The 144179-nt window shown below is 49.1% G+C and overlaps 1 protein-coding gene, 1 long non-coding RNA gene and 1 other non-coding gene across 13 annotated transcripts in view; all 3 read left to right on the forward strand.

The window, feature by feature from the left end:
• The first annotated feature begins 35254 nt into the window (after positions 1 to 35254).
• Positions 35255 to 108418, forward strand: LOC144144950 (uncharacterized). 2 transcript variants are annotated; one of them, XR_013317384.1, is made up of 7 exons: positions 35255 to 35442; positions 73390 to 73788; positions 74942 to 75073; positions 92555 to 92821; positions 98203 to 98276; positions 104282 to 104425; positions 108120 to 108418. It is a non-coding gene; the product is annotated as an uncharacterized LOC144144950 (long non-coding RNA). The 2 variants fall into 2 exon arrangements; XR_013317382.1 differs by having other exon boundaries at positions 35257 to 35442; positions 92558 to 92821.
• Positions 46770 to 46842, forward strand: Trnar-ccu (transfer RNA arginine (anticodon CCU)). Its single transcript has one exon. It is a non-coding gene; the product is annotated as a tRNA-Arg (tRNA).
• Positions 108419 to 138579: 30161 nt separating the features above from the next.
• The window catches only part of LOC144144961 (protein lev-9-like), a 300769-nt gene continuing 295169 nt past the window's right edge, over positions 138580 to 144179 (forward strand). For 9 of the 10 annotated variants that reach the window (XM_077676464.1, XM_077676468.1, XM_077676483.1 and 6 more), the window contains exon 1: positions 138586 to 138745. In XM_077676464.1, the coding sequence (XP_077532590.1) occupies positions 138679 to 138745 (67 nt within the window). In that variant the 5' untranslated portion in view covers positions 138586 to 138678. Of the gene's footprint in view, positions 138746 to 144179 lie in introns of all 10 variants that reach the window. The other variant, XM_077676523.1, reaches the window with a different exon arrangement.

Genomic DNA, 144179 nt, shown 5'->3' on the forward strand with positions numbered 1-144179 from the left:
CGGGGGACGGGCCAGTGAAGAAACCTGGATTCGTGCATTTTGCTGCAGCAGGGCATTGCAGTTCGTGCTTTTCAGCATAACAGATGCACGATCATGACTGGAACACCGAAGCGAAAATTTGCATACTTTTGCCACGTGTGCGAAACGCTGATATTTTTGCACTGCCGAGCTGTTTTCACGTAGTCATACACATTGTAGCGCGTGTAACCGATGACGACGTGTTCAGGTGTGATTTCTGCAGAGAATACGATCTGGACATTCTGAAGCTTTTCCCAGTCTTCGAGCGGAATTAACTGCCACTCTGAGGTGCAACGCGTTGAGAATTTCAGGATCCGTGTGGTCCTTGGCGACTCCCCTGATCACACCCACGCCGCAGTTGCTGTGCCGTGGCTCGTACGCCTTCACGGAAATGCCAGCAATAGAAGAGGTTGGCAACAGACGCTCGGTGGCGTCGGCGTTGCGTGGGCCAATCGCGAGATGGTTGAGGCAATAGTTTGGACGCACTTGCATCACGCCATTTGGGGTCCAGGATTCCAATCCGTCCTTGACAGCAAGGGGATTGTACGGCGTAATGATTTTGGAGGCATCAACTGGCTTTATGACTACGACGACGCCATGTCTCAACAACGGAGTAAAGGTCGTTTCCCCGAGGTGTGGTGTCGATCAGGAACCCAATCGCCCGGACTCCGGTTGATTTGGCAGGAGGCTGGCTGGGCGATGGTGTTAAAGTTCTTGGAGATGGCGGTCGAATTGACGAACTCGAGGCGTTGGGGTTGATTAAGTGAAACGGAAGTTTATATACAGCTATTTACAGTAGGAAAACTGGGTACATGAGGAATGAAAAGAAAAACTTCGAACTTCAGCTAGACGCTAGCTCCGAGTGCGCACAAATCACTCGAGCTCCTCAACTTCGTCTAACTCTCCTATACTCGGAGCGTACACAAACCGCTCGAAAAACCACGGCCGAGACTCTGTATCGCCGCAAGATCCGTCTAGTTGCCCGGTACGGCGCTGCACCCTAAACCTCCGACGCGATCTTAACCTCGGCTAGGGGGCTCACAAATCCCAACCTAGCTTTAACGGTCGAGACTCCTTGTCCCGCCGGGAACTGCCAGCTCAGCGCTGAGACAAGAACGATTTCCAACGGCCAAGTTCAGCCTCATAAAACCTTGAGATCACCCTCTCTCGGGAACGCCCCTGTAGCGTTCGTACACGCGCAAGGGAGTGCCCAAATTCACATAGACAGCTGTCACTCAGCACGCCACGGAATATTCAATGAGGCGCCGCTATCTTCGGGTCAACGGCACGCTCGCAGACGAGCAGGGGCGGGCGACCCCGCGGGGTGAAAGCGAAATACGGCGACAGTGCCCTGCGCCGGCGGGGGCGCTTTAACAATGGTTTCTTGCAGGGCGCGCGCTTCGACGCCGGCAATCCCACCACCTCCGCGTGTCACGCCGACGGTGGTTCCTGGAATCCGGCGGCGCCGTCTACTTTCTCAATGGGGGATTAACCCTGTGGTATGCGGTGGACCAGACGATCCGTCTCCCGTGCGCGCCGTGACGAATTAGCGACGGCTGCAGCGCAGTGTTGGCAGTGCTACGTCGCTAGACAGAGCGGCGGGTTCTCACGCGCAGCCCGGGCACCTGGCCGCTAATCTCATAAGTGGACCTTACAATTCCCCCCTTTAAGAGGGTTACTGGACCTCTTGGTTCAGACAATCCGAAAAGAATTCAAAAGGGCCACTCGTTTCATCTCTCCTTCCGCAATAACTTCGGAACAAACAAACAAGCAAAACAAAACACGTGGAAGGAACTATGTATAACCACAAATGAGCCCCTTCTATTCCTGCAGCTGATCCGAACTCTCTCTCACCTAAGCTACAAACACAACCTATTCACTAGCCGTTCAAACGGGACGGAATACTCTAGCAAGCCGAAACACTAAAAAAAAGGGCCCATCTCCCCGCGAGGGGACTCGAGTAAATGCGTCGCATAGGGGGTGGGTGTATTGCGTTAACATTTAGTGTTTGGGGAGTTGGTGGTAGTGAATGCGTTGTATCAGCAGCTTCTTGACGTAGTTTTAATGAGTGAAGGATATAAGGCGCGTTCGTAGCCTTTCATTCTGTGTCGGTTTTGTGGCGCAGTGCGAAGAGCACCATGTACTTCGCGTTCCGCCCACAGGTAGTGAATGCGTTGTATCAGCAGCTTCTTGACGTAGTTTGAATGAGTCAAGGATATAAGGCGCGTTCGTAGCCTTCCATTCTGTGTCGGCTTTGTGGCGGAGTGGGTAGAGCACCATGTACCTTGCGTTCCGCCCGCAGGGTCGTGAGATCGAAACCAGGCGCCGGTAAGTATTATTTTTTTTTATATAGTGTAGGGGGAGGGGTGCGGACCTGTTGTTGAGAGCGAGGAGGGTAGCGTGATGCGGGAGAGGAGGAGTGGGGGAGAGGGCGCACCTGGAACGGCTGTTGCGGACGCCGAGGCACGCCGACAACGCCGGGTGACATCGTGAGTTAAAGAAGTGCTCTGCATTTAAAAAAAATGCTAACAACACTAAGTGCGAGTAAAAAGAAATTGGGTCGTGTCTCCGGAGCGCGTAAACGCTACGAACAACGAGACAACTCAACCTATAACACTGATGCGCGCTATAACTGCAAACACGCACAATCGTTCGGGCACTCGACAACAAGAACAAAAGGAATAAGGACTGGCAAAGAACACGGGCAATTTTGCAGTCAACAAAAATAAAACGTTAAGACAGTTTGCATTGCCACTATGCGCACGCGCGCAAATGTCCTCATTGACGGCGTAGCCTGATAACGTTCCTTCAAGAATGTTCGGCTGTGCTTTCGCTCACTTGCGGTGCACAGAAAGTTCAGTTCGGTGCGCGGATCAATCAATTCGGTGCACGGATCGAGCACTCAAGGCATCTCGTCGCGCACAACCGCGGCACCCACACACACACACACCACCAACGAAAGAGGACGGGTGAACGGGAACGTTCACGTCCGTCGTGGCGGTGTAAGGCTCGGAGGCAATTCAATACTAGCCTCCCCAAGCAACCTTCTGAAAGCAGGGGAGGGCCTTCGCGTACTTCCAGCCCCCTCTGCAGATGATCCAGACCGCGTAGCGCTGCAATGTCAACGCAAGTCTCGACAATTTAGCCCCACGAGGCGAACACAACTTCGGGGAAGACGGAGTGGTATCGCAAAATGCGACTTCGCTTCCTGTCCCATAGGCCAAGTGGTCATGCCTCTCTAATGCCCCAACGTAAGGCAATGCGGCGCGCTGGCAGCGTGAGCGCAGGGTTGATGCTGGAGCGGAATGTCGGCCCGCGAACGCGACGACCTTCTCGGGATCATTCTTTCCCTTACGCACAGACTGCCCCACAACAACAACCTCACAAGCACCTGTCATTACCAAAAACCGCTCGTGCACGCTAGGTGCGTTCTGAGCAGCGGCCTGACAAAGACAGTTTTTCGGCTGTCCCAGCACGCACTCATCCTGGCACAACTCAGAACTAGGGCCTGTGACACCCTGCCAGGTCGCAGAACTTAGTGCGTCAACCCATCCAGCGCGGCTCCCGACTAAATCTCGGTAATGGCCGCAACAAACACTAAAGCTACGAAGCTCTATCTCGGACACCGGTTTCGCGAGATCACCGATTGCGTCTCGTTCCTCTGTTTCAACTGTAGCTGCCTCCTCACACGGCTTTTCCCTCTCCTTCGCAACCTCCTCGGGAGCTATCATTCTTGGTTTCGCAGTCTCCACGCATGCGTTTTCGTGTTCTCCATCGGCCTCCTCGGTTACACTCTCGCCATCAAGACTACCAAACCCACGCGACATCTCCGTATCGTTCCTACCCTCTTCAAACGTTCTGAGCTCCTCATCCTCCGTCTTGTCGCGTTCTCTCTCACTTCCTCTTCCATTTTCTACCTGTTCAACCCAGTCTACCTTCTCAGCTCCCTTATCCGCCTTTAACTCCTGCTTTTCCTCAGCCTCATCGTCAGCTCCGTCTCTCTTTCGCTCCGTCTCGTTACATGCTTTCTCGTCTTCTATCTCCTTTCTCTTCTGGGCGAGCTCCTGAACGCCCGACAAGGAGTTCGCTTTCTCGTGCAACTTTCGAGTGTAATTGGGAGCGCAGCGGGCCCCAAGACTTTCCTGCGCGACTCCAGTCTCCTCCGGTCCACCGATTAGAATTTGGGTACTGCCCGTGCCAGCACGTTCAGCATGCATTAGCGCAGTGTCCGGTGCAAACATAACCTGCGGCCACACACTCGCAACAACAGGGCTACCCTTTGACTCCGCGCTCGCTGGAACACTCCTCACGCTCGCTTCCCTTTCCATGCAGCTGTTCCCGGCTGAGCCGCTAGTCACCTGTGCGCAGCCACGGCCGCTTATCTCGATCTCGCGCAGCTTCAAGTTGAAAAACGGGCTGCCCCCATTCAACTTTGCTGTCACTGCGTAACTGGGCCTGCTCGACGGGTTCTGCCCTATGCGCTGCAGCGCCATCCCCAAGCTTTGTCTGCGAGGCTGCTCGTCATGTTCGAGCATCACTTCATTACACCGCTCTACGGTATCACCGGCCGCGCCTACCTCGTCGCTCCTCCTCCCAATGTCCATCTCCGCGCGTTCGACATCGGCGGAAATGCTAGCCTCGTGTAGGGAGTCACGGCTGCTTGCTTTGTCATCGCAATGTACAACCTCCAAACACTGGCCGGAACCATTCAACTTCGCTGTCGCTATACAACTAGCTGGGTCTGTGCCCCATTGTTTCTGCTCGCGGGTGTCCGAGCGCAAGGGCGTCTGCCTTCTCCGCTCCAGTTCCAACTTATACCTTCGTAACCGCTCTTCAGATTCGAGCTTCAGCTTTTGCATGCGCTCTTTAAATTCTCGCGCTGCTTTTCTCTCTCGCTCGTCCGCTTCGCGCGCCGCCTCTCGCTCTCTTTCCTCCGCTTCGCGCGCTGCCTTTCTCTCCCGTTCTTCGAATTCGCGCGCTGCTTTTCTCGCCCGTTCCTGAAACTCCAACTCCATTCGCCTAATAATCATGGTTTCGGACTCCGCTTGGACCACCCCTCCTGCCGCTGTTCCTCCTTGAGGTGGAGCCTCATGCGTCTGAGCATTTCCGTCTCCTTCCGCCATGTTCGCCAGCATGCTCCGCATGACTACCATGCAACCCCAGACTCAGCCTACACCGCCACAACGAAGCGCAAGAAATCCCACTCACCCGCACTTTCGGTGGTCGGCTGCCGCGTCGTTGGCACCGTGCGCTGGCTTGGCGCTGCCGCTCCACTCCGCGCGGAGCTCGGCTGCTGCCGATGAAGGCGGGCTTGCGTCCGCTTGCTGCCCCTGGTTGTGACCTGGTGATTTCTTCTGCCAAATCCTGTCGGCTGCGCCAGTAAAGATCGTTTCCCCGAGGTCCGGTGTCGATCAGGAACCCAATCGCCCGGACTCCGGTTGATTTGGCAGGAGGCTGGCTGGGCGATGGTGTTGAAGTTCTTGGAGATGGCGGTCGAATTGACGAACTCGAGGCGTTGGGGTTGATTAAGTGAAACGGAAGTTTATATACAGCTATTTACAGTAGGAAAACTGGGTACATGAGGAATGAAAAGAAAAACTTCGAACTTCAGCTAGACGCTAGCTCCGAGTGCGCACAAATCACTCGAGCTCCTCAACTTCGTCTTACTCTCCTATACTCGGAGCGTACACAAACCGCTCGAAAAACCACGGCCGAGACTCTGTATCGCCGCAAGATCCGTCTAGTTGCCCGGTACGGCGCTGCACCCTAAACCTCCGACGCGATCTTAACCTCGACTAGGGGGCTCACAAATCCCAACCTAGCTTTAACGGTCGAGACTCCTTGTCCCGCCAGGAACTGCGAGCTCAGCGCTCAGACAAGAACGATTTCCAACGGCCAAGTTCGGCCTTATAAAACCTTGAGATCACCCTCTCTCGGGAACGCCCCTGTAGCGTTCGTACACGCGCAAGGGAGTGCCCAAATTCACGTAGACAGCTGTCACTCAGCACGCCACGGAATATTCAATGAGGCGCCGCTATCTTCGGGTCAACGGTACGCTCGCAGACGAGCAGGGGCGGGCGACCCCGCGGGGTGAAAGCGAAAGACGGCGACAGTGCCCTGCGCCGGCGGGGGCGCTTTAACAATGGTTTCTTGCAGGGCGCGCGCTTCGACGCCGGCAATCCCACCACCTCCGCGTGTCACGCCAACGGTGGTTCATGGAATCCGGCGGTGCCGTCTACTTTCTCAATGGGGGATTAACACTGTGGTATGCGGTGGGCCAGGCGATCCGTCTCCCGTGCGCGCCGTGACGAATTAGCGATGGCTGCAGCGCAGTATTGGCAGTGCTACGTCGATAGACAGAGGGGCGGGTTCTCACGCGCAGTCCGGGCGCCTGGCCGCTAATCTCATAAGTGGACCTTACAAAGGGGCTCGTGATTGCGCTGAGATCAAGTGGCCTGTAGGAACGTTTAGAGGCACGGCGGCGCTTCAAGGGTTGTACAGGCTCAAATGGCTCAGTTTTCTCAGCTAATGTAATGGATTCATTAACGTAGACGACAGTTTCGGAGGCAGAGTCGGTAAGTTCTGACATGTCATCCATGTCATCCGGCAGAGGTTGATAAGCGGGATTCATGACAGGACTCACTTGTCTCGGGGGAAGCGACGACCCGGAGGACCCAAGATGGGTGCTGCAGGGGCTTGTTGTAGCCGCAGGTGGTTCTGAAGAGGGAGGGAGGCCGCTAGAGGGCCATGACGAGCAGTCGCATCTCACGCCGGCTCCGCGTCTAATTAACTTCCGGTGGCATTTATCTACCTGGATCGAGCCACGGACCGCACTAACGTTTTCCTCAAGTGTCCTGCTATCCGCAGAGGTGATTTTTATTACGCTGAGCAGCTTAGGTAAGTTTAGCGTACTGAGCAGTGCGATCGCTGGCAAGGCGGCGGCGCTCGCCGCTGAGGCTACGTGACCTCACTCGGCTACATCGTCAGAAGCTGCCGCCGTCATCCCAACGGTCAAGATCGAGGATTAGTCTATGTCACCTGAAGATTATAATAATGCTGCGGATTGGGTCAAAAGCTACCGCCGCCGGGGCCGCCGCGAGCTGTCCCAACTAACCCTAACGTCGCCGAACAAAGACCAACATAGCGCCGGCTACCACGTCGATGCCGATGTCGAAGCCGCCCTCGCTCCCCGTCTCGCGGCCTCCGAAAAGAGCGTCGAGCGCCGGAACTTCCAACGACCGACATGAAAATCATTCCCCGCCCGAGGAATAACCTCGACCTACGACGATGCAGCCACGCCGCGCTCCACGACAGCATCCGCCACGCAGCCGGTGTAACTCTGGAAGACGCGCTAGCTGACACCTACGTATTAAAGGGACACTGAAGTGATTTGTAAACATTGCGGTATTACTAGCGCAAATTGTAGTCCGGAATTCATAGGCCATGTTTCTACGACTCTGAGTGCGTTTGCGTGAATTTATTTAGTAGAAAAATCAATTTGAAAATGCTGTCCTCCTTTCTGCATCCTCGTCCATTTTCTGTGGCGTTTTCGTGTGACGTCAGGAGGAGGTGACTTGGCCTTACTGCGCTACTGCACGGCTCGCCCACCTTCCGACAGTCAGTCGGCCCAGCGTTTAGTCCGCCGGCCGCTGACGGGTCGTCGTAATTCGTTCCCTCAGTTGAAACTAAGCCACGACAAGTTTGTGAATGGAAGAATGTGCGTTTATTTAGTTTGTTAACAGTCAAACCTCGATATATCGAACACGGGTATATCGAATTACTACCTATATCGAACACTTTCTATATCACGGGGGAAATCACATGCATTTTTAATTTTCTATTTCGAACTGGGACGGACATGAAATGGGTATATCGAACTCCGCCACCCCAGACTGCCCAGGCCGCTCGCGCTCTGTTGACAGGCGGCGTGCTATGCCGCAGTACCCTCGAGGATAGCGGTGGCGCGATGGGCGTTCCCGACTGCTGCGCATCGGTTGCACCGAAGCTGAATTACGGTGCAAAAGAAGAATGCGAGCTTGAAGAAACCTGGGCCAGCTGGAGCGCTTTGTTAGGGCTGAGCCACAAAGCATGTGCCTTGATGACTTAGTTGGCGGTGACGACACCACCGGTACGACGGCAGAGTTTACGGGTGTGAAAATCCTAGCGGAGGTTACTACTGAGCGCACAAACGAAGGCGCTGCTGAGGTTGTACCCGCAAGCGCTGATAGTGCCCCGCTCCCGACTTCGACCGAGGCTTCAGCGGTTGTGGCCCTACCGCACCGCTACTGCAGCGCTATAAAAGGCACCGGCATGTCGCTTGTGGAACGTTTGGACTACGTTGAGGAAGTCGTGTATAACACACCAGGCTACCCTGCCGCAGTACTTTAAGCCAAAAGAATAAATACTTTGAAGCACCAAGTGAGTATTTACTGCACAATTCGTTCATTTATTGATTTGTACCAGTTTATGACGCGTTTTCTACGTGATTATATATATCGAATTCTGGTTATATCGAACTATTTCGCGGGCACCGCGCTGTTCGATATATCGAGGTTTCACTGTATTTTGTACACTGTATCAAGCTCCAATCCCAGGTCGCTCCACACAAGCGCTGCACAAGCGCACATGCGACGCTTCGCTGACTGGTACGCCAGTAGGAAAATCTAAGGCCACTTGAAGGCGGGAGAAGTCAGCGAAGTCGATATAGGTACGAAGGAAATAAAATTAACTGAAACTTTTACCGTACAGCGTAAAACTAAGGAGCAGGAAGCACTTTTTTGCGCTGGGTGAACAAGCACAGCGGTCAGCAGCACTGCGAACGCTTTTCCGTCTAAGAAATGCAATTGCTAGACGTGAGATTTTGTGGAAATTTAGGGGACGCTTACTGAACGAGTGCCATACAAAAAATAGTCACCTAAGCTGCTTGGAATCTAAAACTATAGTGCAAGTGTAAACTGGTTACACATTATATACCTCATACTTCCTGCGCCGACACTGCTGGCCCGTGGCCGAGCGGTCTGGAGCGCTATAGGTATTTTGTTTTGCAAGTCGCAAGTGTGAATCCCCGAGGTCACGTTCTTTTTTTTGTAAGTTGATTTTGTCGTTTTCGGCCGATGTTTTCTATACTGAGTTCATTTTTGGGCCGTAACGTTCACTGCTCCGCGAACAAGTTCGCAGAACGCGCGCAGACTGACACTGACGTGCTAGCGAGTTATCGTTGGCGTGCTGTTACCATAAGCACCGACTACTTGCGGGCAGTGGGCACAGGCCAGAATCAGAAGACCCTTGGCTTGGTGCGAACACGCTTTTTACGGTAGAGGCATGAGTGAGGCAAGCTCCAAATACGAGGGAAAAGCGCATGTCATTTGAGCGTTTGCGGTGACGCGGAGGGCATTCATCCAATGCGTAGGCCTCGGCTAGTGATTGCTACGATTGCAAGCCATCCTGGGAGGCTTATCTTCGGCATTTTACAGCCGACAGCATGGCAGAAGCGCGGTATGACGATTATTGAGATATCGAGAATGCCCATCCAACGATAACGTCGTAAGTCAAGCATGTTGTTTTACAAACCGAAACCGAAACTTGTTTGAATGGTAATCTTGGATATCTTCCTATCACGGTGCACCTCCTCCCGACGTCACATCGTTTAGTTGGTGCGGCCGCATACCGCGCATGGTAGTTTTTCTTCTTTCGGGCTTTATAAAATAATTACCGATTTATCAAACGGATAAACGATGACAAGTGCGTTAATCTGAGCCAGTCTACGCAGTTCAAGCAAAAACGGGAGCTTAACAAATTCACTTCAGTGTCCCTTTCACAACCTCCGCAACGCTATCGTAGTCAGAACACCTAGCTTGACCAGAGCAACTCTATATGGACGCATTAACTCACTTCGTCTCGGGGACCGTACTCATGCAGTGAGCGCCTACACCGCCTCACCCGAAGGTACTGCGAAGGGCGTCATACACAATATTCCGGATACTGACGACGTCGACACCATTACCCGCTGTCTCTACAACAGCCACAACCCCACCATCCTGCAAGCCCGACGCCTCGGCACCTCTCGCTCAGTGATTATTGCTTTCGAAGGTGGCACCGTCTCCTACTACGTGTAATATCATGGGACCGAATAGAAATGCCGGGCGGCGTATGGACAACGGGTCGATGTCTGCCCCAAACCCGACAACTATACTCTAGAAATCTCCTCGGTCTGTTGTCTTCGCAGTCCCGACTTCTGTCCACCCTTGAACCCAAGCTGCGCCATCTGTGGGCTGGACCACAAGACAGGCGACTAAATACTCAAGCAGCGGTATCGTACCCCATACCTACTGCAGCGACGGCGCTGGGATCGTGAACGACACCGACAACACAACCCCGGGCGATCCTTTCACGGCAAGTATGGGGATGCCCCCGGCATTCTCCGCAACCAACGGGACCATTTCGCCTCCTTCCCGCGTCTCAGGGCCCCACTGCACCCCAAGGAACTCAGAACCGCTCCCGCTCCAAACGACGATCAACAAACAAGGGGTGCCTCGGATTGCTCGGACGCTCTCCGACGCCTAAATCTACTGGACGCCACACGCCAACGCAGCCCCACTCCAGAACGGCGGCAAAGCCGGTCTACCACTCGCCATTGCAGCACCTCTCCCGCTCGCCAGCGGAACCGCTACGGTCTCCAGCATCAGGCACTACAAGCTCCGGTGCGCCCTCCAAGGTGAGCTGGGTAGCAGCGGCCTCCCATTCCGCACAGCACATACATAAGGCAGACCCGGTATAGCAAGAATTAGCGAAGCTCAGGCAAATGATAGAACTCCTAGCGGAAGAGAACGCTAAGTTACGTACACAGCTAGCCGGACAGGCGGCAGGACAGCTCCAGTCCCAGGAGAACATGGACACTACCACTACACTCCCTTTCGGGTCGGGCCTGCACACCCCTTCTGAAATGGCACGCAGTCAGCTCCCCAGAGACCTACCCCTACCCGCCGATTCGGAGACCGAAACCGTCTCTATACAGCCTTCCAAATGCTGTAAGAGAGTTGATGCTAAACCCAAGGATACTCAGTCTGCAATTGAGCAAGTCATGAACTCCAAACTAGAACAACTCGAAGAGAAAACCGAACGCGCAATGAACGACCACCTGGAGGAGCTCAAGGGCATTATCACGAATCTCACCGATACCATCGCGAAAGGATTCTCACCTATGAAATCCAGAATATCGGTTCTCGAAAACACGCAGAGCCAGCCGGTCTTCGGGGGTGGTGGCCCAATTAAGCACAAGCCGTACACGCGTCCCACCACTGAGCCCAACACAAGCGCATTCCTAGAGCACACTGAATTATCTAAGAATACTCGTGGGGACTAACTTGGGACTAGATAACCGGCGACCCTACAGCGACATCATTATCTGGCAATGGAACTGTGGAAGCTACCGAAAGAAGCGCAGCGTCCTTCAACAGCACATACATGCGGTGGGGAACGACGCCGTACCAGGTATTATCGCACTACAGGGTGTCATATGTATACGGGACATCCAAGCTCGCAGGCTATCGTGCCTTTGCCCCGACGGATACTTTCCCTGCTAGCACCCCCCCCCCCACTCGTCACCACACTGGTCCGTCGCAATATCCTGCTCATACAACATGCCATGGGAGTCGAGGGGGCCATTACGTGCTGGTGCAACTGTTTTTCACCACGAGCCAGTGCAAGACTAGCGTCTTGATACTTAATACGTACAGCAGCCCCCAGTAGGCCCACCGTTTTTCCAAAATTTTCCGACGTGCGTCTAACTTGGCGGGCCATAATTCCCCGATCCTCATCCTGGGTGACTTCAACGCCTGATACGTAGGATGGGGCTACGGACGGAACACAGCGAAAGGCACCGGCTTATGGCTTGATGCACAACAAGATCACCTTACACTCGTGACCGCTCCGGTGCAACCCACAAAACGGGGTACGAGTACCACACAGGACACTACCCCCGACCTCACCTTCATTCGAAATCATCACCGTTCCGTTTCTTCGACTAACACTAGGGTCGACCTCGGTAGTGATCACTACATCCTAAGCATTAAATTAGAAACACCTCTCTACCGACCTCGTGCTGGCGTTCCTCAGCCACTCGTTCACTGGCCGGAGTTCCACAAGGCACGACTGCAGGGCACCGAATCCGATCAGCCCATAGAAAATCTCTCGGAATGGGTGGGCCAGCTGTGGCAGGACGTTCAACACCACACCCGCACAATACCACAGGAAGCTCAAATTTACCAGGTGGACACCCGCATACGGTTATGGGAAGCCAAATCTAGCCTCCAACGACGGTACCGTGCCCGACCGGGTAGCAGGGCGCTCGGCCGTAGAATCGTACAACTTCAATGCGAGAGAGAACCACGCCGCCCACGTAACGGCACAACAATGGTACTCATTCTGCAAACACTTGGGATCTAATATGAGTGCCTCATGCACTTGGCGCATACTCCGTCATGTCATTGATGACACCAAGACCAGAACGTCTCAACATCAGGAACTCCTCAAACTCCTGCACCAATACCCCAGCAATTCCTCGCAGAGCTCCGAGCCCGCTACATTACTGAAGCTCCCCCCGTCGGTTGCACGCACATATCAAGGCACTGTCAATCCGACGCTTGATGCGCCGTACACGGAGTCCGACACCCGCAGGGCCATGACCCAACTCCGTACGCAATCGGCTACTGGATCCGATGGGATCACCAATAGGACGCTTCGGAACTTCGACGACGCCTCTGTCACGGCACTCACAGCCTACTTCAACAAATGCTGGACCGACGGGGTGGTCCCGGATGACTGGAAAACTGCCATCACCGTATTCATACCAAAACCAGGAAAGCCCCTGAAAATCGAGAACCTTCGTCCCATCTCACTAACCTCATGCTTAAAGAAGTTGTTCAAGCACATGGTTCTCCACCGGCTTGCTGCATATGTGGAAACACACCAGTTACTCCCCGAAACCATGTACGGATTCCGCCACGGACGCTCCACGCAGGACGTGTTGATACAGCTGTACCATACTGGGAACCGGAGTCTCGCCACGGGACACCCGGGCCGTCCTTTGTTTAGATCTCAAGAGCGCCTTCGATAACGTAGCCCACGATGCCATCCTAAGCGGCCTCACGGACATGAACGTCGGTCCAAGAGCCTCTCAAAACCGATCCCATCCTTCTGGGCGATGTGGGGACACCACATGGCTCAGTGCTCTCGCCCTTCCTATTTAACGCGGCGATGCGGGGTCTCCCGCCAGTACTAGCCCAGATACTTAATCTCTAACACAGTTTATACGGAGACGACGTCCCTCTATGGATAGCCGGGGGGTAGCGACGGCGACATCCAGGACACCCTTCAAGCCGGAATTAGAACAGTGGAACGCTGTGGCAACAGCAAGGGGCTGCAGTGCTCCAAGCAGAATTCCGAGCTGTTAGTTATCTACCCAGGCCGTCACACTCCTCCACCCCGTCAGGGCATTGAGTTATACTCCAACACAGGAACGCCCATACCTCAGGTTACCGTTATTCGGGTATTGGGGATGCACATTCAAGCGAATGGTCTCAACTCCGAAACCATTCGCCTCCTCGATGTCCATACCACAGGTCGGTCGCATGCCCACCCGGGTAGCTAATCAGCGATATGGAATATCCGAAAAGTCTCCACTTCGCCTCGTACAAGCCTTCATACTCTCCAAGATAACCTATTCCACCCCCTATATGCAACTGACTCGCCTTGAAAAGGAAAAATTCAATATAATTCTCCGCCGTAACTACAAGCTGGTGCTATAGGCATACCCGGAACGGCAACTACCCAGCGCCTCCTGGAGCTGGGCATCCGTAATACTGCTGATGAACTCATTGAAGCTCAGCGCACTTCTCACATTCACCGCCTCGCACGCACGCCTTCGGGCAGAAAAATCCTATAGAGGCTAGGACGTATGGTTCTATCTGAACACCCTTCTGTGCAACCCGTGCCTGCCTTTTTACAAACCGTGATACAAGCGCCCCCTCTCCCCAAGAACATGCAAGCGGGCTCCCAAGACGGTCGGCACCAGGCACGAACAAGGTACCTCACACGCCTCCTCAAGACCCATCCGCGTGTCTGGTATACGGACGCCTCCCCATATATAGGACGCCCCGCCTTCTGCGCTGCCATTTATAACTTCCCCAATGAGCAGGAAATCGCATGCACCTTGCCCCATGGCGACATCACGGACGTAGAAGAGGCAGCCATCGCCATTGGGGTTGTACAGATCGCTCGCGGTGCCTCACCTGGAATCATCGTCACTGACTCTCAGACCGCCCTGCGGAACATTACCAACGGCAAGTGCAGCCCTCAAGCTGCTCGCATTCTACGCACCATCCCCGAGACTCCGCACTTACCTCCCCCACGCCTCCTTTGGACGCCCACCCAGTCGGGCCTGGAGGGGAATGAGGTGGGTCATGAGCTGGCCCGTGAGCTCAACAACCAGGCATCAGATCATCCTTCTAGTCCTCCTCTCTCAGCACCCTTCCTTAGTTCCCAAGCTATCCTGACTCACTACAAGGACACTAGACACATTTATCCACACCCGCATGCCTCACTCGCTTGACACCAAGCGACCGTGTTACGGCAAATCCAAACAAACACCCTCCCTTCCTCAGCGCTGAACAGCAGAATATACCCTACCTATAGAGCCCGCTCTGGCCTTTTTGCGGAGACTGGGCTAACATGCGACACATGCTATGGTAGTGCCCCATTATGCAGACCAACAATTTTATTCGTGATGAATCAGGCTGGGAGGCCGCGCTTCTCAGCCCCACCAAGGACATCCAGAGGGCTCTCATGGCTCTGGCCATCCGTGCCGGTACTCTGGTGCTTCAGCGAGGCCCGCCACCGCATTCACCTCATTCATGAACGGCCCGGACATAGACGCCGCCGTCGGGTCCATGCTGGACTCGGCTGCCGACCGTCTGAGAAATTATCGGGACACTAAATAAACCCTTCTTTCTCTCTCTCTCTCTCTCTGAAGAGGCTGCGAACAGCGAAGAGAATCCCGGCTCCATGCGTGAGCCTGGTGGTCCATCAGGCGGTTGTCCCGTGAGCGACGTTGACGGCGGCAAACAGAGCCGCGCCCGCCACAGGGAGCATATCCGACACCTGAAATACTACGTAACTTGATGACAGGCTCAACAAATGTTTTGATTTGATTGTTTGGTTTAACGAGCCGACGCAACGCAGGCGATGAGGCGCGCCGTAGTGGAGGGCTCCGGATTAATTTTGACCACCTGGGGATGTTTAACGTGCACCCAAATGTATGTATGTATGTATTTATTGTACTTAGGAAAAGGAAAAGCCACCAACAGGCGTAATTTGTCTCGCCTAGGGGGCGGACACCGGAACGCCTGCTGGTGTAGGGGGGGAGGGGGAGGATAGGGAGAAAAGAATACATAGGAATAGGAGGATAGGGGAGAAGGTTGACATTACAATGCATGTAACTCGCGCAAAGGTAAATATAAAACACAAAAGAGAAAAAAAAAGGAAAAAGGGGAATAAGGGTAAATATAAAACACAGAAGAGAAAAAAAAAGGGTTGCACACTGGGAAAATTAACATTACAGAGAAACACTACAGATATAGACAACACATGAATCTACAAAGGACACAGCACACTTGTAAAAGGGGTCACACACGCACACACACAAGTACAGAAGCTGCTTCAGCAGCAGCACTCCTCCACAATCTGGGCAGCTAGGCAGAGTTGTAGTGGAGTGCGCTGTGCAGCCCCGAGGCCCGCAGGTATGTACCCAGGGCCTCGAGCACTTTGTCTCGCTCCCTAGCACTGCCCGGGGGCCAAAGCAGATCCTCAAGTGGCCGCGCTCCGTGACATGACATGACATGACAAAGACTTTATTAAATCGCCTGCAGTAGGCACCCCGTTGCCGGGATACCTAGACGCGGCCTAACGTCGGTCCTGTCTGGACCCTCTACTCGTCAGCGTCCTCGCTACTCGCCCCCAGGCTAGTCGCCGTTACCCCGAGGGGTGGCTGACGCCTCGCAGCTTTCACTCGGTCGCTGTCTTTGGAGGGCCTCCAGGATCTGCTGGACGGCCAGGAGTTGGTCTTCCTGGCCGTCTTGGTCTTTGGTTGGTTGGTCTTGGTCTTTGTTTAGTTGGTCTTCAAGACGCGACGCTCCGCGCCGCGTCTTGAAGCCACGGCGGGATCACAGTCTCTGTTTCCGCTTCTGCTGGTCTTGCTGCACAATCCCACAGGATGTGGATCATAGTGGCCCGAGCCCTGCGGCACACCTTACACGTGTCGTCCGGATACTGTTCTGGGTATATGTGCTTCATTATGACCGGAGTCAGTAACGAGCCTGTTTGCAGCTGTCTAAATAACGCCGCCTGCTCCCTGGTAAGATCAGGGTGCGGCGGTGCCATTACTCGTCTGTTCATGCGATAATACTTTGTAATTTCGTGGAACGTGCCCATCCTATCTTTAGTTTCCGCCCACAGTTCTGCAGACAGGCTCGTTTCTGCTGCGCGGCCAGATAATTCTCGCGCAACAGAGTTCGCCGTCTCGTTGTGGTTGTCCGCAAGTTTAGACACATCTGTCCCCACGTGGGCGGGGAACCACTTCACTGTTACTTTTCTGCCCTTAAAATCCAACGCGGTGAGCACCCGCACTGCTCCACGACACAGCCTGCCCTTGGCAAAGTTCCTCACGGCTCCCTTTGAGTCACAGAGGACTGTCTTGGTGTTTGGGTCCGCGATGGCCAAGGCTATGGCCACCTCTTCGGCGCTCTGCGCCTCACATGTTTTAACGCTCGTTGCAGAGACTGTCTCTCCGGTTACGGCGTCGATCACCACTGCAGTGAAGGCTTCCCGGTTACGGTACTCCGCTGCGTCGACGTATCGGGTGCCAGGTGCGTTGGCGTGTTGCTCGATCATGGCTTTGGCTCTCGCCTTTCTTCTCTCCCCGTTGTGGATAGGGTCCATGTTCCTGGGGAGGGGTTGTACCCGCGTCCCGCTCCTGATGTTAGCCGGTATGTCCTCTTGTCTGTTGAGTGGTCTACCGCTCGTTCCGGGCTCGAGTCCTAGCTTGGCTAAGATGGCTCGACCGGTCTTCGATCCCTTGAGCCTCTCCATCTGGGCGGCTCGCTGGGCTTCGCTGATTTCCTCGAGCGTGTTGTGCACGCCGAGGTCCATGAGCTTCTCGGTGCTTGCGCTGTCGGGAAGACCGAGTGCTGCTCTGTATGCTTTGCGTATAGCTGCATTTAAACGATTGCTTTCCGCCGCTTTCCAGTTGTGGTAGGAAGCGACATACGTTATATGGCTAACGGAAAACGATTGGATCAGCCGTATCAGACTGTCCTCCCGCATGCCGGCTTTCTTGTTGGCCACCCGCTTTATGAGGCGAGTGGCCGCTGTGACTTTATTTAGGAGTCGGTGGACCGTCTCCCCGTTGGTGCGATTCTTTTCGATTTGAAAGCCCAGCACTCGGATCTTCCTGACCTCAGGAATCTCTTGTCCGTTGCCGGTCCGTACCACGATTCGGTTGTTGACCGTGTTGTCCTCGCTCGTCTTTAATTTCCATCTGGGTGGAACCACCAGGAGCTCCGATTTGCTTGGCGAGCAGATAAGCCCCGTTCCTTTCAGCTGGTCTTCGATGGTGTCGACTGCTTGCTGTAGTGTTGACTCGATATGTCCGTCGCTGCCGCCTGGAACCCATAGCGTTATATCATCGGCGTATATGGTGTGCCGTACGCCCGCTAGCGACTCAAGGCGGCGAGCAACCCCAATCATGACGAGGTTGAAGAGCAACGGCGAGATAACCGAGCCCTGTGGGGTCCCGACGCTGCCGAGCTTCTTCTCCTCGAGGGTTTCGTCACCTGCTTGGATCTTTGTCGTGCGCCCCGTTAGGAAGTCCCTAACGTAGTCGTACGTCCGGGCTCCCATGTTCAGGGCGCAGACTTGTGCTAGAATTGCCGAGTGCTTCAATTTATCGAAGGCACTTTGCAAGTCCAGCCCCAGTATTGCCTTGTTGTCCTTGGTCCTGGTCTCGTCGTCCAGGATCTCCGCCTTAAGTTGGAGCATCGCGTCCTGCGTGCTCAGCTTGTTCCTGAATCCGATCATGGAGTCGGGATACAGGTCATTGTCCTCGAGGTATTCCTGCCATCTGTTCGTCAGAACATGCTCCAGCACTTTGCCGACAAACGAGGTCAGAGATATGGGACGGAGGTTTTCGATACCCGGCGGCTTTCCTGGCTTTGGTATTAGGATAGTCTTGGCTGTCTTCCAGGTCTGAGGTAGCTTGCCCTCCCTCCAACACTTGTTGAAGAGAGCCGTCAAGCTTGCGATCGCAGCCTCGTTGAGATGCTTGAGTGCCTTGTTCGTAACATTGTCTGGACCGGCTGCGGATCGGCAGTTCAGCTCGTGTACCGCCGTCCGTACCTCCCATATCTCGATGTATCTGTCCAGGTTCTCGTTCACCATGCCCCAGTAGTCTGGATGCGTTTCCTCTGGGTGTTCCGGTAGATACTTGTCGTTGATTCGTTTGTGCATCTCCTCCTTTCCCAGTTCCCGTAACGCCTTGTTTAGGGTCTTGTTCAGACTGTCTCTCTGGTAAGACTTCGTCTTTGTTTCGTCCAGTAGGTGACGGAGCATGGCCCACGTCTTTCCTACGTGTAATTGGCCGTCGGCTGCGCTGCACATCTCGTTCCACTGCTGTCGGCAGAGCGATCGGCAGTGTTTCTCGATGGCGTGATTTAGCTCGGCCACCTTCTTTCGTAGTCTCCGGTTGGTGCGTTGTTTCTGCCATCTCTTGTGGATGGAGGTCTTTGCCTCCAGCATGTGCGCTAGGTGGCTATCCATCTTTACGATTTCCACATCCGTTTCAATTTCCTTGGTTGCTGCTGTGACGTTTTCCATGATCTTGTTAGACCACTCGTTCACGTCCTGTATCTCTTCCTCTTCGCTCGGTAATAGGGTTCTGTAGAGGTCCCAGTCTGTGAGCTTGTGGATGCGCTTCTCGTCCGATTTTCCTTTAAGCGGTAGCGTCACCTCGATTATTAAGTGGTCGCTGCCTAGGTTGTGACCGGTGTTGATCCAAGATGGGGTTCGACCGTGTTGTGGTATTCTAACGAAGGTAAGGTCTGGCGTGGTGTCTCGGCACGTTGAATTGCCGATCCGCGTGGGGTACGTTGGGTCTGTTATGAGTGTAAGTCCCTCTTCCGTAGCATCCGTTAGAAGACTGTTTCCCTTGGCGTTGTTTGTGATGTAGCCCCATGCTTGGTTGTGTGCGTTGAAATCCCCACATATGATTAGGTTGTCGTCCCTGCCGGCAGTTCTGCAAGCCTTATGGAGGAGTGCCTTGAATTTCTGCCTGCGGTGGCTCGGGCTGCTGTAGATGTTCATGATGAAGGTGCTCTGTTTCCGCTTCTGTCCGGTGATAACTCCTATCATCGTGTGTTCAATCAGTGATTTCTTTAGTCCTTCCCTTTCCTCGTACTTCAGTCCCTTCCTCACCAGGGTGCACACGCCGCGTCCCTTGCCGTTGGCAACTCGGCTGGGCGGGCTGGCGTAGGTCTTGTACCCTGGGAGGTGGGTCTCCTCTACGAGGGTCTCCTGAATCAGAATGATGTCGGGCTTCCTGGTTGAGTGTCGAATGTGCTGTTGTAGGACTGCCTTCTTACTTGCGAAACCGTGGCAGTTCCATTGCCAGACCACGAGACTGTTAGCGTTTACTGTGCTGGTTGTGATGCGGTCCATGTTGGGTTGCTCATGTTTAACTCTTCTCTGAGTTGTTGTGATGCTGCCGCCATGCTCGGTTGCACGGCCACTGCTACACACTGTTGTACTGCTGCCGCCACGCTCTGCTGCACTGCTGCCGCCACGCTCTGCTGTACAGCTGCTGCGGTGTTCTCTTGCATCGATTCCGTTTGGCTTTGAAGCGCTTGTTCCAGTCTTGCGAACCGTGCTGCTTGTTGAGCCTCGTTCTGTGTCATGCGTGTTGTTATCTTCTCTATACTGTCTTCCGTTCTGTCCATTCTGTCGGCGAGCTTGCGTTCCTTGAGGAGCTCGAGAGCTCTCCTCTTTGGCGCCGGCTCTGAGGTTGGTGATGGTTTCCCCGCTGCCTCGCTGTTGTCTGCGGTCGCTGGAGCCGCTTGCAGTATCTGTGGCACTTGCTGTTGTTGGCTAATGCTCTTCTTCATTAATTCTATGGTCTCTGTTAGCTTCCGTTCCAAATTTTCAATGGTTTTGCGCTGTTGCGCGTTCTCCCTGGTTAGCCTCTCCACTGTTTCCTGTAATGCCCTGTATGCTCCGATTTCCACGCCTTGTCCGATCTTCCCGCTGGCCGGGGTGTTCGGTCCTCTCGACGTGCTTGGCTGTGGCTCTGCTTTCCTCTTCCCGTTGTCTTGGGCTATTTGGCTCCAGCTGACTCTGTCTTTTGACTTGGATCGTCCACTGCTCACGTCCCGGCTAATGCTGCCGCTTGCTAACCTTTCCGATTTACGGCTTAGCGAGCGGGGCGCTCGTTCCTGGCTTTTAGCTCTTCCGTTGTTCCCCAGTGCTGGGAAGCTACTTGGCGCGAGATTTTCCTGTTCTTGCCTACGTCTTTCCTCCTCAGCCTCCTTTCTTGCCCATCTCCTTTTGGTGACCACGTACGGCGTCTTGTACTTGTTCTTGCATGACTTGCTTCCGGTCGGGTGCATGCCGTTGCATAGCTTACACCTCGGTTTGCAAACATCCGCGTGTCCTTCTTTCGGATTCTTCATTCCGCAGTCGAAACACACTCGTACATTTGGAGTTGGGCAGACGTCTCTTCTGTGGCCTACTTCTCCGCAGATTGTGCAGAAATCAAAGTGTTTGCGATACAGACTGCATTTCATTACACCCGATCCGTAGAACACCACGTTCGGTACCTTGTCGCCTTCGAAGGTGACGATGACCGTGGTTGTAGTTCCAATTCGTCTAGCGCCCGTTACTGTTGGATTCTTTTCCGTTATGATCCTTTCCATTATGTCTTCTTGCGTGTGTTGTATTGGTACTCCTCGGATTACTCCTTTCGTCATGCTATCGGGGGCCGTTGCGTATGCCCCTACCTCGTGTTTCTGTCCTCCGATCATGATCTCTTTAATTGTAGAGTACTTGCATTCTCTAGAAGAGTCCGGGGTACTCACAATTACGATGTTTTGCTCGTTGTTGGGCAGAAAGGTGTCTTTCGCCAGTTCTTCTTTGGTGATGCCGGCCGCTGCTGCGATCGCCTCTTCGATGATCGCGATGGGCGTCTTCGCAATGCACAGTCCGCCTCGCGGGCGCACGACCACTTTGTTGTCCTCCTTCGGCAACACGTTGGGCATCCTTGCTGCCATCGTTGCCGCTGCTGCTGCTTTCCTTGCGAATGTCTTCGTGTCCGACCGCGTCTGGGGCGGGGTTCCCTGCGCTCGTTCCTCCTTGGGCTTTTTATTGCGGCTGACTACCTTCCAGCCCACCTTTTCCAAGTAATCCTCTGTCGTCACTTCCTCTCCGGTAACCTCCATGCACATCTGGCCCGATTCGTCTACGATCGGGATCGATGACTCCTCGGGCGACGAGGCCGTTTCCATCGCATCAACCATGCTTGCGTTCCTCGGTGGCAGTTGGACGCTGGGGAGCCAGCACGTGCACGTGGCGTTCGGCCACGGCGGGCTCCGGTGCACGCGCAAGTGGCTGCTATGCTCGCTCGTGAGTTCTATTGACAGTTCTATATGTTCATGGCAGGCCTCGCTTCAGAAATTCAAATCGTCGTAAATATTCTTGCAGTCCACTCACCGACTTGAGAATAGGTTTGTTCGACGCCGCTCGCAGCGAGGAATCGGGAGGGGCCCAGTAATCCACTGGATGGCAGATTTGGCTGAAGATTGGGCGAAATTTAACGGGAGCCCACGCACCGCATGTCAACACGACTCGGCCACCTGGTGGCGTCCCCGCGCTCCGTGAAGCACGACCAGCAGCTCTGCCCGCCCTGCCGCAAACTTGGGGCACTCGTATAGCACGTGCGGCAGGGACTGCACGGGCGCTCGGCAGTGGGTGCAGGAGGGGCTGGTCGCCCGCCCCAGACGGTGCTTCCGCTCCGCCGTCCACACGTCCCCCACTCGGAGGCGCAGGATGGCCGAGCGCAGTCGTCGAGGCAGGCGTGAGGCCCGCACGGGCGTTTTTTGCTTTTCGCCTCCATCAGAAAAGCGGCCGCCGCGGCCGGGAATAGAACCCGCGACCTCGTGCTCAGCAGCACAGTGCCTTAGCCACTGAGCCACCGCGGCGGGTTCCCAACAAATGTCCAGTAAGACGAAAATAACAGAGAGAGATGATCGAAGTAAGCTCAGCGGTGACTCTTCGTCTTCGTCCTTCCTGCGTGAGCAATATAGAGGAACTCTATAGGCACCCTGGGGTGCTTGGCATCCCCTCCCACCTTTTCTCGCGCGTGTCTACGGTCCTGCCGCACGAAAAGCACAATTGGTGGCTCTTTCAGGTACGGTTGTCGGCGACGGAGTATGAACATCACGGTCCTGTTTTAAATCGAAGGCTTTCTTAGTGGGACTGATGGTGCCGTGTCAAAAAGCTAATGCATTTTCCCATAGACCGGTTGGTCGACCGAAAAGATCTGATAAGATCTCTGGACACATGGCGTGCGCGTGAAACCGGGCTTCCATTGTGTCGAAACGATTACTTTAAAATCTCTAAAAAGGAGCGGTTCTAGATGAGACAATGCACGCATCGATCACGAAGGAGAAGGAGTATATGCTTTTATCTCATAAACCCCGTATCGGTGTACATTTACAGCGTTCGTAGACGGGTTTACTTAAGGCGCGGTCACACTAGGCCGAGTTGCCAGACCGCGTTGTCATACTACGCCGATGGCGACGCAAACATGTCGGCCGATGGAAAGTCTGCATACTGTGACTGGCTCACCGACCGAAGACGCCAACAAAACCGGTCGCCCGACCTGTCGCCCGACGCGTCGTCGGGTATCGACCGAGAAGCGAACACTGCGCCCCGGAAACATTCGTGCCGTAATGAACGTGGTTCTATTTTGTTAGCTTCTGGAGTGTAATAAACTCAGTAAGGTCCATGAAGCCCATACAACTCAACACTAGCTCTAATGCGATCCGTATTTTGGCTTTCGACGCTTCGGCCGTGCTCTTGGGCGACGCCGCTACCCCGGAGCTGTAAACTGCATGCTCGTGTGCGATCGGCACGCCTGCAGAAAATATAAGGTCAGTTTTGTGCAGAAGAAGAGTTACGTAAGGTAATTTGGATAATAAGGGATCAATATCTGCCAAGGTTTTTTAATGTAAAACGTAAAACCAAAATACGGCAAGCACACGCAGTGCGAAATCGCAGTCGCAACCGGGCACACATATTTTTGCGAGCGCTTTCGCGAAGCAGCGAAGTTGATGGCGATAAGCTATTGTGGGGCCTTCGGGGAACCTTACTGCGGAAGCGCTATTTTACGAAATTTCCATTTACCAGCCAGGACTTCTGTAAACCAGCTAGTAAACACCGACGGGAAGGATGGTCCTTCATCTAGTACACAGGATATTTGGCGGCGGCGTAGCCTTTGTGCGGTGACGCAGTGGTCTCGAGCATCGCGCCCGCTCGGTCAACGTTGCGGTCAACGTACGTTTAGCATACGTAATTTTTACTCGGTCAACGTACGTTTAGCACACATTTGTTACGAAAAACGGAATCGCACTGTTAGCTCATTGGCCCATCCGCATCTATCGGAATGGTCGTCCCGAGATCGCTGTGCACCGAGTGCGAAGGCGCAAAAAGTCTCGCGTGGTAGTTCTTCGTTACCCCAGATTGAAAAGTGGAAGCAGAGTGGTGGCTACCCTCTGTGGCCAAACAGGGGCATCGTCACTCATTGCATGCCTACCCCCGTCAATACAATAATAGCGGCGGTTACATATACGCAGTGCCGTCTGACGGCGCTCGAGCTCAGCGCTGCGGCACGGCGAGAGCACTGTCCTACGACACTCGAATATTTAAGTCCTGGTTGGGACAGGGCATAGCGTCTGCCGTTATGGTGTAGAGGTTTCGTCGTAGTTTCCTGGCGCCAAGTGTGGTGATTCGAATTTTTTAACAGCGAAGCTGTTTAGGAAATCCTAATTTTTTGTGTCCGCAGTTAGAAATACCAAGAAATTGCCGAGCGCGTGCCTCGCAACGACACTCTAGCGTTACCTGCTCACGTTTATCAAGCCAAGTACCCACTTCGGGAGTTTGGCCAAGATTGGCAAAAAAAAAAAAAAAAAAGCTCCAGCGTTCGCCGTAACCGTGGCAACACTTGCTCGGAACGAGAAAGACCCGTCATTGCGCACGCCTCTCCAAGGTGGTGTCCAATGATTATCACTTAAAAAAAATGAAGGAAGTACACACTTATAGCAACAATGATGGGGTAAATGTCATTTCGGCAGCGAATAAGCAGCAAAGCGTCTGCAGTAGTAGGCTTAAACCTTCGTAATGGACGGGAAGTGTGCGTACAGCTTCGATATACCTTCAAATCTTACGCGTTAGTGCGAACTTCCTTCCTTTTATTCTTTAGTTTAAATTATACTTTTCATGGCTTAAAATAGTTTTCGGTGCTTTAAATGATTGCTTTCTGTTGGTTAAATTATGGTTGGTTAAATTAGGTTACGTTACGTCAGGTGGAGCGGAGTACTGTCACGCGCGGCATTCTTTTACGAAACGTCAGCGGACGTCACTTTAGTGAAGTGCTTATAGTACCATAAAACTGCAGTCTTGATGTAGTCTTGCGTATATAATAATCCCCCCCCCCCCCAAGGATGGGTTCCACCAAAAGCTTTTATAAAGCAAGAAGCCACGCGGTCGCTTCAACGTCAGCCTAAAAGTAATGTGTGACACAAAAGGTTGTGACGTGACTTTGAAACACTGCATATTTGTCGCCTGTGCTCGGACATGAAGCGTGATGACACAACAGCACGTGATCACGACAGATATGCGGCAAAACACACTCGTCGTTGAGAACTCTGAATATTCATAACTTGAAAGGAACACCAAATCATTCGTACATCAGCAGTGTCTTAGAACTTCTTTACAAGAAGCAGCAAAACAGCCTGGCGGGTCATAACTAGGACAAGAAAGAATGAGGCTTCGGTATCATTAGAGTTTTGTTGAAACTGCACAGTAAGGGGCAGTTGTCATTGGCATTTATAAGTTGGCCGCTTGACGTTCTCTTGTGGCCTCAGATAAACATGCGGAAGCAAAGTTCGTATATAGACCGGTTGCGGGGCTTGGTCAGTCCGATGAAAGTCGACGTCGAGCACAGTACGCAGGGCCTGTACGCTGATGAGAAATCAGCGTTTCCATTTGCGGGAACCAGTTTTTCGGATGTTCCGCGATTCATCATGCACATGGCAACGCGCAGAAGCTATAGACTCAGACGGAAGGCGTTGTTTCCAAGCGCTGAAAGTTCACTTACCTCAGCGTTCATTGGTGCGAATGACCCGGTAAATCTATCTTATTGTTTGGCATACGTTTTCATCTGTCTTTCTTGCGCGCATAAGGAACCAAAGCTCGTACAGTGCGCGTCAGGCTTGTATAGGGCAAGCGAGCGCTCGGCTCCGGAGCGTGCTGGCGACATCTGCTGATGGCTCCTGGTTTAGAGATTTGCCATTGCGCGTGCACGGATCTCGGACAGGGTCGGGTCGGTGGTCATTTCGCATGGGCCACTCTAATTTGCAGACGCCACCACCCACGAGGGGCGCTGGTCTTCCCCAGTGCCAGCCGTGAGCGGTGACAGGCAAGATAGACGCGTCGTTTGACGCGGTGTAATGTCACCGCAGGCAGTTACGTAATCGTGTAAAACGACGAGCGCCAATCTTCTGAAATTCACGCGTACCAGACGTAAAGCAGGCAGCAAGACTTCACTGCAGAGCTTTCGGCTCAACCTGTTGTGCGATTACGCTGGGGTGATAATTCACCGCTCCAAATAACGCGCTTATCTCCGGTGTCACCGCTTACGGCAGTCACGCACAAAAGAAGCGCCCGCGGCGGGTGGTGGCGTCTGCAAATTGAGAGGCCCGAGATGAACGACGACTGGCCAGAGCTTGCCCGAGATCCACGCACGTGCAATGGCAAGCTATCTGTAACCCAGCAGCTATCAGATGTCGCCAACAAGCTCCGAAGCCGCGCGCTCGCTTGCCCTAGACAAGCCTGACGCGCACTGTACGTTTTACAAAAGCATTCAACAAAGGATGTGCATCACTATAACCATGCCATCATTAGAAGGTTATCCCACATGGGCCAAGACGCATGGAGTTTGCCTCGATGGCGACTGGTTAATCCGCTTATGTGGCAGAGACTACGACGCAGCTCCTACCTTCTAATAATATTAGCGTACGCGGCCTACTTCACCTATTTTGTGGTATGTCTGTTCCTGTCTAGCCTCTTACGCAGAGTTATGTTTGTGAGGCGTCGGTGAAAGTGGACGGCAGGATAGAGTGGCGAGGGTCCAAGGAGTGGAGTAGGAGACGACACAGTGGCGAGGGGGTGAGTTGAATTCAGCTGAATTAACAGAAATGTATTACAAGAATCGCGACGCACGCGCAGACCCCACCGCATCTATCGCACCGAGATCAACCATTCATCCAAGTTTGTTTGCCGTGTGCGCACGCGCAGTAACTCATGTGGTAGCACTTTTTCGTTACACCGGGTTGAAAACGAAGTGTGGTGACTACCACCTGTGGTGAAGTATGGGCAACGTCGCCCACTACATACCTACGACCGCCAAACCAATGTTAATCGATATTGCCCCAAAGGGCGTGCTGTTGATGCAAGTTTTACAACGCAAACAGCTACACGGACGTTCGGAAAGGGGCTCAATGAAGTAGGTGGCCTAAAATCGTTTGAGGTCACTGTAAAAACTATGTTTATTGCCTGTGCTTGATCGGACAGGAGTGATAACAAGACAGCGCATGATTACAACAGACACGCGGGAAAACACTCGTCAGAGAGAACAGTGAATACTTTTTGATAAGCGTTTTAAAGGAACACTAAAACCTCGGTACAATTGATCCTGTGGGCGAAGCAGTAAAGGAGCGTGCCGTGTCAAAAGTAAAAAATAGAAAAAAAAGTATAAGGCTTTGATGTCATTCGGCTTTTGTCAAAGTGCACAGAAATCGATTGTTGTCTGACATTTAAACAGCCGGCCGCTTGACGTTCTCTTGTGGCCTGAAAATAACACACGGCCTCTCAAAGTTCGTATGTAGATTGGTTGCGGGGCTTGGTCAGTCCGATGAAAGTCGACGTCGAGCACAGTACGCAGGGCCTGTCTCGCAGCACGACGCCGGTGTCGCGAGCCGGCTGGCAGTGGCTCGGTAGTCGTATCCATGTGACGCGACGTGTCGTGCGCTCGCTGTCGGAGTAGTGCAGGTGGACAGTTGTCAGCTGTGCTAAGCAGCGCTGCAGACGACCCAAGAAGGCGTCGACGACTGTTTCCCGCGTCCTACGATGCGTGATGAGGCACAAGTAGCGGACGTTCTTCAGCCTTGCCAACTCTCTCTGGAACACGGCTGAGCCGAGGTTGAGGTACTTATCTTCGTACACAAGAAATGCGAGGTGCTCGTTTTCCGCCAGCATGCCACCCGCACCTCTAACAGAGAGTGGTCGAGGAAGCGATACCCTCAACTCCGAAACTTCGAGGTTACGCAAGAACCTGTCTGGTACGGGGCAGTCCACGTTCCAAAGCGTAAAGCGACGCAGGTTGATCCCCCGCATTACCTCGCTTAAATCACTATAGATAACCATTGGTGCAGCGCACCCGCCACATTCCGCCGTAGTACAACCGTGCTTGACGCGCACGTCTACTTCTTTGAGCGAGCGGCACCACAATGCCAGGTGGTTAAACGACTCGGCACGGTTCACGGCGCAACGGGGAACCGCAAGAGCCTTTAGCTGCTGTAACGTACCCGACACTATGTAGCACCAGTCGATTTCATCGCTGAAGTGGGCGGCGTTTAGATTGAGCTCAACAACGGACAGCATGTTTAAGAATTTCCCGTGGGCGGGAGATAAGAGAGGGGGCGAAAAGATGCCATCTGCAGCAGTCGTGTCTTTATCCGACAGAAAGAAACCCACGGCGAGTCCTCGTACACGGCTCCAAGCTTCTCGATCCTTGACCACACAATCATGATAAAAATCATCGCCCCACCTTTCCCTCAGTGCTATGAGAAAAGTTACGCGAGCATCGTACTGAAGCACCGTTTCGTTCAGGTGCGGCAACGCAGTTGCACTTTACTTCCGGCGCGTTGATATAAACGACGCTCTCACAGATCGAAGCGGTGGCCACGAAGTGAGGTGATGCGAGCAGCGACCGCTCGTCTGTATTTACAGCCGAGTATTTATAAAGCTGCAGCGGTGCCTCTGGTATAGTCTGCTGTGCTTGGAAAGTCCTTCGTTTGTGTACGTAAATGACTTTACCTTCGTGCAGTAATAAGTGGCAAGAGGGCCACAGGCGTCCACGTGATCCACGGTGGCGTTACATGCAGCGTGGACGTACAGTGCTCAGCGATTGAAACGCGATACACGGAGCGCGTGGCTGCCGGTGCTTGTTGCGCCACAGGTGAGCGCTTGTGAAAGCGAGGTGACGCATTGTGGTATACGGTGAGGTTGAGAGCGTTCGTGACGCATGCTGACTGCATCCGGGGGACAGCCCTTCAGTGTGTGGTTCTTGGCGGCGCAAGAGGGGTGCGACATGCCATGGCTTCAAAACGCTGCGCCTGCGTGCTGCGCCTGCATGCCGCGCCGCTCCGCGCGAAGCTGGGCGAGCTGGCACCTCGCGCGTTATGAAGAATTTGAATGCGCATTTATCGCGATGTGTTATCGTGCCGCGCACAGCACGCAGGCGCAGCGTCTTGAAGCCATGACATGTAGCACCCCTATGGCGCGGGCAAGAACCACACACTGAAGGGCTGTCTCCCGGATGCACTAAGCATGCGTCATGAAAGCTCTCACCCTCAACGTATACCACAATGTGTCAGCTCGCTTTCACAAGCACTCACCTGTGGCGCAACAACCACCGGCAGCCACGCGCTCCGAGTATCGCGTTTCAATCGCTGAGCACTGTACTAGTGCTGCAGCGTTGTACACCTGTCCAGGATTGCGCACAGAACGTCATAGCGTCTTTGTGGACCTCGACCGACTACTTACATGTACATGTCACGAAGATTCGGCACTTTTTTTGTGGATCAGGCGTATAATGCTCAGAGCTACGCGGTAGTTGACGTCGTAGAAATGCTCCTCAAGCAGAGACCACTCAAGGTGCTCCAGGGACGGTAACCTTCTCGTGAGTATTTCGTGCATATCGGTGGGGTTCACAACGCAATTGACAACGTGCAGTTCTCTCAGGTTCACGCACGCTGACATGCGATGGTACATTTCCTGCGTACCTGCGTCGATGCAGTTCGTCATGCGGAGCGACTTCGTGTTGAGCGCCTGATGACCCTTGAAGAACTGGTGAGGCGACGTGACTTCCATGGTCGCTGTTGCAGACTGAGATTCAGAGGGTGGGCGTGGAGTTTACATTCGCGTAATGCGCCGTAGAACCAAACGAGGAGAGAATCTCGGGCTTAGATAGCGTGCCGGTACCGGGGAACCATGGGTAGGGTCGGTTCTGAATGGGCAGCCGGTGGTTTGCGGAAGATGCGAGAGATTGGACATGGTTTGCGTTAGAGGGGAAGTCGGTGGTCTAGCACGAGCTTTTTCCATGATGCCAAGTTGAAGATGGGATGATCAGTGATGAGTGTATGTGGCGGCGTGTTGGAAACACTACAATCCTGCTGTTATGGTTGTTTCGAACCAGTTTGCTTATTTTCAATATTACGAGGATTTAAGGGACATTTTTGCCCGGAGAGTAATTAAATACAGACGAAAGGTTTTGTAGCACTTTTGGTGCTAAAAATAATTGCAGACGGGCCACACAGTGATGCTTAGAATGGAATCAGTCAGTGGTTTCTGAGTTACGTTATTGGTTAATTGAAATTGATTCATTGGGAAACGATTCAAATCTGTGTGTAATTAAGTTATAAAAAATTCGTATATGATCGGTCATTTTATGAAGCTTTGACCAATCGGTTTTTCAGGTATGCGATATTATTTCCGTATGCTTGAGGAGCGACCACAAGGAAAGCTGCGATTTCCAGTGTCACGTGAAATGGTTATTATTGCATGGACAAGAAATAGGCTTCGTCTGAAAATAGTTGCGTTGTCAATTCGCTGACAGAGAGCGACTGAAGCACAGATAACGAGAGATGGCGTGCGGAGATGGTTGATATAAAGCCCAGGATCGATTGGGCGGCGACATTAGCGGCGACTGCGCTGTGTTCGCACGGCTGCCGATGTAATTACTAGAGGGACGTTGAAAGTGGCAGCGCTGGTGGCTTGCCCCCCTTCCCTTTGCATCACCCCTATCGACACCACCTGCTACAGTATGTGGGCGTGCCCTCGAGACCCTTACCCCTTATCTCCTCTGTTGATCAATGGGAGACGGCGTTGGACGGCTCTGACCCCGGGTTCCAGAAAGCCTTGATGGAACGTGCTGCCGAGGTCACCTCGGCGGCGCCCTGTGGTCACCATCCGTCCCTAAATCGAATACTCCCATCAAGTGTATTCCTGCTCCTCCCTCTCCCGACCCGTTCGTCGGAGGTCGTCTTGACGCTTCCCGTGGGTGTGCCGCGAGTGCAGGGTCGAATTTGAGGCAAACCAGGATGGAATGGGAATGACGGCAACGAAATGCTGATACTGGTGGACAACAAAAGTAGTGACGGGCAGCCATTGGCGCTGCTAAAGCACGCAAACGTGACCACTGAGACGGTTAAACACAAAGCACGGTTGGCGCGAAGTGTGAGGAGCATGCAAGAAACGGCGTGTTGCGGGCTTCTAACACCGGAGGAAGGCATACGCATTGAGCCGAGCATCATGTTCGCGAGTGAGAGGGCTGAGATGCTCACGATTCCCTAAAGCTCCACCAAAGAACCTTCCGCTCACTTTCACATACAGATTATAATTGATTAAAAACGATTAATTAAAATTGATTATAATCGATTATAATTGTTGAAATTGTTGAGTTCAATGGTGTATTCATTGTAACTGACCCAGCAATACCTGCGTGGCTTTGCTGAAAATCAAGCCTTGGCCAATCTCCTTCTGTTGGTATGCTTTACTCTATGTACCAAGTCGTACTGCGTGGCATGCCCACGTGGACGGATTATGACGCTCCGTGAAACACCATACATTATACATCGCGAATGTGATTTGAAGTCTTTCGTTAGGTAAAACGTTATGCACACGTGAAATCTGGTGCGGGCAAGCATCAAACGTCAACCGAGGGGAAGGGAACAGCAGGGAGAGGAGCCCGCGTGAAGCAGACGACAAATGTGAGTAACGTGGATGCGTTTGGCAGCGCCGGCCGTGTTGCAGGTGCATTAATTTCTTCGATACTTATTTTAGATGCAGAGCATCTGATTCACTCGCCTTGTCCCTCCGGCGTCGTCGTCGTCGGCGTTGTCCGCCCCTCCCCCATTCTCCTCGCCGCGCCAGCTGCGCTCTCCGCCGCTCACCCCCTCTCCTCTCCGATAGTGAACACTCTCTCGCGAGGGGCATTGGACTGGATTCGATTGGATTGGCTTGGCTTGGATTGGATTGGATTGGCTTGGCTTGGCTTGGATTTGGATTGGATTGGATTAAAGTGGATTGTGTTGGATTGTGTTGCGTCATAGCCGCGGCAGACGCGCTGGGGCCGGCGCATGTGCAGTACTCTCTCTTTCGCGGTTTCCTCTCCTTCGGGCGCGCTGCGCATATAACCGGTGTGCCGTTCTCCGGCGAAGCAACATCCACGCTTGGCTCAAACACCTAGAGTCCACGCCGCTTTACAAGTCAGCCAACGTCGTCATCGACCGGGACCGGCTTGCGCAGTCCCCTCAATGTTATGCGCGCTATAAAAAGCGGTCCCTTCGCCTCTCCGCCTATGCGTCGCATCTACACAGGGGTTCCCGCGAGGGGAGGTGGGAGTTTTTTTAAAAATAAAATCTGCGACTCAGGTCACATCGTGGAAATCGCGGCAAAAAACAAACACAAGAAAGACTACATTTTTTTTCTCGCGCATTTTACCTGTTATTCGTAAACAATATTTTTTATATATATTGATAATAATATTGACCTTACATTGTTATTCTTCATTGTACGCCACAGACGTCAGCTTCAATATGGCCGCTTCCCATAGCTATTGCTTCCACACCGTACATCGTGATTCTCGGTCCGTTTCCAACCAGAACGTCTTGATAACGACGGCAATACAGGGTGAATAGTAGCAGAATTGGGCTCATCGGTCTTTTGCGCTGCGCCGGATCGCCAATGCGGTTGCGAACCAGTTGCGAACGGGACTCAAATGAAGATTGCTGTTCACTGAGATATAGCGCTGTAACTTCGCCCAGCTTAGTCTCCTTTCGGGCAAGGAATTCAATATTTTTTTAGGTGAAAAAAATTTACAACCTACGTTTTTTGGATGAGCGTATGAATTCTTCGTTAGAAAGAGCAATAACCGTGCATTGTTCGACGTTGTGTATTGTAAATAAAGAAGTTGTCTGTCTCAGATTTACGTGCGCAGAGATTCGCCAACTTTCACTGTGACATCATGCTCGTAGGTGTTTTTGGCGCCTGAATTGCTTCTGTTAATATTAGTTACATTTAACATGATGCTCCGTGTACATACAATAGGTCCGGTGTTAGGAAACCTAGCCATCTACTACTATGTGTCTTCTCGTTCTTGACCCTTAGTTTTTCTGTTACTGAAAAACTAAAATAGGGCTAAAAAATCAACTCGCCATTCCGTGCGGAAGTGGATAACCAGAGTAGCTTTTTAGCTTCTAGACCTAGAAGTGACCTAGAAGTGACACAGAATTTAGGTGCAATAAAAGAGGAATTTTTTTTCTCGCGAGCGTTGACGACGGTTACCCCTAAGGAAGATACATACGCGTATGAACACACTTTTATTTTGACTTTACTGGTCTCGAAAATGGGGCCTGTTAATGGTAACTAATCAACCATAAATGCATATAAGAAGTAGGAGGGTTACGGTAGTGAGGGGAGATACATACGCGTATGAACACACTTTTATTTTGACTGTACTGGTTCCGAAAATGGGGCCTATTAATGACAACTAATGAGACCTCACTGGCCTAAATGCATATTGTTACGTCCGGGAGGGATTTATTCTCGGCAAGAGCGCAGGCTCCGAAGGCAGGGGAAAGTCGAGCGCCGTTGAGCACGACGCGAGCAGAGATCCGGCGTCTTCTTCCTCTCTCCAGAGAGCCCAGCTCCCGCATCCTCTTCCTTTTCTTCAGCTGAGCCAAACCACTTGGCCAAGCAAATGTTACAGAATTGGTTTACCGTTACAATATAAGAAGGAGGAGGGTTAGGGTAATGAGGGGACTCTTAGGCGGCGGGCCAGTAGAAAATGATGTGCTCAACATTTGCGTACGTATACGACAGGATAGGTCTGAGCGATAACCGCAAAGGGAGGGACGTGCCGGAGTGAGGGGAGTGTTCAGCTGGATTGTGCAGTGGATATGGAAGTGTGGGGTGGCGGAAGGGTCTGTAGCGAGAGCCGGAGATGTTGCTAGTGTTGTTTGAGGGTCTTCTTGTAGAAATGTGCCTCCTTCGCCATGTGCGGGGAAGGCCAATGAATAACCGGTGCCCGGCTAGTAACCTCGCGGGCCAGCTGGTGAGCCAGCTGATCGCCGATGATCGCAGAGTGGTCCGGCGACCGCCCCACAGTGACTGAGGCAAGAGAGTTTTAGGGCGGTAGTCATGGGAATCTTCGGGAAGCCGGTTGTCGCGAAGAGCTCGAATCGCCACCATGGAGTCGGAGCAAATGCGGTAGCGGGCAAAAAAGGGTAGAAAAGTTATTTCACTTGCATATTGCAGTCTATTTGAAGTTGTAACGAATGCATTACTTAATTACCAAAAAAAAGCAACGAGTTACTGATAACGCCATTAGTTGTAACGCGTTACTGTCATGTTGTTTTTCCCCGCTTTCCAGCGACCACCCCTTGTTTCTGGAAAACCCGCAACCTGAAGTATATCGTCGCGCATCGCGAAAGCAGACAAGCTACGCTGTTCGCAAACAACACTTAAAGAAAGAGGGAAACGTGGCGCAAACTAGACGTGGACGAACGAGAGAAGAACGACAGATACAGGCGCCAACTCTCTCGTTCGTCCACGTCTAGTTTGCGCCACGTTTCCCTCTTTCTTTAAGTATGTACCAACTAGCTCAGCAACAAGTTTTGTTAGTTCGTAAACGTTCATCTTCAGTGCTAGTCATTAAGAGTGCCACATCTTCCCCACTCCACCTTAAAACAGGACCCCGGGCGACGAGAATAAAAAAGCCGAAAGCCATGTTGCACCCAACGAATTCACCTGTTCTGTTTTAAAAGGCGCCATACTCCCGGTTTGTTCCTCCAGGCCTGCCGCCGCTACAGATTTTATTTCGAGGGGAAGAAATGCGGAGCGGTTCCGGAATCATCCCGACGACGCAGTGGCAACCCCGCCATCCACATATTATTGCTGTTACATCTTAGGGGGCCCGCCAACTGAAAAAGTCGCTTGCTGTTGTGAATTGAGACTTTGTCTTTCTTTGTTACTTTTCCCTGGGCTTCTTTTCTGATATATTCATAACAAGACGGTTCACCGCCTGTGTCGTCATTATCAGGACGAGGCCCCGCCTCTTGTGCAGACTATGTGTATGCGCAGAAGACTGCGCACCTATTTCTTTGTACCTGTCTACTCCGTCATATCGTTCTTTTCTTGCGTGTATGATACTGCGCACGTGAGAAACAAACATGCTGTTATGCTTCTTCTTTAGTTTTGCATTTCTGCACTGTTTTTGCTTGCAATCGCCTGGTCATTCTGCAGCTTGTGCCTAACTTGGATTACTTAATATGTTTTGTCTGTATAGATTTTTCCTTTTTGTACGTGTTACAATGTACACCCACTCCTGCCGAGGGCCTTTTGTAAGGCTGGCAGTATTCCTGAAATAAATAAATAAATAAACAGCCCCATAAGTCATCGCAGGTTAGCCAGCCGTTCGCAAGACGGAACTAATGTCGAGTTCTGAAACCAGAGCCGACGAGATGTTGCCACTCCGTGCTGCCATATCCTCGGGGAGCGGGTTTCAGTTTCCGACCTCGGCTATCACCTCTTTTGGCTGCTAGAGGCAGATCGTTAAGAGCGCAGTCTTGAACTCGGCTCGCACCCAGGAGCGAGAATTGGAAGCGCTCGCAAGCATTTCTAGCCCCCACGCTAGCATGGTGGTACTCCCATTGTTTCTGGCCGTAGCATGCGGGTACTGCATAGGACCTGCGCTCACTCAAGAAAGTAAGTGCATTTCTTGTTTTGTTTGTTTTTCTGTGGGCAGAGAAAAATCATTGAGCAACGCAATGTCCACTACCAGGTGTCTAAAATAGCCCGCACGCATTCGTTAACGTACTGGAGAAGAGGGAGAAAGAGGGAGGAGAAATGAACGTTGTTTATTGCAGACTGAAAGCATATATCTCGGTATAAGGAATTTTTTTTTTCAAGAGAAAGGATGAATTCCCGCATGTTGGTTTCATGTATGAATCTCACCAGTGCCGTCATTACGGCTTTGTGAGTTTGTGTCGTTCCCATTGGAAGTGCCCATTCCAATTACTTGGTAGGATCCTGGAGTGGCTTTACAGCTTTGGTGGGTAATTTCTCTTCGGAGGTGGGTGTGAATGGTGGTTCGCGCCACTGTCCACATCTGCATCTCCTGAAATAAAACCCTCCTTCACCGCTATTGGCCAGGAGATCGTCCTACAGGCGGCGGCACCTAATCTAGGGGGCGCCACGGTAAAATTTCTATAGAGAGGAAACAACCGACAAAATACATGGGTTTGTATAGGGCAATAGTCGGCCAAACAAGTTTCATTTAGTTTACGGGAAAATTATGCACGGTAGGGCAATGTAAATGTACGGTATGCACATCAGGCGTTAGCTTGCATCGCTTTCCGCAGCCCGAAACCCAACGCAAGGCCTGGATATCAAAGCTAAAATTTTGAAAGAACGTTGGACTCGGTCTGCAGTAGACACGCCACCAGGCACATTTCAGATGGAAACAGTAATAACAGCACAGAAGTCGCCACAGACGCGGAAATACGGCCCAAAAGGCTTTACAATCATTCGCGGCAGTGAAAAGACCGCGACTTAACAGAACAGCTGTTCCATCGGACAACCTACCCTGGGTGAACACAAGAAGCTGCCGAAAGGTACAAGTTTTTCGAAAATTCGCATTCAACGTTCCACCTTAACCGGGGACAAAATAACTTTGGCTCTAGGTAACTTTTAATGTATACGCTGTGTGTATACGTAGCCTTTAAGTTCCATACCTATGAAGTGAGTCGCGAGTCAGTGCGGCAATTTACACAGCACTATTTGCAAAGACGATAGATACCCCACAGTGCACGCTACGCCGAAATGAAACTTTAATATGCCTAGCAAAGCTGCTCTCCTTTCTTTCCCCTGAAAAATTTCAAAATTTTGCCAAGATAAACTTCTTCAGGCCTGTCCAATTGGACATCCCAGGAACGAATCACTTAACTGGGCACTTACTGGTGAAGGGAATGATTTCCTGATCAAAGCAGATGTTTGGTGAGCACGGCAGAGTGCGGCAAGCGTTTTTAATTATCTCAAGAAGAGGACGGACGTTCCATAGCCGATCGGCTTCTTTATCTTCATCGGAAACAGCGAGGCACACAGACACACACACAGGCACACACAACACACACATAACGCATACGACACAACACACACACAACACAACGCAACACACACAACACACACGAAACACGCACATACACAAAACACACAACACAACGCACACGAAACACGCTCATACACAAAACACACACACACAACTCAACACACACACCAGACACACATACTCAAAACACACAACACAACACACACACACACACAACACACACACAGAGCAGAGGCACAACACACGCAGACACACTGTCTATGACATTATGTTTTATGGTTTTTTGACAACTTAGTCCCAGTGTGCAATATATTGCACATCTGATAACTTTTCAACAAGACGTCATAGCAAATAAAGAATGACATCAGTATTACCTCTGTACTCTAATAAATTCAATTATTTACAAAAATTAACTGGTTTTTACTACGTCATGTCTCGGGTCTCAGGAGGATATAGCATCCAGAAGCCTGTGCCTGTCCCAACAGCAAAACAAATTCGCGATTACAACAGTGCAAATTACGATCAGATAACTCTCAGCTAGTTCAATTTTTACGCCTAGTGTTACTACCTTCGTTTAATTTTTGATCCGTAAACGACAACTGGGTACCCTGCACGGAAAAATTATCGGCCCAAGTAGACAGGTACGTTCCGCCAGTGTCCATAACTAACGATAAGTCCAGCCCATGGTTTACACAGTCTCTTCGCCGACTAAGAAGCAAAAATAAGCGTTCGTACAAACGGGCTAAACGCGTGCGCCCTGCTGAGGCATGGCACGCATACAAAGATTGTTTGAAAAGCTACTGCTCAGCAATATCTTTAGCAAAAAATAAACACTACTCGCAAGAGCTACCATCTCTGCTAAATTCGAATCCCCCCAAAATTTGGCAAATTATATCTCAGGCCAGAGAAGCTAACACTATAACTTTACACGGAACCGACAACAAACCTACTGCCAGCGCCGATTGCCCCACAGTATTCAACACCTTTTTTTCGTCTGTTTTCACTCAGAAGGACTATTCCAATATTCCAACCTTTTGCGAACTTGATGCCACATGTATGGAACCCGTTACTATCACTGTTGAAGGCATTGAATCACATATTACGCGCCCTTGCGCCAAAAAACCCCACCAAAGAAGAATCACATATTACGCACCTCAAAATATCTACGTGAGCCGCTATGGATAACATTAATTCGAAGAAATCGAATAACACCCTCGCTGTATCAAGCAAGATCTTACGCCATAAATTAAAACAATACCTAACCTCTGGAAAGTTACCTGCGGAATAATTAGTAGGAAAAATAATACCAATTCACAATAGTGGAGACATTCACTGGCCTGATAACTGCCGACACACGTCTTTAACCTGCATATGATGCAAAATGCCGGAGCACATAATCAGTTCTAACGTGTACAATCACCTCGAGACACAACATTTCTTTTTTAATAATCAGCATGGCTTCCGGAAGGAATTTACCTGTGACACACAATTGTTTCAACTAACGACTGACTTGCACTTTAACATGGAACGCAACCTTCAAACTGACTGTATCTTTCTTGACTTTTCCAAAGCTTTTGACCGCGTGCCCCACTGCCGCCTAATCTCTAAATTATCTGCTCTACGACATGACTCTTTAACATTTTCCTGGATTCGAAACATCATTTCTTTTCTGCAACAGTTCACAGTTGTTTATAATTTCTCCCCCATTTCTGTTATTTCCAGTGTGCTGCAAGGCAGCGTCCTTGGGCCCTTACTTTTCCTAATCTACATTAGTGACTTACCGACCCAGATAACTTCCTGCGTGCCGCTTTTTTGCTGATGACTGTATTATCTACCGTACTATTACACCATTGATGATGTAATGGGACGGTAGATAATACAGTCATTACACCACTGACTTAGCACTTCACGCAGATCTTAACCTCATTTGTAATTGGTGTAACGAACGGCTCATGAGATTAACTTCACAAATTTCGAAGTAACGTGCTTCAGCCGTAAACATCTATATTCGGAATTTTCTGATTACTTAAATAACACTATGCTTTCCAATACTCCTTCGTACAAGTACCTTGGTGTTCTTCTTAGAGCTAACCTTTCATGGGTCCTACATATCACGTCTTTATGCGCCAAAGCATCACGTTCGCTGGGTTATCTACGTCGCAACTTGCGAAATCCCCCTACAAACATTCGTAAACTCTCCTTTCAAACATTCATCCTGCCACAATTCGAATTCACCTCGTCGATTTCGTCTCCTCACCGGAATTACATAATAGATATGATAGAAATTATACATAATAGAGCAGCCAGGTTCATATCACGTAACTACACTAGCGACTCCAGCATAACACAAATAAAACTATACCTGCAATTTCCGCCAGTAGACAGCCGCTGTAATATTTCTGTTCAGTGCCTTTTCCACAATTTTATTTTCACCTATCAACGAACCCGGCTACAACTTCAAATATGTCATTCTTTTTCACGCAGATTGCATAATAGGTCTAGTTATGCGTATATAAGGTAAAACAAATGCATTTAATTTATCTGCACTGCCTTGTATTATACGCCTCTGGAATGATCTGCCTGATAGTAACATAGTCTCTATATCCAACCCCGAAACGTTTCGCCGTCAGCTACTCATGCTTTACACTATTTATTGCTGTTAAAGAATATTTAGTGTAACGCATATTATCGCGATTTGTGTCTAAGTTGTGTTTTTCCTTGTTTTACTCTCATATATTGTATGCTTTTTCGCTGGGCAAAGGCCACAAGTGTTTATCTACTGTCAAATATTGATCACTTTGTACTTCGCAATATGTGCAAGGCGTTTAAATTTCGTTGTTGCAATGTTCTCTTCTTAAATTTACGCTTTTTCTTTTATAACGTTTTAAAACGCCCCCCATACTTTATGCCCGCCAAATGGCTTGTAAGGTTTCCTAAAAATATATATATATATATATATATATATATATATATATATATATATATATGTTTTAGGTGCCGCACTATCCCCACCCACTTCCCAAAGGGCTTCCGCGCGGTGCGGAAGTGCTAATATACAAGGCTAGGACAGGTGCTGCCCTTACAGAAGATGTTCTGGCAAAGTGGCGAGCACACGCTGCGTCCAAAAGAGCTCGTGGCGGTGAACCACAAGCGGACATCACCGATCAGAACGAGGAGGGCGACCAGGCAGCCACTGCAACGTGCTGCACGTGCAATACCGGTGCCTCTCCAACGTTAAGGCACCTACTGTGGGACTGCCCCGGCCTTTCACCGCTTGGAACAGGCACAAGGGCGCCGGCGTTACATCATTGGGAGAATGGACAACCCCGCCCCCTCACTTGGACGCCGCGAGCACGATCATTTCCTTGTGGGAGTTCTTGCGAGCGGCAGACCTGACCGGACGACTCTGACGGCCGCCCCACTCCCTTTCCCTTCTCCCCTCTTCCCCAACTAGGCTACCAAGCCCCCCGTATCATTAATAAAGTTTCATTCATTCATACATATATATATATATATATATATATATATATATATATATATATATATATATATATATATATATATACAGAAACATAGGTCGGCAGTCTACAACGCCAAAGGAGGCATAGGGGTGTGGTTAGGCTCTATTTTTTACTATGATAATGAAGTTAAGATTTTTTTTTAAATATAAGGAAGAAAGTTTTTTATAAGGAAGTTTTATAAGGAAGAAAGTTTTAAATATAAGGAAGTTTTTTCTTTCTTTCTTTCTTCCTTATATTTAAAAAAAATCTTAACTTCATTATCATAGTAAAAAATAGAGCCTAACCACACCCCTATGCCTCCTTTGGCGTTGTAGACTGCCGACCTATGTTTCTGTATTTCCTCAACGAGCCCCTCATTTACTTACTTTATATATATATATATATATATATATATATATATATATATATATATATATATATATATATATATATATATATATATATATATATATATATATATATATATATATATATATATATATATCTTGAAATGGGGTTTATTGGCAAGGGTTGCTGTGAAGGCGAAAGACAAGGAGGGCACAGGCCGAGCACAGTCCGAGCACAGTCGACGCTTGGAGGAAGCAGAGCGAGAGAGAACCCCGTCGCTCCAGGCGATGGCGGTGCGGCTTCCATATTCGGCTTCTGCTACCGACGACGATAAAGTGGCGCACATCTCCCGCAGGGGATTGGTGACGGTCTTGATTCTTCCGGTGAACGTTGCCAATATTCTGCATTGCAATCACCCCCGGGCGAAAAGGGTAGCCATCCTGGCGACTCAAGGCGCTGGCGAAACAAGTGGATCGTAATAGGGTTTTAGACGTTCAACATGCACTGTTTCCCGACCACGGCGTCGGAGATCCTGGGAAGGTGTTAAGGGCTCGACAACATAATTGACTGGGGAAGTCTGTTCGATGACGCGGTAAGGGCCTTGATAGTTTGAGAGGAATTTCGAGGGGAGACCAGGAGTCCGAGTGGGTACCCAGAGCCATACACGAGAATCAGGAACGAAGCTCGGCACGGGCTTGCCATCAGTGTGAGATTTTTGGCGGCCCTGTTCTTCCGTGGTAAAAGAACGAGCAAGTTGCCGGCATTCTTCTGCACGCTTGGCGGCCTCTGAGACCGGAGCACACTCAGATGGATCGGGACGATACGGCAGAATGGTGTCCAACATACACGATGGCTCACGCCCGTATAAAAGGAAAAATGGAGAGAACCCAGTCGTGGCTTGAGTGGCGGTGTTATAGGCGTACGTCACGTATGGAAGCACCAGGTCCCAATTTCTATGATCGGACGCCACGTACTTAGACAACATATCTCCAAGGGTGCGGTTAAAGCGCTCTGTTAGACCGTTTGTCTGCGGGTGGTAAGCTGTGGTCATGCGATGGATGACATGGCATTCTTTAAGAAGCGCCGAAATGACGTCAGACAGGAAGACACGTCCCCGGTCACTGAGCAGTTCTTTAGGGGCACCGTGACGAAGTATAAATCGATGCAAGAGAAACGAGGCAACGTCACGTGCCGTGGCAGTTGGCAGAGCAGCGGTCTCTGCATACCGTGTTAAGTGGTCAATGGCCACTATAGCCCAGCGGTTTCCGGCGGCTGTGCAAGGTAATGGGCCGTACAAGTCAATGCCAACACGGTCAAAAGGCTTGGCCGGGCAAGGCAGCGGTTGCAAAGGACCGCTCAGATGGGGCACCGGCGCCTTTCGTCGTTGGCAGTCTTGGCAGGACCGAACGTATTTGAGCACAAAGCTGTACATCCCACGCCAAAAGTAACGAATGCGCAAACGTTGATAGGTTTTGAGCAGGCCGGCATGACCGCACGTGGGATCGGAATGAAAAGAGGCGCACACATCGGATCGCAAATGTTGAGGGATGACAAGTAACCATTTGCGGCCGTCGGCGTGGTAGTTGCGGCGATAAAGCAGCCCATCGCGTACCGCAAAGTGTGATGCTTGCCTACGCAGAGCCCGAGTCGTAGCGGCCCTGGAAGGATCGGATAGGCAGCTGATGAGGGAAGCGATCCAGGGATCCTTCCGTTGCTCGGCTGCCATATCAGTCACCGAAAGGGCTAGTAGGTCACCGGACGGCTTCGCAAGGTCAGAAGAAACTGGTGAACGTGACAGAGCGTCGGCATCAGAATGCTTCTGACCGGACCTGTATATGACGCGGATGTCGTATTCTTGTAGGCGAAGCGCCCATCGCCCAAGACGACCTGCCGGATCCTTTAACGACGCCAACCAGCAAAGCGCGTGGTGGTCAGTGACCACATCAAATGGGCGGCCGTACAGATATGGTCGAAACTTAGCAAGCGCCCAGATGATGGCCAAGCACTCCTTTTCGGTTACCGAATAATTCGCTTCAGCTTTCGTCAACGCGCGGCTCGCATAGGCAACGACATATTCGTCAACACCAGGTCTTCGTTGGCAAAGCACGGCCCCAAGGCCAACTCCACTGGCGTCAGTGTGAACTTCAGTAGGCGCTGTACGATCGAAGTGGCGGAGTACAGGTGGAGAGGTCAGTAGACAACGCAGAGTCTCAAACGCGTGGTCGCAAGCTGGGGACCAGTCAGGTAAGTCGCTGGCACCACCAAGGAGTTTCGTCAATGGCGCAATGATAGAGGCAAAGCTGCGGATGAAACGTCGGAAGTATGAGCAAAGGCCTATGAAGCTCCGAAGAGATTTTATATTAGTGGGCTTCGGGAACTCGGCCACTGCACGGAGCTTCGCTGGGTCGGGTAGAACGCCGTCCTTGGTGACGACGTGGCCCAAGATGGTTAGCTTCCTCGCGGCGAAGTGGCACTTTTTTAGGTTCAGTTGGAGGCCAGCTTGAGAAAGACAGGTTAAAACCTGTTCTAGGCGCTGAAGGTGCGTCGGAAAATCGGCAGAAAAAATGACAATGTCGTCTAAGTAGCACAAGCAAATTTTCCACTTGAGTCCCCTCAGAATATTGTCCATCATGCGTTCGAATGTTGCCGGGGCGTTACACAGCCCGAACGGCATAACATTGAATTCATATAATCCATCAGGGGTGACAAATGCCGTCTTCGAGCGATCAGCGTCGGCCATAGGTACCTGCCAATAGAGAGTTTTAGTATAGCGTTTTAGCTGTAGCGTTAACGTTTTGCGGGCCGCAATCGCGAACGGATAGCGCCTCGTTATGCTACGGTTAGCGTGCCCGCTAACGCTATGGGCGCGCTAAAGTGGTGCTTTCCGCTATACTAAAACTCCCTAATATCCGGATCGCAAGTCAAGAGACGAGAAAAACTCTGCCCCTTGCAAGCTGTCCAGAGCGTCATCAATGCGTGGAAGCGGATAGACGTCTTTGCGCGTGATATTGTTGAGGCGACGGTAGTCCACGCAGAAGCGAATGGATCCATCCTTTTTTTTGACGAGCACGACAGGAGATGCCCACGGGCTGCTTGAGGGTCGAACAACTCCACGCTGAAGCATGTCGTCCACATGCTGCTCGATGGTGCGGCGCTCAGCTGGGGAAACGCGATAAGGCCGCTGCCGGAGGGGGGCATGGGTACCAGTGTCGATGGAGTGCTCTACTGTAGATGTGCGGCCAAGTTCGCTTTGGGCCAAGTCGAATGACGATTGAAATCGTTGAAGCAGCGCCAAAAGTTGGACTTGCTGGGTAGGGTCTAGACCGTCGTCAACAGAGGCAAGAAAAACATCAGTCGAAGGCTCCGCCCCAGGCGGACATGGGTCAAGTCCGGCAACCTGAACCTGAGAAGTGCGGTCCGGAATGGCTATCACGCGACCAGGATCTATGTATTCCAAGCTGCCAAGTGTTTCCCCCTCCAGAAGGGCGCACGGCGCCGAAGACACGTTAGTGACAAACATGTTGCCCGTTCCGGCGCTGAGAGTAAGGAGGGCAGACGGCAGGGGAAAACATTTGCGGCGGAGAAAAACGTCAGAGGGCGTAAACAGCGCCGTGGCGTCAGTCGTGGATGCGCAGCGCACGGGCACACAAACAGAAGAATAGGGCGGGACGTCTGTCTGTGTCGGCTGCCATGACAAGTTTGGTTGTGGCGGCACTTTTGCTGTCATCAAATAGTGCGTCACAGGAAGAAAACTCAACTTCTGCGCGCGCACAGTCGATCACTGCGTTATGACGCGAAAGGAAGTCCCACCCTAATATGACGTCGTGGGAACACGCCGGTAGCACAATGAGTTCAATGAAGTACAGCACGTCCTGAATAACGACTCTAGCCGTGCAAACGGCCATTGGTTCAATGTTGTGCGCGCTTGCGGTTCGGAGCGACAGTCCTTGAAGAGGCGTCGTGACTTTGTGCAATAAACGGCATACATCGGCTTTGATGACGGAAACAGCAGCTCCCATGTCTACCAGGGCGACAGTGCGAAAACCTTCTATGGTAACGTCGATAACATTAGTAGGAGACGAAGGAGGGTGAGGCCTTGTACTTTTCGACGTCAGCGCAGTTCTTGCCTCGGGAACTGCGGCGACTAGTTTTCCGTGTCTTCGTTACCAGGACGACGTCGCATCGGAGAAAGCGAGCGACGGCGCGGGGAAGATGGACGACGGTCAGTAAATGTGGTGCGATCCGAAGAGCGAGGTTCAGTCGGGGAGTGAAGTGGCACCTGGGCTTGAGCCGACGGCGGAAAACCGGCATGTGTAGCGTCCCATAATGATGGCGGACGGCGGCGGCAGTAGCGTGCGACGTGCCCAGGTACTCCACAAGCAAAGCAAATAGGACGATTATCCGGAGTACGCCACGGACCACCGGCCTGGGAATTAAACCGTGGAGGCGGAGGCACAGTTGGGACAGCTCGAGGTTGCACCGGAAACGTCGGCTGGTACGTCAGGGTTGACTGCGGCAATGGTCTTGCGGTGATGTTGGCGTATGTGACTGGCGCGGCAATCGGCACGTATTGCGGACCAGGCGGAAGTGCTTCGGCAACTTGATCTCGGATCACATGCTCGAGAGAAGGTCCTAGCGTCGACACAGGCTTTGCCGCGGCATGTAGAAGAGACAACTGACGGGCCACCTCCTCCCGCACGAAGTCTTTGATTTGCGAAAGCAACGAAGGATCTGCGTGCATCGCTGACAAACTTGACACACAGTCATTCTGTACAAGAGATCGTCGAGTGAGGGCCCGTTGCCTCCGTAACTCATCGAAGCTTCGGCACATGTTAATGACTTCGGTCACGGTGCGTAAGTCCCTCGACAAAAGCATTTGGAAGGCGTCGTCATCTATTCCTTTCAAGATGTGCTTGATCTTTTCAGCTTCTTGCATAGAGGGGTCGACGCGCCGACACAGGTCGAGGACGTCTTCAATGTAACTCGTGAAGTTTTCACCGACCTGCTGGGCTCGTAAGCGCAAGCGCTGCTCTGCTTGAAGCTTGCGCACAGCTGGACGGCCGAAAACCGCAAGGAATTCGTCCTTAAACTCAGCCCATGTCTTAAGGCGGCTCTTGTTATTCTTGAACCACACCTCAGCGACGCCGGTCAGGGGGAAGCTCACGTAAGTGAGTTTGAAAACATCGTCCCACCGGTTGTACGCGCTCACCCGCTCAAAGGTTTCGAGCCAATCTTCCGCGTCGTTTTCGTCAGTGCCGTTGAAGTCTGGCGCGTCTCGCTCACGCACAGCAACAGAGCACATCACAGGCCGAGGCGAGGGCGTAGCGGTTTGGTTGGCTTCGCTGGTCATCCTTTCGGGCAGCTTTCGGCTCCGGAGTTCCAGGACTGGATCGTGACCCCGGCTCCTCCACCATTTGAAATGGGGTTTATTGGCAAGGGTTGCTGTGAAGGCGAAAGACAAGGAGGGCACAGGCCGAGCACAGTCCGAGCACAGTCGACGCTTGGAGGAAGCAGAGCGAGAGAGAACCCCGTCGCTCCAGGCGATGGCGGTGCGGCTTCCATATTCGGCTTCTGCTACCGACGACGATAAAGTGGCGCACATCTCCCGCAGGGGATTGGTGACGGTCTTGATTCTGCCGGTGAACGTTGCCAATCTTCTGCATTACAATATATATATATATATATATATATATATATATATATATATATATATATATATATATATATATAACTAGGACAGAAATTAGGATTGGCAGTCAAGAAAACCTCGGTAAGCAAAGGGGAGGATGTGGTAGGTCATTGCAGAAGATAAAGAATTTGGAAAGAAAGTGGACAAAAAAATGCCCGCCGGGTGCGATCCGAACCCACGACCTCCAGAATACCTGTATGGTGCGTAGCGTAGTGGTCATCGTAGACATGTCGTAGACATGTCGTAGACAGTCGAGTCACGGCCCGGGGGTTAAAAAGATGGTGTCCTTCACGCCGAGTAGTCGGAATGGCGCTGGCTACCACACCCAAGTGCAGGAAACAAAAAATACCTAAACATAAATACCCGAGAAAGTGGTGGGGAAACAGCCCCGCCGGTAGCGTAGTGGTCATCGCACCAGACGCCTATTCTGGAGATCGTGGGTTCGGTTCCCACCGGGCGGGCATTTTTACACCGCTTTCTTTCTCCTTCAAAAAATTCTTCATCTGTTTCTATGACCTACCGCATTCTCCCCTTTGCTTTCCGAGGTTTTCTTGACTGCCAACCCTTATTTCTGTCTACACACACACACACACACACACACACACACACACACACACACACACACACACACACACACACATATATATATATATATATATATATATATATATATATATATATATATATATATATATATATATATATATATATATATATATATATATAGATATATATATATATATATATATATATATATATATATATATATATATATATTTATATATATATATATATTGGTAAGGCATTGGTAAGAAAAACACGCGCCCAGAGTGGGGACCGAACCCACGCCTTTCGATTAGATCTCGAATGCCTTACCAATTCGGCATTAGACATTCGGTATTCGAATTGGTAAGGCATTCGAGATCTAATCGAAAGGCGTGGGTTCGGTCCCCACTCTGGGCGCGTGTTTTTCTTTCTTTCTTTCTTTCTTTCTTTCTTTCTTTCTTTCTTTCTTTCTTTCTTTCTCATGTAATAATATAAAAATAATGTAACGTCTCTAACAGTAAAAAAATTTTCTAACCGTTCCTCTATGCCTTCTTTGGCGTTGTAGACTGCCGGCATTTCTTTCTGTATTTCCTAACGAGCCCCTCATTTCCAAACCCTATATATATATATATATATATATATATATATATATATATATATATATATATATATATATATATATATATATATATATATATATATATATATATATATATATATATATATATATATATATATATATATATATATATATAGCGAATCACAATAGGAAATGAGGGGCTCGTAGAAATAACACAGAAATAAGGGTTGGCAGCCAAGAAAACCTCGGAAAGCAAAGGGGAGGTTGTGGTAGGTCATTGAATCAGATAAAGAATTCGGAAAGAAAGAAAGAAAGCGGAGAAGAAATGCCCGCCAGGTGAGATCCGAAGACACGACCTCCAGAATACCGGTCTGGTGCGATAACCACTACGCTACCGGCAGGGCGATTTCCCCCCCCCCCGCTTTCTGGGGTATTTATGTCAATGTAATTTTTTCCTGTGCTTGGGGGTGGTAGCCAGCGCCATGGCTTGTCGGGGTGAAGGGGACCTTCTTTGTAATCCCCGCAACGTGACTCGAGTGTCTACGACATTTCGAGAGTGGTCAACCAGCGTTGAACCCTCTTAAGCTCCCTATGGCACCAAGACTGCCAGAACAGAGGCCCTCGCTATGCATGCAGCAAATCAGAATAGGAAATGAGGGGCTCGTAGAAATAACACAGAAATAAGGGTTGGCAGTCAAGAAAACCCCGGAAAGCAAGAGGAGGGCGCTACAGGCGCTCATCGGCGTGTTCGTATGTTGACATCGCTCCGTGGAAAGATAGACTTTTTCGCCGAAATTTCGCCCACTAGGACCCAAAAGTGCTTTACATCAACGCCGCTACGGACACTTGTGCTCCGTGACAAGTTTCAAGCAAGTGGGACGCTTATTTATCATTTTGTGGGACAGTGAAGTTCAGCACACGTTGGTGAGAGAGCAAGGCCTATTAGGCCTACCTCGACCTCGCCTGATCACCGCACCTACGGGAAGGCGTGGTGGGCTCGCGCCCGTGACCCACATCCATTATGCCGACCAAGTACGTTCAAGACGAAGAAGGTTGGTTTCGCAGGCCTGTCCGCACTCCGGTGAGTCCGATACACACCACCAAACTCATATTACGACCGACGGAGGGACTCAGTCTTGCTTGTTAACAGCGCAAATAAAGCAGGACACAAAAGGAAGAAGGAACGGACACAGCGCTGACTTACAACTGAAATTTTATTGCGGTTGCCAGCGGTTTTGTAGGAACACTGGCAATACCAACAAAAAGGAAAAATTAGAAAAGGAGAAGGAAAAGAAAAGTTTTTATACATTCAGTCTAGCGAAGCGCAACCCTAGCGACTTTCACGCCGTACTAAGCCTAGCAGCATCGCTGACGCCTGCAGAGGCCCGCCAAGTCACTGTAAAGATAGCGGGTGACAAGAACCTTGCCATAATCACTAGCGAGAACGGGCATGCGACGGAAAAGCTCAAAAAGCTCACATCTCTCAACGAAGGAGGAAGCACCCACACCATCTCGATTTATGAATCCAGCCCAGAAAACGCATGCAAAAGAGTCATACACAACATTCGGCAAGGCACAAGCCCAGAAGACTTAGAAAGACACCTCACCGCTCCTGGATACCGCATCCTAGCAGCACGCATGATGGGACGCACAGCAACTGCTATTATCACCTTTGATGGAAGCTACATACCAATAGAAGTTGTGTTCGCGGGAGGAGTTTACAGATGCTTTCCTCACAGACCAAGGGCACAATTCAGCATGAACTGCCTCGCCATCGGACACAGAGCAGACGTTTGCCAAAGATCAGGTCAGCCAAGATGCACCAGATGCGGTCAAGACATAACCGACATCGCTGACCACCAAGAATGCGTGGCACGCTGCACCAACTGTGGAGGGAACCATGGCGCCGACGACATCACGTGTGAAGTAAGAAGATAAACCGACAAGGCAGTAAGACAAATGGCATACCAAAAACGTGTTCATCAACGCAATATGCTACTGAAGACTCAAGAAGAAAACCACAAGCCGCTGAAAATCGACCACCGGCCAAGATCACGTAGCCGCGTCCGTGGCACAGAACGACGCAGCCCCAGCAACGCTCGACGCAGCCAATCAAGGCCAAGACTCGGAGGTGGCAGTGCAGTCACCGCAACGGTACAGGTAGGTCAGCCATCCGTAACACCACTACACACGACCCCCACACCAAAGGAAGCAGCTAGGTCATATAGGAACATACTTATGCATACCAAGCCCAAGGCAGACACAGTCTACAGGAAACTTACTCAAGCAAGACCACCAGTAACGCCACCCCAACCCCAGGAAATGGAAACACACACGGCCACTACAGCCAGCACACTACTAGGATCAACCGAAAACCAGGAAATGGAAATGCACACAGCCCCTAGCAATTCCGAAGTGTCGCCGAAGCCCACACAATGCAGATCACTAGCATCAGACTCCACAACAGAAATGGCCGACCTCAAACTAGAGTTACAGGTGATAGCGCAAAAGCAAACCGAATTAGAGCAGACTATAGAAAACGCAATACAAAGGAAAATCGAAGCACTCATCCCAGCGATTGTAGAAAAAGTTATCGAAATCCTGACTCCCCTCATAATAACACAAATCCAGACGCATCTACAAGGCCTCACAGCGAACAAGGAAGCCCACCATGCTTAAACAAATTGTAATATGGCAGTGGAACTGCCGAAGTTTCCGGAACAAGAAAGGAGCGTTACACCAGTACATACAAGCCCAAAACGACAAACCGGACTTCATTTTACTTCAAGAGCCAGGCAAGCAACCACAACTTGCTGGGTATATAACCTATCAAAACAATGACACATTTGCCACCCTTGCCACAAAAGACTTGCATCTCGATGTAATACAAGAAACAGAGCAGGGGCACAAACTGCTCCTACGCAACAAGCAGTGTGATATAAGCATTACCAACATATATAGTCCACCGAAGGGGACAGTGCATGATGTCAAACATGCAATCAAAGCAGCAGCTGGGAAAAGAATGTGGCACCTTATAGCTGGTGACTTCAATGCTGTACACACAGCCTGGGGATACAAAAGAGACTCGCCAAAAGGTCGACAGCTGTACAACTCCATGCAGGAAGCGGGATTTACTCTCCTAAATGACATCGCAGAACCGACAAGAACAGGCAACTCGGTCGAAAGGTATACCAACCCAGACCTTACTTTCTGCAAGGGACCCCTGCAAGCCAAGTGGACGAATACACATAACACTTTAACAAGTGACCACGCAATCGTACAAATACAAGTGGGCATTCGAGTGGCAAAAAGGCAAACCAAACATGGTATCACAGACTGGCATCAAATACGCATGGAACGGCAAACTGTTCAGGCAAGAAGTGTATCAGAATGGGCACAACAACTAGAAACAGTCAAGAAACAGCACAAAAAGTACGAGCAACAACACGAGGATCAGCCAAGCGCTGACACCCACTTTACACCTTTGGGAGGCAAGATTAGGACTCACAAGGCGATGGAAAAAGCACAAAACAAACCGTAGGCTGAAGGCGCGCATCGACAGAATAAACAAAGAGATACCAGAGTACTCAGACCAACTCAGCCGAGAACAATGGCATGAGACGTGTGACAAACTGAATCATACCCTCAATCTCACCCAAACCTGGAACGTTGTCAGAGCACTCATAGAGCCCAGCAAAAGCAAGACCATGAACAACCACAAGATCTTGCAGCTCCTGCACACGTACAAGGACAACCACGCACAACTCCTGCAAGATTTACAAAACATGTACATCCCAGCACAACAACCTGCCTACAAAGAGTATGAAGGACCCACCAAGAATGACATCGATGAACCATTTACGTTGCTTGAACTTCAAAGGGCCATTCACAGAATGAGAAGAAATAAAGCTCTAGGGCCTGATCAACTAACAACAGCCCAAATTAGGAACCTTTCTGAAGCAGATCAGGAATTTCTGCTCGAAACCATCAATGAGGCATGGGTACTAGGCACAGTGCCAACTGAATGGAAGAGTGCGAATGTCACCTTCATCCCAAAACCGGGAAAAGACATCGCCATACAGCAACTTAGGCCCATCTCCCTGACTTCGAATGCTGGAAAGATCATGGAACGAATGGTACTGGACAGGCTACAGCAGCACATAGAGCAACAAAACATTCTGCCACACAATATCATTGGATATAGAGCTCACCAATCCACGCAGGATGCCTTACTTGTATTATACGATGAAACATATAAGGAGGTTAGCATAGCTCAGCTCAAAGCAATTCGGGCCATAGACCTGAAGAAGGCTTTTGATAATGTGGCACATGATGCAATGCTAGAAGAATTAGCCAAGACTTGTTGTGGGCAACGCATGTACAATTATGTCAGAAGTTTCCTCGAGGGTCGAATGTACACATTGCACCTAGGAGAAATCAAATCACAGCAATTGCAACACCCACAACAGGGAATCCCACAGGGCTCCGTACTTTCACCAACACTCTTCAACCTTGCTATGCTCAGGATACACAGAGCCTTACAGATAAGTGGAATTATCGGACACATGATATACGCCGATGACATTACATTGTGGGTTGAAACAGGCTCACCAGGCGACATACAGGCTACGTTACAACAGGCAGTCGATAACATCAGTAAGGCAGCAGAAGAAATTGGACTACAGTGCTCACCGGAAAAGTCGGAGCTTCTTCTCATACATAACCCAAGATTGAAGCCTCCACCCGTTGTCATTAAAAACGGAAACGTCTCAATTCCTTGCAAAAAGTTAATCAGGGTACTTGGACACTACATTCAAAGCGACGGGGGAGGCCATGCCACAACTCATCACATATGTCGCCAAGGAGAACAAGTCCTGAACATGATGCGCAGAATCACGAACAGACAAAATGGACTCAGGGAACACGACCTCCTACGACTACGGGATGCACTTCTTATTTCACGAATAAGGTACCATGCAGCATACACCAACTTCACTAAAACCCAGGAAGAAAGAATCAACGCTCTCATTAGGAAGGCTACGAAGATTGCGCTAGGCATTCCGATCAATGCCAGCACCAAGCGACTTCTTGAGACAGGAACGCACAATACGCTGGAGGAGATCGTAGCTGTCCACAGGTACAACCAACACCTCAGACTCCAAGCAACGGTTCCAGGGCAACATATACTTCAGTATCTAGGGTACACAGCCCAGCAGCCTATTTTACGACTGGAACGTCTCAGCCCACGCACGGCCAACCTACTCAAAGTTGCACCCATTCCAAGACACATGCATTGCCAACGAAACAAGGTCAGAAGGAGCATTCGAGCCAAATACCTCGATAAACGAGCAGCTGCGGACCAATTCAACAACCACGTATACACAGATGCAGCAGTAACAGACACAGCAGCAAGCATTGCGTATGCTGACCTCAAAGGAAAATTGGAGTACCAGCAGTGCATCCCCCTTATGAAACCCATCTGGGCTGAACTCACCGCCATCGCCACCGCCACTGACCACACATCCAGCCCCACGAAGCACACGTACATATACACTGACTCAAAAAGCGCCTGTCACCAACTGCTAAGCATGGAACTGCCACCACCCATAGATACGGCCATCAACAACAGCATCAAGGGATCTGTAACAGTGTACTGGATACCTGGGCACGAAGGAATGGCAGGCAACGAAAAAGCGAATCAGCTGGCCCGAGAAGCCGCAGCCCGGGCTCCTGCCAACTTCGAACCAAATCAAACGCTCACGGTCCCAACAGCACCTAAATTGAAGGACTACTCCACGGGAAGGAGAGAACTGCCACAGATCTCTGACACGCTCACAAGACACCAAGCAACCCTAATAAGACAAGCTCAGACAGACACCTTGGACACTCCAGCTAGACTACACAAGATATGGGGAGATCCTGACACACCACCCCCTACTTGCTCTACCTGTAACGTCATACTCGACCAAGATCACATACTCTGGAACTGCACAACCATACACAACACTACAAACACACACAACAAAGGATGGCTGACCGCAACAAGCACCACCGAAGAGCAAAGGCAACTGGCGGCGTACATCAGGCAGCGGCTTGAAGACGTCACCAGAGGTTCTCTGGAATGTGAGGACTAAACAGGCCTGCGTGCATATTTTTAGTAAAAGCTTTTCTCTCTCTCTCTCTCGGAAAGCAAAGGGGAGGTTGTGGTAGGTCATTGAAACAGATAAAGAATTTGGAAAGAAAGAAAGAAAGCGGAGAAAAAGTGCCCGCCAGGTGGGATCCGAGCCCACGACCTCCAGAATACCGGTCTGGTGCGATAACCACTACGCTACCGGCGGGGCTACTTTAGCCTCCACTTTCTGGGGTATTTATGTTCAGGTGTTTTTGTTATCGCACCAGACCGGTATTCTGGAGGTCGTGGGTTCAGATCCCACCTGGCGGGCATTTTTTCTCCACTTTCTTATTTTCCAAATTCTTTGTCTTGAGCTACTACATCCTCCCCTTTGCTTGGTCTTCTTGACTGCCAATTCTTATTTCTGTCTTATTTTCAACGAGCCCCTCATTTCCTATTCTGATTCGCTACATGCATAGCGAGGGCCTCTGTCCTGGCAGTCTTGGTGCCATAGAGAGCTTAAGAGGGTTCAACGCTGGTCGACCACTCTCGACATGTCGTAGACGCTCGAGTCAGGGCCAGGGGGTTAAAAAGAAGGTCCCCTTCACGCCGAGTAGTCCGAGTGGCGCTGGCTACCACCCCCAAGCGCAGGAAACAAAAACACCTGAACATAAATACCACAGAAAGTGGAGGCTAAAGTAGCCCCGCCGGTAGCGTAGTGGTTATCGCACCAGACCGGTATTCTGGAGGTCGTGGGTTCGGATCCCACCTGGCGGGAATTTTTTCTCCACTTTCTTATGTTCCAAATTCTTTATCTTGAGCTACTACATCCTCCCCTTTGCTTTCCGAGGTCTTCTTGACTGCCAATTCTTATTTCTGTCTTATTTTCAATGAGCCCCTCATTTCCTATTCTGATTCGCTACATGCATAGCAAGGGCCTCTGTACTGGCAGTCTTGGTGCCATAGGGAGCTTAAGAGGGTTCAACGCTGGTCGACCACCCACTCTCAACATGTCGTAGACGCTCGAGTCACGGCCCGGGGGTTAAAAAGAAGGTCCCCTTCACCCCGAGTAGTCCGAGTGGCGCTTGCTACAACCCCCAAGCGCAGGAAACAAAAACACCTGAACATAAATACTCCAGAAAGTGGAGGCTAAAGTACCCCCGCCGGTAGCGTAGTGGTTATCGCACCAGACCGGTATTCTGGAGGTCGTGGGTTCGGATCCCACCTGGCGGGCATTTTTTCTCCGCTTTCTTTCTTTCTTTCCAAATTCTTTATCTGTTTCAATGTCCTACCACAACCTCCCCTTTGATTTCCGAGATGTTCTTGACTGCCAACCCTTCTTTCTGTGTTATTTCTACGAGCCCCTCATTTCCTATATATATATATATATATATATATATATATAGAGAGAGAGAGAGAGAGAGAGACAAAAGGTAAACGTAGGTTGGTTACTTTCCCACGCAATACCAAAACAGGCGACGAGAGACACAAATCAGCCTTTGTCTTCTCGTTTCGCCCGGCTAGCAAGGTATATCCCACTACGCGGCGGACCGTGGCCCGACGGAAAAAACGAAGCGACATGTGTTTTTGCTCATTAAGATTTATTACTGAATAATAAACATTCAAAGAGTATGCACGCTAGCTAGTTGACGGCGAGGATCTAGTTCCTCGCCCGGGCAAGTTAAGGGAATCGAGAGGTTCGACTCACCGTGACAGCAGTCATCGCCGGGGCGCCTCAGCGCGCTCGCATTTGCCTCGCTTGGACGCCGATGGCAGCCATCGTTGCCCTCCTTTTTGCCCGATCCTCGAAGGACGGAGGTTCCGAGGTGCGTCCTGCTGCCTCGCTTCCGGAGCTCCCACCTCCCACTGCTTGCATCCCGCGCGCTCTCGCCGGCCACAGGACACTCCTTCGGCGAGGAGGTAGATCCCCCTCGCTGACGTCTCGCCAAGCAAGTTCCCGGAGCAAGCAGTGCAGCGAAGCCAAACGAAAGGGAACGCGCGAAGGTCGCGTTCCCACAATATATAGATATTGTCACGAAGACAAGGACGATGCAGTTGTCTTGAATGAGAAACACGTTTATTGGAGCGAACTTGTGCTCCCCTAACAACTCAAAAGAATACAGAGGCGGCGAAGCAGCGGTCAACAAAGTGACTTGCACAGGTGAGTGTCGTCGAATCGAATGCCCCGGCGTCCGCACTGCAGGCTTTTTATCTTTTGGCGCGCGTGGTTCTCGAAACGTCGATTCACATCGAGAACATAGTAGATCCAAGAAGATTATTCTGGGCTGTTCACGTTAGATCGGAATGCTCTCCCTATCACAACAGATAACACATGCGGCACAGAAAGAAAGAATGGAACACGCGCTTCCCTTGGCGCAGAGATAACACAGACCGGCGCAGCCGGGCGGTAAAAGCAAACCACAAATAAACAAACCCAATGCATGGTTCGCGGCATCACCCCCCCCCCCCCCCCCCATCGACCCGATGCTAACATAAGCGACAGTCCGAACAAATGAAAATAAAAGTTCGTCATCGTCCGTAGAAAGGTTTTAAGCGAACCACGTGGACGACTTCAGGCCGCGTGCGTTGTCGTGATGTGCCGGAGTCACCATCGGGGATCACTTCGTAGGTAAGTTGGCCAACACGTCGTAGAATCTGGTAGGGTCCGAAATACCGTCGCAGGAGCTTCTCACTGAGTCCGCGTCGTCGGATGGGAGTCCAAACCCACACACGATCCCCTGGTTGGTACTCGGCGTCTCGGCGTCGGAGGTTGTAGCGGCCCGCATCCACCAGCTGCTGGTCCGTTATACGAACTCGAGCGAGCTGGCGGGCCTCCTCCGCACGTTGAAGATATCCGTGGACGTCGGCGTTGAGGTCGTCGTCTTCTACGTGCGGAAGCATGGCGTCGAGCATCGTAGTCGGCCTTCTACCGTAGACAAGCTCGAACGGCGTCAGCTGCGTCGTCTCCTGGATAGCCGTGTTGTACGCAAACGTGACATACGGGGGCACTTCGTCCCAAGTCTTATGTTCAACGTCAACGTACATTGACAGCATATCTGCGATTGTCTTGTTCAGACGTACTGTTAGTCCGTTCGTTTGGGGGTGGTACGCCGTCGTTCTTCGGTGATCCGTGTTGCTGTAGCGTAATACTCCTTGCATCAGCTCCGCAGTAAATGCCGTTCCGCGGTCTGTGATTAGGACTTCCGGGGCTCCATGTCGCAGCACAACTTGGCTTATAAAGAACTTGGCCACTTCTTGTGCAGTCCCCCTCGGAAGAGCGGCGGTCTCTGCGTAGCGCGTCATGTAGTCTGTCGCTACGACAATCCACTTGTTCTGTGATCGTGACGTAGGGAACGGGCCTAAAAGGTCCATTCCAATCTGTTGAAAGGGTCTCGATGGGACGGTGATCGGTTGCAGAAGTCCGGCGGGTCTTGTCGGCGGCGTTTTTCGTCGCTGGCAGTCACGGCAGCTCCGGACGTAGTGGGTGACGTCAGAGGTAAGGCCGGGCCAGTAGTACCTCGCCTTCATTTTTCCAATAGTGTGGGCTGTGCCCAGATGTCCGGAAGACGGGTCGTCGTGGCACGCTTCCAAAATTTCGTCACGAAGGTCCGCGGGGATGACGAGAAGGTAATTCGCTCTTGTTCCGGGGCTGAAATTCTTCTTCACAAGGACGGAGTTTCTCAGGCTGAATGCTGGTAAGCTGCGTTTGAAGGTCCTAGGAACAGCAACGTTGCATCGCTCGAGGTACTCGATTATGACGCGTAAGTCGGGGTCGGCACGCTGCTGGGTGGCTAGGTCGCTCTCCGTAACGATCCCGAAGAACGCGCTGTCTTCATCAGAGTCTTGTGGTGGTGGGTCGACGGGGGCGCGGGACAGGCAGTCGGCGTCGAAGTGTTTCCTGCCGGATTTATAAACGACTGTAACGTCGAACTCCTGCAGGCGCAAGCTCCACCGCCCAAGACGGCCAGAGGGGTCCTTCAAATTGGCGAGCCAACACAGCGCATGGTGGTCTGTTACAACCTTGAATGGCCTTCCATACACGTATGGGCGAAATTTTGAAATCGCCCATATAATAGCCAGGCACTCTTTCTCAGACGCAGAATAGTTTTTCTCCTCCTTCGACAGACCACGGCTGGCATAGGCGATTATCCTTTCGCAGCCGCTTTGCTTTTGGACAAGGACGGCACCCAAGCCTATATCACTGGCGTCCGTGTGCATTTCCGTTTCGGCATTTTCGTCGAAATGAGCGAGCACGGGCGGGTTTTGCAGGCGTTTTTGCAGCTCGCCGAATGCTTTTTCTTGGTCGTTTTCCCAGCTGAAAGGGGTGCTATCTTTCGTCAAGCTCGTGAGGGGCTCTGCAATGCGTGCGAAGTTTGCGACGAAGCGCCGGTAGTATGCGCACAGCCCGAGAAATCTTCGCACGCCCTTCTTGTCTTTCGGCCTTGGGAAGTTCGCAATGGCTGAAGTTTTTGCCGGGTCGACTCCCGCGGCGTTGACGACGTGGCCCAAGAACTTGAGTTCCCCGTATGCGAAACGGCACTTTTCAGGCTTCAGCGTCAACCCTGACGTACGAATGGCCTCGAGTACAGACTCCAACCTTTCAAGGTGTGCCACTTAAGGCCAGCTAGCACAGTGTCCATGACTCTTTGAAACGTCGCTGGTGCTGTGCACAGCCCAAACGGCATCACCTTGAACTCGTATAGGCCGTCTGGGGTTATAAATGCAGTCTTCTCTCGGTCTCTCTCGTCCACTTCAATTTGCCAGTAGCCGGTCTTCAGGTCCATCGATGAGAAGTACTTCGCGTGGCAGAGGTGGTCGAGGGCGTCGTCGATTCGGGGGAGGGGGTACACGTCCTTTTTCGTGATTTTGTTCAGTCGCCGGTAGTCAACGCAAAACCTTAATGTGCCGTCTTTTTTCTTTACGAGTACGACGGGCGCAGCCCAGGGGCTTTTCGATGGCTGCGTAATGTCGTCGCTGAGCATGTCGTCGACTTGAGTCCGGATGGCTTCCCGTTCGTGTGAAGAGACGCGGTACGGTGACTGTCGGGTAGGTCGGGCTCCATCTTCGGTTATTATTCGGTGCTTCGCTAGAGGGGTCTGACGTAGTTTTGCGCTCGACGAAAAACATTCGCTATAGCGACGCAGCAAAGCCAATAATTTTTTCCGTTGTTCTTGCGGTAGCGCCGGATTCACGTCGAATGGCTGCGGGAGCTTGAAGGTTTCTACGGGTGTGCGTTCAAAGTCGGCGACCGCGATCACGTCACTTGCTTCTTGCGTTTCTTCGAGGAAGGCAATTGCCGCGCCCTTGTTTAAATGCTGGTACTCCTCGGTGAAATTAGTAACCAAAATGTGGGATTGGTGTTCCTTGAAGCGCGCAATGCCTCTTGCGACATACACACCACGGTCGAGAAGCAACCTTCGATCACTCTCTACGATAGCGTCGATGTCAGATGATGATGATGATAGTTGGGTTTTATTGGCGCAAGGCCGACTATGGGCAAAGAGCGCCAAAGAAGAAGTTACTGAATTATGATGCGACCGTACATACTAAAACATGTGACTAAAAGTAAAGGTGATGCAAAACAAGAGACAATGGAGATGGCTGGTGTATAGGGCCAGGGTGATTACACATGATATGACAAGAGCTGCAGAAAGTTTACCTCAGCTAAAAACTTAAAAACACGTTGACTAGAAAACATTGGTTCGTCGGCTAAAAAGTATGATGGGTGCAAAGGAATGTGTTGTCTGTATAATTCAGGGAAATGTTTGTGTCGTGTTGTGTCAAGTGCCTTGCATGTGATTAGTATGTGGACTACGGATAGGCCCTTTCCACACCTGCTACACATGGGTCCCGAAGTTCCAGTGAGCAGGTGGGAGTGCGGCGCATGTGTGTGGCCTATCCGCAGCCTAGCCAGGGCGACTTCAGTGTATCTGTTGTGTGAGTCAGTTATGTAGCGTCCCAGTTGTGGTTTTATTATGTGTAGTTTGTTGTCTGTTTATTGACTCCAGTGTAATTGCCATGTGTTACGAAGCTGTCGTCTGATGTGTGTCTTTAGGTCGGTGTAAGGTACTGTTGTAACGTCAACTGTAGTCATGAGAGCAGCATCACCAGCCATTTGGTCGGCGGCCTCATTGCCAGGGATTCCACAATGCCCTGGTACCCAGCATATAGTTATTTCAAGATTTGAGGCATAAGCAGACATTAGTACCTTGAAGAGAGCATTTATGACATAGTTTTTAGATGACCTTCCTAATGACAGTGCCTGTACAACGCTTTGAGAGTCTGTGTACACAATGGACTTGAGAATTTTATGTTTGATGATGTGGTTTGAAACGAGTAAAATGCCATATGCTTCTGCCGTGTAAATACTGTTATGAAAATTCATTGTTTTGCTTACTCTAAAATTTGGTCCGTGCGCTGCACAAGATACCGTAGAACCAGTTTTCGACGCGTCGCTATAGAATTCTGCGCACCTGTACTTGTCCTGCAGGAACAGGAAGTGCTGCAGAATTGCACTTCTGGGTACCCTATTTTTTTCTACTAATGTAAATGATAGGTCGCATGATATAGGATGTAGATGCCATGGTGGAATTAAATTATGGATGGGTGTCTTGTGCGTGTCTGAAAGAGGGACCGTGAGTGCAGAAGCCTCCTCCCTAACTCTGAGAGAAAAAGGTAAGGAAACGGATGGCCTGTTTAAAAAGAGTTGCAAGTTTGATGTATTGTTCATGATGGGATTAAAATGATGGTTGGTAAGGGATACAATCTTAGATGCATATAGCAGGTCAACATACTCCCGCTGATGCCCTAGACACCACTTGTCGCACTCGACATAAAGGCTTTCCACAGGGCTAGTGCGGAAAGCGCCGCATGAGAGGCGAAGGCCAACATGCAGCACTGGGTCGAGCATTCTCAGTGCGGTCTTTGTCGCCGACCCATACACGACACTGCCGTAGTCGAGCCGAGACCCCACCAACGCTGTGTACAGGCGCAGCAGGAGTTGTTTGTCGGCCCCATAAGATTGATGTGAGAGAACCTTAAGAATATTCATTGTTTTTAGGCATTTACATTTGAGCTGTTTGATATGAGGGATGAATGTAAGTTTTTCATCGGATAAAATGCCTAAAAACTGTGCTCCTTGTTCACAGGAATTGGCACATTCGGAAGAGTGATGTCTGGGTCCGGGTGGACCCCACGCTTCCTGGAAAATACAACACAAGAGCTCTTTCCGGGATTAATTTTAAAACCATTCTTTTCTGCCCAGCCAGCAAGCTTCTTGACGCCGAGCTGGACTTGACGTTCGCAGATGGACAGGTTACACGATTTAAAGGATATCTGCACGTCATCTACATACATGGAATAAGAGATTGTGGGTGGCAATGCCTTTCCAAGAGAGTTCATCTTAACTATGAAGAGCGTGCAGCTCAACACTCCACCTTGCGGCACGCCATTTTCTTGCACATGTACCTTTGACAGTGCAGATCCAACTCTGACGCGAAAGGTTCTCTCCGACAAATAACTAGCAAGAGTGTTAAGCATATTACCAGAAACACCGAATGACTTGAGGTCAGTAAGGATTCCATAACGACAAGCGGTATCATAAGCCTTTTCGAGGTCGAAAAACACAGTTACGCAGTACTGTTTATGCACGAAGGCATCCTTAATATACGATTCAAGAGCTACGAGTTGACCATTCGTGGATCGCCCCGCCCTGAAGCCTGCCTGGCAGCTCTCGAGAAGGCCGGTGTACTCCAAAAAGTACACGAGCCTCCGGTTTATCATCTTCTCGAGAAGCTTGCACAGGCAGCTGGTCAGGGCAATGGGTCGATAGCTAGCGGGAGAAGAAGGGTCCTTCCCTTCTTTCAAGAATGCTACAACTATGGCATCCCTCCAAGACTTTGGAATGTGCCCCGAAAGCCATATCTTGTTGAACAGGTGAAGAAGTGTTACAAGAGTGTCTGTGTGTAAGTTCTGTATCATTGTATATGTAATGTTGTCTGGGCCTGGAGCTGAGGGTGTACACGTGCTCAGAGCACCCCTCAGCTCATGAAGCGTGAACTCGGAGTTATAAGAGGTGGCTGACCTGTCATTGTCATGTAAAGGCTTCTTTTCGGCCACGAGTTTGTGCTTCATGAAGGTGTTTGTGTAGTGTGCTGAACTGGAAACGTGTTGGAAGTGTTGTGCGAGTGTGTCAGCCTGGTCTTCAAGTGTGTCCCCAGTCGTGCTGACCAGAGGCAGGCTATGTGTATGTTGTCCTTTAAGTTTACGTATTCGTGTCCATACCTTGCGTGTGTCTGTGTATGAATTTATGGATGTTATGAAGGAGCGCCAACTATCCCGTTTTGCTTCACGGCGTACGCGCTTTCCCAAGGCCTTTGGTCTTTTAAAAGAAATTAAGTTAGCCGACGTGGGGTACCTGCGAAGGACACCCCACGCCTTGTTCTGGGCCTCTCGCGCCCGCCTACAGTCCTCGTTCCACCAGGGCCTCCTTGGGTTGCGGGATGCACTGGAGGCCTGGGGCATAGACTTTTCGGCGGCGTCGAGTATGTGTGCCGTGACGAGTTGGGCTGCTTCCTCCACGTGTAGGTGTTTTATGGTTGTGTGGTGTAGTTTAGATGTTTCTGTGAATGTGCTCCAGTTTGCTTTTGATTCATTAAACCTGTTATGGGAAGATGGACTGCATGGGCCTTTACCTATGTACGTTAGGGAAGTGGGGAAATGGTCACTACCATATGGGTCTGTGCCCACACCCCACTCAAGACATGGAAAGAGAACTGCGGAACCAATCGCCAAGTCAAGATGCGAGTATGTATTGTGTCCTAAGTTATGGTATGTAGGCTGTTTTTTGTTGAAAAGGCATGCTCCGGAGGATGTAAGAAACTTCTCTATCAGGTGACCGCGGGCATCCGTTCTGGAGGAGCCCCAAAGAGAGTTGTGCGCATTAAGGTCGCCTGTCAGGATGTATGGTTCGGGCAGCTGGTCAACCAGCGCCTCGAAATCAGAGCTCAGAAGTGCAAAATCAGGAGGAATGTAAATGGAGCATACCGTTATCAACCTATTAAATATTATCGTACGGATTGCTACAGCCTCGAGGACAGTGTTCAGAGTGACAGGGTGGCAGGCTAAGGATTTCCGGGCAATTATGGCCACACCGCCAGAAGAGTGTGTGCAGCCATCCCTGTCCTTTCTGAAGACCATGTAACTATTCAAGAAATTTGTGTGCTTGGAATTCAAATGTGTTTCCTGAACACACATTACACTTGGCTGATTAGCATGCAGTATTTCGTATACATCGTCAAGATTTTTAAGAAGGCCTCTGCAGTTTCATTGAATTATGTTTTCTCTTCCCATTATTTAGTGTTAGAGCTACTGGAGTGTGTGTGTTTGTTTATGTGTCGTCTTTCGGGGCTGTGACTCTCGCCTTTCTTGGCTTGTCAGGAGGCTTTGGCGTCGGGACGCGTTCCTTGCGGTGCACCGCAGGCAAGAACGGCCCGACGTCCATCTCATCGTCCGATGTCCTGGGTGTGCCCGTCGAACCGGGCCCCCCGGACTTGGACCCCCTTCGGGGGCCCTTCGTTTGAACCGCCACCGCCGCAAGTGTCGGGGGCACCAGAAGTGGCACGGGCGGTGCGGTGGCGGTGGGAGCCGGTGCGGGGCCCGTGGTGTCCATGGCACCCTCCAACGCACTGGAGGACGGGGAGGCAGGGACGGGAGCGGCACCGGTCCCGACGGAAGAGGTTGCCACCACAACCGCTGCTGGCTCAGCGAGCGGTGCGGAGGCGGGTCGGGCTGCCAGAGGCAACCCAGGGGGGGGGCGGGGGCGGGACCAAGTCCGACTCGCGGTACTGGGTCCCCGCCGAAACCAGACGCCGCTCCGCCCCCCGGCGAGCTGCGTCGGCGTACCTCCCCAGGGGGAAAGAGGCGAACCTCTTTCGCGCCTCTGGGAAGGTGATGTTCTCTGTTACTTTGACATTGATTATTTTCTTTTCTTGTTGGAATTTCTCGCAAGTGCGGGACCACGCTGCGTGGGGCCCCTGGCAGTTGGCACAGGTGAAACTCTGGGTGTTACAGTTTTCGGATGGGTGGTCATGTTGGCCGCATTTTGCACAGGTAAGGCGGCCGCGGCAGGAGTTTGTGCCATGCGCGAACCGTTGGCACTTGAAGCAGCGCCGTGGGTTCGGGATGTATGGGCGGACAGAACAATGTATCTAACCGGCATTTATGAATTCTGGAAGGGTGCATCGATCGAAGGTCAAGATAATGTGTCTAGTTGCTACCTGTTTGTCATCGCGGCGTATTGATATGCGCTTTACAGCCGTGACGCCCTGATCCCTTAAGCCTTCCAAAAGGTCGGCCTCGGTCTCGGACATGAGATCTGCCTCAGAGATCACACCTTGACAGCTGTTGAGGCTGCGGTGGGGTGTGACCCTGATCTCCAGATCTGCCATGCGGGTTTGTTTCAGGAGGATTGTGGATTGCTGCTGAGTTTTAACTTCAACTAGCACTTCACCAGTTCTGAGCTTTTTGGCATCATATGTTTTGCCGATGATACCTTCAAGGTATTTAGAAACAAGAAATACAGATTGAGAGGAAACCGGGTTCGATTTGTCTACAGATTCAATAATCAAACAACGAGGGTAGTTATCTGGCTTTGGGAGCGAGATAGAAGGCAAAGAAGGGAAGGATACTTCGGTGCGGCCCCTTTTAGGGGGCCGATCACGTCTGGGGGGGGGGGGGTTTGATTTATCCATATGGCATAGGAAAAAGCAGGGAGACGGGGGTACTTTCTTCTTTGACCTTACCCTGGTAGTCACAGAGGTCCCGGAGCTCCCTGCCTGGTGAACAGACAGGGAGCCCATCCACCGGAGCTTGACCTGGGCTCCGACGGCCACCGTTCGTGGTTTCTAACCCTCCACCTATAAACACATCGCCACGGTTGGATCCAGCTTATGTTTGGGGGTTCGGGGTCCGCGGTATCGCCAGTACCGTCACCAAGATTACTCAAGGTGCCCCGTGCGGGGAGCGTCGATGTCAGAAGCAGCATCCTCACAGTAGACGGCGATCATCGAGCTTGCGCGGGGTGGCAGGGTGATGTGATCGTCGGCGATCCTGACAGCAGCACGGTGATCGGGGTTCGGCTGCGGCGTCGTGGAGTGATCGGAGGAAAAAGTTATTGACTTAGTCTGCAGGTCGATTATTGCACCGTTGTCCATCAAAAAGTCCATTCCAAGAATTACGTCGCGGGAGCAGTTAGGCAGAACGACGAACGCCGCAGGGTACGTTGTGCCGTCTATGGTGACGCGCGATGTGCACGTTCCACTTGGCGTCACGAGGTGGCCTCCTGCTGTGCGTATGTGCGGACCGTCCCATCTGGTCATAACTTTCTTCAGTTTAGACGCAAATGGTCCGCTCATTACCGAATAGTCAGCTCCCGTGTCTACCAGGGCGACTACGTCAAAGCCGTCGATGGACACCTTGACGTCAGATGCAGTGTTCCTCGAGTTCCGGGTTCGTCGGGGCGTCGTATCTCTGCTTGTACGTGTTGATGGTCGGGCACTGTGCATCGCCGTTGTCGTCGTCTTCTCAACAGACGTCTCGGTCAGGTCGGGTACGCGTCGCGCCGTGTAGCTGTGGTCGTGTTCGGGAGTCTCGTCAGGGTTAGGTCGGGTCGTCAGGATGAGGGCATGTCGTGAATCACTGTCTTCAGCGCGTCCTTGCGTCGTTGGAGGGTTTCCAGTTTTTCGCCGTAGAGCAACTTCACCTCCAGAAGTTGCCGCCTTTAGTTTCCCCCGCGTGGGCTGGGAGACCTTCCACGTGCGAAGTCAGCACTGCTACGGCGGTCCGGCGACTTGTACGGGTAGGGCGACGGCGTACGGTTGAAACGGGCTGGTCCACGGCTGGTGTTCGACAGGTATTCTTCAATCTCAGATGGGTGCTGGCCGGGTCGGGGGCGTGGTGCGTCGACGGAGAAACCACGTAGTCCGAGTCTCTTGTATGGGCAGCGACGGTAGATGTGGTCGGCCTCTCCGCAGTGGTAGCACAGAGGACGATTATCCGGTGTTCGCCATACGTCAGTCTTCCTCGGCGTCTGGGTTTGTGCTACCGGGGGTCGGGCGGGCGACAGTGGGCGGCGGTAGGGCGGGGCCTCTTGACGACGTGCCTCTTGACGACGTGTTGGAGCAGGGCGGGGTCGGTGAACAGCCGCGGAGTACGTCATAGCTTGGGGCTCGCAGTGTACTTCGAATGCCACAGAAGTTCCCAAAGCGTTTTGAACTTCTTCCCGGATCACGTAAGTTAGGCAAGAGACTTGGGGTTGCGGCGTCGTCGGGAAAAGTTTCCGCAGCTCCTCTCTCACTACTGCGCGGATGGTCTCGCGTAGGCTATCAGCCGGAATCCGCATGTTGTCAATGTAGTTCGCACGCATTTCGAGAGCCGTCTCAATCGTGCTGGCTTCGGTCACGAATTCAGCGATGGTTTTGGGCGGGTTGCGGACAAGTCCAGCAAACAGCTCCTCCTTCACACCGCGCATCAAGAAGAGTAACTTCTTTTCTTCCGTCATTTCGGGGTCCGCGCGGCGAAATAGTTGCTTCATCTCCTCAACGAAGATCACAACCCCTTCGTTGGGGTGTTGTGTCCGAGTTTCGAGCAAAAGCGCAGCTCGCTCTTTTCTCACAACGGTAGTGAATGTCTTCAGGAACTCCCTTTTGAAGTGAGTCCAGTCGGTCAAAGAACTCTCATGGTTCTCGAACCAAGTTCGAACAGCATCTTCTAAGTAAAAGAAGACATGCCGGAAAGTTTCTTCGTCGTCCCACCTGTTGAAGATGCGGACGCGCTCCAGCTTCTCCAACCATTCTTCGGGGTCTTCAGCGGGGGATCCCCGGAATGATGGCGGTTCCCGGGGCTGCTGCAGGACGATTGGCGACGTTGTTTCTTGCACCATGGTGTTGGTTGCAGCGTTCCTTTTCTTGGGCCCTACTGGCATCAAACCGAATTCGTGTGGTAAATCTTGCAGGTGGGGGCTGGCTCTTGTTGGACTGGCTTGGCGGCTTCCCGAGGTTGTAGTGGGCATGAAGGGTGCGTACCCCGCACCTCCACCAGATGTCACGAAGACAAGGACGATGCAGTTGTCTTGAATGAGAAACACGTTTATTGGAGCGAACTTGTGCTCCCCTAACAACTCAAAAGAATACAGAGGCGGCGAAGCAGCGGTCAAGAAAGTTACTTGCACAGGCGAGTGTCGTCGAATCGAATGCCCCGGCGTCCGCACTGCAGGCTTTTTATCTTTTGGCGCGCGTGGTTCTCGAAACGTCGATTCGCATCGAGAACATAGTAGATCCAAGAAGATTATTCTGGGCTGTTCACGTTAGATCGGAATGCTCTCCCTATCACAACAGATAGCACATGGGGCACAGAAAGAAAGAATGGAACACGCGCTTCCCTTGGCGCAGAGATAACACAGACCGGCGCAGCCGGGCGGTAAAAGCAAAACACAAATAAACAAACCCAATGTATGGTTCGCGGCAATATACAAAGGCAATCGTGGCACTTAAGACCATTACAATTCAGCCGTATAGAGGGACCAGGCAGCTGGACGGGTGGCGCCACTACTCGGCGCTCCCGTCGTTAGTAGAATGAGCGGGTGCATTGGACTCCGCAGCCTTCCGCTATTTTTTGCCGTGTTTTCTTCGGTGCTTCGAATGTTTTGGTGGTGTTATGAGCGGATATGTGCGGCGAAACGAAGTCGACAGATGTGGTGAGTTCTTATATGCTGTAACGGCTGCGTAAACTTGTCGGTGGCTTCTAAATTTGGGTATGGGCTACAATGACATGAGCGCTTTTTGCAGCGATATACGCTTGGCTCCACCTGATGTGAGTACGAATAAAACTACTATTATTAGTATTAATTTCTTCTTAAATGCACTAACGGCTACGCAAACTTATTGAGCGCTTCTAAGTTTGGGAACGGCCTTCATTGCGTTTTCTGCGGCGCTCCGCGCTGAGTAGAAATAAAAGTAATATTATTAGTATTCATTTCTACCACTTCCTTCACTTGTTTCAATGACTAAGGTTTACACACCAGCCTAAACGGTGGGATATCTCGGTAAGTGTGCGTTGAAGAGAAAGGCATTTATGTACAAGATCATTACCGTGTGGCCGCGGAAATGTCGCGGCAGTTTACGCTTTCTTTCTTCAACCCTGAGCTTTGTGCCTTCGGTTTTCTTGAGTGACAGCATGGGGGCCTGAGAGCTGAAGAGGAACTCGCACGTTTGTAGTGGTCATTTTATCAAGGGCCAAAGATATTCAACCACTCAACAGCCTTCCCCCCTCCCCTTCCCAATTTACCACATGCGTGGAATAGAGGCTGGAAAAGATAGTTAAAAAATGTGGCAGTAATAACTTCAGCCCGTGTTTTTTATCGCTTAAGCATTCTTGACCGAGTACTTAAAAAAATCGTGTAATGCCTTGTGCAGAAACCAAAAACGCGCGACGAGTTGCTTCAAATATGGGGGGCATCAGGCAGAGTCCTCCAGCACAGACGCATTTCCGACACGCTGGGAGCAGTTAGGATATGGAGAGGGGTCATGGAAGTACAAAATTAAACAGCAAAATCATGCACCTTTCCTCCTAACGATGACAACGGTTTAACAAGCTTTCTTCGTGCGAAATAGAATGGGAAAGGGTCAGAGTGAAAGACGCTGTGATCAAATGACCAAACTGCGTGCTGGTCAAATTAAACGCTCAACTAGTCAAACTTTAAATCCAGAGGGCAACCAAGGAAACCCCCACGACAAAGCTTTGTGATAAACCATTACCGTTGTTAGACGGAGGAGTGCATGATTTTTCAAGCGTAGGTGACAGCTTGTAAAACCGACCGCAGAATTCAGTTGTGGAACTGACGCACGGTTTTGGCGCCCTCCTGTCTCTTGTCCATCAGCCACGCAGGTATTGTTTTTTTAAAAAGTAGGGGTGTGCGAATATTCGAAAAATTCGAATATTACTCGAGTATTAAATATGTTATATTCGTATTCGCTTCGAAAACTATGTATTAGAAACATTTCGAATAATCGAAAGGGTTCCAATAATCGGCTATTAACGAATATTTGGATTGATTAGTTTAAGGGGGGACACGGCTTTCAATTTCGGAAAAAATGACCAAAATATCGCATTTGTTTTAAAGCAACATATTCGGTTTCTATGTTTTCTATCCAGTGCGTTGGCAAAGTTTTCCCGCTGGAAACCAACGCAAAGTGGCATAAAGAACTACTTTTGCTAGCCGTGGTGACAAAATGTCAGCGGAAAAGGGCGAAAAAACGGCAATTTTCGGAGAGCTGCACCTCCGCAAACACATTTGGTACCATTGGATCGGCCAAGCGATCCTCTTTCCGGTCCCGGCCATCTCTTTTACCTCCGTTCATTCACAGACGCACGAACTGGAGAAAAAGAAATACGCAAGAAGGAAACCAGAAATACATTCTGAAGCGCGAATGGCCTTCCGGTTGGCGCGCGCTGTAACGGCCATCCTGATTGGGCGTCGCCGCGGCAATGTAAGATGGCGGTGGCCTGAAATGCGTCGTGCGCGTTTCAGAGTTTATTTTCGCTGTTTCGCTCGGCCAAGTTTCTGTTCAGTCATTTTATCTGCTGTGGTGTTTAAGGCAGACATAATCGATATGGGAATGCCTGAGATTACAAGCCAGATTACGGGAAGTTGCGTGGCTCGAAAGGCGGAGGTCATCGAACGCTTCGTGGTGCGCGTGACTTTACCCCGGAGGGTGACACGCGGCTACCCGTGAGAGCTGGGAGGCTGCCCTGCTCGGCTGTTTGACCTTGGAGGGCCAAAGAGCCCTAGTGGCCAGGGCGCGCGCCGCCGCGGAAGCCACAGGGGTCCCGGACTAGGGACTCCTCCTAGAGTTTGTACAGGGTCGGCCCTTAAGGCCGCCCCTATCTCTCACTTGTATATAGTCCTAATAAATGTTTTGCACCACCACCACCGCGCGGTTTGCGCGCTTGTGATAGCGGTTCGCGGAGTGAACTTTTCATGTGATTTGCGATGCTTACAGGCTAAAACGGCCGACGCGCCAAAAGCTGCGGCGCGCACGGCGTAGCCGCTGCGCGTTGGAGCATCGCGTGACTGCGCAACCGGGTACGATTGAACGCCCGTAGTTGTAATTAATCCCTGTGACATTAGATTTAATTATAAAAGCGACCTGAAGGGCCATTTCAGGGATAACCAAAGTATGACATGTTGCGGCATACGAGCGCTGCGATGCGGGCGAGCCATATCGCTTTCTTGCGCAACGTTTCCCATGCACTAGGAGTAATCATGCAAACAGGTCTGAGTTGGGAATAAAAACGTGTAACGGCGTTAAAAATGTACCTTACTTTTGTAGCATTTAACAAAATATTTTTTTAGGGAAATTATTAATACCAATGCGTTAAAGATGTACCTTACTGTCGTAGCATTTAACCAATTGAATTTTTTAGGGAAAATATTATGACTAATGCATACATCTATAGTTTAGTGCATATTGGTTGTACTTCGAGGAATATTGGATGCCCTGAATGTCAAGAGTACTAAAGAACTGTGCATGCATTGAGGTTGGGGTTACGCAGAATATTATACCAAGCCTCAAAGTAGCTCGTTTGTATCGTTGTGGTATGTAAACTTTTGGCAATGAACACTTGCGCGTAAGAGTACGAAGTTGCTGCTCCAGGCAAGGTTATAATTAAGCATAAAAGAAGTCAAAACTCAGTTTTCAAATTTACGCAAAAAAAGAGTGCTTCACTTGTCATGGTCGCAACACTGCAGAGGGAAGTTGTCCAATGCTATACAGGCAACCAGCTAACCTAATTTGCATTGAAAGCTACCTCCCCCCGTTTGGTGCGCAAACTGGGCTATGTACTCTTCACAGAGGAGCTGAGAATGATGTTTTCTGGAAAGAAAAAGGCTGCAAAAGGCACTCCAATTTCAATACAAGGCATCCCAGAAGCCCCGTGTTCAAAAGGACACGAAAGGTTACAACCCCAGCGACTTTTCACGAATGATATCTATGTGGCAACCTCGGAAGCCGTTTTTTCAAAGCGTTTTTTTTTTTTTGCCACGTACGTCGTTTGTTCCAGTGATTTCTTCGTGGCCGCTAGGTCTATTTTGATTCCGTTCTTTGCGTTAGATTCCTTGATGAACAGCTGCGGTCGTGACACTATTGGTTTTTCAGGTTTACTTTTTGTGAATTTTTTATTCATGTAGTCGTTCATGGTCTGTATGCCTTTTGTGCATTCACCTCTAAAAAAACTGAGAACTAAAAAAGTTGTTTTAATAAAAAAATCTGACCTCGTCCATTCATTTTGGAATGCAAAGCACTTCGAACAAGTTCTCTATCATGTTTTATAGGCCGCTCAAGCTCGGTACGAGGTGAACAGAAAGAAAATATTATAAATAAAAAAAGTTTTCAACATATTACTTTGTAATTTTTAAGGTGCTGTCACACAAGCATTTCCAGTTGCTGTGCCAATTGTCATCAAAATCTACGCAGAAATAAAAAAGATGATTTTTAAAGCCACGTCCTCCTTAATTAATCGATATTCGATTCGATATTCGAAGCTAGATATTCGTATTCGATTCGTATTCGAAAAATTTGATATTCGCACACCCCTTTAAAAAAGCCATTTACCAACTAGCCAGCAACCGTTGAAAGTCTTATAAAGCAATGCTTTTCCCCGACAAGCAATAATGTTCTACTGTCATGCGGTATTTATTCTGTAAATGATTCCCGGTGGCTGTAGTAAACGTATTTCTGTGAAAATTAAAGACGTTTATACCGTAGTTAATGAAGTTACGGAGCGTCGTCTATCACAATGTCTGTTTTGGGATAAATCTTAGAAGGCACCCCCCCCCCCCCCCTCAACTTGTGCACGACGCCGTTTCGTCATCAACTGTGAAAGGCCAGCGCCGCAGCATCGCTGAATCGGCTTCACACAGCGGCTTTGTAGGAGCATTTAGCTGCAATATATTCCTCGATACGCCAAGCTGCATGCAAGCATAAAAAGTTTGCACGAACGAACGGACTTGCACTTCCGCCTTGACTTCCAGCTTGGCGCATTGAGCGTCGTCTGCTATTCGTAATTACTGAGTATGGGAGTAAATCACACACATGGCATGCCTCGTAAAGTTCGCCTCTACTTTTAAGATTTACCGATCTGAAAGAAGTTCTTGTGGTTGTTTACGCTTTGCAAACCGTTCCGCAGCAGAATGACACAAATCCATGCACAACTACGCTGCGCTGACCGCCACTGGCATTCCACTGACGAACGGTTCGCCACGGGCGGCGCTGTTGGCTGAAGCGACAGTGGTGCCATACAGCGGCCGCCCGGTTCCTGTAGATATTGCGTGTGTGTGTGCGTGCGTGCGTGTGTGTACGCGTATGTGTGTGCGTGCGTGTGCGTGCGTGTGTGCGCTCGTGTGTGTGTGCGTGTGTGCGCATGGATGTGTGTGTGTGTGTGTGTGCGTGCGTGTGCGTGTGTGTGTGTGTGTGTGCGTGCGTGCGTGTGTGTGTGCGTGTGTGCGCGCATGGATGTGTGTGTGTGTATGTGTGTGTGTGTGTGTACGCGTATGTGTGTGCGTGCGTGTGTGTGTACGCGTATGTGTGTGCGTGCGTGTGCGTGCGTGTGTGCGTGCGTGTGTGTGTGTGTGCGCATGGATGTGTGTGTGTGCGCGTGTGCGTGTGCGCGTGTGCGCGTGTGCGCGTGTGTGTGTGTGTCAAACCTGTATACGGCAAGTATTTGAAGGCGTGTTCGCCTCATCTCCATCCTGCCTCCCAGGATTTCTTTCCGTAGGGTTACCAGAATCGTTACATTTTGACTGAGTCATTCAAAGCACTATTTTGACCTGAAAAATCCTGTGTACACAATTTTTAAGGTGTTTAAGACGTACATTCAACGCTGTTTTACAACACTGATAAACCCATAAAGGCACCATTACACAAAACATAATATAGTACTCTCTATACTGTTATGATTCTGCGCGCCCGTACCCTGCGCGCACGTTATAAATTTGGGGTACTGCAGTGAATTTTGCGTGTGGGGGGGGGGGGGGGGTGAACCCTCCCCTCCTCAAACAAGTTACGACACACCGAAGCCTGTCCAGCGAGCATGCGCTCGAGGTCCGTGACCCATGCCAGCGGTGGCCGTCGCGGGCATGACTCATCTTTTCCCCAACTTCTCTTCCCGAAGAAAGAATCGATTTCTGGGGACCTCTCCGCTGATTCGAGCACTATTTGAACAGTGCATCTAGGGAATATAGGTATTGTGTAATTGTTCCTTTTCGTGCGACACGGTGGAGGCTTGTTGACCATTGGCAGATTTGGGTGTATACTCTCTTTCTACGGCGAGCTGAGTCAGAACGTCGCCAGCTTTAGAGCGAGGTGCTACGCTCCGCTCGAGTCACGTAAGCCGCCAGCGGGCTGCTGTTCCTGTATCATCGCTACTCTCGTATAGCCATTCATTAAACAGTCAAGTTTTGCTCTCGGCTCTTCGTCCCTCGGAACAGAGGCAGCTCTCCTGCTCGCCGCTGGTTCACCACGCTATCACTACATGACAGAGGTGACGGAGCGCAGTGCAGGGACGCCTTCGCCAATGTAACAACGCTTACACAAATGACATAGCCAGATAACGTAGAACAAAATGCAGCTTTTATTCCCTCAATTGATTTAATTTTTGCTTGCGTACCTTGACATAACAATGTTACAAGAATATTTATTTCTTCTTTCTTTTCAGGGCACGCCAACCGACAGGCAGCACCAGGGTGCTTCTTTCCACTAAGGCTATCTCGTTTTTTTGCTCACCATGGAAACGTTCGTATCTTCCCCGGAATGAAGGTTCCTGACGGGGCTGAGCTCAGATTTCACTGCGAACCTGTGGGAGAGCTGATTTTCGGAGGACCAAATTCTGCCTTTTGCAATAATGGAAGCTGGAGCTGGACGACTGAAGAGCCACACTGTTATGAACTTAAACGGGGTGATGTCGCAATGGAAATCCGGACAGAGAGTTATACTGGACCCGGTGGAATAGTTTACGTAGAACCCGGCAAGGAGGTAGAAGTGCTCTGCTACACTCGTAGCGAACACCGTGTAGCTTTATCCCGACTACCAGACGCAAAAGAAAACCAAACGTTTCGTAAGTAGTATTTTTTGTTACCTCTCTTCTAGCGCGCATGTCGCTACTGATTAGGAAGACATTGAAAAGTACAGTTACCTGCTACGTGTGGGTGCACACTCAATGATAAGAAATGAGAAAACTGAGCATACGCATGAGATAGCTGAACCGCCCTATATTCATAGACGACAAATCATGTTACGCACTGAAACGCCAATTTTATAACAATAACTCCCAGTTTTCATGTAAATAGGAACAACTTCGAGGAATAATCTCCGGTGACTTGTTTGTGGATTAGAATCTATATGAAATGCGTTTTTGGAGGAGCGACACAACAAAGCGGGCGGAGCTTAATTCCAGGAGTCGCACCTACCTATGAATGATGTTGGAAGAGCTGAGAAACCTGCAAGCATGTGCGCGCTGCACCGGCTTTGCAGCGAAAAGTGCGCATGACGCGGTGTCATCTCTCTCCATTTCCCTTTTTTCGATGCGAGTAACAAGGAACGTCTGGAATCACCAAGAGCACGCCGCCTATCCCCAGTGAAACCGTTCCGAACGACGCGTTCTGGGCATTTTCTTCCGCCTATAACATAAAAAAATGAACTCAAATTCTCTGGTCGCCTGTACTCCAAGCTTTTTACATGTAGGCGGCTTTCTGGCGGCATAGAAAAAAAAAGGGGGATAGTATAAAACCGATATACCTGGCCCACGTCACAAGTAGGCGCTGTGACCATACCAACTCGTTCAACGCCGAGGCAATCTAAAAATAAATTTGAAATCAGTATGTGTTCAGCATTCTCTATAGAGGCTCAACTTTCTCTCCCTCCTATTAAAACTATCTTCTGCATTAATAAAGTTTTTTCTTCTTTCCCTCCTCAGTTAATCTGCACGTATGTTAATAATGGATTTTGAAAGAGAAATGCAGGTATATATTTCCAGAAATAATATAATATATGAGTTCTTAGGTAATTTGTCTCCGCCTCCACTGAAGGCAAAAGTCACACCAAAGTAGCACTGTCCTGTTTTAATACCACGTGGATAGTTCAGGCTGTTTCATAGATTTTTAAATCGTGCTTTTTTGGGTTAAAAAAGAAAATATTTAAAGAATCAGCAACGTTCACTTAGTATATCGCAAGGTTTTCACGTTTATCTTAACAATTTTCGAATTTTCCAGGGATCCAATACGTTGGAGATCAGTGGAATTCAGTGCTGGGAATATTCGAAGTTGCTGCGGACGAGGTGATACATTTGATATGTACAAGAGAGGATTGGGCTCGCCGCAGGGAAATCGTCATTGTAGGACGATGTGAGTATTCACTGTAATTTATGCGAATTAGGGTAATTGTTGTTTGACATCTTTAATAATATATATACGACAAATATGATTGGCAGCGTGGCCTTGAATGGCGTGGTGCGCGGGGAAAAGTGAGATTTTCTACCGAAACCGTAACGCATGATGTCTTTCAACTCGAAGACGGGAAAAAGCAACACATGATGGCTTCTCCAGAATTTCTCATTTGTCTAGGCATGTTGACGGTTTCTAGGAGTGAATGTGTGCTTCTAGGTACTTTCATAGACGATAGCGGAAATAAGCATATTAGAGGCGAGAGAAAGTCGCAGTTAACTTGCTCAAATTGCTTCAGCTAGTGATCAGGAAAAGATTATATTATGGGGTTTCACACGCCGAAGCTACGTCAGGGTTATTAGGCGCGCGGTACTGAAGGGCTCGGGATTAATTTTGAGTAACCGACCGCAGATCTTAAGCGTGCACTGAAGCCTCAACACACCGCCGTTTTCGCTTTTCGCCCCCATCTAAAAAGCAGCCAACGGGGCGGGTAGTGACTGGTTATACTAAAACGGCTCGTAAAAAGTAGCTGAGCCGTGAAACGTGCTTCTGGAAGATTCCGTATAGCCTCACTTCAACATCAGTGGGCCAGGCCATCGAGGCGGAGAGAAATACGTGGAGCTGTTATCGGGTTAGGAAGCGGCCATGCAAGTTTTGCTAGGCCCTTACTGGGTGCGATTACTCCTACTAAACACAAGGCTTGAAAAATGTTTTGAACGAAACTTGGTACATTGATTATGGATTTAAAAAATTAGGGGATGAATTGTGGGCGCAAATCTTAACTAGGCAGCGAATACGTAGATCCCTTCATTATTTCGATGGTACAGTCTCCAGCGATCACTCTGAAGCAAGAACTCCCAATATAGTTTTCAAATCTCGTTACTCCTTTGCAAGAGAAAAAGTCATCCCATGTATCCCCCCGAGGGTGGCACAGAGATGTGAAGCGCGTATTGGGGATTCGTTGCGTAAAGATGACCCGCATTTTTGCCTTATTTCAAGTTAAAATTACGAACGTTTCCGGTGAACTTGGTGTTCTTAGCTGTTATCTTCCATTTCTGTAATTATTTGTTTGCGCGTCTGTGTGCGTGAGCGTGTGCCTGTCTTTGCGTGTGCGTGCGCGTGTGCGTGCGCGTGTGCGTGCCAGTGGCTGTCGTGCACGCGCGCGCGACAGCCACTGGACTGGCAAATAAAATTGTTGCTAAGGCTTGTATTGCGCTATTCAAAACCAGGAAACACACGAAGCAAAACAACACATAAAATACAAATCCCATGCATGAAACGGGAAACCGCACTGCCGCTGGGTAAATCAGCGCGCGTTCTATAGACCGCCAGGTGCTACCAGCGTTACTTCAGCGTTGCACGCTTCATGTCTCGAGTGTAATTTCAATGCTTGAAACCACGATTAACCCTCTCGCTAATCAAGCGCAATTACCCACGATTAACCAACTACACGACCAATTTCTGCTGCCAGCTGTTACGCTGGCTAATTGAGGAGTGTTCTCAATACCTTCAGCTAGGTGGCTGCACAGTACGGTCTATGTAGGGATGGTCGCATTTCGGTCCGCTCACTTCGAAACGTATTTTTGACGTCGTAAAATAAGGCAAGAAAAAGAAAGAGAGCTTTATTTATTATTAAAGACAGGAAGCGTCGTTCGTCATCGAACATTACCGAAAGCCGCCTCAAACGTGCATGTACTCTTTCACTTAAAAGAAGTTGCTGAGTCTCTTAGTCCGTTTATAGTGACACTAAAGAGATTCGTGAACAGCGTTAATTACTTCACTAGGTTTAAGTAAAGAATGTGTAATCTATGTTCCAAGCCATTTTGGCCGATTAACTAGCATTTTTCTGCGACAGAAATAACTTCAATGCTGTGCTTTACTTCGTACCATACTTATCGCCGACTGGGGACGTAAGCTATAACTCCACGCTTGGAAATCCACATGTAGGCGGCGTTTAGAGTGGCCATGAAAACACGATGCAGCCTTGTTTTAATACAAAAGATTTGGTGTTTATAGCACCCTCAGCTCTTATCCTGCAGCGAGCAAGTCTTTACTCACTAACACACTAAACAATTTATGGCAAAATTCAATCCTCCCGCTGAACGGTATGTTTTGTGACATCAGAAATGACGTATTGCGGGCAGGTGCCTAAAACAAAAGTTAGTATGCTGTCTGCGTCCGCCGCTATATGCACGACGCCATTTTTGGTAATTCGTTATCGTCCGCCGGTATGGATCGCGCAGCGATAATGCCACAGACTACTGTTACCACTCAGTTTGCTTCTGACGGGACTTGTACCTGTTCTATTTTTATATAGGTTGATAATAATTGTTTTGAGAAACAGTGGGTATAAATGGACAAACAGGGCGACGGGAGTGGCAGTGTCGCCTATGCCGGTTCGCCAGTGTCGTGCAAGACAAGCCCAGTGCACCCGAATTCTGTTACGTGGACTCACCGGATCTTATTCCTATTATACACACTAATGCATAACCCACGGGCTTAAAAGTCATGTCGCACCAATACGAAACGTTTTATAGTTCCAAGAACATGTTCCAAATGGCGTAGTTTCTTTTTTTTTTAAAACTAGATCATTTGTGTACTGAAACAAAAAATAAACAACAAATTGTAGTTTAGTCAGTGTGCAAAAGATGACGCTCGCTGTCTAGCAAGCGAGAGTTTCATTTTTTATTTGTGTACAAAAGTCTCATATTACTAAAACAAGCAAACTAGGAGGCTAGGAACACGTTTATGAAACTACAAGTCAGCGTCGGCAGGCATCACGCCACGGCCGGCCTAGTGCTGCACTAAGTACTTCTTTTGTTTACGTGTACTTTCGTAACTTTCTTTGTTTACCCCACCATTCTTACTGCCATAAAATTAATATGCATTGCATTTAAGCGAAAATAGTTAGTTCTGCAAGCTTGTAAGCCTTTCCTAAGTTGCGTGTGCGTTTGCCGGCCTCAGCCTGTCCTACACCTGCCGATAAGACGTCATAGGCTCTATAGTGCCGGAAATGAGCTAGTGGGTCTCATGGCCATTCTCTTTTTCTTAATTATGTAGGTTATTTGCGTGAAGTTTGCGTTAAAACTGCAGTCAATGTTATTCTTTCGAGGCGATCTTTCGAATGAACGAAACTTGCATGTTGTCTTCATGGCCCCTTTAAGGAATTAGGAGAATGTTTAATCTGTAGAAATTGTCAATAAAGAAGTCAGTGGTAACCAAGAAATATTCCAGCATTTAAGTTCTCACGACCGGGATAGCATCAATGTCCACTGCAAACAAGAGCTACGCCATTACGGTTGAACTTGTGGCAGCCGCGAATGACACATGGCGTTTCCTCTTTCGATATGTACGAGCAAACTGAGGTTTTATAGCTTCACTGAATAGTTTCACTGAAAAGTGTAACGAATGGTCGCATGATTTAAATTACACAATGTAGACACAAAAAAAATTTCGAAGAATTTAACTAAGCGTACGTTTAATGTGGGCAGCGGAAAGCGAAGCGGTCGCCCTGTTAATTAAAGAGTCACGCAGGGATTGCGCTATCCTGTAAAACCCGTGCACTGTAGCATAACGTAATCGCATTTTAACACCTTTTCTTGTTTCCCGTAAGTTTCGGCACCAGGAGCAACATTTTGAGATTTGTCCGTATCAAAGTGACCACTTCGAGCGAACACAAATGACAACCTTTTTGTATCAAGTCAGACGACACGGATGCCACTCAAAACAAGTGGGCACGTCAGAGTACCGGAAACTCGAAAGGAACGCGAAACGTACGTTTTTGAAACACACTCAACTCAGGCTTTTATCAGAAAACACTCCTTTTGCTACCGTGGGGCTAAAAGTGGGGCTATTTCAAAAGTCATTTCTAACAAATTCGTTTCGCATCCCACAACCCTAATAGTATGCGTGCACGCGCGAGCACGCATGCGCACGCGTGAGTTCGCGCGCGTGTGTGTGCGTGCATGCGTGCGTGAATTAATGTCTGTGTGTACATGTGTGTGGTTTACTTGTCGGGCATTCAACAAAAAAAACCTGTCAGTCAAAAAATGATATTAATAAAATTCTATAAGGCCTTCTTATTTTCAGAAAAGACGGCTTGCATTGCCCCTAAAAATATTTTTCCAGCAAGGAATTTCTCCAAACATTGAAACTGACATTAAAGCGTTTTCCGTAAAGGCATGGGGCCTTATAGAACTATTTAAGAAACGGCGCTATATCTTCGTAATTTAATATCAGGTTGCTTATAATTCACCTAAAACATGTTTTCCTGCGTAAGCACTTGTGTAGAGGAGTGAAGCCGACCTAAACGAGCTCAGGGGCTGGAGCTCCATATAAATCAGGGTGTCGAACCGCAACCGGAACCGAACCGAAACCGGAACCGAACCCGAATTTTTGCACGGGACCGGAACCGAAGCGAACCTGCATTATTTTTGCCATTTTCTAACTGAACCCGAACCGGAGCGAATCTAAGGAACCGTTCCGAACCGGTTTCGGGACTTCAAAACTGTAATTTGTAGTTTTTGATCATGGTGCTCTAACTCGCGTCTGAAGATATATGTACCACACCACCAAATATTATGCGTATTTTGTAGTTCCACGACATATCAGGTTCAATTCTTATTATTACCCTGAATTTATTTTGCAGTTGTACGTATATACTATCAGTTTGCATTAGATACTGCCCATCTCCCCCAGTTTTATTTTGCATGTAGAATAGGTTAATTTAACGTATATGCCGAGGCAACATATTATAGCCTATTGTTCGTGGTTCCTATGTACAGCCTCCCAAATTTTTAGTAATATTACGGGAGTGATGACCGATCGGAATCTGATCTCCTTATCATAATGGCCACCTGCGAAATAGGCGAGAGTGAGCGCACGTACAAAAGACCTCTCTTTTGTGGGCATCGTCCGCAACGCTGTTTCCTAGAGAGTGCTATACCCCCTGCCACACTCTCGGCATGACTTTGTTTACACATAACGGCGGTTACCTGAAGCACATGCAAGCCTCCAATGCACGTTCGATTTTTCTTTCGTATTACTTTCAGTGCACGTGCATTAGGAATGTTTACGCTGCTTTGCTACCTTTAGTGGCTGGCGAAACTGACGTGGGGCGAAACGGCCTCCGCACATAAAATAACTGGGGTGTGTTTCTCTAAGGAGTACAGCGTAGTAGACGACGCTCATACAACAGATAATTCTATGTGCGCGTGCGCGTACTCTGGCCTATTTCACCGGTGGACCCTGTGATAAGGCGCTAACATGCCGTTCGATCATCGCTCCCGTGACATTATAAAAATTTTGGGAGGCTGTACATAGTGTTTAATATTGTGTAGAGTCTTCTAGGTGTTTGTAATTTTAATAAACCTGTTCCCCCTTGGGAAGGCCCTCAGGTACATCATCAACAACAAATCCATTTCTTCCACTTATTCTCGTTTGAATAGGCAGTTGTATACAGACAGCAGTGAGACACAAACACTCGCAGTCCTCTACGTCAGCGGGACGTCTTGTACAGTGCCATTGTGTCCCTTGTTTACTTCTCTGAAATACCATGAGAACTGAAAAAAAGGCACTTTGGCGCCTTGTCATCTCCACTTCGGAAGTAGATGCGACAGCAGTTTAATATCATCTTAAATCTGCTCAACCTTGAAATTAAGTGGCGCATGAATTAAAGTCGGTTAAAGCGGATTAGCGGATAGACTGGGTGGATTAGGGAAATAAGTGGGTGAGCTAATGGGAATTAGTGAGATTGGTGTATTCAGTACTTGGGATTAGAGGAATTAGCGGTCCGGTTAAGGTGGATCGCACAGACTTCGATATTTTTGGGTTCTTGGCATTTGAAAATTTCGCGGCGCGACCCGTCTTTCTCAGTCCCGAAATTTCGTTGCGCACAAAATACAACTACCATCTAAATTTTTGCAGCTTTCTGCATCTTTCAACGTTCATGCTCCCGCTTGTCTTCCTGTTCTATGCAGTGAAACTGCTGAGCGTATGTATTCAATAAATATCGACTGGCCTGGTGTTCGCAAACTAATTACTTCTTCTTCTGGCCCCGACTGGATTAATTAAAAATGCTCAAATGTGCAACTGTGCTCGGCCATATTTATGTCCTAAATTTTTGCGCAATCTTTACAGCAAAGTGCCCTTCCTGCTGATTGAATAAAAGGGAACGTGGTTCCGGTTCACAAGTCTGGTGATTCCCATTTTCCTGGCAACTACCCTCCTATATCTTTAACGAGTATTCCCTGTAAAACGTTTGAGCATATTTTGTGTTCCCATCTTATTAGGTACTTAGAGTCTAATTCATTTTTCAGTAATTGCCAACATGGCTTTAGAAAATATCTATCGTGTGAAACGCAGTTACTTTCTTTCAATAACGATCTGTTCATTAATGTAGAATAGGGTTGTGGTACTGACTGTGTTTTCCTCGACTTCGCCAACGCCTTTGACTCTGTCTCGCATGATTACTTATTCTTAAACTCAGCAAGCTAAACATGATGACAATGTACTTTTTTGGACCAAAAGTTTCCTTCCTAAGCGCACGCAATACGTCTTTGCTATTTGTTTTTCATCGGCATCATCTCCTGTCTATTCCGGTGTGCCGCAAGGGTCAGCCCTGGGGCCACTACTCTTTCTCGTTTATGTTAACGACCTTCCTAGCTGCGTCACTCCCTCATCCATTAAACTTTCTGCAGATGATTGTGTTTTATACCACAAAATTAACTGCCCCAATGATTTGCATGAACTCCAGGATGATCTTAACAGAGTTTCTAATTGGTGCAAAAAAATGGCTTATGAAATAAATATCACTAAATGCAAAACAATGCGAATATCTCGGCTGCAGAACAACCCGCATGCGTATCATTTGAATAATATTCCCCTCTATTCCGTTGACTCTTACAGATGTCTCGGGCTTCGTATCACGAAAGATCTAACTTTGAATATACATGTAGAATACATAACTAACAGTGCCAACTACATGGTTGGATATTTGCGCCGGAACTTCTTCGTGCCGTCGGGAGTTAAATTAACACTTTATAAGTCACTCGTTCGCCCAAAATTAGAGTACGCCTGCGCGCTCTGGGACCCCGGAAAAATCACGCTCGCCCAATCCATTGAAGCCATCCAGAATCGTGCGACTCGTTTCATTTTATCGAACTATAGCCGTAATGCAGTGTCACCTCAATTAAATCTGTTCTTGACCTGCCTGACTTGTCGGTACGTGGCAAATATCATCGTCTTTGCCTTTTCCAAAAAATATTTTTCCACATCATTCACCTGACAGAACAGCTGATGCTTCCGCCTACATATATTTCATCCCGCTCGGACCATGTAAACAAAGTTGGTGTTCCTTCTTGTCGGACTAACCTTTATAATGATTCTTTTATTCCAAGAACCAGCGTTGACTGGAACCGCCTTCCCGCCTTCAGTGCTGCCATCTCAGAACATTCCCAATTCAAGACTACCCTACAAAACCTCATTTGTTACAGTGTGTAGTAATACTATGTACTCCCACCCATGTACTACCATTGTTGGTTGTCATACTTCCGCCACCCCCCCTCGTTTCTGTAGGGCCTCTTGGCCATGAAAGTATTGTAAATAAATAAATAAGTAAATAAATAAATAAATAAATAAATAAATAAATAAATGCTATAACATATTTTTCTTTGCGCATATACTACGTTATGTTTCTATCGTAAGATTGGCATGTCGCATTGAAGTTAATATATATTTGCCTGATGCATATTTCATATTCATCCAGGGGATTTCAAAGTAAGTATTCAGTCAACCCCGTTAATTTTGCCCCCGGGTGATTTCAGATAGCAACGAACAAATGGTGCCTGATCGACCTCTAAAATTTTCTTTAAATTTATGTGTATCATTCCCTGATTATTCTAATGCTCAAACATCACCAATATTTTCCCTGGAAAAAAAATTCTCTTACTGTCAAGATTCAAACTCGACAAGGTGGACTTTCATCGCTACCTGCCCGCGCGCCTCGGTCAACTTTAGCGACGTCAATCTACGAAACTATTCGTGAGGGGCAATGCGTATATTTATAACGCATTTAAGCCGGGTATAAACTTCTCCATAAAAGTTTTGTCGCTGACAAGAACATACATTTTTCGCAATGAAATGTCAAATTCGGCTCAGGGACCAATTTTAAAGCTTTAGTATCTCTCCGCTGATGACGTTGCACGCCAATACGCCGTGCGGGAAAGCCGACTTTCTCTGACGATGGGGATCAGTGATCGTGGGTGTAGTGGCCGGAATCGAACGTGGGTCCCTCGCGTTATGAAGCCGGCGTCTATCCGATTGCTCCATTGGGACACTTCTTTTTTTTCTTTTTTTTTTGACACGGTCGAAGCGAACGCCAAGCAGCAAGTACCGATTCGCGCCGTACACCCCAAACCCAAACGTTAGTCCCACGGAGTGCACACCCGAAAGTTGCTGTTGGTATTCTGGAAAAGTTCTGCGTACCTCCACAGCAGCACATACTCGCCGAGTGGGATTAGCCTACCAAAGAGTCCACCACGAGAAAGTTTCGTGTTCAACCATCATGGTCGTTAGACTGAGGGGTGCAAGATTTTTTTTTTTTGAACTCTGAGCCTATATTACAAAAAGTGCTTAAGTTACAACTTTCAAATTTTACTCACGTGCACTCCTTCCATTTGTAAACAAACACACGGAATATTATATTGGTATACTGCAATGTTAAGACGTAACTGGTGCGCTAGTTTGAAGAAAAAACTGAGAAGCACAAAGTTCAGATGATAATATGAAAAAAAAATCATCGATTTTTTTTAATTCTCCCCAGATTTAGGCCCTTACATGTTCTTTTGTCATCAGAAAAACATGTTGCATTATTTTGTCGCTGGAACACATACAGCGCCAGAGAAGAGCTTTATCCGCCTGGCTCTCGACGACGAACTGCAGTGATACCGACTCCCCTCAGATTTGTAATAATTATATGTGTTTTGTATAAAAGGCAAATGATCCCTCCACGAATAGAACTTAAAATGGAATAGAGGAAGGCCCTCTTTAATGTCCACGTTGGAATCATAAAAAACAATCTCCGCCGAATTTAAAGTGTACAGATTGTGTAAAATGTGACAAAACTCAGGTTCCGCCACAGATTTTAAAAAGCACTCTCACTTTTTTTGTGAAACTTTCTCAATTTGTTCACCGTACTTTCATTAGATATATGGTACTTGGCTATCGCGGCCCGCGAGCCGATATGAAGCCCCACTGTCACCCCCTCTCCCTTCGCTGGCTGCGCATGCGGCTATATAAGCAAGCCCAATAAAGCTGCGCGCGTCTGCTTTGGCTCAGCCACTTCATGTGCCGTCGTACTGCCACCCACACATGACACAGATACTAAGGTGTCTACAGCGCGAGCATGGATCCCTGGCAGCCATGCTCCTCGAGGGGTGCTCAGACAGGAAACACTGACATCTGCGTGCTTAGGACTTGGATATATTCTATATAAACCTAGCATTCAGGATAGGGGAGTGCACGGATCCAGTGTGTCTGCAACATGAACAGCTCTGAAAGGCTAAATAGCATATCAAAAGGAAGAATGTCAGTGCTTTAAGAACTCCAGAGGAAGCTCTGAGAGCTAAACCCGATGAACATCGTTCCTTCGCTGAGCGGATTTTCAGGGTATACGTTCCAGCGGTGCCGCCTTTGTAGTAAAGGGGCGCTATATTCTTGCTATTTCTAATATGATGCAAGGTGTTTTTGCTTCTAACCAAAGTAAGTTTAACGGTAGACATCTTGGGAAAGTTTCACAAAAATTGAAAGGTGTTTTTTTTTTTAAATATGGCCCTGAACGTAAAAGTTTTGTCGTCTTTTACCCAGTCTGTACACTTTAAATTGGGCGCAGATTGGTTGATAAATTGCTAAAGCGAACATTAAAAGTTCAATTTTTTATGTTTCATTCTCAGATATTGCATCGTGGAGGGATCATTTGCATTTTATACAAAACATATATGATTTATACAAATCATAGGGGAGTCGACACACACACACACACACACACACACACACACACACACACACACACACACACACACACACACACACACACACACACACACACACACACACACACACACACACACACACACACACACACACACACACACGCACACGCACACGCACACGCACACACACACACACACACACACACACACACACACACACACACACACACACACAAAGCATATGGCACTGGTTCACAAACTAAGTCAAAGGCAGAGTGCTCATCGCTGTGGAGATCATCTGGCCGCCAAAGGCAGGCGACCATAAAATCGTCTTTTTTTCTGTGTTTTGGGTCGAACAATTTTGTGTTGTCAGCAAACGACAGTGACTAACGTAAAAAAATCAAGGTTTGGTGATACTGAAAGCATTATTTAGGTGTTACGACCGTACTCGCAGTAATTGGGGCGCTCGGTTAATTCGGACAATTTCTTCGGTCCCGTGAAATCCCAATTAATTAACGGGGTTTCGCTGTATATATGAGAGAGACAGAGAGAGAGAGAGAGAGAGAGAGAGAGAGAGAGAGAGAGAGAGAGAGAGAGAGAATAAACATCTTTAATTTCGAGCTTAATGGTGTAGGATGGTGAGAGCACCGGGGGGCGTCCGCTTGCCCGGGATGCCCTGGTCCTTGCTGGCTGCTCGTGCCCTCTCTATAAGCAAGCGCTGGGTCGAGAGGTCCGAGCTGGACAGCCGGTCTACCCACTGCTCGTACGTGGGACGGGGATTGGGTGTGAGGGACGGGGATTGTTGGTACTCCCAGACCAGGTTGTACAGTGTGCCTGGCTGGGGGCAAAAGTGGCAGGTACTATAATATTGGGTGGGGTAGATATGGTGGAGGAGGGTACAGTGCGCGGGTAAGAGGAGTTGGTCTGTAGCCGGCGGAGTGTGAGAGTTGGGGGGAGGGAAACGTTGACGCTCGTGTCTGAAGTGAGAGTGACTGTCCGCGTATCCATTCAGTGTGTGGGGGGTCTTCTCCGTGTGTTGTCTCTCTTCGGAAATGGCCCGGAGGGTGTGTACTCGATCAGCGGCGTGTGCCGCATCATTTCCGTCGAGAGACTGGTGTCCAGGGGCCCAAACGATATGGATGTCGGGTAGCTGCGAGATGGTATTAAGGATCTTGAGGGCGAAGGGAGATATGCCGCCGAGCTGATAGTTGCCGGCATGCTACTTGCGAGTCCGTTATGACTGTAATGTATTCGCTGTTTGTTGTAGCTGCTGAGGCGATGGCGATTTCCTCAGCGGTGTTGGTAGAGGTGGTGCATATTGTGGTGGCTGTGACTTCGGTTCCCTGGTGGTCCATAACCGTGACTGCGTGAGAAGGTTTGCGGGTATAGCGGGCGGCGTCTGTGTAGCGTCTCGTAAGGTTCCCTGTGTGCTTCTTCGTAACCGCATCGACTCGTGCTTTCTGGCGTGCGTTTCCGTGAAGGGGTTGCATATTCCGCGGCACGGGAGCTACACGAATGTGTTGGCGGATTTGGAGGTGGACACGTTGGGGTGGTCTTTTTTGGGCGGTACTGGGTATCCGAGGCGTGTAAGGGTGTCTCGTCCGGTAGGTGTGAGCTTGAAACGGGTGATTTGGGAGCAACGATGAGCTTTGTGCTATTCTTCCAAAGTGTTGTGTACCCCTAGTTGAGTTTTTCTTTTTCGACCGATTTGAGAGCCAGGTATGGTGTGCCGTAATTTAGACGATTGAACACTGTTGCTTGCCTTATTCTGAGAGTGCCCTTCTACTGAAAACCGTAGCGGCGGTGGGCGATGCCTCGCACGAGGCACGTGAATTGTGTGAGGGTGCGTTTTAATGCAGGTAAGGTTTGAGAGCGGCTTCCATTTTTGGGTATGCTGAGACCGAGTATGCGGAGTTGGAGGACTGTGGGTACTGCTAGGTTGTTGATCGCTAACTCCGGAACGGGGATTGGGTCTGTTCGTTTTTTGTACGTGCGGGAACAGAGCTTGAGGAGGGCGGATTTTTCTGGGGTGCATTCTAGTCCACCAGCTCGGAGGTAAGACCGAAGGAAGCAACAAAACTGAAAGAAAAAAGATCTGCAGAAATTCAGAGAATTGGCTACTAATGCGTAGCATCGTATGCCGCTTGTGTAGACTGAGTTCTTTGCATCAAAATATGGCTCTGAATAGCGAAATACTTTGAAATATTGTATTATTTTGAAGTTTCCGTTTGTTTCTTTTCACCAATGATGTAAACATATATACTTGCATAGCGGTGAAGTTCGTTTACGTCGCTAATAAGGTTTTTTTCGACGATGGAAGGCGTACTTCAGAGTAGTTCCGTTTACGATATTTTTATAGGCATTTCCACGTTCTTTCGCGGAAGGTTTTCGTTTATTCTTCTGTCTTGGGGGAACTGTACAAACCCATATTTTCGATTTTGTGAAACCATTTTTGGGAAATTTTCATTTTTCTATTTTTTATTTTTGTTTCTTCAAAATTCTGTCCTGCCAATTATCTCCGTTTACGCTATTATAACGATTACAGGTGTTACTATCTCCACATCTGCATTTTTGTGAAAATGCAGGGCGTTACACCACTGCTTGTGAATACACTGAGCTACTTCCTTTACTTCAACCCACTCGCTGCCACCTGTCCCTGAGGTGTCATTAGCAAGTTACAATCGTCGGTGTTTTCCTATGTTCAGTGAGTCATTATAGCAATTCCTTCCTTCTAGGAGATCTGTTAGCCCGTGAAAGGTGGGGAGAATGAAATTGCTCGATACGCCACCTGCCACGCTTTGCAGGTGGAGGCTGACGCCAACGCCGGACAGTTTTCGACTTCTAGCACTGCTAATGATTTCGTGTTAAAGCTAAATCGCCGTTGGAACTATAGGTACATGAAAAGCGTAGCAAACGAAGAACTTCTCGTAACATACGATTTTTTGCGTAACATTCCTGAAATACGTATGCGTGCCCGCATACATGTGTAGTCATTGGGTGTTACCAAAAGTGATAGGGTGGCTGGACAGGCTGTTTGCTCCCCACAGGGGTTACCTGCCCTCCAAAGAGGCTGCCCACATGCCAGCAGAAGATTCCGGTGGGGAAGCGTGATTTGGAGACGAGTGGAAACCCGTCACGAGCCGGGAGGTTCCCGTTTGAACCCATTCCCATTTCACCCTTCCCGCTTGTTCCCTCCCGTTTCAACCCGGCGCAAAACGACCTTCCCGTTGCGCCCTTTCCCACTTGGCCCGTTCCCGTTTGAACCCGTTCCCATTTCAACCTTCCCGTTTGTTCCTTCCCATTTCAACCCGGGGCGAAAGAACCTTGCCGTTTCGTATTTTCCTATTTATTTAGCCCGTTCCCGGAATAACATACCCAGTTTATGAAATGTTATAAAAAGCATTCTCATATTATTTTTCATTTATTTCCGTTTGTCGCTGCGATAGAATGCTCAGTACATCCAGAGTCCTTGACTGCTTTTCAAACCTGGGCTTCACTTTTTGAATCTACAGACGACGAAATTTGGTTACAATTCAAGTCATACCAATTAACAATTTTTTTAAATTAACAAAGCCTAACAAAGAAATTAACAATTAACAAATTAATAAACAAATCTTTTAAATTAACAAACAAGTCTTTTACATTAACAAACCAAAAGATGATAAAACCAACAAGCCCAGAAAAGCGCCGCGGAAGCACAAATAAAAAATCGCAAAAACACCCTCACTTTGAAAGAAATCGTATTTGGCGGACTAACACATTTAATCGTTATATTAGCGCAGGTGTAGATCAATGTCGAAAAGAAACAGATGAAAACTATAACAGATAAAAAGATGTATAAAAATAAAGTAACCCTATGTATCTGGATACATATGCCACATCTGGCTATAAAAAAATCACACTCATGAGAAGCGGCGAAAATTACGAACTTAGCTTTGCGTTTTATTGATTCTGTTTATTGCCGTCACTCTAGCGTACTCAATTGGCATAATAGGACAAACCTTCAAAAACCTAAGCAGTGCAGGGTCGTCTCTAGCCTAAATTTTCTTTACTACAGAAACTTAAAATTGTCGCGGGAATACTACCTCCAAGGGCCTTTCAGACGTTAAGCCAGAAGACATCATAGTAAGACTGTTAGGCAGCCAATCAGCTGAATTACTATTCGAAAGTTCTCTTCGTTTCCTCGTGCAATTTCTTACTGGAATACGTTAACTGAACGAACAGTGAACTCGGTATCGTTAGAAGAATTTTCCCCACGTATTGTAAATATGTGTTCTGGTTGAATCGTCGTATTTTAAAATTGGAATACATTACGAATGCATATCCTTGTTCGGACCCCTTTGCGTCTTTTACATAATTATGTCTTTTACTTATTTGTGCAGGGCATTTTTAAACTACGCCAACCAATACTGACGTGCTTTTATGTTCACTCCTGCATGAGCCCGACCAGGCCGTGAAGTATCAGTAAATAAATAAAAATATCTGCCCATTACTCACGTAGGAAAGTCATTTGTAGCCAATTATCAGATTTCTGCACATCTTTTTGCCTTTTTTTAAAGTCTCTCCTACGGACATCTTTGATCTATAGATCTCTCGAACCCGAAGACAAAGCTACGCTCCAAACAATGAGCATAAGAGCGGCTGATAAATAAATTTCAGCCGCATGCACGTACGAACACCAACTGCAGAAAAATCCAATGCGTGCATTCCTCAAGATATTGGGTATCTTATAGTACACTGTCGCCGCTACAAATTTTGTGTCAAGAGGGCTGTATCGACCTAAGGCATTCGGAAACTTTTATCGGCCGGAAATACCGGTCGATTCCGGAAAATTTGGTGCATACAAGTTTTTAGTGCATGACCCGTTGCTTGTAAGCACATTTTGGGGAACAGTTTCGAAGACGGTAACGCATATTTTCAGAAATTCAAATGGTTTGCAACAATGCGGGTTCAAATGAGAAGGGCGCTTTGGGAGCGGGTTGTAACGGGAAGGGGTTTTGGGAACGGGCTGAAACAGGAAGCGCCCAAACGGGAAAGTCGTTTCGGAAACGAGCGCACACGGGACGGGTCAAGCGGGAAGGGCGTTTCGGGAATGGGTTCAAACGGGAAGGGGTTAAACGGGAATGGGTTATTTCGGGTTACACCCCACGAGCCACCCAGTGTGTGTGTGTGGGGTAAGGTGGGGGGGGGGGGAGGAAAGGGGGGCGGCGGGGTGACACTCGATGCTACCAAAAAAAAAGGGCCCATCTCCCCGCGAGAGGGACTCGAGTAAATGCGTCGCATAGGGGGTGGGTGTATTGCGTTAACATTTAGTGTTTGGGGAGTTGGTGGTAGTGAATGCGTTGTATCAGCAGCTTCTTGACGTAGTTTGAATGAGTCAAGGATATAAGGCGCGTTCGTAGCCTTTCATTCTGTGTCGGTTTTGTGGCGCAGTGGGAAGAGCACCATGTACCTCGCGTTCCGCCCACAGGTAGTGAATGCGTTGTATCAGCAGCTTCTTGACGTAGTTTGAATGAGTCAAGGATATAAGGCGCGTTCGTAGCCTTCCATTCTGTGTCGGCTTTGTGGTGCAGTGGGTAGAGCACCATGTACCTTGCGTTCCGCCTGCAGGGTCGTGGTATCGAAACCAGGCGCCGGTAAGTATTATTTTTTTATATAGTGTAGGGGGAGGGGTGCGGACCTGTTGTTGAGAGCGAGGAGGGTAGCGTGATGCGGGAGAGGAGGAGTGGGGGAGAGGGCGCACCTGGAACGGTTGTTGCGGACGCCGAGGCACGCCAACGCCGGGTGACATCGTGAATTAAAGAAATGCTCTGCATTTAAAACAATCGCGGACAAAAGCATCGTCTGCTTAGTGGACTGACCGGGCAAGGGGCAACCTGCAGGGAGGCTGTCCATTACCAGAAGATTCTGGAGAGAACGCGACAATAAGGAGGCGGAAGGGCCGGATGTCGGCGGCACCGGGGCGCTGCCCCCTGGCCAGAAGGCAACGTGCCTGCCTGCCAGAAGACTGCGGCGAGGGTACATAATTTGGACAAGATGTGCGGCCCGTCACTGGTTGGCGAAGAGAGTTCATTACAAGGCGGCACCGCGGCGACTACGTAGAGTCATGATTTAGAGCGCAGCTCTTAAGCGCCCGCTCCTGTGGTTTCGCGTGGCCCCTCAGCGTCGGTCTTGTTGCAACCGACAGAAAGCATAGGCCATCGAAGATATTGCGAGCAGGAAAGCGAAGGATAAAAGTATTGGAAATGTGTGAGGAAGAGGGCGCTATGCCGAGGCCACGCGAGAAATGCTCTCCGGTGGAAACGCTGTACGATATAATGCCATAGAATGCGCGCACCACCGCTCGTTCGCTGATGACGAGATCACTTCCTGAGGCACAGCAGCTATGCACCGTCGCCGAGAAGTCTGCAGTTCACACTGCGCTCAAATTTCGCACTAGGGAGTGTTCCAATCGTCAGCCATTTTTTTTGTTCCTTCAACGAAACAACTGCGGGGTATAAAACTGCGGCTTTATGAGCCAGAACGAAATTAAAATCAATTGTGTAAATGAACTAAGCCAAATTATTAGGAAATATTCTGGCGGAAACAAAGAGTAATGCTTAGCACACATGGTAAAGAGTGACAGACAAAAGCAGCCTTAAGTGTCCCGGCGAACCTTTTATTTCGGTTCAGTTAGTGTTGTGATCGCTGACCACACATGAGAAACCTTCAAGTTTGCCAGGTCAAAATATTTGCGCAAAGAAACCTCACATTACGAACTTCTTTTTGTAGCGGCTTGACAGAGGAACGTAAACGCAACACTAGAAAAAAGTTAACAGCAAAGCAAAAAAAATACTCCCGTTTTTTTCTCTCCGAACTCGTTTGAGCCAGTTCGAACCTGTTTAAACCGGAACGTAATGGGGCTCCGGAACCGAAGCGGGAACTGAAACCGAAAAACTAAACCCCGAACACGAACCGAACACGAGCAAATTCCGGTTCGACACCGTGATATAAATAATGGGGTCTTATACAGGTATTTAATCAAAAACACTTGGGCCATCATACCTTGACATCCCATTGTATATATATCCTTGAAAACTTTTTTTAGCGACGCATTTGTGGAATATAGCAACGCTGTCTACAGCTCCATAGGAATCGATAGGGTCTTATAGGGAGGTATTTATTGAAAGACCCTAGGCGCCTTACTCATATCCTCCTGAAAAAAAAAAAAAAACGTCTATGCAGCTATGCATTTGTGTATAGCAGTCATATCACTGCGCTGGGTTACGCATTTACCCGGCAGTTTGCACCTAAGAGTTTTTACCGTTTTTTTCATGGGAGAGGGAGGCAATCAATCAAGAAACACTGCATTCACTTATTTCTTCAGTCTGTCCTCACGCAGTGATGAAACAATGTGTGTGTTCTAATCTACTAATTCCTCGTATAATTTTTCTTCCTGCGTTTTCTTCTCAAGCAGACAAGCACAACTGCCCACTGCCTCCACCCGGAAATGGTCTTATCATTAAAACCACAACAAAAGGAAACTTTGAATTCAGTTGTGAAGCCCAATACAAACTGCAGGGGAGAAAACGTGTGTACTGTCTGCCTCACGGCGAGTGGCAACACCCATTGCCGAGCTGTGACCCTGCTCCAGCCAGACCTAGCAACTGCTCTATGTCACATGTCCATCGGTTGCAACGCAGAACGACCACAGATCGTTCCACTGCGTCAACGCTGCCCGGTGAGCTACAAGTTCAATTTTAAGCAAATGTTAAGCAGCGTGTTTGGAGGAAATACGTTTGGTGCAAACTTCTGCAGCATATCCTTAATGTGCCCAGCAGCATGCACTGCGGTTTCGTTGTGTTTGATTCTTGTTGTTGGAGCTCTTCGAAGTAACTCTTCCGTTGCAATGTGTCCACGCGCTGCTGTAAGACGGCACAAGAGGCCTAAACCAATTCACGGCTTTTATAAAAATTACGAGTCAATATATATAAATAATATAGAGCTGCAAGCGACTCAAACCAACCGAAACTGACATATAGGACACTAGCCTCGGGGTATACGATGGGAATTGATTCGAACCATCTGAACGCCCTCCCATGTGCTCACGTCACCCCCAATCGTAATAAAGTCCTTAAAATTGACTCTTGGTTTAACGTTTACAACTCCGCCTTACAATTGGCGTTTTAAGGGCTCTCGGAGAATTCAATTCCATCGGGGGTACCGTCCCCGGGCATGCTCATCTTGTTAGCGTTCAGGCGATTTCCGTTGTCCGCATGAAATGTGTGCATGGTTGGCGCCGTTTCTAAAGTTGCGTTTATAGTCCCATGAGGGCGGCTCTCAGGTAACGTTGATAGCAGCCCGTCACGTTACACTGGTTTCGGTGCGTTCAAAGCCGCACACATTCAGCGATTTTCTTTAGGGCAAGCAATATTCTTGTTCACCAGGCGCAAGAAGACACAGACGAAAAAATGGAGGTAAACGCAAACAGGGTGCCCTGTTTGTGTTCGTCTTTTCGTTGAGACGAAAAGACGAACAGGCGGAGGTCAGACGAAAAGTCCCCTGTGCCTTTTTGCGCCTAACGAACATAAATTTAAACCAACTCTCCCAGTTTTCTGTGTTGATGCCCGGGATATTCGCTGCTCCGAATTTGGTGTGGTCTCCAAAACGAAACGCTTCAGAACAGTGCATTTTTCGGCTTTTCGAAGCGCGTTGTTTCAAGCCTTTAAGTCTCCGCCCCGGGCACAGAAATCGTAAGAAAATTTTCCCATGCCACACAGTTGCAAGTTCGCAGAAATAGCGGGAAGAGGCGGCCGCCGCTGGCGCGGCGTCAAATTAATGACTTGGCTTTTTCCGGGCAAAGAAAAGCGTCAGTACCGGCGATTACGAGACGCCCAATTGTGTTCTTCCACCACCGTTTCTTTTAGTACCATAGAGTTTCTTACAGTATACTTACTAATAAACTCTATGTTTAGTACCATCGTACTACACTGCTAACCGCGGAGCGAGACCATGGTGATAGCCTACCAGGTTAGGTTGGCATGCAGATCGCGCTTCACTAGACTAACTTCATGTGTGAAGCTCGCTATTTGCGTGTGCTTGTTACACATTTTAATAGTTTCATTTCCAAACGCCGGTGACAGGCCCTCCGATGACTTCGAAATTTAGCACTGGCCACCGAATCCCAGATCCAGCCTGTCTGAAGTTGGGCCCAGTGTCCCCAGCGCATTCGTTATCAGAGGCGACTCAGATAAGAGCGAGCCCCGAAGCGTATACTAGCGCTGAATCGGGGCCGTGCTATTCGCGGGCGAAGTCTACCCAGCAGCACTAGCCGCCTGGATGTCCCATGAACCCTTCAGCCACTTAGACCCCACATAATCTAGTGCCCTCTACCACAGTGAAAATGACGCTTTTCTCTACTTCAACTTTGCTCCAACTGGACCACACTTTAAACTTTATAATGCATGGCGGACGCGGCGCACGTAAGCGTGAACCATAGAGAAAAAAATACTTGCGTAAATGTAAAGAAATACTGACAAGGGAAGACACTCCCATAAAACCCCTGCTGCGGAATTCACTGTAGCACACTGAGCGGCTAGACAAGGAACTGCCAACTTTCGGTTTGGGTTTCGCGGACGCCGATTTTAGCGGGTAGTTTGAATGGCTGGAAAGCACTGCTCACGGTGACGGGATAATGAGCGGTATTCCGATGCTTTGATGCCTTGGCTAGAGCGTTTATTTGAATATATCATTCCTAAATTGACGACTGCACGCTTTTCAAAGAAAAACCTTTGAACTGCGAAATTGCAATTTAGAAATACCGTTTACGGACGGTTTTGACTTGCAGTTAGTTCTGTTGTGTGTTCAACATCTTGCACGCCACATAAAAGAGACATCTCATACATGAGGAAACATTTATTGCGCGGTACTAAATGTAACAACAAATTTAAAGTGCCGCCATTCTCTGCAATGCACGCGTAATAATAAGCAGTGAGTAATATAACACACTCAGTAAACAGTCCCAAGTAGTGAGAGGAAAAACAGGTTAGCAGAAATAAAAAGTCGTGCAAAAAGTTAAGGCGCCACAACCACACAAAGGATTTATCCTCCATGTTAATCGAAAACGCAGAGAATCCAACATAATCAGCCATCTGTAGTTTTATTTGTGCCTATGGCCTCCTAAGTCTGTCTTTAAGGCGGCAGTCACACAAAAAGTGTCAGCCATAACAAAATATAGACACAGGGATACTAGCGAGTGTTTACGACCATACTTTTGCAATTTGCAAAAAAAAAAAAAAATTACTGTGGCAATTTCTTCAGGTAGGATGAGAAAGAAAGGAAACACTTGCGCCCTGTTCACCAAAAAGGCTTTGATGAACTCGCTTATGTAACTATTAACGCCAATGAGGTCTATTGCCTTTCGGCAACTACTAAGAAGTAGTGGTGTGTGGACACAGACACGGAACACGGATACGGAACATTTGTGTGGACACGGAAATGCAAAACCCTTAATACAAATAAAAATGACTTTTGTTTACCCCTGGCAGTCGTGCAATTTTGCCGGGTTAGCTTCCCAAAACGTTGCCTTCCCAGTAAAGGTAAAGGTCTTTGGCGTCGGGGAGTGCGTTCGCCGGGTACGCAGACAGCGCGCGATTAATGACGCGCGTGTACGGATTCGCTTTGTGCTCAGATCAGACAAATAATGCAGATACGGTTACTTCGTCGCGTACGTTAGCACGGACGGCACTGCAGTGCATCACGCCATAATAGATGATAGCAGTAACAGCTAGTTTAGCTAGCCACAGCTAGCTAGTAAATAATCCAATGCAGCATGCGGCTCATGCAACTTAGAGTGCCATGCAGACAAAACACAAGTTTGCTTCATTCGACAACTACTCGACCAGCTGGAACTTGAGGCAGCAACGGCGGCCGCAGCGGCTTTCCGTTGTTTTCGCGCTCATTCACGCTTCTCTTCGGGATGACGCATCTTCGGTTTCCGCTGTTGTCCCTGCAAGCGAACGACATGCGTCCGTCCAGTAGTGAGTTAACACGTTAAAGAAGACCTCGACCTTTATTCTAGCGGACACACACACATGGGTGTCTCTTTCGATGCCCAGTCGTAGGCATCTTATTTTCTGTGCAACACACCAACCCAGACCCAAACCGCCCGATTGCGGAGGACAGATTATAGGGTGCATTGAGCCATAAGACTCCCTCGTTTAAATCTCCCACCACCACCACGGGAATGTCATCAGTAGCGGCATTAAGCCCTGCTGTGCGTGCATTCCACCTCCCTCCACCCCTAACCTGCGCACGCCTAAACCGGCGACGGAGGATGGGCGCATAATTAGGCATCAAAAACACCGGCGCAAGGAGAGAGAAAAACTTTATGTGCGGCCAAACTACGATATATTATTATTCTTCCCCCAGAAGAAGTATAACCAGCTGGTCTACGAGAGCTGCCGACGCGACAATGTCGCCGGGAATGGCTTTCAAACTAAATAATAATTATGTGATCCCGCCGGAGTTCCAACTTGACAAGTTTCTTTCAACCGGCAGGGACCCACAGCTGGTAGGCGAGGTGGAATTTGAGGCGGCAACGGCCGCGGATACATCTCGGGAGTGGCGGTGGAGGTGCTTTTCATGCATATTTACGCCTATTCGCGCTGCTGTTGATTCTCCGCAATCATCTGATAGCGGCGTCACGGCACCTGTCAGCCGACTGCGCAACTTATGAAAGAGGCATCGGTGGTGGCAACGGGAATAACCGCTGTGATAATCGCTTTCTTAAAGAGTGGTCGGCGGTGGCAAGGAGGAGCCGGGAGCGGCGCCGAGTAAATCAGTTTCGCCGGAATGAAAACCTGGGGGGTGCGACATATACTGCTTCGCAGTAAAAAAACACTAGCGTGCGTCAGAAATTTCCCTCGGAGTCTTGGTCGGTGTTCAGCTTCTGAGGCAGTGTAGCAGCAGCATGAATAGTGATTCTTGAAAAAGAAGCTGCAGTGAGTCTGATACCAAGGTTGTAGGTTATTATCCACTTAGGCACGAGGCTCGGCGACAAACCTAGCCAAAAGAAGCGCGTTCACGAAAGAGTATGCTCAAAGATCCTGCAAGGATTGCGAAGTATTTAGCACCCATCTAAATGTTGTGCACTAATATTCTTGGGTATTGCAAAATTAATAACTTTTGCATTGTGTTGAAATAACTGTAAATATACCCAAATAAGACATTAAATGGGGTGCTTGAAAATGTATTTTCTGGTTTTTAAGCTTTGGAAAATCCTTGCATTTTTTTTCTTTTCGAGCCTGTACGTACCTTCCTAATGGTGCATCATGCCAACGCTTGATCTTTGAACACGTGATATTACGGTTTGTTTTCCCCTAGATAGTACACAAAATGTGAAACTTTCTTTGTGTCGCCTAGCGATGCAGCAATCAGTTCACCAAGAAAACAGAATTGCATCACACTTACTTCTTTACAGATGTTGATCGATTATGAAGTTTAACGCGCCGGCACTACAACAGCGATGAGGCCCGCCGTAGTGGACGGCTCCGGATTCATTTTGACAACCTGGGGATCTTTAACGTGCGTCGAAATCTCGAACACGCGGGCGTTTTTACTTTTCGCCTCCACCCGAAAACGGCCGCCGCAGTCGGGATTCGAACCCGCGACCTTGAACTCAGCAGCACAACGCCTTGGCCACTGAGCCACCGCGGCGGGTCTTCATCGCAGATGCCATGTCGGAGCTCCGTGCTGGGCATTATGAAGCTCTATTCCGGGAGCAGGTGCAGTGGAGAACTTAAACAAAAGGAAAGAAGGGGGGATATTGCAAATGTTATTAGAAAAAACATCACTTTTGCACCATTATTTGCATTGTTAGCATTGGACAGGTTTAGTTAGGCTTCTGTAATAGTGTGCATGGTGGGCTTTTGCATAGTACTAACACAACAAACTAAAAAAAAAACAAATCAAGTGCTTCTAAACAGCACTGTTTTATAGGTGCTTCATTTGTTCGTGTTCTATATTCTAATTGCCCCTTGGCCAAATGCAATGCAATTATAATAGACGCCATTGAAACTGTTTAGGGAGGAGCAGAATTTAATTTTTTTTGTGTTAATACAGTTGTTGCAGAAGACGTGGATGGTATTCGCGCCCAAATCAATGACTGTCAGATAAAGGTGGACCACTTGGATAAGGTGAGTGCTTTGTCCGAAAGTGCACACTTAATGTATATCTGCGCAAACTACAGTTCCAACTTAAAGGAGCCATGAAGACAAAATACAAGTTGGGTTTAACAAAAAGAGTGCTTAGTCCCGATAACAATGATACCAATATCATCGCAATCTTCGAACAAATAACGGAGATATTAAAGAAAACGTGTGAAGCCGTGGCGACCCCCTAGCCAATTTCCCGCAACTTTTCTATGACGTCACGGAACCTTGTTTGTGCGATTGGCGGCCGCCTAACTGACCTGTCGCGACGACACATGACTGGACGTCTGTAATGGGGCCTCTAGTTCCATTTGACCGCATCACTTTAATGCTAATGTGCAGTTAACGCACTGAAAATTATGTTTTATTGTTGGCCCGTGTGACGTCATTCTTGCTCATAACACGTCACTGTGGCGCAAAATTTGAAAGTTTCTAAATACTTCTTGCTTTTTTTTCGTTAAAAAAAACATCTTTTGTGGCTCTAATGGAGCTGAGTGAGATACTGAATCCTAGTTCTTTCAAATTAAACGAAGTTGTATTTTCTCTTCATGGCTCCTTTAAAGGGCACTGAATGATGTTTTACCTATACATGGGTGTTCACATTTTTAGGTAAATCAATGCCCTAGTAATCAACTCCTTAAAGAATTTTGTTAAACCGACGAGTATTAGTGGAGTTATTCAAAACATTGCATTTTCACCCGCACCGCGATTCTCCCTCCTTTAGTCCACCTCCTCGCACCACGCGAGCCTGATTCCCAGGAGGCCTGGCTTCTCGGTGACGTCTGCAAGAACATCCGGCGGCGCGCGTCGTCTGCTGCTGCGATATTCGGCGCCGCAGAATCGCTTTGGGACGGGGTCGTCTGATTTTCTGGGTTCCGTTTGGGCCATTTTTTTATCAATTTACTTATGAATCCTGTATTCCGCTCGCGGCTGGACAGGCTGATGGAGGGAATGAGGCGGGACTTTTATGCTTCCACACCACGCCGAAAGATCACGCAAAAAGAGAACGACCCTGACATGTCACCATCTTTGTACATATGGGAGCCTAAAATATGTAAGCGAATTACTAAAGAATCACCTCAAAAATTGTTGGAGTGAGCCCGTCATTGCGTTCCGAACTGACGTCAGTTTATATGTTGCTTAAATAGCCGCTCATTCACGTCAATGTCGAGCTTGGTCATGTTGTGGTGACGCCATGCACGCGCGTACCGAGGCAGTTGTAGTATTCCATTCCGTTATTCCGATCGGTTCGAAACATTTATAGCCTTAACAAAAACCAGCCGAAGGGTTGCACGGTACGGCGCAGGGACTTTTCTGAGAGTGCGTGGTGCGTTCCATCCTTCCCCCCCCGCCCCCTCCTTGCTTTCTGAGAAACTTCTACGCGACCCTCAGTTTATCAACTGCTAGACAAGTACGTACACCATAACCGATATTAATATCAGTATCGGAAAAGTAGTGTGAGTTTTGTGCCGCACGCACCTGCCTCTTTATTCGACTGTGCATATGATAGCACATAAACAGTTATTCCACCCTTGATTTTTTTATAATGTCTGTTCGTTCATTTTGTTACATGTTCAGTGCTATATCCCCCCCCCCCCCCAAGCCTACCTTGTGTCTTGTTTAAGAGGATGGAAGGAAAATATGTCTATATAAAGGTACACAAATATCGCAAAATACACACATCAGTATTTCGTCCTCTGAACGTACAACTGCAGTTTTTATATACAAAGCACGAGTTTAAAACCGAACAAATAGTGCCTGTGACCTATTAAACGATCCATTGACGCTTGATATGGTAGTTTCACAGTGCAAACAAAAAGTTTTGTTTTCGATTCGCGAATACTATTTGCAAACCGTGCCACTTAGATTGCAGAGAAAGGAAGAAAAGGCCACATCCTGCCGAGATTTAAACCCACGACTTTGATTGAGCAGGCTCGATGTGTTAGTCCACTCGCCACGAAAAAGCTGTAGACGGCGTGGAAATAAACCTGGGTGCAACGAACCTCTATGTAACGAATTCCCGGATCTAACGAAGTTTTGCAATTTCCCATTTGCAGCCCCATTCAGGCCCATCTGTTTGCGACCTCTATGCAACGAAGGCGTTGCGACGGTTAACCTTGATGCAACGAATTCGCTACGCGGAGGAGCGATTGATTTTGCAATTTTTCTAAAGAATGGGCTGTATAAATGCACTAATTTAGCGAACTTCGCCTTCACCGCAAAGTACCGTGTGTTTCCACTGCGAGAGCAGTGTCGATTAGGTGCTGGGCCTGCTTGTCTGCATGTATGTGGCCGTCTCCACGGCCATCTATGATGTCGGTTTGTCGGTGATGCGTTCTGCTTCCAGAAAACGTAAAGTTTGGTCTTTTCAAGACAAGCTGGCAATTTTAAATGCCGTCTCCGCCGGCGAGAAAGAAGAATGTCGCCGCCTGGTATATCTCAGCTAGCAACATCTCAACAAATTTGAGTGCGCCAAAGAGCATCAACAGCGCGAAAAGGCATAGGTTTAGTCCTTGATATGCATTAAGGCACTGAAAAGTGTCAAAAGGCAAAAGTGATAGTTAAGTTACGTTTGTGAATACGGGGGTAAGTGACCTGGCTTCTTTGGAGTGCAGTCTAGTGACTAAGTTCGTGGGGAAAGCAGCAGGCGTAAATCACGCAGTTTTTCCCTGCAAAATAAATCCTTTTCACCATCACTGATGTCCAGCATTTTTCTTTCGTTTCTGCTTCATTTACGGGAGCCGTAACTCGAAACCTACCTGCAACGAAAACCTCCATGTAACGAAAGATCGCGATTTTTTGTCAACTTAGTTATACCCAGGTTTGGCTGTACTACATTGAGGGGATGCGAGCGCGATTTCTCCCAGCGGAAAAACAGTTCTCGCCGTGCTTTTGTTTTATTCTTTATATACACGCAAACATTTGGTAGATATTGATTCCTTATTATCTAATAAGTCTTCCGTAACTCCTCTTCTGCTCTTAGCCGAGCTTATATTCTCTACAAGCGTTGTTGGTCGCACACAAGTATGCAGCTTCCAACTCCGGGAAATGAATGTCGCCAAAGCGAACGGCCATAGCGTCGCCGAAATGTTGATACCATTAGCGCTATAATGTTGTATTGTATGAACTTGATGTTGTTGTTGTTGAAAACGTTTATTAAGAAAAGAGGGGAAGGGAGTTGGGTTATAAAGTGGAGCACTGGGTGGCCATCCTATTCCGGTAGGCGTATGAACTTGATGGACCATAATAAATTTATCTCACTCTAAGAACTAAGTCAAAGTCAAAGTCAAAGTATGTTTTCTTTACATCGCCGGAAAGAATGATGCGGGTAGGCCCGGGCAAAAGTAAAAAAAAACAAACACTTGAGGGACGCCCGAGCCCCCCTGTACTAGGCATATATAGAGAGCGAAAGCGCACAGAGCGTTTATGACATTATTATCTTGGTTATTAGAAGAACAACACAATCTCAGATGAATTTTGAAACCAATCATATAAACAAAGCAGAAACAACACAGCATAAATCTTACAGGGAAACACTGAAAACAGGTAGCCTTAACAAGAGAGAAAGAAAGGAAAATATGTAAACACAACATTAAAAACGATTGATTGATTGTAGAGTTTAACGCGCCGACGCAGCGCAGGCGATGAGGCGTGCCGTAGTGGAGGGCTCCGGATTAATTTCGACCACCTGGGGGTCTTTAACGTGCGCAGAAATCTCGAACACACGGGCGTTTTTGCTTTCGCCTATATCATAAAAGCGGCCGCCACGGCCGGGAAGCGAACCCGCGTTCTCGTGCTCAGCAGCACAACGGCTTAGCCTCTGAGCCACCGCGGGGGAACATTACAAATGGAAAGATTAGATAAGTAATGCACTTCTAAGATGAACTAGTAGTGATGTTTCGGCAATTACGCCCTTTGACAACAATTTATTCATCGGAGCATTTGTTGTCCGGACATTACGAGAGAAAGGAATGTGCCAAATTTCTTTGTTTTTGAGAAGAATATTCTGAGAGGTTTTCTCGCAGACAGGGTATTTCGAAAAAACTTATTTGTGGTTGTGTTGGATACATCGCTTATATTTTAAGGCCAAATAATATTCGTACCGGTGATATGTGGGAACGAGTAAACAGTTCTTCAGTGTGAGCCAGGGAGTCTACGTTGGCAGTATAGCGTACGGCTTTCTTCTGAAGCATGTATATTTTATAAAAATTTGTTTTAGTGGTAGTACCCCTAACCAAGAAACAGTAATTTAGGTGCGATACGAAAGTGCATTATAAATGAATAATTTAATACGCTCTGGGAGAAAATACCGAAATTTTGTGAGACTTCCGGTGCACTTTGCCAAATTACCCAGTATGGACTGAATATCAGTGTCCCAACTTATGGTCATTTAAAAAAGTACTTCCAAGATCATGACGGTACCAACAAACTGTAGGTAATATACACATATCGGATTGAGTGGGAAATTGTCTTGTACGGAAAAGTATAGCTTTCGTCTTTTGTGTGTTTATAAGCAATGAGTTTGTTTCACTCCAAACGTTGACTTTAGCGAGAACATTGTTTATCAGAGGAACCAAAGATTGAGTGGAGCTACCTGTGAAAAACAAAGTTGCATTGTCTGCATAAATTACAAACGCCGAATTTATCAGTCAAAACAAGGTTATTTATATGTAAAATATGTAAAACCAGCAGTAATAGTTTGAAATGATGATGTATGTTGAGAGCCGCATTAATTACGGCACGGATGTTGTCGGGGTGCAGCTTTCACTTCTAGAAAGATTCCCGACGACCGTTCGGCCGATCGGTATTGTCGGCGTCTTCGCGGTCAGCGAGCCAATCACGACAGCGTTAAGCGTGCTGCGCGAAGTGCTAACTAACCAAATGGACCGCCGCGACTCGTTGACGCTGACCTGACGAGGCTTCTTTTCGCGGGAAGTGCGAAAAAAACGATCCAATTGCAGGATTTCTGCTTCGAGAAGCGCGTGGTAGAATCGTTGACGTACTTGCGGGACGAAGGTGGAGCCCAAATACACGCAAGAATGGGTGGGAACGCGGCAACGAACCTTGCAACGGAATTGTAAGCTTTCCGCTGCACGTAAAAAGGTTTTACTGGGCACAGGTGACGTTGAACACACAACGTAACGATTGCGCTGGTTCATTTACGTGCTCCAAACGCCTTTCAGTACTTCTTTAAAGATAGTCGCAGCGAGTCCCACACCAAGCTACATCTACGTAGTGTCACTGTTTTTATTTGAATACACTTTACTCAGTCTTCATGTAGGCACTTGTAAACCTTTTAATCCGAAAATCTTGTTTTCAAGGCTTTCAAATGTCGTGAAATTTTCACTTGTCGGCCGCATCTATAGGCTATAATGAAAAAAAGCGTGTGCTGTGTCGCACGGCTGATCTGACTCCCCCCCCCCCCCCCCCCCCCATTGACGTTCTTTTACCTTTCCTGATAAAATGCGCCAGCTTTTGTTTGCATTTGCTGTCACCCTTGTTGTTTTCCTTTGCTAGCAGCTATTACTACAGTCAGAAAAAAATTCTGTGATTCCGCATAATACATCTGACGCTCTGCGAGCGTCATATGTATTGCGCTGAAAGTGGCAACTGCACTTTTTATGCACCTTCGATCTAGTTCGTTCTATCTGAAACAAAATGTCATTTAATTGCCTTGATGCATACTGTGGCAATCATGCTGCACTTGTTCATTATAGCTGAGCATCGTTTGTAACTGGGGCCATGATTATAAGTGGGCTGAATTGTTTACTTGGAGCATATTATGCAAAAATCATGTCAGAAAAAGAACCGAGTAGCTGTGAAGCCACTTAGTTGTAAGTTGCGTGGTATTAGATGTTGTATTGGTTATATACCTTATGGAGCTGTGTTCCTTATTCTGAGGGTGAAGGTTTTTGCACTGAATATTATCGCTGAAACTAACAAAAAGTGTCATGGCGTCCCACCCACCCTCTTTTTTTATTTCGACGCAGTTATTGAATGAATCTGAGACGAGGAATCTTCGTATGATGGAGCAGATCCGAGTCCTTCAGGAAGAAATTCGTCGCCTGGAACGGAATTAGTAGCGAGAAAAGCATGCCCAGAACATAGAATACCTCAAGAACGTTATCATGAAGGTAACAGGCTTTGTTGTTGCATTGCACCTGGAGCTGGCCTGTCTTGGCTTTGTTGTTTTCCGTTTCACCCCAGCAATACGATGGGTTGGAACTTCAGAAAATTCTTTCAGCCCGTTCTTATTTCCTCCCTTTCCCGTCCTGCGTATAAGGCTCGTGTATTGTGGCGGAACGTCTTCACTATTGCTCCTGATTGCTCCAGATGCAGTAGGCTGTGCATGAATAACATAGCAAGGAGTTTTTAACGCCCGCGAGCCATTTGATATGCTTGTAACTGATAATTGCTTGATCTTTTATGACCAGTTTGAACCCCCATTAGCCAAGCACAACAATGTGTTGGGTTGGCATTTACGTGTATAGTGCTACCCACCTTAGCTTGCTGGATTCTTTTGATAACAGTGAATAGAACAGTGAACACAGGAGCATCATTATTCGGTGTGGCAGAAAGAGCTTGGTGCAAGCTTGTAAGCTTGATTAGATTTCCTAACAATGCAGTGGAATGAATTTGCCAATCACTTTCTTGCGTCTGCATTTTGTAGTGCAACTCATGTGAGATTTTTTTTACTGACTGCGTTGGTCGAGTTTTGGAGAAGAAAATGCATGGGCTGCTATTTGTGGTAGCAGCACGAATAATCGCTGTGGTGTAACATAGGTTTGCAGTTTGATCCGAGGCTATCTCGATCTTCTCGGTTTCAGTATGTATTGACCTGTTTCATGGGTATTGTAAGTGGTGTTGTTGTCCTGGCAAAAATTAATTTACTATATATAAGCTCTGAGATTTGTAATTAGGCTCAATATGAGGTACAAACTCAAGGTGGTACAGGGCTACGCGCCCACACCCAGCCACGACGACGAACTAGTTGAACGCTTCTATGAAGATGGGGAATCGGCAATAGCTAAGTAAGAACACAGTATACCGTAGTTATGGGAGACTTCAATGATAGAGTAGGCAAGAATCAGGCAAGGCAGTTGGGAGACAAGGCAGTTGGGAACTATGGTATGGGCTGTAGAAATAGCAGGGGGGTACCTACTAGTCGAATTCGCAGAACGGAATAATCTACGCATCACGAATACCTTCTTCTGCAAACGGGAGAGCCGGAAGTGAATATGGACGAGCCCGAATGGGGAGCATAAAATGAAATAGACTTCATATTATGCGATAACCCTGGCGCCGTGAAGGATGTGGAAGTGCTCCGAGGGTAAGGTGTAGTGACCGCCGTATGAAGATCTCGAATTAGGCTAGATTTGAGAAGGGACCGTAACAAGCTAGTACGAAAGAAGCCGATTAACGAGGTAACAGTAAGACGTAAAGTTAAGAATTCAGGATCACGCTGCAGAACCGATATTCAGCTCTTACCGAGGAAGCAGAGCTTACGACACAGGAAGCCAGCGACAGTCTTACACGCATTATCACGGAGTTTGCAGTAGAAGTCGGGGGCGCGATGGCTAGACAGGATACTGGTAAACTTTCGAAGGAGACGAAAGATCTAATTAGGGAATGGCAAACCATGACAATCTCCACCCCAGTTGACAGAATAAAGATAGCGGAGCTTTCGAAGTTAATCAATAAGCGTAAGACAGCTGTTATACGGAAGTATAATATGGAGAGGATCGAATATGCTGTAAAAAACGGAGGAAGCCTGAAAGCAGTGAAGAGGTCTTGGCGTGGGGAAAAATCAGATGTATGCACTTAAAGAGAAACAAGGCAATGTCATCACAAATAGGGATAAAATAGTCATAGTAGCCGAGGAGTTCTATAGAGACCTGTACATTAGCGGGGCATCCAGGATAATGCCGAACGAAAAAGTAGTTCAGAGGAGATAGACATCCCACCAGTAACGACAGAAGTAAGAAAGGCTTTCAAAGCAATGAAAGGGGGCAAAGCACCTGGTGAGGATCAGATAACAGCAGACCTCTTGAAGAATGGCGGGGAAATTGTACTTGAAAAACTGGCAAACCTGTATACGCAATGCCGAATGACCGCGAGTGTACCGGAATATTGGAAGAACGCGAACATCTTCCTAATCCATAAGAAAGGGGACATGAAGGACGTGAAAAATTACAGGCCGCTCAGCTTACTGTTAGTCTTCCACAAGGTACTTACCGAGGTAATCGCTAACAGAATTTCTGCCACCTTAGATTTCACTCCCCCTCAAGAACAAGCAGGGTTCCATCAGGGCTATTCAACAATGGACCATATTCACACGATCAATCAGGTGATAGAAAAGTGTGCTGAGTATACTGAACCCCTATATATAGCCTTCGTAGATTATGAGAAAGCATTTGACTCGGTCGAAACCTCAGCAGTCACTCGTGTATTACGGAACCAGGGTGTTGACGAGCAATATTTGAGAATACTAGGGGATATTTACAGTGGTCCACAGCTACAATCATCCTCCATAAGGAGAAAAGTAAAATACCTATAACGAAGGGCATCAGACAAGAAGACACAATCTCTCCGATGTTATTCACAATATGTTTACAAGAAGTATTCAGAAAATTGGATTGGGAGCAGGTGGGAGTAAGGGTTAATAGAGAATACCTCAGTAGCCTCAGATTTGCTGATGACGTTGCCTTGCTAAGTAACTCGGGGGACGAATTACAAAGCATGCTTACCGAACTGGACAAACAGAGTAGAACCGTGGGCCTCAAAATTAATATGGGGAAAACTAAAGCCATGATCAATAACCTCGGGACAGCACAGCTGTATGGGATAGGTGGCAAGGCAGTGGAAGTGGTCAGCGAATATATCTACTTAGACCAAGTTGTGACCCCGGATCCCAACCATGAGGCAAAGATAATTCGAAGGATAAGAATGGGGTGGAGTGCATTCGGCAGGCATTCTCAGATAATGACTGGGAGCCTACCATTGTCCCTGAAGAAGAAAGTGTATGACAGCTGCATTTTACCTGTACTCACCTGCGGGGCAGAAACTTGAAGGCGACTAAGAGGGTTCAATTAAATTGAGGACGACTCAGCGCGCAATCGAACGGAAGATGATAGGTGTAACATTAAGGGACAAGAAGAGAGCGGAGTGGGTCAGGGAACAAACGCGTGTTAAGGACATATTAGTACAAATTAAAAAGAAGAAATGGACGTAGACAGGCATTTAATGCGAAGGCGAGATAACCGTTGGTTATTAGGGGTAACTGAGTGGACCCCTAGAGAATGCAAGCGTGGCATGGGGCGGCAGAAATTAGATGGGCAGATGAGATCAAGAAGCTTGCTGGGATAAATTAGTCCAGTTAGCACAGGACCGGGGTAATTGGAGATTATTGGCAGAGGCCTTTGCCCTGTAGTGGGCATACATAGGCTGGTGATGAAGTTCTGAGATTAGTTCGCAAGCATAGCTGCGTAAGCCTTGCTTGCGAAAATGAACCCTACGGTCAATTCCTTGTTTCGCATTCCAGTAATTCCAGTGCGTAACCGAATCAGCCGATTTAAACACCACCCAACACAGTGACTGAGCAGTAGGGCATTGTGCTTCTGAGTGCGAGGATATGGGCTCAATTCCTGGATAAAAGGGATCATTTCTCGGTTTAAGTGATGACCAAAAACTCCCATGTTTTCAGAGTTTTTTGGCCCATGGATTAACAATTGCCCGTTCATCTCAATTAATCAGTAACTCTCCACTACTGTGTGCTTCTTCATAGCCAGGTGTTGATTGACCGCGCTGAGCCCTGATTTGAATTTGCAGTTTGTGACGCTGTGTGGTGGGAGTTTCACTCCCACCACACAGAGCGGCTGGTACCGGTGCTGACGACGATGCTGATGCTGAGCCCAGGGGAGAAGAAAGACCAGGAGGCTGTGGTCACGGGATATGCACAGCAAGACACGGCCGCTGCCTCCAGCTGGGGCGGATACGTGCCCCGCTGTTGAGGCCTGTTGGGGCTTGTGTGGATGGACATGAGGTGTAAAATTGTGTAGAATACGGCGATGGCCAAATGGAGAGTCTATACTATGTTCTTATTACTTCAAATAGACGTGGTGTCAGCACCTCTGGTGTGTTTGGTCTTGTTGCTCACTTTTAACTTCACGACAGCACCTTTCTGGGTAGCCCTAAAACCCTGAGCACTGCGAGTTCTTTGGCAATGGCAATAGAATGTGTAGTACGTCATACATGTGGGGTCATATATTCGCCCGTAGACTGACGAGCTTGGCTTGGAATCTAGAGCTGCAGTTACCAGAGCCTTGACACTAGTGCAAGGGCACAACGAGCGGCACCTGCAGTGTAAAACATGATGCACCTGGGGCACAACCTCAAGCTGTTACTGTGCCTAGAAGTCAATTTGTGAGAGCTGGTAGCTGGTCAGCATCATGCAGGAAACAGGCCATTCACTGTCGTGTTCTCGCTGCCAGTGGAATACCCTCTATGTGCAGCAGCTAGGGCAAACGACGCATAGGAACATGCTACTTATGGCTGGCATTGCTAGATTTTGACACGATTGTTCAAACAGGCACAGTTACTACGTGCCTCCCATTTCTCACAAAGCGGGGTATTGTGCATACTGTATATAGTACTCTTGACAAGGCCAAACCCTCAAATTAGCCGCCAAAAATTTAAATTATGGCAAACAAGAGAGCTACATTCGTTTATAGCACCGTAAATTCCACTACTGGCACCTGTCTGAGCTCTGCTGTAGCATCCGCAGATCGGTCTGCCGCCTCTTTGTGGTTGCGTTGTCGTTCCAAGGGCGGCTCTCTGGTTGTGGCGCCTAGTTTAAAGTGTATGGCGCAATGTTGTAGCGTCATTGTCCCATTTTTGCCTTATTCGGTTTTTTTAGAGCATGTTCAAGAATTTCCAGTGGGCGGGAGATAAGAGAGGGGGCGAAAAGCTGCCATCTGCAGCAATCGCGTCTTCATCCGACAGAAAGGAAGCCACGGCGAGGCCTCGTACCTGGCTCCAAGCTTATCGATCCTTAACCACAAAATCATGATAGAAATTATTGCCCCAGCCCGCTATGACAACGTTACGCAAGTCTCGCACTGACGCACCGTTTCGTGCAGGTGCGGTAACGCAGTACTACTTTACTTCCAGCGCGTTGAAGTAAACGACGCTTCCACAGATCGGAGCGTTGGCCACGAAGTGAGGCGACAAGAGTATCGACCGCTCGTCTGTATTTACAGCCGAGCTAGAGCTGCACTGCTGCAGCGCTGCGTCTGGTATACTCTGCTGTGCTTGGAAAGTCGGTCGTTTGTGTACGGGAACGATTTTACCTTCGTACAGTAATAAGTAGCAAGAGGGGCACAGGCGTCAATGAGATGCACCGCGGCGTTACACGCAGCGTGGACGTACAAGTGCTGCAGTGTTGTACACCTGTCCAGGATTGCGCACAGAACGTCATAGCGTCTTTGTGTACCTCGACCGACTACTTCCACGTACATGTCATGAAGATTCGGCACTTTTTTGCGTCTCGTGCGTATAATGCTCAGAGCGACGCGGAAGTTGACGTCGTAGAAGCGCTCCTCAAGCACAGACCACTCAAGGTGCTCCTGGGACGGTAACCTTCTCGTGAGTATTTCGTGCATATCGGTGGGGTTCACGACGCAGTTGAGGACGTGCAATTCTCTGAGGTTCACGCACGCTGATATGCAGTGGAACATTTCCTGCCCATCGGGGTCGATGGAGTCCGTCATGCGGAGCGACTTCGTGTTGAGCGCCTGATGACCCTCGTGTTGCAGCTAAAGTTAGGGCAAGCGTGGAGCTAAATTCGCGTAGAACACCGTAGAACCCAACGTGTACGAGAATCTCGGGCTCTGATTGCGTGCCGGTGCTGGGGAACCATGGATAGCGTCGGTTCTGAATGGGCAGCCGGTGGTTTGCGGAAACTGTGAGAGATTGGACATGGTTTGCGTTAGAGTGAAAGCCGGCGGTCGAGCACCAGTTTTTGCCATGATGCCACGTTGAAGATGTCATGTCTGTGATTAGTGTATATGGCGGCGTATTCAAACATTACAATCCTGCTGTTTTGGTTGTTTCCGATGACTTTCCTTATTTCATATATTAAGCGGATTTTAGGGACATTTTTGCCTAGAGAGTAATTAACTAAAAACGCGGGCTTTAATTGAACTTTTGTGCTAAAAATAATTGAAGACGGACCACACAGCGAGGCTTAGAATGGATCAGGCAGTCATTTTTGATTTACGTTATTGGTTTATTTGAAATTGATCCACTGGGGAAAGATTTAAATCTTTGTGTAATTAAATGATAAAAATTATGATCGGTGATTATAAAGGGCGTAGCCAGGGCGGTGTTTCGGTGTCAGAATACCCCCTGAAATTTATTCATACAGAAAAGTGACATATTCGGCAAGGGGACATATTTGACATTGTTCGGCCATCCGGAGCAGTCTCTCTTTCTTTTTAAAAATACTTTTATTTTTCTGACTGCGTGGCACCCCCCCCCCCCCCCTTTCCCGGAATATATTTCTAGCTACGCCACTGGTATCAGTGGTTAGAAGAGCAAGCGTATGTTCTGCGAGCGTCGATGGTACGACGCTTTAGGGAGCCTACATGTCTCGTGCCTCCTGCATGTTTTGGGATGGTGCCACCCTTTGACTTAGCTCGTGCCGCCTGAAGTCCTTTCATCGATGAAGGGACTTCAGTGCTTCCGCCCGCCGTTGAGCAAGGTTGCCCGTACACATTGCCAAAGTGACGAGACAAACGCCGGGCCATATTAGGTCCCTGTGGCGCACCGCCGCCGTGCGCATGACGATGTCGTCTTGCTGTAGTGGAAGAGGAGGAGGAAGTAATTTTATTGTGCGCAGAGGAAAGGCCTAGTTAGGGCCGGTGTGCTTCAGACTACGGCCAGGATGGCTTGGCTCCTAGCGGCGTCTTCGGCCCTCTGGAGGGCCCACTGCTGCATGTCAGGGTCCTCGCTAAGCAGAACTGTCTCCCACTGCTCTTTGCTGTTGAGAAGCGTAATTCACCGCCGTTTTTTTTTTTTTTAATGTTGCCTGAATTTTCCCCAGTTAACAATTTTGCACACTGTTCCTTTCGCTATCGACGGGCAGTCTTTGATGGCGCCATACTAGCACAGTGAACACGTTCAGGGTTACGTGAGCGCCGAAAATGTCCGGCAGTTGCGTTCTGCACTGTGCAGACATCGCTAGTGTTTTGCTTCCCGTGTAACCTATAAAGGCGGCGGATTGTGCAAATAAAAGCAAAGAAGATCCTGGAAGCTCGTCACTGCTACTTCTGTTTGCGCGGTGCACCAGGGAACGGACGGTTGTGGTTATTATGTGACTTAAACGTACACTGTAACAGGAATGCGCGAGTGAAAGGGTACCGTATTTTTTTTTTTCTTTTCCGCAGCGAAGTTGTAAGGGATAGGAAAGCGTGCACTGTGTCGCAAGTCTGATTCCCCTTAATGCGGCGGCTTGTGTTTACATTTCCTGTCACCCTCGTTGTTTTCGTTTCCTGGTCGCTATTAGTACAGTTAGAAAAAAGGCTGTGATTCCGCACAATAGATCTGACGTTTTGCGATCACAGAAAGCTGTTGGAAGTGGCGACTGCACTATCACTGCACTTTCACTCTAGTTCATTCATTCTATCTGATACAAAATGCCATTTATTGCCTTGATGCATACTTTGACGATCACGCTGCACTTTATTATAGCTGGACATTCGTTATAACTGAGGCCGTTGTTTATTATAAGTGGGCTTGACTTTTTATGTGGAGGATATGAGATGCAAAACTCATGTCAAAAAAAGAACCGAGTTGCTCTTCAGACAGGCTGTTGTAAGTTGCCTGGTATAGTATGTGTTATCGGTTGTTTGGCTTCTGGATGTGTGTTATTTGCTGTGAGGGTGAATGTTTTTCTACTGAATATTGTTCTTGAAACAAAACAAAAAAGTTCCATGCCCCCCCCCCCCCCCCCCCCCTCCCGTTTCCTTTATACTAGAGAGTTTTAGCAGTACGTTCGTTACGTTCGTTACGTTCGTTCCGTTGCTACCGGGTTTACCGGGACCCGACTGCGCATGCGCGCGTACGTACCGGGTTCTTTCCGTAGAGTGAGACGGAAAACGTGTTTTAGCACTCCGTAGCGTCGTACCGTTCGTTCCGTGTGACGGCTGATTAGCCGAGTAGTTGCAAAAATCCGCACGCTAAAAATACGTAAATAAACAACGCAGTTTCCCCTAAAGCATTGCAAATCTAAAATAAATCGCGCTCGGCCGGACGCATTGTGAGGCAGGGGCTGCGGTGGCGGCGACGGCACCAGAGCGAGCGCAGGTGACGACATGGTCGCGCGCCGTTCACGTGGAGGAATGGCCTTGGCCTTGCCCGATTGAAGCGCTAGACACATGTACAATTGGTACACGCGATTCGTATGCGACTGATCGTTACGACTGTCACCACGACTAGTCGTACGCGTGAATTTGAGACACATGGCCCGATGCGGGTGTGCGATGCCTCGTCGGCGCCGCTCCGCTCACTGTTCTTGCACCATGGTCAACTACGACGATCGCTGAGCTGAATTTGTAGATTCCGCGGGTTTGTACGCAAGAAATGGATAAAGCAGGCAATCGTGAAGCGTTTTCTGCATCGGAAACAGTCCGCGCACACGCCGGTCGCGCCTGCCAGCTCGGCACACTCAGCGGCTCGAACCGGCGCAGACCACGGTAGCAACCGCTTGTCGCTGTTCTTCCAAATCAATCTGATCACTAAAACGAAGTTCCACCTGCGAGAAAGTAGGTGTTAGTGTGGTGAAAAATTGTGCTAGGGATTGTTCTCGGGGCTTATTTTAAAAGCGGCGATCAGATATATCTGCCGCGATGCAAGCATATGCTGACCGGCCATGGATGCCGCGGCGCGCGGTGCGGCGAGTGGCCGAGAGATGGCGATACCTGCCTCGGAAGCATCGAAACAGGCTACGCAGATGTCTCGGTCACCGGTCGCTCACGGCAGTTGTAGCTCAAATAAAGTTTCACATGCGAGAAAGGGGATGATAGTGAGGTGAAACGTTGTGTTACGGAGTGTCATTCGCAGTTTCACAGATAGCGGCGATCAAATATTCGCCAGGACGCTAAGCCTAAAGTTTCTAACACCCGAGCAAGCCGGTTGCGGGCTCCGGATACGGTAACACGGAAGCAGAGCGCCGGGAGAGACGCCGGTCGCGTACGGAACAAATGGCGCATGCGCAGTCGGGTCCCGGTAAACCCGGTAGCAACGTAACGAACGTAACGAACGGAGCATACGTACTGCTAAAACTCTCTCCTTATAATGATACAGTTACTAAATGAACCTGAGGCGAGCAATCTTCGCCTGACGGAGCAAATCCGAGTTATTAAGTAATAAATTCGTCTCCTAGAATGGAATCATGAGCGAGAAAAGCATGCCCAGAACCTAGAATACAGACATTTACGTAACGCCTTACAACTAACGAGCTACCTTTTTCTAGTTGTCAATTTTCGGTAACGAGTAACCTATTTAGTTACTTTTTTAAAAAAAGGAACGGGTAACGTATTGAGTTCCTTTTAAACCCAAGTAACGAATAACCGTATCTCGTTACTTCTGAGGAGTAACGTGTACAACACCGTTTAAACAGCCTTGTTTTTATTCTAACCTGTACATGCGTCTATAGGCACATCGCGCTGATGTTTGCCTAGAAAGCAGCAGCGCCAGAGAGAGAGAGAGAGAGAGAGAGAAACTTTAATCACAGTTGAAGTGAGCATATTTGTGGTCGGGGTCTTCAGTCCAAGACTCCGTTGGTACGGCCGGCTGTCTTCGCCCTTTCCGCTAGCAAAAGCTGCGTTTCAGGAAAAGAGCTGGCCAGCGTACTCTCCCACTGCTCGCGTGAGGGGTTGGGGATGGGGGGAAGATCTGCGTTCAGTTGACATTCCCAGACAATATGGTACAGCGTGCCTGGTGCTTGGCAGTGAGTACATAGGGGATCGTAAAGAGTAGGGTGGATGGCGTGTAGTCGTGTTGGGTGGGGTAGGTATTAGTCTGTAGTTGTCTCAGGATGACTTCCTGTTCTTTCGTGGCCCGATCGGTGACTGGGGGATAGAGTTGTCTCGCTAGTCGATAATGTTGGGTGATGTCGGCGTATGTGAGGAGCGGTTGCCATGTTCGCTCCGACTCTTCTTGCGGTGCCCGGTGGGCGAGTTCTCGGGCCAGGAGGTGTGCCGTCTGGTTGCCGCGAAGAGCAGAGTGGGCCGGGGTCCAAATGATTGTGACCTGCTTCTGCGGTGGCCGTTGAAGGAGAACCCGAAGAGCTTGTCTTGAAACCCTGCCTGCTTGGTATGCTCGGCAGGCGGCTTGGCTGTCCGTAATAATTACTTTGGCCTTTGTCTGGGAGAGGGCAAGGACGATTGCCGTCTCTTCAGCCTGCTGGGTGTTCGACGACCGAAGCGTCAGACTGGAAAGGGGGTCGGTTGTGGAGGTAACGGCCGCCGATCTTACCCCGTACCTCGCGTATTCCGCCGCGTCTGTTTATACGACGTAGTCTTGTCCTCCGTACTGTTTTTATAGCGCAGTTGCTCTTGCTAGGCGTCTTCCCTCATGATGTTGAGGGGACATGTTCCGGGGTATTGGACGGACAAGAATTCTGGTCCTTAGTTCAGGCGGCATGTCCACTGCGTTTTCCGTGATGTGCGGCGCCGTGTAACCAAGCGTAGCTAGCGTTTCCCTACCCGTTGGGCTTGCTCCGAGTCTTACTTTCTGCGCCGTTAGGTGGGCCTCTATGAGCTCTTCGATGGTGTTGTGCAGTCCCAAGGCCGTGAGTCGTACCGTAGAGGTGCTTGGAGGTAGTGCCAGGGCTTGTTTATATGCGCTTCTAAGAAGGACGTCTAGCTTTTCCCTCTCCGATGTCCCCCAAACCGCACAAGGAGCCACGTAAACGATTCTGGAGACGACGAAGGCCTGCACAAGACGGACCATGTCGTTTTCGTTTAGTCCATGGCTCCTGTTCGCTACCCTACGCAGCATCCGAACAATTTGAGCCGTGGTTTCTTGGAGCCTGTTGAGAAGCAGGGTGTTTTTGCAGTTTTCCTGGTACGTCATTCCTAATATCTTGATTGAGGGTTTCGGTTTGATGAGTACGCCATCGAGCCAAATGTTGATGTTGTCTGAAATGTCCCGGCGGCATTTTTGTACTATTATAAGTTCCGACGTCTGCGGGGCACAAGTTAAACCACATCGGCTGGCGTAGGTGCGGACGACGTCCGCTGCCGTTTGTAGGCTGTCTTGCATAACGCCGGGAGAGCCTTTGGCAATCCAGATCGTTATATCGTCCGCATACAGGGCATGCTTAATGTTGGGGATTTTCTCTAATTGTCGGGGAAGGTCTATCATGGCTATGCTGAAAAGTAGAGGCGATAGCACTGCCCCTTGTTGTGTACCACGACTGCCACACTTTATGGGGACGACTGGATGTCGCCAATCTTAATGATCGCAGTCCTATCAGACAGAAAATTCTTGATGAAGGCGTACCTCTTTTCCCCGCAACCCAGGTTGCCAAGGTTTGTGAGGATTGCTTCGTGCGTTACATTGTCGAACGCACCCTTCAAGTCTAAAGCCAGGATCGCTTTGGGTGTGGTGCGACTGGCTGCCTTAATTATGTCCTTCAGCTGCAGTAGTACATCCTGAACTGAGAGGTGCGGGTGGAACCCGAACATCGAGTTAGGCATTTGGTCCGTCGTTTCAAGAAACCTTTGTACACGGGTAAGAACGACGTGTTCCATAAGCTTTCCGATGCACGAAGTGAGGGAGATGGGGCGAAGATTATCCGTGCAAGGTGTTTTGCCTGGTTTTGGAAGGAGACGAATCTCTGCTTCTTTCCAGGCAGTTGGCACCACCCCCTTCTCCCAACACTCGTTCATGTAGGTAGTCAAAGCCTCCACAGAGCCGTCATCCAGGTTTGTTAGGGCCTTGTTCGACACGCGGTCCATGCCAGGGACGTGTTCCGGCGGATCTTAAGCAAAGCCGCCCTCACTTCAGCTGATGTTATTGGGCTATCGAGATCTGCATTGGGACGTCCCCCGTACTCTGGCAACTGAATCCTGGGTGTAAGCGGAAAATATCTTGCCTGTAGCTCCCGTAAGAGGTCTTCTTGCGTGCCAGGAAATTGGTGAATAGGGCTTGCATCGTCTTACTTGTTTCACTCCGACTTTTAGTACGGTCGATTAGGTAGCGGAGGATGTTCCACGTCTTGGATGTACTTAGTCTTCCTTGAAGAGCATCGCACATCTGAAGCCAATTCTGCCTACAGAGCTCGGCCGCGTACGCTGACGCCTCTTTGTTGAGCAAAGCTATTCGTTTTCGGAGTCTCTTGTTGTGCCTTTGCACCTTCCATCTGCGAAGAAGGCTGCGCCTTGCCTCCCATAAATGAAGCAGGTGTGGGTCGACTGCTGGAATATCATCAGAGAGGCTGAGTTTCTTCGTGTAGTGCGTGGTTTCCTCCACGAGTGTCTTCGCCCAGTGACTGATGTCTTCTATCTTTTCTTCTGTTTTACCTCTTCTATGGGAGCGTAGTGCTTGCCAATCAGTAAGGTTTGCTACTCCAATGACCCTACGGAACTGAGGTCCTGGGATTTTCGTCTGTAGTATCATATGATCACTCCCGAGGTTGTCCTACATATTGCTCCAGGTGGCATTTGGCGCGTGTGCAACGAGCGTAAGGTCAGGGCTAGTATCCCGGGATGTGCTCGTGCCTATACGAGTTGGGGCACTTGGCTCCGTGAGGAGAGTGAGGTTTTCCTCATCTATTATTTTCAACAGTTCTTTGCCCCGTTTGGTGACGTACGTGTATCCCCATTCAGAGTGAGCAGCGTTAAAGTCATCCACAATGATGAATGGGTTGGAACCCGCCAGGCACTTTGCTTGTCGGATCATGTCTGCCAATCCCGGCGCTTTGTTTTTGGGGCGACAATAAATGTTAAGGATGAACAGACTGCTAGTACATTTGAGTTTCTGCGAAACCAGCTCTCTAAGGACGCAATCATGGGGGTTACTAGAGAGCTGGTGGTGGATGGCAGTAATGTTTTTCTTAATTAAAGTGCACACGTCTCTGCCTTCTTGCGTTGTCTGTGTGATATAGCCCGGGAGCTTGGCAACCACCGTTGATTCTTGAATCGCTATTACGTCGGGGGGTTCTTGTTGATGAGCAATATGCTGTTGAAAGTCACCTTTCTTATTTTTGAATCCCCTGCAATTCCACTGCCAAACGACAGTGGGACAGCACGCATTATATTTTGCACTAGTGGTCATTATGGTTGATGGGGAGGTCAGTAGTCGTGTCATTTAATACCGGGTGATGATATGGCTTCCTTCTGCGCGCAAGACGGCCAGGGAGGGTTGTAGTCTGGGTTTCGAGACTCTCCACTCTATGTTGAGTATTGTGAATCTGCGCCGAAAGCTGATTAAGTTGGGAGGCGATGGCTTGGAGTTGGTTTAGTATCGGGGTTGTAACATCACCAAGGCTGGCATTTAATGTTTCTCTGGTGACACACTGGGGGTTTGTCTCCATGGTATTTTCTTGATTCTGGTGGTTCGACGCGTAATTTCTATTGTGAATGATACCACGCTCATCACGGCCTCTTATCGTAGCATTCCATTTACGCAAGTGTCGGCGCACTGCCTGAGATACCTATAGCTCATGACGCCCCGAGACTAGAAGCATGATGAAAGACGAACTCGCGGAAGTTTTGAGGAAGAAAGGATGGAGCCACGCACCTAGAGAAACTTGATCCAGCGGACTGATTTTTAAGTTTTTTGCTGTCAACGTCCATCGATGACCCGGAGGAACTTTCTCGATTTCTCCTTGTGCCGAATGAATATCCGCTGACCTCAATGAAGGCAGAGTTCCCGAATATTCACCAGCTCTTTTTGAAGCACAACGCTGCCGTTCATTCGAGCGCCTCGGTAGAACGACTCTTCAGCATCGCCGATATAATTGTCAGTGTTGCAGGACCCGTAGAGCGGGAAAGTTCGCGTATTTTAAATGCAGAGCATTTCTTTAACTCACGATGTTATGCGTCCGTAACTCGGCGTCCGCACCACGGCAGCTTCGCCCTTTCCCCCACTCCTCCTCGCCCTCAACACGCTTGCAACAACAGGTGCAGCGCGCGCTCCGGCGTTGCAAGCACCGTAGCAACAGCAGGTGCGGGCGCGTCGTGCCGTGACGGTGGCGTGATAGCGAGCTCTCTCCCCCTCCTCTCCCTCTACTGCGTTCGTTGGGAATATAAACCCGGGTGTCGGCGCGTCAGCCGCACTCCAGTTCTGCTTCGCTCTCTTCTCGTCGCGGTTGTCGCAGTTGCTAAGCGATGGAAGCAAGACTTTCTACTAGTACCGCGACGCAATCGAACTTCAGCGTTGCGGCGCCAGTTCAAGACATCGTACCATCGCCATCTTCATCTTCGGGATCAACGGCATCGTCGGCGGAAGACAAGGCGGCGAGGCGGCACCGAGAGGCATCTACCGCGTCTGACGCAACTCCCAACCGTGCCGTCCCAAGAAGAAAGAGGAAGAAAGACGAAAAGAAGAGAAGAAAGAATAACAAGAAGAAGAACAACAACAACAATGCAACAATAACAATAAAGATCTAATCCACCCATCGATCTTACCCCAAATAAATAATAATAATAACACTTGACGTTACCTAATACTCGTCTCGTTCTCTCTCTCCCCAATCATACCAACAACAACAACCCTACCACCACCATTACAACACCCATCGCCACCGCCACGCGCGTAACGCCGCTAATGCTCTGCATTTACTCGTGCCTTAACGAGTAAATGGTGCCCCTAGCATGTGGTCGTGTGTATGTGGGGCAGACCGGGCGTTGCCTGAACGAGCGCCTAAGGGAGCATGCGTACTCCCTTAAAACCGGCACAGGAAGCAACTTGGCAACGCACTGCAAGGCCTGCAAGGCCTGCAAGTGCTTCCCGCGTTCGGAAGAAACTAAGATACTCAAGAGGTTCCGCGACACACGTGCACGCGAAATCTACGAGGCGTGGCAGATCGCCCAGCGTGGCGAAGAATGCGTGAGCACCCCTTCCGTTGCTCTGTATCAGAAAGAACTTGTGTACTTGAACATGTAATTTCGAGTTATCTTGGCATAGCAGATGCGCCTGTAGTTTGTTTGTGTTTTTCTTTTTCTTTTTCACGCGTGTGACGTCATTGTATTCTTCCTTTATATTTCCGCAAGCAATAAAATATTGCTCAGTTGATAGTCAGCGCTGTCCTCGTTTAAAGCGCTGTTTCCCAGTTTAAATATGAACCAACTAGCCCAAACCCAAACTTTAGCTTGATTTTATGTAGCCAAGCTGGTGTACGGGCTGAGTGTGTTCTAACTCGCTGGAGAAGATATATAGGATTCGGCTCTCATCAGGCCTTTCGTCACGATTGGTTGATGTACTGGTCGCCCCAGGTTCCTAAAGTGCTCGCGAACGGTCTCTTTCTGTGTCCGTTAGAAATTGCACCAGGTTTGCGCCATCCTTGTAGGTGATAAGGCTTCCTTGGCTAGGCTGTCAGCATGTTCGTTTCCTGCTACACCGACGTGCGACGGGATCCACTAGAGTTTCACGGTGAAGCCTTCATTCTTGAGCCGCTTTAGTTGAAGTAGGGATCGCTGGCAGGTTTCTTCAACGGCTATACCCCATTGCAACAGGTGAAGGGCTTACTTTTCTCGCCAAATATTGCGGCTGTTTGCCCTTCAAACAATGCCAATTGGCGCAACGTAGCTTCTAGGCAGCACACTCGCTCCCTGTAGATGAAACCAAACGCGTCACCCTGGCAGCCCACGAAATATTCAAACTGGGTATGAAAAAAACCGCCGCGCACACCCCGATTTTAGATGCGACTGCATCTCATTCACAAGCCCTGTCCCTCCATACGGCGTTGTTGTTGTCCGTCCACACCCCTCCCCCATCCTCCTCGCCGCGCGAGCTGCGCTCTCCGCCGCTCACCCCCTCTCCTCTCCGATAGCGAACACTCTCTCGCGAGAGGCATTGGATTGGCCTGGCTTGGCTTGGATTAAAGTGGATTGTGTTGCGTCATAGCCGCGCCACGTTGCGTCATAGCCGCGGCAGGGGGTTCATGGCACGTTTCACGCGATGGGAGAATCAACCTAACGGAAACAACAACGGAACCCCCTATGCGTCGCATCTACACAGGGGTTCCCGCGAGGGGAGGTGGGAGAAATTTGTTTGTGTCAACCGATCCGATATGTGCAGAAAGTATCAGTACTCCCTTCGATCCGTGTTCCTCACCCCAGACTACTCCTTAAGCTATCTAAATTTAACCTACGTCCTGACGTTCTGGCTTGGTATAAAGATTTCCTTACTTCTAGACTTCAGTTTACATTTGTCAACAATCACGCATCTGTTTTAGCTCAAGTAACATCAGGGGTTCCTCAAGGTAGCGTATAGGCCCATTACTTTTTCTAGTCTACATTAACGACCTTCCATTGTGTGTATCATCCCGTGTTCGCCGATTTGCTGATGACCTTATTATTTACCGTACCATTTCATCTGATACCGACCGTTGCACTCTCCAATCTGACCTAGATACTATTAACTCTTGGTGCTTAAGATGGTTGATGCCGCTTAATTTATCTAAAACAAAGCAAATGTCGTTTTCAGGTGGAGCCCCTCATTTTGCAACTACTTATACTATAAGCCATTATGTAACGAACACGTACAAATCTCTTGGTCTTCATTTCAGAAATGATTCAATATGGCACCACCATATTAACGTCATCCTTGCCTCAGCAAACCGCTCTTTAGGACTACTCCGGCGTAATCTAGAACAAGCCCCATCACATCTAAAAAGACTTGCATACGGCACCCTTATTCATCCAAAAAATCGAATATTCCTCTGTAATCTGGGATCCTCATCAAGCATATCTCACAAATAACCTCAAGTCATTACAGAACCCTGCTGTTCGTTTCATCTTTTCTGATTATTCTACATTTTCAAGCGTCACGGCATTAAAACAGCGTGCTGAACTGGATAAGTTAGGCGTTCGTCGCGCATATGCTCGCCTGTCCCTTTTCCATAAAATCTACTTCCACCCAACACTTCACAGCGATTTCTTTCAGCCTCCATCAGCCATTTTTCCACGCAGGGATCATCCCAGCAAAGTTAAGCGCCCAGGATGTCACTCGTCCTCGTATGCACACTCATTCCTGCCCCACACCATAACTGAGTGGAACGATTTACCCTCCCACATAGCAACCGAAACTGACATAGCTAAATTTAAAGAGTTGCTTCGCCATTGTGATTATTTGAATTGCATTGTTCCTGGAAATGTGTTATTGTGCACCCCCCGCTTTTCTCTTTTTTTGCCCTCCATCGCTTTTGTGTATTTAGCTGTTTTTAACTTGTTCCGTAGAGTAATTTCCTTGTCATCTGTCAGTGCCTTCTTACGCAAGCGCAATCCGTTTATTTGTTCAAATTATTTTTCCTAAAACACATTGCATTCCTGCCAGATTTTGTAGTACTTAAATTTTCTTTTTTCGTTCTTTTGTATCTTTCTTTTTTTATTGCACCGAAGTTTTCTTGTTTCGTTGTTCTCTATCTTTTTTCCCTTTTTTTCTATTTTTATAATACTGCTTTCATTATGTGAATTTTCAGTGAGTGTAGCCCCCCCCCTTCCCCCCCTTCCTATGTAATACCCTACATTGAGGGCCTTTAGGGGTACCGTGAAATAACTAAATAAAAAATGCTCAAGCCCCAGTGATCGTGCTTCAGCAGTTGGTATACAACGCTTCGAGCGCATATGAGGGATGGTCAATGCACAATCCACTGTCTCGTGGGACCAAGGAGGGTCCAAAGTAGCCCTTTTACCAGGCCATTCGGGGCACAGCTATCCAAGAGTATTTAGGGTTGCATGGGCACGAGACTTTACCCTTAGTCGTAGATGCCGCAGTAATGCTAATCCAGCACTTGTTTCTTCGATGCGCAACGCTTGCATAAGCGAACGCTGACACGCCTGAAGACGGAGAGGTGTTGACTGCTCCTCATGGATGATCGTGTGGTTTCCAGCTGCTTGAGGAACGCCAAGAGACAGCATAAACCCTTTCCTGTGTAAGGATTCCAACCACTCGTGTTGTGTCTCTAAAGGCCTGGGGTTTCCCCAGGCATCGAATCAAGGGGGGGTGTCTCAATGGCTGGGGGGGGGGGGGGGGGGTTCATAAATTAGAAAAGCTGTTTTTTATCCATAGACGTCTGTTAGCCAAATGGTCATCCCCGTGACAAATCGATATGTTATTTATTTGCAGTTCTTATATTTACACTTGCACACGTCTTACTTGACGCACCGTGAAAGCAGCACCGAAAAGCAGCGCCGAAGTAGCTGGAGTTCGCGAAAGTTCCCACGTGTTCACTACTTGGGTTAAACCATAATTTTTTAAACACGAACGAGATGACATAAGGACAGACAACTCTATACAAAGAAAAAACAACGCACAAAAAAGAGAAAGAAAACCTTGCGCCGACATCGCCATTTGTGAGCGCAGGCACTAAGCTTATGACAAAGGGACCACGTGCGCGGTGGGCGGCTAATGCACGGTGTTAACTACGCGAGGAACACCAGCACACATTAAAAAAGAATACCGGACACACAGGAAACCCTAAAAAACATAGCACATACACAAAGGAAAAACTCGGAAAAAAGAAACGTGCTCTAGGAGGAGGCCTGCATCCTGACACAAAGCGTGGATAGCCCTACTGGTAAGTTCAACGTCAACAGGTACCGGAGGAAACAAGCTGCCCTCGCCGGGAAGTCGCTTACGATTTTCGGCGTCCAAGGTGCGTAGTGTGGTCGGCCTTGTGACTGGTGAGGTAAGCTCGGCCCCGATGGTCGTCCCGCACTGGTCTGGCACTGGTCGTCCCGCCACGGGCCTACCGACAGACTACCACTAGCGTCACCCCCGGAGTCCCCCAAGCAACTTCCACATTGACCAATCTTCAGATTCTCCACCCTACTGCCCGCGGACAATTCTGGCGCCCCCTTAAGTAAACTTCCCTCGACCGTGGGACTGTCCTGCATACTCGCGTTTCCGCTGCCTCCATTGGACCATTTTTCCCTGGGCACCCGACGTCACTCCCAAAATAACTTCATGCGAGTGGGGAATTGCTGCGTCCCCCGCGTGGTATTCCACTTCGGCGTATTAAAAATGGCAGTAAGGCACAGCCCCGAAAATATCTGGGTTTCGGAGAACTCGTGCACAAAATGTTCTCGTCCTGCAGTTGCTCCCGCACCCACCCGTCACCCGTACCATTCATATGAATGTCACGGTAGCAGGCGAAAGTTTCCGTGACTAATCTGCGGCCGTTGAAGCTACCCTTTTCCTTTACTTTTTTTTTTTTTTTTCATTTTCGCTACTCCCTGGCTGGTAGCAATGTGCTCGCAGCGTGGTCAGCCTCAAACCACTTTGCCCCTTTCCTTTGAAAGCCTTTTCTGTGTGCACATACGAACTTAATTGTGCACTTACGAACTTAACGAGCTGTCGAAAAAAAGGAAATAAATACGTGCAACGCTAACAGCAAGCTCGGAGGGCGCACTTTTGATTATTTTGCCCGAGGCTACTGCCAAGAATAGCGGACGGGCAGCCTGCGCATGCGCAGATCGATACTGAAAAAGGTCCATACAAGGACTGGCAAGAGTGAAATTTGGGGATTCAAGGGGGGGGGGGGGGTGTCCAGAAAAACTAGGGGGGGGGGTGTAGGGAAATCACGGCGATATGAGAGGCAGCTGATAGAGCAAGCGGTTCAAGATCAAGGTTTCGTGGAACTTGGTCATACAGGCTGGGTCATTTCCTCGCGTCACAGAGCAAATCTCGGTGCCAAAGAGTAAACTATATAATCGACAGCCTTTCGCCAATTCAACCTATGGTCGAGAACGATTCCTAGAAATCCTACATGAGTAGCTTGGCAGACGTGGATGCCATTCAAGTCTACGCTTAGACGTGCAGACTGGCGTCGCACACCAACAAACGGATAAAGCACGATTTCTCCACTGATCGCGTCAGACCTACTATTGAAGGGTGCGCTCGAACAGACTAAACAGCATGTTGTGCTATTACACGCAAGCGCTTTGTCTGGTATCTGGTGAGCCATATGCAGATATCGTCCGCATTTATTGACGTACGAGCTTTCGACCGATGATTCTTCAGCGTAGAAGGCAGGGCAGCCATAGCTACATTGAAGGGAATGCGCGACAGAACGCTGCCCTGGGGTACGCCTCGCACTACAGGTCTTTATGAACTAAAACATTCTCTATCCGCAGTTGCATGAAGCGGTCGGTCAAGAAAACTCGAATGAAGCGGAGTAGGTGTCCTGTAAGCCACATTTCTTGCAGATGACTCAAAATAGCACTTTACAAGACACAGTGGCATGCCTTGGCCACATCAAGAAACACAGCAACGGTGGATAAGTCATATGCGCTATTATGTTCCAAGTGGCTGACGAAATCCTGTACACTATCTTGGGCGCTCAGCCGTTGGCGGGAGCCGGTCATGCCGCCGGGAAGCCTTTTCCGATGCTCTAGCCGCCACATCAGTCTGGCACAAACTAGCTTTTCCATTAGTTTTGAGGCACAAGAACGAAGTGATACCGGCCGGCATGGTGATAGATCTGCTGTATCTTTGTTAGGTTTAGGCACCGGTACCACCCTGGCCAGCTTACACGATGACGGAATGTCACCTGTCGTCTAAATATGGTTAAAGAATCCCAGGAGACTATGCTGGGACTCCATCGGCAAGTTAAGTAGCATTTGGTTCGTGATGCCGTCAGGGGCAGCTGCACACCGTTTCCGTAAGCTAGAAGGGCTGTTTGAAGCTCCCTCAGCGTGAATGGGGTATCCATTGCTGAAACTGAAGAGTAAGCGCAAGCCGTTGATGCACTACTGCGTAATTGCAGTGACACGTCTGTTACGCATGGTAATGTCGAAGATGCGTACACGTCAGCGAACTCCTCAGCCACAGATGGTAAAATCTTGACTGGATAAAGCCATTGCCAGAAACAGCTTGACAGGATGAGTTTTGTCATGAAGGGAGTACACCACCCCCAAGAAACGTGTCAGTGGACTAGATACACCTAATGTTGCGCAAAATGCCGCCCTTTGATTTCGACACAGTTTGTTTGTGTAACGCCGAATGGCTGAATTTAACCTATTAAAAGCCGTCTTCGATGCTAAATCTTTCTTCCGCGTGAGTTGACGCTCCGCCATTCTTCGTGTCGCACATAGGTTTTTAAGCTTTAAGTCAGGGGCCGGGAAGTACTTCGGTATCTTGAACAGCATGGTCGCTGCTTCCTTGCTTGCTGTCATGGTGTCTAAAATAGGTTGCCAGAAGCCGCTTCTAATTCCGATTGGTACTTGTCCCAGGTGACAATCTGGGAAATTTTAGAAGCCCGCAGTCGATATCCTGCTGCGTCAATAAAGATAGGGTAACGATCACTACTCATCCGGTCTGGCGCCACTCTCCACCCTAACTGAATATCAGTAGAAATCAGGGTTAAGTCAATGGCACTAGTAGCACTAGGAGGCCTGAAGAAGGTTGGAGTGCCACCATTTGCAACACAGAGATCCTACCTATCAATGGCGTCTGCTAGTTGTTTTCCTCAAGCGTCTGTCGCTTTATCTCCCAACAGCGGATGGTGCGCATTTAAATCTCCACATATAATACGTGGGACTGGACAAGGGCCACAGAGTTGCTCAAAGAACGCCTTCATATCATATTTTTTTCTGTGGAGGGAGGTAGACTGATACAATGCTCAATTTCTTGGAACCTATTTGCAACCTCACAGCCATAAGTTCGGCGACGTCTGAGCAAAGGTCCCGGACATATATTTGCAGCGTGGGGAACCTCACGTTGAATATATAAAGCGGTGCTTCCATGTGAAAAAGTGGGAAAGCTGGGATTTTTATGAGGAACGTGACCGGAAAGTGATCTTTCCCTAATAATCCGGCTTCCGTCAAAACCAATATTAGTATCGGTGACTCTTTGAGGAACAGATTTAGCTCAGCCAATCGACAGGTGAACCCAGCACTATAGCATTGCATAATCAAGGGCACTGATTTTGGCTTTGTTGCCACCGGTTGCTTTTGCTCTGACAGGGGCGTCGCAGAAAATTCCAATATTACTGGTGCCAAGCTAAGCACGGTCTCAAGAAAGGTCTTTAAAAAGCTTGGGGCCATAGAAGCAAGGTGAGACCGGAGGGCTGCAAAAAGGGCTCGCATAACGCTCCTACCATTCTCCATCTTAATTTCCGTGGAGTAGACACGGTGCTCCTTCATAACGTTGGCATATCTTTCACGTCCCCTTTGAACCGCAGCCTTGAAACCCACGCCGAGATAAGGGAGCTTTCGTAACTCCAATGGTTGAGTGCGTGCCAGATTTTCCATCGTGTTGGACTCATTGTTGGCTTGCTGTGCATTTAAAGCTGGGAAGTTGTCTTTGCCAGGAGGTGTCAATAGTGCTGGAGAGGATTTGGGTCCCTCGATGTATACTTTTCTCCTGTGCAGAGCGCTGACTCAAAATTAGCAACCGTTGTACCTTGCAGGGTGGTCGCCGATATAGTTGGAACAAGTGAAACCCGCAGTGCATTTCTCGAAGTCATGCGGGCCGCCACATACCTTACACCGCTGGTCTCCTCTGCAGCATTTTGCCACATGGCCAAAACGCTGGCATTTGAAGCAACGAGAAAGCGTCTCCGTGTGGACGGCCGTTTCATGCCTTGTAAATCCAAGTTTGGGGGCTCTGGGTCGCTCAGTATTCGGCGCGAACGACAACACCACAGCGTCAGATAGAGTGGTTTTTCACTCGTCCACCGATGAGCCTTTCGACGCAGAATTCTTCTCACGCGCAGTACACCTTGAGGCCTGAGGTATTACAAATGGTCCTCCTCCGTATACCACGTGGGCATACCCTTTATGATGCATGTGTTCTACCCGTAGGAGTGTCGGAGTCGAGCAGAAATTGCGATTCCTCCTACCCGGTCGCTTCGAAACAAAACATTACCTCTTTCTCCATGGCCACGTCGAGAAGCAAGGTAACCTGAGCAGTGAACCTGCTGCGAATAGGCGCTTGCGCAAGCAAGGTCTTGAAGGCTAAGACTAGGACTATGGGGTTCACCTCCCTGAGGTCGTGATTCCTTTTAGCCAGGGACACGAGCACAGGTATGCCGATTGAACGTTTTTTTTTTGCGATGACTCACGGCCTTAAAGCCTACCTCGTCGACGTCAGGCATCTCTACGCCAAGTTCGCTGACTCTAACAGTCGTGTCATCGTCTCCTATAGAAGTAGCATCACTGGCACTGTCGCCTTTAGAAGTAGCATCTCTGGTATTCTCTTCGCAACGATTAGAACCGGTGAGGGCTCCACTGAGGCCGCGAGTTGCTTCTAGGCAGTAGGGGACCATATCAGGATCTTCGGTACCGTAGTCACTAGATCTGCGAGGCCCTTACAGGTCGGCGGACTCCAAGGAGCACCAGGGAGGCGCATACGTAGGAAACGTCCGTGGCGAGGCAGGTATTCTGGCCGAAATGATTGCAGAACTCGCCAAGTCACCGCAAAAACAAGAAACGAAATACAAGGAAGCTTACTAACTAGCTTCTCCCATATCTGGCCTACTATTGTCTTTAATGTTTCGTAACTTTTTTATAGAAAAAAAGCAAAATTCTGAATGCACAAAAATTGTATTTAGTTTTTATTGTCGCTCTAAACTACAAAGATTTTTTCGCAGTTCGGAACTAATTGGACTCACCGAACCGGTTCACGAACCGGTTCCGGCTGTCATTTTGTCGAAGCGGAACTGAACCGGAAGGCAATGAATTCTCCGGAACCCGAACGGTAACCGAACCGGTATTTTTTTTTTGGTTCGACATACTGGGAAGTAGAGTGAACTAGAACTTGGAGGGTTTTAAACGAGCTGCCAAAAGTGTGGCAAGAAACGGCTACCAGAAGGGGAATAGCCTGAATTCTAACGATTGTGGCACTACCACGCAGCCAAGCGGAAACTGGTGTTTCTGCATGGTTTTTATGGTTTTACTGGAGGTCTGAATGGAGCCCCCGAATACGGCAATGGTGGTGGCACGTTGAAGCAATCCGTAGTAACCGTCGCTTTTTTGCTGCAGTGAACTGCTGCTTAATCAGGAACCATTGTTTGTAGAAAGCACTGTGCTGTCACCAGTTTCTGATAAGAAACCTGGTGTGAAGTGGGTAGTTCTCTGTTCAAAATGTAACGATGTTCAACGATGTCTTCGTTGTCCAAAAGGCGGATGTTTTTAACTTGAAGGGGGTACGACATAACTGCCACGAAGAGAAACCTGGCTCGCTGGTTACTCTTGAGAGCGGAATGCAGAGCGCTATTGCGTTGCTGCGTATTTAAATGGTCAGGCGTAGCCCAGCAGTGCATGGCCCTTTGTGTTGTGTGTTGGCATTGTACGTTGGCCAAGACACCTCTGTGGGTGGTATGTGATGCGCCTCGTACCTAATGGATAGTTTAGGCGTGGGCGAGTTTTTGTCGGCTATGTTGACGTCGACGCGAAATGGGAATTGTTGAATCAGCTGTGATTTTTCAAGAGCAGTTATCATCATTTGAATCAGAATGAATGAATAAAATCTTTAATAAAAACAACAGGTGCAGTTGTTAGGGCACCCGCCAGGTGGAGGGGATCCTAGTCCGTGATCCCTTGGCTGCGGCTGGCTGCGCGGGGCCTTTGCACCAGGTCAAGCTGGAACGTATAGGGTCCTTGGGTCCTTGCTGGTAAAACGCGCCGTCCACTGTTGTATGGAGGGGTTGGGGTTTGGTTGCAGGTCCGGTGTCTTTTGGCACTCTCACACCTGATGGTATTATGTACCGGGCGCTGGGCAGTAGTTGTAGGTGTCTTGATAGTCTGTCGGATAAATGGCATGAAGACGGGCACAGTGTGGATGGGTGTTAGTTTGAAGTCGTCTGAACATTGTTGCTTCATCCCTTGTGAGTTGGTGGCGTGGAATGGGGAAAATTTTTCGTTTGTGTCGGTAGTCCACCAAGATATCTGTGCAGCGAAAGAGAGGTTGCGGGTTAGGTGGAGGAGGTGGTGACTGCCCCGTGAGAGAAACGGCCCGGTGTACGTAACCGGGGGCAGTGGCGTGAGCCGCCTCATTCCCCTCAAGAAATTCCTGTCCTGGCACCCAAACTATATAAACTGCTCTAATGCTCGGTCTTGTTAAAAGAAGACGAAGTGCCGTTTTAGAAATTCGACCTTGTGAGTAATTTCTGCACGCTGCCTGAGAGTCGGTAAGTATGGTGATTGGGTGTTGGGCAGTGATGATGGCGTGGGCTATCGCGGCTTCTTCGGCAGTATCAATAGCTGTGGTATTGACTGTGCAGGATGTGATTTCTTGTCCCCGTCCATTCACTACACAAGTTACGGGCGCGGCATGGTGCGGATAAGGGAATACATCCACATAACACGTATTTAAGTCGTTTGCATATCTGGCGGACATGGCTCGTGCTCGGCAATTCTTCTGGCCTTGTTGAACTCCGGATGCATATTTCTTGTTATTGGGGCCACTCGTATGTGTTGTCGAATCTTCAAAGGTATGCTTGTTTTCTAATCTTTAACCGGTGGAGTCGTATAACCTAATCGGTGAAGAGTTGCGCGCCCCGTCGTTGTTTTCTTCAGGCGCTCTATCTGAGAGTGTGGTGCGCTTCTTGTAATTCCTCCAAACTGTTATGCACGCTCAACTGTAATAATTTAGATGTCGATGTCTTCGAAGGCAGCCCGAGTGTACTCTTGTAGGCTTGGCGAATAAATCTATTTAATCTGGCTCTTTCGTTCGTTTTAAAGGGGCCCTGAAAGGCGTTTTGAGCACACTAAATGAACTAGCGCAATCGTTAGATTGGGTCGTCAACGTCATCTGTGCCAAGTATTACTCTTTTACGCGCAGCGGAAAGCTCACACTTTTGTTGCAAAGTTTGTCGCTTTTTTCTCACCCTTCCCTTTGTGTTTTTGGACGCCGCCATCTTCACATGTCTACGTCATCGATTCCCATCTGTTCGTCATGAGCTAGACATCCTGCTATTGGGCGACTTTTTCACGCACTTCCGGCAAAGAGATGAGTCGTCTGCTCAGCGTCGGCTCGCAGGCTGATCTGCCAGCGTAGTGCCGGAGTGCTTGGACATCTTACGACAAACGAAACAATTGTAAACAAACGCTTAACCGTTTGTATTGAATGCAACATGGCCATAACACGACATGGATATTATCTTACCTGAGTACGTTCCGTAAAGAAAGCGTTGAAGCCCCGGGGCACGTCTTTCGTGCAATCGCAGAGAACGCCCTGAGCCGAATGCCCGGGTTTGACGCACACATTTTATTAAACTTCAAAACAATCCAGAGATCCGTTTCGAACGAACACAACGTCACAACATGCGTTGCAAGTCTGAACCGCGATTGAGAGACGATGGGGTGCCTCCTCCTGCCCGTCGTAAATTCGGCACTCACCTCGCGCGCGGTTTGCGGGGACGAACAGCGAGTCACTTAACTCTGGCGCACAAGCCGAGATGGCTTTTAGCCACGCACACTGCACATACCCCCTGTGAGGTAGAGTCGTACGTCACTCGAGAAAGATAATCCAGACCATAGGAAGCACTATCCACCCGCAGAAGCACAACGTCGCATTTAATCGCGGAACAAAGGCGCCCACAACACACACACCATCGCCTCCTGTAATGCCAAACGCATCTCGCACTTCCCAGTGGGAGTGAATGTACGCCTGCAGTGCCTACATGTCGCGAGGTGGGGCCCCGAGCTGAACCGGGATCACGGAACCGTAACTGACTTCTAGAGTGGTTTGTGCCTTGTTGCCAAGGCAACCGATGTTAGAGATTGTCAAAGAAATGGCGCTCGCTCCAGCGCTAGAAAGGTCAGAGCCGTGGTGGAGCATGTTTTGCCAACGTTGCCGCTCTCCACCACGCATCGCCCCAAGCTGAACTGGTCCAGAGCCTTATAGAAGGCTCTGAACTGGTCACATGATTGAAGCGGGTTGTGCGCGGGTTCTGTATCGGTTTAAAATGGTTTGTTCACATGCCGCCGGCAGGCATTACCACCGCCACCACCAGCGGGGCCACATCTGATACGGCGCTTTTTGGATAAACAGCGCGCGGTGCATCAAAGAGAATGAGCGCACGATCCTCCTCGTGCGGTGCGGCTGCGAGTTCGCCACCGATAAAAAGTCACGTGCCGCCGTGCCGCCGATGGCAACTCTACCAAAGTACATCGCAAAAGGGCAAGGCCAGACCGCCGCACACATGCGGCCAGATTTTTCGTTCGCTTTTCCAGCCTTCAGCGGAGTGCGAGATTCATGGTGTCAACAAAGCTTGCCCGTAGCAGACGGCAGTATAAGCAGCGCAGTAGCGCAAGTACGTCACCGCTGAGGAGCGCAGCATCATGGGAGGGAAGGCTTTCGCGCCGTCAACAGCGGGGAGTACGTTGAAAGGAGGAGGAAACGCGGCGCGACGATAATGCGCGGTTTTTGATTTACGAATTCTCAGCTAATACTCATCGCTTTAACAAAATTCTTGCGGGAGGAGATTGCTAATACATTGCTTTATTTGGTTTCATGCACATCCGTGCATCGGCGGAAGGTATTTCAGGACCCCTTTAAGGGCCAAGTACGGTGTTCCATAGGTGATTCTGCTTATAAGTACTGCTTGTATTATTTTGAGCGCGTCAGGTTCTTTGAGGCCACATTGACGATGTGCAACGCGCTGAATTATGTGTGTCAGCTGGTTGACAGTCTTCTGGAGGGGAGCGGTTGTGTGGAGCCCAGAGAGATTTTTTGGAGACAACAAGTAAATGAATTCTCAAGTGCAGCACAGTTGGGACGGGTTGCTCATTTATGAATAGGTCCGGGTCTGGGACGGCGGACTTGTTTTGTTTTCCGGGTACCAGCACTAAGTGTCAAAAGTGCCGATTTCTCTGGGGCACATTGAAGACCTCGTTCTCGAAGGTATCTTTGCGCGTTGTCTATAGCGGCTTCAAGTGCTTCTTGTTGCTCAACCATGGATCCTGTAGGGGTACAAGAGGTGAGATCATCTGCGTAGATGGCATGACAAAGGTGGGGAACATCTTGCAATAATGGTGGGAGATCCTTCATGGCAAGGTTGAACAAAAAGTGGCGAGATGACTGGCCCCTGTGGGGTACCACGAGGGATCGTCTTGAAAGGAGCAGACCATCATTGTCCAATTGCAATGGTCGCAGTGCGTTTTGGTGAGGAAGGCTGTGACGTAATTGTACACTCCCTGCCCATAATCAATGGATGAAACGCCCTGAAAAATAGCAAGGTGACTGATGTTATCGAAAGCAGCTTTTTGCGGGAGGAGAGTCGAGTCCGGCCGTGTAACACTACTAAATTTTGGGGCGGTGTATAACAAAAAATTAACACCGCAATCGCAACGTGAGACTTCTCGATATGTCACTGCTGTCTTCCTTAACGCTGAGTGAAGGTGAAAGAGGATTTGTACTTACTTGATGCGGCATTCTCCAGTTGTGTATAAGACGCCTCTCTGACTGTCAGGAATCATTTAAAGATAAAGCCGAAGAGGGATAATGTTCGTTTTGCTCTATTTATGTGAAAGCGCGAAAATGCTACACGCTTGGAACAAGCGTGAAAAAAATCGTTGACGCTCACGCTTCCTAAGCGTGAAAAAATTTAGAGTGTACAGACACTGGCTTTTTCATTCAATGGGACAGTTATGCTTCCGCATTATCTAAAAAAGGCTAACGCTTGAATACAAGTAAATTTATAAACACGTATCTCCTCCCCACCCCACCCATCAATTTAAAAAATACAAGTGCTCTTTTCTCCGTCACGATTTGCGCAAACGGGTGCGAAAAATTCGAATGCTGCATTTGGCCGCGCATGGAGAATGAGCATCTTGTCATGAGCATCTTACACCGAAAAATCCACGTGGTTGATTACGTTTGTGTCACGGGCTATCATATTTCATTGCGATGTCTGTTTTCAGTCTTTTTTTATTTTTTCGTTGTTCTATTTTATCCTATATATACAGGGTGTCCCAACTATCATGCACCAAGATTAAAAAGAGTAATAGCGTAACTCGAAGAAAACCTGGTGCATAATGTTCGCAGTACTGAAGTTTGAATAATTAATTGTAATTATTATCTAACTCGAGAAGTACTGTCCTAATCACTAAAGTGTCAATGAGGAACTTGTAGGGAGCCACGAGGGGCATCTAATTGCGTACACATTTATTCTGACTGATGAAGAAAGCCCGCGAAATATAAAGAATACCACGTGACGGCGCCACCGCGCGCATCGTAAAGCAACGCCCTCAAACAGGCTGCCTCTGAGTTAGCCAGAATGAAATAAACAAAAGAAAGAAAGAAGAAATCCCGACCGAGTTTGTGCTTTATCTGCACACGCGCCCCGCGAATCTTGCTGTTGCTGCTGCTTCCATGCATGCCATTATCAAGATGATGCGCTGTCTCTTCGGGCGGGTGACAGGCGAAGCAGTTGCTTTCAATCTGCTTATTTGGGGACGCTGCTTTACGATGCGCGCGGAAGCGCCGTCACGTGGTATTTTTCATATTTCGCGGGTTTTCTTTATCAGTCAGAATAAATGAGCACGCAATTAGTTCGTCGCTGAAAATACCGCAGTTAGATGCCCGTCGTGGGTACCTACAAGTGCCTCATTGACACTTCGGTGATTCGGACAGTAATTCTTGAGTTAGATAATAATTACAATTAATTATTCAAGTTTCATTAACAAAAAAAATACTATCCGCTTCGCCACAGTACAGCAAACATTATGCACTTGCTCTTTTTTTAAACGCCATTGCTCTTTTTTTAAATCGTGGTGAATGATAGCTGGGACACCCTGTATATTTCTGCTGCAATAAAGCGCTCAGTTGTTCGTCAGCGCCTGTGTTTTTGTCTTCCCTTTCTTCGTCCTGTCATTCGCGCTGTTTTTCTTAGTGTAACAATGTACCAACTGACCCGTCAGCAAACCCTTCTGGAATAAGGCTACTGATAAGTATATAAGCTACTCATAAGGCTACTCATAAGTATATAAGCTACTCATAAGGCTACTCATAAGGCTACTCATAAGGCTACTCATAAGTATTGCACTCAGCGCAGCCCCCAAACTGTGCAAGACAGTAACTTTGCATTCCCAAACACAGTACTCCCACTAACTAACCCAGCAGCATGCAAGCCACAAGCTTGCTGCACTGCACAATGATTATAGGCTTACGCCTGAAAAGGGCCTACTTGGGAATTTTATTATTTCTTTTGAAAATTCCCAGCACCTGGATAGCTTAATTGCTTGAGAAGTGCGCTTTCATTGAAAAAATGGAAGGAAAAGATCAGAACCCATGTGATGGCAGAACACAAAAGAACACACACACACAAAAAGAACACTGCCATCAACTGTCGAATATACAGCCCGAAAACGCCAGTTTTGATCTAGACATTTTTTCCTTCCCGACCTTTCACATAACCGGGTCTGTTGTCATTGCAAAGTTAGCAAGCTCCGTGGTGCGTAGGACAAGTAGGACAAGCTTGAGTTTTTATTGAAGCGAAGCGATGATAACAAATATAGCACATAAAATTGTTTGTGAATCAAGAAAAGTTTTTCTCTTTTTGAAAGAACCTCGCGACATATCCCCTTACTTTACGCGCACTACGTATTTGGTATTTGTAGAAAAAGCAGCGCTAAAATGGGCGAAACATGCAGAAAGCAATATAGGGAAAGCGCTGCACTGTTTGCCCAATGCTCGGCCGATCTGCCTTTTTGCTGTTTTGTCTGCCTTAGTACTGCTGTGTTTTCGGTAGAGGTTGGCGAATATATAATTCGGAAGTGTGAATTGAAAACGAACAGTAAGAACTATCTGTGAATGAAATATAGTGGACTACGAATATCTTCGCTTTTGTAAACAGTCTCGAACACCCCCACCACCTAGTCACATTAGCCCAATTCGGCGCTGCTAGCGGCCTGGCGCGCTTCATTATGTGGCTGCCAGCCTCCTATCCTACCGCATCTTTCCACACCAGCAATATCCGGTCCTCTTCTCTTAAATAAAAAATATTTCTCAATCCATATCAAATCGTCCTCGACCGCCGCGCAATAGCAAGCAATAGAACATGGAGACCACGCAAATATTTTAATAGCATCGGGAATACTGGCACCTCGTGAATTAAAAAAGCGGTTGTTCTGCTTAAGGTGTCACTAAGGCTCTACCGTCCCTCAACATGGCGACGTGTAGGCCTATTTTAGCAGTTTTAAACGCATCAGATAACATCATCTATATGTTGCAGTCGTAGGTATCTCGATGCAACCACCAGGTGGTAGTTTTCACGTTGAGGAATTACAGGAATTGAATTGGACTTTCCGGACATTCCAGGACTCGGAATGAGCAACATATTGGCACCCCGCGGAATTGAAGGGAATGGAATGGCGGAAATGTCTAAATCTTCAGTATGAAAACGGAATGAAATGGGGCTGCTCATCCCGCTACCCTGGTTGTTTCCCTGGTTGTTTCCGCCACTGTTGTTTCCCCACCCAGGCCAGCCCTATAAACCACCAGATGTGGCTTGCATTCTTGTCAGTTGTGGGAATTGCGGAGGTCCGCCATCTTCCCTATCTCTCTCGGCTCGCCGCGGAGGCGACAGGGGGACGTCCCTCTCTCCCCGCGGCCCCCGCGGCGGGGGGCGCTGCCGAACCCCTCACGTGACGGGTTTTGTCCGGAAGTTCCGGGCGACCTGATCCGGGGCCGAGTATTCTAGTTTACTATAGACAAAGGGAGAGCCTCTTTGGATAGCAGCCATCATCGGGAGCGGCCGTACGTACGACTTGCCCCTTTTTGGCCTTCGTTTGTCCGCCCTCGCGCCTGTTTCTCCCGTCCTGGCTAAGGTGGTCTTGGCGGTGGAGAGCGACGCGCCCGACGTCCCTTATTGCAGTGCAATAAACGTCGGAGTGGGCGAATTCTGTGTCCTGTGTTCCTTGATGTTCGCTATCGCTACGCCAAGTCGGCAATCCATGGCGGTGTTCAGCGGAGCTAGCCTTGCGGCCGAATCTCGAGGATCGAGCTAGGCCACCGTAAGAACTCTGGTCCCCACACAGTACACGTCTCTTGTACTGGCTCCTCGCCCGCCTCTGCAGCTCCACCGACGTGAAATTTATATGTTTACGTCTTGGACACCTTGCTCATCCATCCAAACATCGCCAGACACGGGGTTGAGCAAGAATGGATGAATCAATTCGCTGCATTAGAGTACTCAACGGTAATCGTGTGGCCAGAGAAGAAAACTTCGCGTGTCCGCAACCACACATGCCCACGAGAAGGTTGGCAAAGAACGATGGAGAGCTTCTCGCCGCGCGCTAAAAAGGTCGGATATTTTGTTTGCTTCCTAGCTTGCTTCACGTCACGACCGGAGGAAAGCATCCACGGCATGCGCGGTTCTCCAAGAACTCCCCTTCAGCGTTCACACAGACGCCTCCATTGACCGTGCGTGGCGTCTCTTTGCATTCTCCCAGCGCGCAACCTTCACCGTCGGACCTGTCGCCCTGCGATCACTATTCACAGCGCTTGTGCTTCCCCAGTTGGAGTACTGTGCCCCTGTGTTGTTGCCGTATCAGGCCTCCCGTGTTGTACGTCTCGCAAGCGTACAGAGGCGAGCAGGATTTGCCGGGACGGGAGCATCTCCTGCTCCCGTTACCGCGACTCCTGCTCCCGTTGCCGCCGTTACCGCGACTACCGCACGCTGGAGCTGCTTTGCGCCGTCGGCTGGTAGCAGCCCCTCGCGCAGAGGTACGACACTGCATCACCCCGGCTGCTTCTGGCAGTTGTTGACCCTCTCGGAGCCCCCACCCACTGGCAGGGAATATTCATTGCTCCAGCACCAACGACCTGGCCCCAATCTCTGCCCGCACAGTGCGCCACCAGAACTCCTTCGTTCCGCGCGAGCTCAGCTTGCGGCGCTCCCTCCCAAGTGCGCTCAGGAGTCAACCTGCCAGTGACGTGGATGAAGTGAGGAGCCTCTACCGCCAAGCAGCGTGCCGCCTGAGAACGGCCCACTGAACGACTAAACCCACTCCAATGCCTCTCTACATCCTTTTCATCCTCCTCCCCTCTCTCTTTTTCTTGCACTGTAATTTCGGTGTGCTGGGTCCCTGGTATGGGCCTTTGGCCTTTCCAGCACACCCGAGCCCTCATCGGTTGAAATAAAAAGTTGTTGTTATTGTAGTTTTTGTTAAAAAACGAATTCTCCTGCTCCGTGTCTCCACTGCAGTTCCAGGGCAAATTTGAAATCGCGTGAAATTACCATAGGAAAACTGGCGTTATTTAGTGTGTCCCACCAATTCCAGCCCGACTACGACGACCCCCAAGGAATTTCACCGTATTGAAGGAACTTCCCTTCAGGAACGCTGTTGGCTTGTTTGCGAAACCAATGAAAGAAGTCTACAAATTAAAAAACAAAACAAAAAACAAGCCCTCTTCGGTGGACTCCGCAACCCTTTCGATAAACGATTTCACTATTTCCTTCGCCTCTGAAAGCATTGTCAAAGCTATAGTCATCAACAGCACAGAGCGGGACTGCGTGATTTTCTCGTCGCACCAGAACTATCCATCTCCCGGGTATTCTTTGCTTAACGGCTGTTTCTCAGATGGCTATCGAATGCGTTTATTGCTGACACAGAAAGGAAGCGGTCAATAGCTGCTACATTGCTGTAATGACGTAATTCGAGCGCTCAAAGAACGTCAAGACTCCGAAAAGAGAGAAAAATCTTTTGAGCAGGCTTCCAAGTTATCTGATGGTCATAGAGCAGTTTTTTGGCTGAGGTACTTCATGACCCCTATTCTACGCACTGGATGTGCTTGTTGACTACGATCTGAATCATTCAAGATTTGTAAAAATTATGAAAAAAGTGTTGCAGGGTTCCTTTAAACCTAGTATCGTTGAATTTGTTTAAAAGGAAGTGCCGGCTTGTTTTTCTCATCTCACTTAGTTTCTTCAGCGCAAAAGTAACCACGGGTAGTCATTTGGAGACTCGTTCGCAAGGCGGAACAAATGTGTTGAGCTGGGAAACCAGAGAAGACGTGGCGTTGCCACTCCGCGCTGCCATCTGCCAGCGTTTTTATCTTAGCCGCAGGAGCCGTTTCAAGTTTCCCAGCTCGGTTATCGCTGCTTTGGGCTGCTAGACACAAGGCTCGTGGATCTGTCTTCAATTCGACCCACGCTCGGGAGCGAGCTTCAGAAGCGCTCGCAGAACTCAGCGGCCAGCCCATAAGCATGATGCTTTCATTGCTCCTGGCCGTAACATGGGCGTGCTGCGTCCGACCAGCCCTCGCGGAAACGAGTAAGTGCTGCCTTTTGTTCTTGTTTCTGCATCGCCAAAAATATTTATTGGCTCCGCTGTGGTATCTTTACACAGTGTCGGGGACTATCCACATACTCAGTTTACTCGGGGAACACAGATCACGGGCGTCATCGTTAACCCGGTCCGTACGTAAAAGATGTCGCCCTGTTGGGACGTTCAGTCAGCCGCCAACAAATACGAAGAAAACAGTAAGCCAATGAAGTTCTTCGCTCGAACAGACAAAGCACTGACATATAAATTAAGTCCTCGCGTATTATCACATTTGGCGAAACGCGCAAACACGGGTTTCGCCAAATGTTCTGGTAATCCAAAGCACTGACGTCATTTAGAGCCTCACTTTAAGGGTAATAATAGCAAAAAGATCCTCTGTTGGACTCTTTAAGCTCAGTATAGTGTACATACTTTGTTATTTTATTTATAGTTTACAAACTAACAAACTAAAGGAGCATTCTTCGAGGCAGAAATTGTGTTGTGGCGTAGTTTCAACAGAGGGAACGAACTGCGACGACGCACCGGCGGTCGGCCGACTGATTCTGTCGCACGGTCGGTGAGCCCAGCAGTAGCACAGTCAAGCCAAGCTATCTCGTTTGATGTCATACGAAGCGTCATAGGAAATCGGAACAGAGGATACAGAGAGGAGGACAGGAATTTCGAATTCTACTGCCTAAGGTCGCGTAAACGCAGCGAGAGTGGTCAAAGCATGGCCTAGAGACTCCAGACTAGAAATTTCGCAAGTAATCTTGCAATTTTTACAAATCACTTCAGTTTCCCTTTAAGCCTTACTTTGAATCTAAACATCGTATTATCGCTGCTCAGAATCTTGCCTAGCACCTCTACGTACTGAACAATACCAGGGTTGTCACTTAAAATGAAGTCAGTTTCATTTTGGTTCCACCGTTGAGGCTTTTCAATGTTCATTTCCTACTCTTTCGTTTGTGGAAGGATGTGTTCATTACCCCCTGTTATTCCTCTCTGCAAACCCCACCAGTGTACCTACCTCCACGACTGTTGCGACTGCCTATACCAAAGATTCCCACTGACCTTTCTGCTATTTGCATCTCACATACTTTTGCGTTAAAATCTCCTATCAAAATCGGGAACTGTGTTGCTCCCTTCTTCATGGCTGATTCAACGTCCTCGTAGAACTGTCTACGACTTCATAATCGTAGCTAGCTGTTGGAGCATAGGCTTGTGCTTACTTTACGTGGGCCATGCAGGTAAAACACAGGTTTGGCTTATTCGAAATACTGCCTCGTTAGAATCATATTGATATCACTTTTAACGTAAACTTCGCTGAAATAAGCTATATAATTAGAGAAAAGGAGAATGGTCATGGTCATGCGACTAACCAGCTCACTTCTCTCACTAGAACCAATGACGTAATATGCACAGCTGTGCGATTGGCAGAGGCCGAAAAAAGCAAACACAAGTTAGGCAGGTCTTATAATCTTGTAGAACGAGATATATTCACTTAAATGTAATGCATATTCATTTTATAGTAGCAAGAATTGGTGGGTAAACAATGGAAGTTACGGATAGAAGCACCAGTGTGTACTGTTGTTGGTAGTGTTCGCGCTAGGCTTGTTATAGCTGCACAGCAGTCCGGCGCTTCTGGGTTGTCTCGCACCACGAAGGCCGATTGGCGTAAGCAACAATGTCTTAGGGGACCCTGTTTGTCGAACATAGCCCATGTTTCACGAAACGATTACTACTTACCGCAATAAAAACAAGACCTGTCCTTGTTACGTCATCGCAGACGTCTCGAAGCACACTATTTGGCGGGAGATACAATATTTTAACTTGAATTAACTCATTTCTCACTGAATTAAGCACCATTTGCTGTCCGACGAGCGCTGGGGGCACTATGAAACACCAAATTGTTCGAATAAAACACACTTGTATTTTGTCTGCATGGTCCCCTTTATTAAAACCTGTATCGCTTGTTTAGCTTGATCACAATGATTGCGACTCCTTCGTTACTGGTGAAGAATTCCACGTTCCCTGCTATTGCTCTGTGGATTAGGGAACAAACCCCATTCTCTTTCTTTTCTTGGGGCCCTCGATAGCACAGAATATACCCGCCGCGGTGGCTCAGTGTCTATGGCGTTGTGCTGCTGAGCCCGAGGACGAGGGTTCGATCCCCGGCCATGGCGGCCGCTTTTCTGATGGAGGCGAAAAGCGAAAACACCTGTGTGTTCGAGATTTCTGTGCACGTTACGGATCCCCACATGGTCAAAATTAATTCGGAGCCCTCCACTAAGGCGCGCCTCATCGCCTGTATAGCGTTGGCACGTTAAACCCCACAAAAAACAACAGCACAGAATATGCCTGCTACTAAGCCCCACGAAGCCTTCTCATGTTCTTCTAACTTAACTTAATCATATAATATGCCAGGTAATGTTGGAGCGCTCCTCTAGTAGTACAGATAAACTTCCTTCGCTAGACAAAGTTCGCGTGTTGAACGTTGCCAGGTCCAAGTTCCAAAGGCAGCCTGTCGGGACCCAGAGATTCTTAGCACCCTCTGCTGTATCACTGACCTTACCGCCGCCGTGATCCGATGTTTTACAGCTCCCGGAAACAGGGGGCCGATAGTTGCATTGCTCAGCATGAATAAACATGCCGAAGGCGCCCTCTTCAGCTTATCTAACGCAACCCTAAAACAAGTAGAAGAGTATATCTATCTCGGACAGGTTGCCAGAGCTGACCCCAATCACGAGAAAGAAATTCAGCGCAGAGTAGGTATGGTCAGGAGTGTTTTCGGCAAACACTCACAAATAATGAAAAATAACCTACCTCTATTACTCAAAAGAAGAATATACAACCAAAGCATTTTGCCGGTGATGACATGGGGTAAGAGGCGTGGAGCCGCCTGGTCTTCTTCTGCCGATACGCGAGTACAAGGTCCATCGAGCGTGGACGTCAGGAGTGACCGCTGTGCGGTAGCGGGCCTTGTGTAGAAGGACCTGCAGGAGGCCTCGCGGGATGTTGATTGATTGACTGTACGGTTCAACGCGCCGACGCAACGCAGGCGATGAGGCGTGCCCTAGTGGAGGGCTTCGGATTAATTTTGACAACCTGGGGATCTTTAACGTGCGCCGAAATATCGTACACACGGTCGTTTTTGCTTTTCGCCTCCGTCAGAAAAGCGCCCGCCGCGGCCGGGAATCGAACCCGCGACCTCGTGCTCAGCAACGGAACGCCTTAGCCACTGAGCCACCGCGGCGGGTTGCCTCGCGGGATGTCCTCGGGCACTGGCCTGTCTGGATTTGGGGTCATTTCCTTGAAGTGACGGCGTTGCCGCATTTTTCGGTTGCGGCGCTCAACGAGTGGCTTGTTGAGGGCAGGTTCGGAAAGCGGGGCGGGCGTCGCATGAGAGTTCTAAGAGGTACGAAGTGACACAGACGCCATGCGATTGGCCACCTAGTTACCTGGGTTGGACCGCTGGCCGGGTCCAACCCATTCTATAAGAATTGTGGTGTCATTTATTTCGGCGTTGTTGTCGATGGTTCGTCTAATTGCATTAAAAATGTAGTCACGAGGATCTGGGGCGCTAGACCACAAGGCCCGAGATAGCTCGTTCGCGAGCACGGAGCAAGAATATTTAGGAGGCGAAAAGGCCCATTGCCGCAAGCGCGGACGAGCGACCAAATAATGTCACAATGAAAATCAAGGCGGACTGCAAAGGCTCGTCCTGCGGCAGCGAAGAAGAGGTAGCGGCACCTGATGAACGAAATGATAGCGGCTATACTTCATTCCGGGGCTGCGTAGTGAAATGCCGATCGCGGTGGCGGCGCAGTTGCTTGACCCGCGGCAGATGCCGCTAGCTTAACCAACGCCTCCTGTATAATCCTTGCCTAAAAATGGCCAAACAGCCACTCTCCTGTTGCTCTCTCCTACCCTTTCCCGCCCCGTAGCCTTCCTACGCGCTTTCATGTCCGCCAGCCAGCGCCGCTTCTCGGAAACTGCGGAAAATAGTTTACAGTTTGTTAAGCGTTCCCTAAACGGCGCTCCGACGCCTTCGAGGCAAGCTGACAGACAAACGTTGAAGTGGGTGCAATGTTCGCGACTCGCGAGCAGTGACGTATGGCGGGACGTCCGCCAGCGCGCGCCACATAGCGGATGAGTGCCTGAACTAAGCGTCCCACCGTTCCCACTGGAAAGCGGGTGATGCGTTAGGCAATGTTTATACAGGCGGCGTTGGCTTAACTTATGACGAGCGCTTGTGACATTACCTGGCCGCGCTAGGAAGCCTCGTTTCCCTCTTATCCTATTAGAGCTCCACGCTCCCTAGTTTTCAGCTGCTATAGTTAAGAAAGTAGTGATAGTAGAGCATCCGATAAACCTCGAGCGACGCCGGCGCAATCCGGCGGAGCACGCTTGACATTATCAGCGCGCCCGTTTCAGGCCGCTCAAGTTGAAAAAGCACAATTGTGTGCTAAAATCCTCCTGCAGCGCCGTCTAGAATCGAGCTGCAATATGCACTCCGTTGCGTAAAGTAGATAACCCGCTATTTATTTTAAAACTCCGGCCTGGACCCAGCCTTCTTTCAAAGCTCCGCCGCCTAAAAGTGGCGCTGGGAGGCTCCGATTTTCCCCGTGTTCTGCTCTTCCACTGAATTATGTTTGCTACGTGGTTTGAGGGTGGCCCCAGTGCAGCTCAGCGCAAGCCCAAACCAAGTAAGCGAAAGAGTTCAGTGTAGCGAAAGGAACGCGCCCTCCTCCCGGCTCTGTCAAATGTGACCGGCTTTGTGTACGGGCGGACGGCGGCCGTAGTAGCAGAAATCGCCCCAATGTTGCGTGCCACACATGTGCGTGCTTGAACATTGACGAGTGCATATTACACGTTGAAGTCCCGTAATCTGTCGTCTATCGTGTTTTTACTGTGTATGAAGACGGCTGCCGAGGGAAAATCTTTTCGTCTTGGCTGCTCCTATCGTACGGACAAGAGCGAACTCTTCGTTTGGACCGAACACCCCCATGACTGTGGCAGCATTTTACTGACGATGGCCTGGGGACATCGTTTTTTTATTGTCTGGTGCTAAGGTTTCTTACTGGAGCATCAGATGCAAGTGACCTCGTGGCCGCGACGCTACAACCACCGGCGAAGTGATGATGATGATGGTTGAATGTTGATGTCGCAAGGCCAACTGGTGCAAAGAGCACCATAACTGAGGTTATATATGAGAGGTGAAAACGTAAACACTAAAATCAGTCAGCAAGAACAAAAGTAAAATCAGAAAACGAAAATGAGAATGGCTGGCGTATAAGGCCAGGGTGCGATCACGCGTGGTTGAAATTACATCTAAAAATTTAACTTCTGCTAAATATTTAAAAACGCGCTTGACAGGAAACATCGGATCGTCAGACAAGAAAAACGCTGGGTGTTGTGGGATGTGTAGTCTGTATAGTTGTGG

This window comes from Haemaphysalis longicornis, unplaced genomic scaffold (assembly GCF_048455015.1).
Source record: "Haemaphysalis longicornis isolate Haplotype H1 unplaced genomic scaffold, Haemaphysalis longicornis Haplotype H1 scaffold_1, whole genome shotgun sequence".
Classification (NCBI taxonomy): domain Eukaryota; kingdom Metazoa; phylum Arthropoda; class Arachnida; order Ixodida; family Ixodidae; genus Haemaphysalis; species Haemaphysalis longicornis.